The sequence below is a fragment of the Notolabrus celidotus genome, chromosome 2 (genome assembly GCF_009762535.1).
Source record: "Notolabrus celidotus isolate fNotCel1 chromosome 2, fNotCel1.pri, whole genome shotgun sequence".
Lineage (NCBI taxonomy): Eukaryota > Metazoa > Chordata > Actinopteri > Labriformes > Labridae > Notolabrus > Notolabrus celidotus.
Genome location: NC_048273.1, coordinates 19,991,129 through 20,095,011, shown reverse-complemented (window position 1 = coordinate 20,095,011; position 103,883 = coordinate 19,991,129). Strand labels below are relative to the sequence as shown.

The window sequence follows — 103,883 nt, the reverse complement described above, 5'->3', positions numbered from 1 at the left end:
CTCACAACATTCATACAATTGATTAATATTCTAAATAACATGAACAAGAGAAAAGACAAAATTATCTCAGAAAGCTCCTACAGAAAGTATTCGTGAATATGGAAATCCACAGAAACATAATAAATCAAATTTCACCTCATTGATGTAAAGAGCTTGTTGTTCCTTTCTCTTTCATGGAAAAATACAATGTCCTTAAATTAAATAAAGCAATGTTTTCTGTAGAAAAATATGTTTTCAAAGAGAAAGCTCATCTCATTGAGATTTAACCATAACTATTTTCTTACATTGTTTTTTCTTTTTTTTTACACAAGAAATAATACACACATATGACAGATATCCATAATACAGTTATATAGTCAGACATTTGTTAGAGAACAGGGATTTTTATTTTGTATTATTCTGCAGTTTCTTAATATATGCAGTAAACATCTGTTGTCCTACCATGACATGGCATATCTGAGGATAACAAGGTCAGGTGACCTTAACTTTTCATTCACTGATACATGTCCCTCTCCAGTGCAAACCTAGTTTGTTTCAACCTCAGGGTGAAATAACCTACCAATCTAACCATCCATATTGATGAAACATGCCAAGTTCATACCACTCCTTCAACACCTCTCATTTGACTCTGTCAGCAGAATTTTCCTTTAAAAGGCTGCTCATCACTGCAGACAGTCACAGCCCCATCGACCATGAGAGTTGTGCTACTTGCCCTGGCTTTGGCCCTAGTGGGTGAGTACGATACCTGATTTTGGTGAAGATGTGACTTTTGAAAAAGGCAACTTTGTCAGAGCAGGAAGACTAGAAAAGAGAAGGCCTTTACTTATCCTTATTGTTTTCTAATAGAAATAATAGTGAGTACAACAGTATACTTACTGTTCGAACTAACCAGTTGATGTTTCCAGTGTTTCCTGATTTTAAAAGACAGATCATGATGAGAAAAACTTCCTGTAATACAGTATTGAATATGTCTTATTTCATGCTATTGCCTCACTTTATTGCTACAAGTAATAATACAAACTGATGTTGAATACACTTAATTCTGTACAGAAATAGATCAAATACACAGTGCCTTGTGTACCTCAGGGTTTACAAAGGAGCAAGATCTTTATGTTTTCTATTTTATTTAGTTCATTTAAACTTAAAACATGTATCACTTTTAAATCGGTTAAGAAATGTAGCTTTTTTAAATGTAAGGGATTTTACAAAAGAAGCCTAAGGCATTGAATTTCGCTAACGACACAGTAAAAGTTAAATCTCTAAATTTGATTTAATAGTGTATTATTTTCAGCTGGATTATTAATGCCTCTTTTATTTTCATTTCAGCTGGACAACCACAAAACCTTGGTGAGCTCAGTTGTTTTTCACAAACATAAAAGAAAGTATTTTTCCCTAATGATTATATTTGAACGAAAAAAATGCAGTTGAACTTTTTAAGAGCTAAATTTATGTTAAGGTTAATTTCTCTGTGTAAATAAATTGTATTTAATGAAATATAGTTTATATGTTATCATGCATGTCTCAAACAATGTTGAGGATATGACAAATGGCTTCTGACTGAGTGAACTTGTTCCTCCAGCCCCTGAGTTTGCTCCCAGCAAGACTTATGTCTACAAGTATGAGGCGCTGCTCCTCGGTGGTCTTCCAGAGGAAGGTTTGGCAAAGGCCGGGCTCAAAGTCAGCAGCAAAGTTCTCATCAGTTCCACAGCTGAAAACATTTACATGCTGAAAGTAAGATCAAACTTATGAAGGTATTATTTTTGGTTCCCTCAACATATAAACTGCTTAATAATTAATTGTATCTTATACACTCTAGCTTGCAGAACCTGAGCTCTTTGAGTACAGTGGTGTCTGGCCTAAGGATCCTATGATCCCAGCAACCAAGCTCACTACTGCCCTCGCTGCTCAGCTCATGACGCCCATCAAGTTTGAGTATTCCAACGGTGTTGTCGGAAAAATGTTTGCCCCTGAGGGAATCTCAACCTTGGTGCTGAACTTGTACAGAGGTATCCTGAATGTCCTGCAGCTGAACATCAAGAAGACACAGAATGTCTATGAACTGCAGGAGGTTTGTCAAAGACCCTGGACTGATGATTACAAATATATTGCCAGAAGTTGAATCTACTAAGTAAATGTATGCTTTTCTTGTTAGGCCGGTGCTCAGGGTGTGTGCAAGACTCTCTATGCCATCACTGAAGATGAAAAGGCTGATCGCATCCTTCTGACAAAAACCAGAGATCTGAACCACTGTCAGGAGAAGGTTGTAAAGAACATGGGGTTGGCCTACACTGAGAAATGTGTCAAGTGCCAGCAGGTACGTTTAAACCCATTTTTTGTGTCATGCTTACTACATCAATGAAAGTAGAAAATGTTTGTCATTTCACAACTATTTGACTTTTTTCCACAGGACTCAAAGAACCTGAGAGGAGCCACAGCATACAACTACGTCTTGAAGCCAGTTGCTAACGGCATCCTGATCTTGGAAGCAGCAGTCAATGAACTTATCCAGTTTTCACCTTTCTCTGAGATGAACGGAGCTGCTCAGATGCAGACCAAGTAAGGACAAAGTATGGATAATTGAAATGTGTCAGAGTTTGGATTTAACAGAGCTATTGATTAACCTTTTGAAAATAACTTTCAAGGCAATCCCTGGTCTTCATTGAGATTCAGAGGGCCCCAATTGTACCAATCCAGGCTGAGTATCTTCACCGTGGATCTTTGAAGTACGAGTTTTCCACTGAGCTTCTTCAGACACCCATTCAGCTCATCAAGATTGACAATGCAAAGGCCCAGGTAGTGTTTCAGACTGCTTTACAACAAAGAGAGAAAATAAGTGGATCTCTACAGTATTACATTATCTTCTCTTCAACCCTGTGTTTTAGATTGTGGAGGTTCTGAATCACCTGGTTACCCATAATGTGGAGAAAGTCCATGAGGATGCCCCTCTGAAGTTCTTGGAACTCATTCAGCTCCTTCGTGCAGCCCACTATGAAGACTTGGAAATGCTCTGGAGCCAATACAGAACCAAGCCAGCATACAGGTGACTTAGAGCGTTTAGAAATTAGAAAAAAAGTTAAGTTCAAATGAGACATGACATATAGACTGACGTGGTCCATTTTCATCTTTCAGACAGTGGATCTTGGATGCAGTCCCTGCTATCGGTACTCCTGCTGCCCTGAGATTCATCAAGGAGAAATTTGAGTCTAATGACCTGACTGCTGTTGAAGTAGCCCAGGCTTTGGTTGCATCTATTCACATGACAACAGCAAACACTGAGGCCATCCTGCTGATTCAGGTGATTTAATCACTAAGCAAGTCAATTCATCTGTACTAAGAGTGGAGCTATGACACATTTCCAAATGTTTCTCTCCTTTAGACTCTGGCAGTCAGCCACAAAATCGTGGAAAACCCAATTCTGCGTGAGATCGTCTTCCTTGGTTATGGAACCATGATTTCAAAATACTGCAACGACATGCCTGTCTGCCCTGTTGAATTTATCAGGGTGATGTGACCTTTAACTTTGTTCATTATGCTCTACTGCACATTTCTTGTGAGAGACAAGGAGATCCTAATGTCTCATTTCCTCCAACAGCCCATCCAGGACCTCCTCACAGAAGCTGTTGCTAGAGATGAGACCAATGATATCATCCTGTTCGTGAAGGTTTTGGGTAATGCTGGCCATCCTACTAGCCTTAAACCAATCACAAAGATCCTGCCTATCCACGGCACACCAGCTACATCTCTGCCCATGAGGGTCCACGCTGATGCTATCATGGCCCTGAGGAACATTGCAAAGAAGGAGCCCAGAATGGTGAGTTCCCAACACCAATGATAACTCCAGGCTTTAATGTTTTTTAAACATCTCCATATCTTTATAGTTGGTTTGCTTTCTCTTGTGAAATAGATCCAAGAATTGGCTCTTCAGCTCTACATGGACAAGGCTCTCCACCCAGAACTTCGTATGCTTGCATGCATTGTGCTTTTTGAGACAAGGCCTGCAATGGGTCTGGTGACCACTCTTGCCAACATTGTGAAGTCAGAGCAGAATCTCCAGGTGGCAAGCTTCACTTACTCTCACATGAAGTCCCTGACCAGGAGCACTGCTGCTATCCATGCCTCAGTGTAAGAGCACTCTTTGATTCCCAATAGTTATAGAGTCTATCTGCATAAATGATACCTACTCACTCAGCTATTGATATGTTCATTACAGTGCTGCTGCTTGCAACGTTGCCATCAAAATCTTGAGCCCAAGACTGGACAGGACAAGTATGCGCTTTAGCAAAGCCATCCACATGGACATCTACAACAGTAAGGGCAATTTCACACTTAAATCAAGCAGCCTGAAGTTTATTTTCTCTGTAAAATCAACTAACTAAATCTCTTGCAATTTTAGGTCCCTTGATGCTTGGTGCTGCTGCCAGCGCTTTCTACATCAATGATGCTGCAACCATTCTGCCCAGATCTGTTGTGGCCAAGTCCACTGCTTACCTTGCTGGAGCTGCTGCTGATGTTCTGGAGGTAAAATGAAAAGAAAACCAAAGCCTCTAAGGTATCTAATCAGTAAATTATGTGTTTAACATTTTGATTTCTACATAGGTTGGAGTAAGGACTGAGGGACTCCAGGAGGCTCTTCTGAAGAACCCTGAACTTATTGAAAATGCTGACAGAATCACCAAGATGAAGCGTGTCATCAAGGCTGTAAGTGATGAAACTCCACAAAGCTGTAAATGCAGGGATTGGATTGTGCACACTGCACATGATACATTTCAGCAGGGAACCAATAATTTAGATTGTCCTCTTTCCTTTTTTCCACAGCTTTCCCAGTTGAGGTCTCTTCCTATCAGCACACCCTTGGCCTCTGTCTACGTCAAATTCTTTGGACAAGAAATTGCCTTTGCCAGCATCGACAAAACCTTGATTGACCAGGCCATTGCGGTAAAATTTAAATGAAAACTTTGCAATCTCATACCAGTTTCATAATATTAAGTTTTAAAACTTTTTTTTATAAGACATAACAGTTATGAATTCATCCCTACAGATCGCGACTGGTCCCTCTGTTCAGACCTTGGGTTTGAATGCTGTCAAATCTCTGCTGTCCGGTGTTTCCTTCCACTATGCTAAGCCAATTCTGGCCACTGAGGTGAGGCATATCATGCCTACTGCTGCTGGTCTTCCAATGGAGCTGAGTTTGTACACCGCTGCTGTAGCTGCTGCATCTGTTCAAGGTAGGAAGGAACCAGGAAACATCCATGTGTAGCTCAGTAATTGAAGAAATCTTTTGTGAAGCTTGATGTGGGATTAACACATGTTGGATATTGAACAAAATTGTTTTATCATATAAATCATTGATGGCTTTCAAGTAAAATAATAATAATTAAGCACTGATTGGACATATCACAAGATCATCACTTTATAATAGAACCAAGTGTAATGCTAAGTTACAAATGTTGTGCATATTTTATTGTTTTTTAGTCAGAGCAGCCACAACACCAGCTCTGCCAGAAACCTTCCACCTTGCTCACCTTCTGAAGACAGACATTCAGCTTGAGACTGAGATCCAACCAAGGTAGGTATACATCTCAAACCAAAATGAAAAAAAACCCACCATGTATTGAAATCTAATATGCTCATGTTCTCTCCTTTTAGCATTGCTGTGAACACTTTCGCTGTGATGGGAGTAAACACTGCCATTGTCCAGGCTGCCCTGCTTTCAAGAGCTAAACTCAACTCTGTTGTTCCCGCCAAAATTGCTGCAAGACTTGACATCAGTGAGGGCCACTTCAAGATTGAAGCTCTGCCTGTTTCTGTGCCTGAGAACTTCACAGCTGTGCAGTAAGTATGACCTTTCTCTCTCAATTTGACCCAACAAAATATCAAATGGAAATTTCTAAACTGGGATTTTTATTGAGAGCATACCCGACAATGTTCTTCTTTTGACAGTGTTGAGACTTTGGCCGTGACAAGAAATATTGAGGATCTTGCTGCTGCCAAATTCACTCCCATCATCCCTGCCAGAGTCCTGGAGCCCATCTCAAGGGAGATTCTTACATCTAAGCTTACCTCATCTGCTGCTTCTAGTTTTGTAAGTTTAAAACATTGTCTCATAATACAGCTACAACTAGGCCTACATTCAACTAATTACTAATAAGTCTTTTTTTATAGGCAACATCCTCAGAGATTGTTCACCCTGATCTGGAAGCTGAGAGAAAGATTGCAAGTCCCAAAGCACCTCAGCTCAACAAGAAGTACTGTGCCAAAATCTATGCCATTGGACTGGAAGGCTGTATTAAGGTTGAAAGTTACAATGCCGCTTTCTTCAAGAACATTGCTCTCTACAAACTGGCAGGAAAGCACTCTATTGCTGCTTCTGTAAAACCAAGTAAGTATTGAGAACTCACAAATCACGTATTTTGTGGAAGCTGTGTGCACAAACCAAATTTTAATTTCATTATTTAATACCTTTAGTTGAAGGTGAAGCTATTGAGAGAGTGGAAATTGAGATTAAAGTCGGACCAAGGGCTGCAGAAATTCTCATCAAACCTATCAACCTGGAAGAAGAAATTGTGGATGGAACCCCGGTCTTGATGAAGCTCAAGAAAATCCTGACTCCTGGTCTGAAGAACGGTAGCCTGTCTTCCTCTAGCTCCAGCAGCTCTCGATCAAGTGTCAGCTCCAAGTCCTCCTCAAGCTCCTCCTCTCGTTCCACCAGCGTCAGCAGCAGCAGCAGCAGCAGCAGTCGCAGCAGCAGCAGCAGTCGCAGCAGCAAACTCAGCTCCAGATCTTTGAGCAAGTCCTCCAGGTCCAGCTCTGCATCAAGCCTTGCCTCTCTCTTCAGCGCTAGCTCAAGCTCCTCTCGTTCCAGCGCTCGTATCTCAAAGGTGAACACCTTGAAATTGTTTTTATGACTTTGCTTTTAAAAACATTAATGTGTAAACAAATCACAATAAGCAAGTAATGTGACAAAATCTTTTCTCTAAGCAGAGGGTGAATTATCGCCACAAGTTCCAGAAGATTCAGGTTGGTTGGGATGTTATTCAAGAAATTACAATCCAGTGTTCATTTTGAACATTTACTCATGTGGCAGCTCTTTGTGGTGGTCTCTCACTCTCATGCATTTTTGTTGTAGTCTCTCAACTCTCAAGTTACATCCAAGAGCAGAAGCAGCGCTTCAAGCTTTGAGGCCATCTACCAAAAGGTGAATTTTGGTCACCTTGAATTAATTTAAGATTTATCAGATAGTGTCACTGATAGGTTTGTTGTTGTACATGAATGATTTGACTCCTTGTTCTAATGATTCCTATAGAAAAAGTTCCTTGGCGACGAAGTGGCTCCTGTCTTTGCCCTCATTGTCCGTGCAGTCAAAGTTGACCAGAAGGTGTTGGGATATGAATTGGCTGCCTACCTGGATAAACCAGCAAGCAGACTTCAGATTATTCTGGCTAATTTGGCTACTGATAGCAACTGGAAACTCTGTGCCGATGGAGTTGTGCTCAGCATGCACAAAGTCACAGTAAGATTATCTTAATTTTAGACTTTTGGGCATAATATTCAAACCCTATGGTGGCTCACAGGTCACATTTATGGTCTCTTAATAGGCTAAAGTTGCCTGGGGAGCACAATGCAAGGAGTATGACACCATGATCACAGCTGAGACTGGCCTTCTTGGTCCAAGCCCCGCAGCCCGTGTCAGAGTTGCATGGAACGAACTTCCATCTGCCCTTAAACGCTACGCAAAGAAGTATGAAATCTCATATTCCCATGCATTTAGCCTGCTCAATATGTACTACAGATTGCGTTAAATGTCTGATATTTCTTCTTCTGAAGGGTGTACGACTACATTCCTGATTACATGCCTGCTGGTGTTATCAAAGAAAAGGATGAAAACAGTGCCAATCAGCTCTCCCTCACAGTGGTTGCAACATCAGAAAAGACCCTTGATTTAATCTGGAAAACACCAACAGTAAGAATAGTTTGGTTGTTCTTCCAATAAACAAAATTACATTGGATGTTTTATATATTTTTTCTAACACTTGATAATTATTGCCAACAGCGTACTGTCTACAAGCTGGCTCTGCATCTTCCCCTCGCTCTGCCACTTGAGGAAATCAAAGGTCTCACCCCCTTCGATGAGGTTGCCGATAAGGTCAACTACTTGCTTTCCAAAACTGCTGCAGGTAATGCATGACCTCACTATTTTATAAGAAAAGCACTGGCAGTTACCTTTTTTTGTGCCAAAGACTGAATTGATCTTTTTTTTTCCTTCACAGCCGAATGTTCCTTTACTAGAGACACACTGACCACATTCAGCAACAGGAGATACAAGAATGAGATGCCATTGTCTTGCTACCAAGTTCTGGCTCAGGATTGCACCGATGAGCTGAAGTTCATGGTTCTGCTCAAGAAGGACCACATTGAACAGAACCATATCAATGTGAAGATTGCTGACATGTGAGTGTGCACCAATAACAATGATGCAGCTGTGTTTGTTTTCATACAGTTTACAAATCTAAAAAATCTGTTTTATTGTCACAGCGATATTGACCTGTACCCAAAGAACACTGATGTCATTGTGAAGGTCAACGGCATGGAGATCCCGATCAACAACCTGCCATACCAGCATCCCACAGGTTTCCAAACAATCATCTATCACTAAAGTCTTGTGTTGTAGAAGAAACATATAATTTAATATTGTATATTACACATCAGCATATGGCATGTTGATACATTTCTAGTTAGTGCTGCACTTAAAGGCTTTAAGTAGTTCTAATTTTTTTTTCTTCGAACAGCTAAAATCCAGATCAGGCCAAAGGGTGAGGGCATCTCTGTGTACGCTCCTAGCCAAGGTCTGCATGAGGTCTACTTTGACAAGAACTCATGGAAGGTAAGTGTAGCAATAACTACGGAAAACTTTTTATTACGTTTAAATGACGTCTCTTCAGGATTTTTCTTCTTTGATAAATCAGTTTCAGACTTGAAACTGTGAGAAATTCTGAGCTGTTTGGGTTGCTTTTCAGGTCAAAGTTGTGGACTGGATGAAGGGACAAACCTGTGGACTCTGTGGAAAGGCCAATGGGGAAGTCAGACAAGAGTACAGCACACCTAGCGGACGTCTGACCAAGAGCGCTGTCAGCTTTGCTCATTCTTGGGTTCTGCCAGCCCAGAGCTGCAGGGACACTTCTGGTTAGACACAACATTTCTATTGTTGTATGTTTATAAGATGAAAATGAGGCAATGAATCTATCAGAAACTAACTTATCACTCCTTTCGTCATACAGAGTGCCGTATGAAGCTTGAATCTGTGCAGCTGGAGAAGCAAGTCAACATCCATGGTCAGGAATCCAAATGCTACTCTGTTGAGCCTGTTCTGCGCTGCCTGTCTGGATGCTTCCCAGTGAAGACCACCACTGTCACTGTTGGCTACCACTGTCTGCCTATCGGTGAGTGTGCAACAAACAGCAGCTGGTTTGAGACCTAATATAAACATTTTGAGAAAAAACAGTTTCCTAATCATCCTGCTCTCTTTCCACTTGCAGATTCTGCCCAGAGTCTGAGCAACATGTACGATAACAGTGTGGACCTGAGAGAAACTGCTGAAGCTCACTTAGCCTGCAGCTGTACTGCTCAGTGTGCATAATAGCAATTTATTCTGTCAGTCACTTACATCATGTGTATGTTTTGAATGTAATTTTAAATAAAGTGCATCTCAAAATTAACTTTTCTTCAAGTCTCCTTTCCTCTTCTCTGAAAGTATGACATGCCTCACGGAACTTTTAGCCCATTAACATGCTATATAATGTTGCTTAGTACTTTTGATGGCAGCAGAAACCTAGATACAGCGAAGTATTTGTGATAAAAGAATGTCAAATGACATTTTAATAGTGTTGAGCTATGATTGTGAACAGGCATGGTTGTTTTTCGTCAAATGTAACGACAAAGGATTTATACTATTAAAAAAAAACTGTTTATAAAAGGCTTTAAAATCACAACTCTTGAGCAAACTGGAAGTCAGCACTCCCAAAATGCTTTTGGCAAAAACAAAACTGTCATCAGGTTGAGTGTATTTTCAATGACAATTAATCCATCAATATTTCAACAATAATGTATTAAAGTGATGGTAAATAGTTAAGGAATCACATCTGTCTGAGCTGAATCTTTCACTAGTAGTCCACTTGACGCTACTGTAACGGTGTCTTTACAGGACTCCCTAAAAAGTCCATCAGACAACTGCAGCTCATACAGAATTCTGCTGCTCGAGTCCTAACAAGGACCAAAAAAGTAGATCACATCACTCCAGTTCTTAGATCTCTACACTGGCTTCCTGTCTGTCAGAGAATAGACTTTAAAATCCTGCTGATGGTTTATAAAGCACTGAATGGTTTAGGCCCAAAATACATTGCTGATCTGCTACTACTTTATGAACCACCTCGACCTCTGAGGTCATCAGGTACTGGTCTGCTTTCAGTCCCTCGAGTCAGAACGAAACATGGTGAAGCAGCATTTAGTCATGATGCACCACATATCTGGAACAAACTCCCTGAAAGCTGTAGGTCTGCTCCAATTCTCACCTCTTTTAAATCAAAGACTAAGACCGTTTTATTTGCCACTGCCTTCCTATCTTAGCTTATTTTAACTCACTTCAAATTTTAATTAAATTTTTAATATATTTCTTATTGTCCTTTTCTGTTTTATTATATTTGTCAATTTAAATGTGCTCTTTTATGCTTGTCTGAATGTTTTCAATGCTTTTAATGTTTTAATGTAAAGCACATTGAGTTGCCCTCGTGTAGGATATGCACTATACAAATAAAGCTGCCTTGCCTAGCTTTGCCTTGACAGAGATACTAATTGATAAAAGCAATATCTCTCAGACAGTTCAGTTCTAAATATGCAAGAACAAGGCTGTCCTGACACAAAATGAAAAGACAAAGTTATCAAATTCTGGACTTTCTTCTGTGTGAGACTGTCTTGCTGAGCTACTCCTTCATCGAACAGTTTAACACACTTGAGTGGATAGCAGTCCACTAATGAATGGAAAAAAACAGTTTGGTTGATCAATACATTGAAATGATTACTGATAGGAGCCAATAAGAGTCAAATATCTGTTCAATGAATGTTGCAAGAATTTCAGATTGTCTTAAAACCGTCATGTCCCATTCTTCTGGAATGAATTAACCACATCTGTAAACGTACAGCAACTAAAATCACTTAAAATGGTGAGAGACAGTAACAATCATGACATCAGTGGTCTACTTCACATTCGTCGTTAACTTCTAATCCCTCCTATATGACTGCAACATCATACATCACCCTCTAACATAACTGAGCCAGTTACTAAGAAAATAACGTTTTCTATACATCTCTATATCAAACTATACAAACACAGAACATCTTTAAGTTTCTTATTGCATTCAATTAAAAGCAGCATTAAATGTACTATCTAGAACAGTGTGCTAGTTTAACATGATAACAGAGGTTGAAAAGCAGTGGTATGTATATGCAGTCAATTATAGGCAGGCTAACTGCAACAGCTACCATTACAAGGCCCATGAAACAGGTCACTATCAGGTCACATGATCTTTCTGAGCACGCCTGCTAGCCAAAAGTTACTAGTCTTTGATATATGATATGACTAACAAAATAGGATATACAGTACCAAATGAATAAATAAATACATGTTAACACGTTATCTTAAAATAGGACAGTACAGTGAACACATTTTAACTCAGTCACACTGAGATATCAACAAAGCAGCAGAACTGGGGCTCAAACTTGGCTTCCACTTGCAACAGCTTTTTAATAATTTTGCAGTTTGTCTTCAGGTGTTTGGCATTCACAATTCAGGTGGGTTTCTGCAAAACCACCAATACTCTGTAACTCATGGACGTTAAAAATAATTCTGATTTAAAAGATGCAGGTTTTTGCTTCATACTAAGCTGGTCTTTTCCTTTGTGAGTGTGAGGCTGCTCTAGTCGTCGCTGTCAAGTCGCTTTTTGTGCTGAGCCGAAACGTTTCCATTCAGTGAGATGCTCGACTCAAAGAAGCTTTCAGTCTTTCTCTTTGGTTTGGTTGAACTGGAAATAATAAAAAAAGACAATAAGAAAAAATTGTTAAAGGTGTATCATGTCATAGTTTTAAATACTGCACAAAACAAAGTGGGATAAAAGGCACTGTACCTGTTCTCTGGGATAAGGCAGAGTGTGTGATACAGGTCAGCCGTGGATTTTGATTTGTGCGGGGTGAATCTTGGTGAGGAGGATGATGTTTCAGACGGGCATTTGATGAGCTTCCTTTGAGTCGACGCTGCACTCGCCCTCGTTTCAGCTACAAAATAATGTAAAACTTAAGACTTTAATATCACAGCTGTGTTTTAAATGACAGTTTTTCTCAGTCGCTTTGGTACATTTCTCGAATCATCCTCGACATTTGCAAAACAGTAAGTGCATTTCTCAAAACAGTTCGTACAAATAGCAAAACACCATGGATTACCTGCAAAAGCCAGTATCTTGCTCAAAATCCTTAGTTCATCTCTCAAAAGTAAATATCTGTGTCAATGAACATGTCAGTGCCATCAGAATGACAAGTCCTTGTGTCATTGTGTACGGATAAGACAGTCAAACTGCTGAGTCATGTTGTCAATATAACAGTGTACTCTGGAGGGACGTTCTAATGTAAACTATGGCTAAAGTTTTGATGACAGTTATTGTAAATTGTAAGTTACACCTTAATGTATGTGGGAGATTGATTGCAAGAGAGTGGACAAGATTCACATTTACACGTAAATGGTATATATATATATATATATATATATATATTTATAAGTTTATACTGTATATACTTGTCAGTTGATGGTTCATGAGATGCACCTTTGAGCTATTTCAGAAAACTGGTTGATCATTAGTTGATCTAATGCTTCACACATTTCCCTTCGTTAGAGAGAGTCAAGATTCACCTGGGAGCAATTTACCAATTCAGGACAGATTTAGAAAAAAAGTCTACTGGAAATGTACAGAAATATGACTGACATATTCTGACAACATGTTCAACCATTTTGCATGTGAAGACTTATGCGATGAACTAATGCCTAAATGTTGTGGAGGGTGAGACTATTCAACAGAGACCCATGATAATACATTTTGATCAACATGACATAAGCAGTTGATAATGTAGGAAACAGCAGAGTACATAATCATTTGCATGGATGTACTAAAGCATTTGCAACTTGTTCAAAGAAATGAGAAACTGATTTTTTGATGTGCACAAGGGACGCAATGATGTGAAGATTGAACAAGTAGTTTTGAGAATTTCAATGATGATCTGAGAAATGTACCAAAGCCACTGGGAAAACTGTAAATAAGAGAGTCATATTCTTCAGTCTACCTAAAATTACCATTCTGTCAATTATTTCAGTAATAAGTTTTAAAGGACTTTGCAGATTTGGCAAGTATAATGTAAAAGGGTATGTACTCACAAAGTAAATAGGCACTTGTAGATTTTGACATCTGGGGTTTCTTTGAGTCAGAAAATGGACTCATGTTTAAAAACTGGTGTTTGAGCCACATTGCTCTGTCATCCTCGAAGGCCTTCCTCTGAAAGTTTAACAAAACACGGGCCATGTCAAAATCAGTCGCCTTTTTTTAAACTCAGAGTTAGCCAACAGATACTATTGAGTTACCTTTGCAAACAGATTAAAAAACATAAGGTACCTCATGACTTAGTCTTATGGCTGCTTCAGTGAAGTTTCTCCTCTCCCTCTCAAATATCTTCCTCTGATCCTCGAGGGTATCCCACTCCTCTCTGAGGCGCTCTTTCTCCTGCAGCATGTAGCAGTTGCTCAGCAGGGATGCAGTCTCCTCATCACACGGAGAGCTCAGCTGCTGCTGCAAGAAAAAGAAAAGAATCAAGTTAATTATTTCAGCAGGAACTTCACATAACTTCTACACCAACTGAATAGAGTCTCCTTCAGAATGTAAACATGTTTTCAATTGACTTGCTCTTCTAACAAGAGAGTTAAGAGTATGACAGACATTGTTGGAGATCAACTTATATAAAGAATGTAAAATATCTTAAAGCTAGGGTTGGTAGTCACAGAAAACTAGCATGAATATGAATGTTTGATTTGATGTCAATGAAACAGAGAGCTCAATGGGTAAAATGTCATGGTAAATTCAGTCTTACATGCAGGAGCTGCTGTTGTGTGTGAATAAAGTCTTTGCACTGCTGAATCTCCTCCTTCAATCTTTCCATCTCCTCCTCGTGTGTCTCCCGGGAAACGGTGTCAGTGCTAATGTCACCAATCTGAGCCAAAGACGCTGCACAAACAAAGAAGAAAATCTAATTTCACAATCACATCCATCACTGAATTGACTTAAACAGGGAGATGCGATCCAGTCTGAAAGGTCAATGGAATATTTCTCAGTCCATGTATGTTTTGTTATTGGGACAGTGTTCACACAGAGACCAGCGATCACACTTAGCACAAAAAGCTGCATTCCTGTATGAGTGTAAGCATGCTGTCTAAGCACTACCTTGACTGTCTAATCTCTCCACGTGGCTCTTGAGTCTTCTCCACTGGAGGCGAATACTGTAGGTGAGCTTCTCCCGGGCATGAACACAATACTGGTCAACACTTTCTCTACTAGAATCAAATACTTCATCTTCCTCCTCCGAGTCTGCCTGCTTATGAAAATAAGTAAAACAATGACAAAAAAATTAATAAAATAATCATGTCATTATGTAATATTCAAACAGACATGAAAAAATAACTTGTCCTACCTGTGTGCAATCATCTTGGTGCTCATCCCTTTTCAACGTTGTTCTCCTTGCACTGAGAATTGTCACCATGTCTTTTTTCATCTGCTGCAGAACTTTGTTTAACTCTGCATTTTCCAGAAGGAGCTCCTTTTGTCGAGTGTCATAGTCACTCAGCAAAGTCTTATACATCTCTCCTTCATGCCTTGGGATAAGACAGGATATCATATATGTATTTGATCATCTGTTTTGATTATGTGCACATGACATATCTAGAGAAATCTATGGTGGCCCTGAGAGCTCACAGCACTGCAACTTAAGAAAAAACATGCAAAAAGACAAAACACAAGCAAATTAAGAAAACATCTTCATCAACCTGACAACGCATGCGCAGCATTTAGAAAACACGCTCCAAAGACCACAACACAACTGAAGTGTTTCAGGAGGACACTTAAAAGTCCAGACACGCTTGTTGTTGACGTGGATTCTGAGTCACAGCCCTATTAAGGTTCTCTTACCATCAGTGGTGCTGGAAAATGAGATAAAAAAGTAAGTGTTTTTGATTTATTTTAACATTGTGATCGCATGAATACGTCAGTCTGGACGTGTGCATCACTTTTAAGTGTCCTCTTGAAACACTTCCGTTGTGTTGTGGTCTTTGCAGTGCGTTTTCTAAATGCTGCGCAGTTGTTTTCAAGTTGATGGAGATGTTTTCTTAATTTGCTTGTGTTTTGTCTTTTTGCATGCGTTTTCTTAAGTTGCAGTGCTGTGAGCTCTCAGAGCCACCGTAGAAATCTGTTAAAGCAACAGTTACACAACCTTTCAGTCCATTTTGATTCAACCATGTCACCAAGTATCTTCCTAAAATAAATCTGTGTCACCTAGAAAACTGACAAAGACACTGATGTGCAGCCTGTCAGAGATGCAGGCAAAGGCTGACCTCTTAAAAGTGGACTTACTTAGCTTCTGTCTTCTCAGTCTTCCAGAGGCTTCTCTTCCCATCAGCTCTTCCTATGTTGTTTAGAACATCGATGGCTGGGGACGAGAAAGAGAAATATAGAAGATCAAAAAATCAAGACTTTCAAGGGGTATCTATAATGTTGTAAGTTCATTTAGAAATATTTGATTTTTGAGCAACATTTTTTTATTACCTTGTTTCTTTTCCTTTTTGTCCACCAGAAGTTGATTCAAGCGCTCTTTCAGTTTGTTGAACTCTCTTTCTTTCCTCTTCATCTCATGATTGTACTGACTGGCACGGCTGGCAATTATGTTCTGGAGTTTTTGTACCTGGCAGGTGGAAAAAAGACAATGTTTACTGATTAATCTCTGGTGATGGTCTAAATCAGGGGTTCCCAAACTTTTCAGCCTGTGACCCCCAAAACACAGGTGCCAAAGACTCGCGACCACCACTGTCCCTCAAAGTGATTTAATGTGGTAACCTACTGCTACTGATGCTTTTGATAATTAATTGTTCACTAACCCTAAACTTAGGAGTCATCTAAAGAAAGAAAGGCAAAAAACTCATTACATTTTCTATTTTCAAGGTTTCATTTCAAGGTTAGCTACTATTTCTGTCGATAATCTTTACTATAATGAGTGAAATGTACTATTTTTAGATCATTAAAAAAGAAACATTCTGGAAGACATCTCACAACCCCCCATTTGTGTCTTGCAACCCCCCACTTTGGGAACCCCTGGTCTATATGAGAGCAAAGTCCCTGCCTTTGAGTTTGTTTGCGCAATATTATTAAATTGAAATACCTCTTCTTTTTCAGATTTCAGGCAGTTTTGTAAACTCTTCATTTTCAGCTGCAGCTGTCTTTCTCTTTCAAGGATTGCTGTGTTTTCTCTTTTGGATTGTTCAAGCTGCTCCTGTGATGACAGAAGGACATAACATGGACCATTAATATATTAGTGATTTAATTTGACATGCAACTCTTTAGGAGATAAGTTCCCAATTGTCTTGCTATCTATTTTTCTTCAGAATGCAATATAGATCCAGAAGAACAAAAGGGTGTCAGTTTTACTTTTAGTCGAGTGCTGGTGAGCTGCAGGTAGTCCACATTGCTGCTCGACTTCAGCTGCTCTACTTCCATGTTTTCCAGAGTTCGGAGGCCCCTGCGATGCAGCTGAATCAGGTCATACATGCAATTTAGCACAGTCACAACATTCATCTCTGTGCTGCCAGTCGACTCTGCCCAAACTGGAGGCAGGCCAAGAGATGACACCTCCTGCAAGAGGGAGAGTAACAGAATAAAAGGGTTTGGAGCAGAGGATTAAAGGCATTTACATTTTAATAACTGTGCTAAAAAATACCTCAGACATTTGTAAGTGGACCAACCTGATTGATGTGTGATAGACATTCTTGCACGTTGTGCTCTGTGCAGAAGGAATTGAGCATGTGGGAGCTTCTGTGCAGTGTCAGCGATGATTGGCTAAACTGCCTCAAGGGGGTTGCTCTACATTCAACGGAGCCAGTGCCAGCGTCCTTGACTTTTGGAAAAAATTGACTGTCAAATATGTGCAGAGTTGCATATGCTAAGGTGTGCATGTTTGATAAGAGAAGGTAAAATGAAATTTGAAGTAAAACGTTTAAGTCTGAGCTCACCCAGCGAGGACTCCGGCATTTTTGCGGTGTAGCTTTCAGAAGACGTGTGTCGACCATCTACTACATGTGCAGGATCCACCTACGCACTCCCTGCTCTTGAAATAGAGGGTCAGATTAGCAGTGTCCATTCAACGCAGTCTTATCACAGATTACAAGGCAAGGAAGGTTAACATGCAGCTGTGAGGAAGTAGAAACACACAGCACCTTTCAGCACAGAGTTTGATGACTAAGCTAAGCCAGTCATCTACTGCTGGCAACAATCTGAGCAGTCAACACAACTCCTGCATGTACTGGACCGACAGCTCAAAGTCCTATATCATAATATGGGGTTGTCTAGAAAATCCTTTACAAGGCTGATTTTGATTGTTAGGTTGTTGTTGTTGTTGATTTTGTTGTTGCTGTGGCAGCGGTTGATGTATCACAACATAATCACTGGGGTTGCATTGATAACAGGTTACTGGTTGGGAGCAGGCTGGCGTCTTATCCCAAAGCTCTTATCATCAGCTGGTCAGACTAATCCCAGACACACAGTGTGAGGATTTTCTGCAGAACAAAACAATGACAGACATGATGCAAGGGTTTTTTTTTCTCTGGATGAATATACTGATGTTTCAATTGGTAGACCCTTCACCTAAAGTTATAACTGAAATCTTAAAATATTATGTACAACACCTCCTTCTGGGACTGCAGCTATCAGAGCAGGCATAAAAGCTCCATTGAAAAACTGTATTCTGCGTTAGAATTGTTTCAAACATAGTTAGACAGAGTTCATTTCTGAAAAATCTACAGCTCATTTTCAACTTAGGAGACCTTCCATTAGGTGTCAGGTGTTTAATCAGCCTGGGGAGACAGATGGCAAGCCTACAGCCACAAGGCTTAACAAACCTAGACCCTTCTTTGGGTGACTACCAAACAGTGTTAACCTCTCAATCACAAGTTCTTTTATACAGTATTTTATCCACAGAGGAGTTTCTACAGAATGTACCTTAAGGTTTGTGATCTGTCTGAGGCATGTGTGATAAGAATATAAGGTTTGTTAGTGAGACAGTTTAGATCAGACTCTAAACCATTAAGTGTGACTGATGGGGGTCACAGGAGGCAGCTCAGACTAGTTCAACAGCCTGGGAACTAGCTCTACCTAATAAAGGCTGTTTGTCAGTCTGCTTTGTCACGCTAGTTGATACATATGAAGAAGACAAACGCCTGACACACGTCTCATAACAGTGTTTTAAAGTACAGTGAGGGAGCACCATACACTACAACCTCAGAGGGGCCAAAAGCTACTAAATATTACCTTACTTTAAAATCGTTTTAATAAACTTGAATATCAAAACCTAGATAAGGCTCTGTTTAATGTAATGTTGTTGTATGATACTTCATGTTTTGCTAGTGTTTAAAACTGACATCAATATAAATAGTCTCAATTTCTATATGGTTCATTAAATGTTTCATTAGTAGCTTTGAAATTAATATCCAATGTTCAGGTTATGTAATGCAATTTAAAGTGAATTCAACCATCACAGCATCTCTCTCCTGGGACTGTTCACATTATCATTAGAATATTAACAACGTTACATTACTTCAACCAGTCCTCTAACTACGCCAAACAAATGCTTACATGTGTGTAAGATAAGATAGTCCTTTATTTGTCCCACAAGGGGGAAATTTAAATCTTACAGCAGCAAAGTAGATAGTGCAAAACAGTATAAAGTAAACAAGAGCATTAAAAAGTTATTAGTAATTAAAATTAAAAAAGTCAAAATATGCATATCTTACGACTTAATAAGTAAATTTACAAATGTGCACAGACTTGTAGCATAGGTATAAATCAATGTACAGAAAAGAACCGAGAAGATGAGTAGAATAAAGTATTGCACATGTAAGGAGAGAGGGATGAGTAATTATTGCATGCTAATAAATACATGGGATAGATATTGCACTTGAGTCTGTTTTGGTGAGGTTATTGTTGTTGATTGTAAAGTCGAATGTATGTCGTGTGTATGAACTATAAACACACACACACACACACACACACACACACACACACACACACACACACACATGGAAAAGCCTGGAATAAGTTTAAGTAATGTTGTTGATGCAATCAGCTTTCCCTAAGACCCCGATTAGGCAACAATTACTGTTTATTTTTCTCTATTTTTGGATAAATGAAGTAATGGTGAGGAGGGTTACACATAGAGTGTATAAATAAGGTTACACAGCAGACATGGACCAACACAGACGATCCTCGCTAACACTCTGACATTGAAGCCGAATAGCAAGCCTCTAAACTGTCATCAGGCTCATGTTTACAAACTCCTCTTTATAAATATTAGTAAACAATGTGTTTCCGATACTTACTTCCCGCTGCAGTCTGAAAGGTATATCCAAATGTCTTCCTCCCTGTCGACACAGCAGCAGCAGCTCCTCCAGCAGCTCTGTCGGTCTAACAGACTACAAACCACTGAACTTACACCAACCAGCACGCTAATTGGCTGATTCGTTGTCTAGCAACCGAGCACACTTCAATTTGATTGGCTCTTGGCTGTGAAGGCTTCATGCGCTTTAACTGCATTTTGTTTTTGAATTGCTATTTTAATGTATGCTAATATCAATGTTTGAAGCCAATTTAAAAGGAATTTCGAGATTTGTTTCATAAAAGATTGCATCACCCGGACGAACTCGAGTTTCTACACCTGCGTCATCCAGAGCATCTCTGCTAGAGTGTACTGTTTGCTGTTACAGCAGGGGCGTCTAACTCATTTCAGTTCAGGGGCCAAATACAGCCCAAGTTGATCTGAAGTGGGCCGGACCAGTAAAATCATAACATAACCTATAAATAACAACAACTCTAAAAGTACAAGTAAATTCTAATGAACTATCTTTTTACAAAAACAGCTGTTTTTTTGTTTTTTTTTTACCATGATGAGTCTCATAGTGGGCCGAATATTTTACTCTTTAAGTCCTGAAACCTGCTGTGAACACACCGAGCACACAGGTCACCCATTCACCTAGGTGAATTACAACATTACAGAGTGTAATGTTTACTGCCAAAGAAAAGATAGATTATAATAATGAAGAAGGTAAAGCTTACTATTTTGGACCCCTTAGCTCCAGCATGAACAGTTTGCTTGCTGGACAGTGTTGTATGCAGGGGTGTAGTGCTAGAGTTAGTAGTTAGTGGATCATCTTATAGTGCTCTTAAAAGTCTTTATGAATCTCAATCAGAATATGCAAAAAAGCAAGTAATCTATTTTCTCACTTTGAGAAAAAAAGTGCCATTCAGGTACGCTCCGTCAGCACTATGATTGTATTTGACCCCCAGAGGACAAATTTGAAATAGTAGTTACTTTTTTTGAAAAATTGCAGTTAATGTCTTCTCTGTAATTTTTTCACTTTTCAAGTCGTTTTGTGGGCCGGATTGGAACCCCGTTTTGGCCCGCGGGCCGCATGTTTGACACCCCTGTGTTACAGTATTGGATGGGCCTATTTAGCTAGGTCAGGAGTGTCCAACCTTTTTGAACTCATAAAGAATTTCTGAGTCCTTATTTTGGGTACAATTTTGGTATGTTACATTATATGTATGACTACTATCAAACAAGCTGCTGAAAATAATAGTCTTTACTTTATTTTTTAAGCACAGTCAGGTAGAAACCTAAGTCATTAGGAGCAAGACTTGAAAACTCAGAAAGTAGAACATTAATTCAAACAGGGAAGGTGAAGCACTGTACCTCTTTACTATTAACTTCACTTGTAACCAGACAAATACACACTTGTATGCAAAAATAGGCCTCTGTGCCTTACTTAAAATAACTTTAATGCATTGACACAAATACAAGATTGTGTTAGAAATCACACTGCACAGTAAGACCTCACAAAAATACAACAGATAACTGCACAATCTTATTAAAAATAAATGAGTTAATTTGGCTAGTGTGCAGCCTATTTTTATTTTAAGGAAACCAGAGCCTACTTCACTATGCAAGTCAAACACTTTTAGAATACAGAGAATATGACAGAAGAAAAGGTGTTGAAGTTTCAAGTTAACATGTTTTCTATATACATATATGCTTTCTATAACACCTGGGCTGTTGTTCCTGTGCTACAGTCCTTCTCCTTGTTCAAAACCAGTTTTAAGTCAAGCTGTTTGAGATTTAATGAATACAATTAAGTTTGGTACCTTTAAATTCTAAATGTACTTCCTGTGACGGAGTACCTTAATATTCAGGCAGTGGTTATCTTCTCTTAATTTATCTGATAAAACAAAAGTGCATCAGGTTATAAAGTTAAAAAAAATACAATTGTGAGAGAAAATAATTAGACTAAAAGAGTATTTTTCAACTCTGGCAGGTTTCTCTGCATATCTTTTTTTTTTTTTTTTACAAACTTCCCCAAACTAACAAACTATAATCGATAAAGGTGACTGGGTCCTTCACAATCATGTCACAAAATGATTGATTTTGCAATCCTGTTATCATCTCTTCTGGTAACAACAATGGAACCATGATAACAACAAACACTTTTGAACAGTTTACAGCTAACAATTTTCTGGTTTACATTTTTACATTTAAATCCATGAAGAACTATCTTTTCATCATATCAGTGTAGAAGTACATTTAAGCCTATTGTATAACTCACTGGTAACATTTTAACTGAACAACACAGAGGCTGACCAGGCTTCATATTGTACAATTATTGTCACATTTCAGAAAGTACTCATGTCTAATCACTAACTGGCACTGGAACTTCTCTGGACTCAGATGTTCTGAGCAGTGGGTCAGTCTGGTCCTCTCTTTTTGATTCCAGCCACCATGTTGTCATGTCCCCTTTTCCCTGTTGGGCCAAGAATAAGAGAGTCAGAGTGATAGAGAGAGAGAGGAGAGTCATATTGCAAAGCATGTGTCCCTTTGAATTTTAAATAAAGCCATTAGGGTTTGATGGGGGGCCAGGGAGCAGCAGCTGAGGCCACCTCTTACTAAGATATCACAAGTGTCAGCAGTGCTGCCCCTCCCCCATAACACACTGGCAACACCCAAAAGGAGGTATAGGGTTGCAACATGAAAAGAAGCAATGAACTGGACAATACAAGACTTCCCTGAAAAAAAAAGCTGCAAAAACTAGACCCACCCAGTCTCTTTTCTCTTAGAGGGAAGTTTTGAATTTCCTGTGATCCTTTCTTATCTCAAGCAAAGTGACATCTCCTTTCTCTTGAGCACAGGTTAGTTGTAATATTTCTCCATACACACACGTAATGTTACCTTCACATTAAGAGTTCCTCTGCATGTCAGAACGTAACCTCTGAGTGTATGCAGCAAGTCAGCTGTGGCACCGCTCACTTGGATCTTCAGGGCTATGAACACAAAATTAACCCATTTAATATAACGTAAGATCAAAAAATACCTGACTTTCTCCAAAACAGTTGTATCTAATATATTTTGAAAGTGGTTTGTTTTGTTTTTTTCACAAAAGTTTCATAAATTCAATACAATTAGCGGTCATCTTCCTTCCTGTAATGTAGAACTCCATTGGCTATGTCTAACTCTGAGATAGACATGGCTAAAACACAATGTGATAAGATTTATTCAACAAGTCTTTTAATTAAGTTAGACAAAGTGTATGGACCTATTTGTCTATAACAAATATGTACTCTTTAAATTCTAAATATATATGAACCTTAACCAGGGCTGGCCCGTGGCATAGGTAGACTATGCAAATGCTAGGGGAGCCGTTATCCAGTGGGGGCGCCACTTGCACCGTGTGAGGAAGAAAATTTGAGGTCAACAGGAAAAATAATATTGTTTTATCAATATAATTTGGGTTTAAATTGCGGAGTGATGCCAGTATACATTTAAAAGTTTGTGATTCACTTTTAGTTTTAAAAAAAAATGGTTTGCTAAGCAGTTTTTGAAGGTTATAAGTGTTCATGATTTACTGTATTTTTTGGTTTTGTTTGTTTACACTTTGATAGCTGTTAGCCTAATTAGATAGAACATTTAGGCTAGGCTTAAATATAATATACATTTAATATTTTTTTTCCTGCTAAATATCAGTGTTATTACCATTTTATTAATGTTCTTTTAGAGGTAAAATTCATTTTAAAATAAAGGAAACCTACAAAACATAAAGCTTTATGTCAGTTTTCTTTAAGTGTATATGTGATGGGGCACCATTCGAAATCTTGCCTAGGGCACCAAGTCGGTTAGGGCCGACTCTGACCTTAACCCTTGTACACCTGTATCTCAAAGCTATTTCAAGGTGTGCAAGCAAGAAACCCCACTGTGTGCACCAGTACACTCTAACATTGTCATGATCTTGATATTCCTTTTAGTTTGTTCAATTAAACATTAAATTTATCTCTAGAGTCAAGGCTTCCTCACCCTCTAAGATTTAAATCTGTGCCTAGAGTCACTCTGTGCTTTTCCATTGTCCCTCTAGCTTAACACAGAGGATTAAATGCTTAGTGAGCACATTGTCCGTCCTCTGCTGTAACTCCCCTGTGTTGTGCTATTGCTTTAACTCAGAGACAATCCTGTTTGTCACAATAGCAGCACAGATATAACAGGCCAAAGGCAAACTGTTTCATCAATCCTGTACAATATTGAGCACAATGGAAACCTCATCTAACCTGACACCAATCCTTCCTCTTTGGGGGTTTTAATTGGATAAATGGAAGCATGCCTAATCCTTCTTTACCTTCACTGGTTGATTCCATTCGTGACGCCGTGTTGACAGTGTCCCCAAATAGACAGTAGCGAGGCATCTTGGTGCCAACCACACCTGCCACCACAGGTCCTGGCAGGGGAAACAGCAGTGATTGCATCATCATGATAATGCAGGGGAGGTTATTTTGCCTACAGACATGTAATTATTGAGCAGTCAAATAAGTGACAGTGAACTTGAACAAAGTGTTTGAATTATGAAAAGGTTTTATGAAAACCTTTGTAGATATGAGGCAACTTTGGTCCTGTCCAAGAGTTAATACACTTCTTCCAAAGTGAATAATAGTAATAATACATTTTATTTAAAAGCACCTTTCTTAACACTCAAGGCTACTTTACAGAAGGATTAAAACACAATAAAATAAAATAAATAAAAACAACAAGCTGAGACGGGCAGGGGGCACAGAGAGGTGGAGGGAGGAGGAAGACCTGAGGGAGCGAGAGGGGGTGACAATGTGAAGGAGATCGGACAGATACAGGGGGCGAGGTTGTGGATGGCCTTGAATGTGTACAGGAGGATTTTGAAGGAGATTCTGAATTTGACCGGGAGCCAGTGAAAGGATGATGTGGTGAAAGGAGGAGGTTCCAGTGATGATGTGGGCAGTGAGTTAGTGATGATGCGGGCAGTGAGTTAGATTTCTTATAATTTTTATGTAAGCAGCAAACTCATAAAAAGTTATAAATACATACAGGTAATGTAATATAACTCAGTCGTCTTCTGCAACCTTTGACCATTCTAAAACTGGTAATGTATTTTCTGAAAGCCCTATAGACCTAAAGTATGTGTTGGCATAAAGAGATGCTGGATACAGATGAGATGTCCTGGGTACCTGAATGGATGCCAGCTCGTATTTTCAGCTGTGTGTTGGGTTTGTGTGGGATCTTGAAACTGTGGCACACATTGACCAAATCAAGAGCCATGCTGGCTATCTCCCCTGCATGGTTGATGCCATTTTCTTGAGGAACCCCTGAGACCACCATGTCTGCAAAGCAAAGAGGCAAAACAGTGAGGGAAAAGACAAAGTGAGGATTAAGTGTCTCAAAAAAAACTGTGCTACTCCTCAGATCCCAGGGAATTACACACTTTTTGTTGTGTATCTGTTGAAAATCAAGTTGTTGTCCTATTTTGGAAGCAGAGGTAGCTTTTTTAAAGAAGATATAATCTCAATATTGCTTTATCAAAAAAGTTAGCTGTAAAAATTTGGTTTATGATCCTCACTTACAAGCATCGCCTATTGTTTCAACCTTGTAGACGTCGTAATTGTCAATAATGTCATCAAAGGTGGTGTAGAGCTGGTTGAGGAAGTTCACAACCTGGTAGGGAGTGCTGGCACCAGAGAGCTGAGTAAAGCCAACAATATCACTGTCAAAGGAGAAGAATCCAGTGTTAATGATCAAGTCAGTTCACTTTGATTATATTTAAAGTTTATCTTTGGAGTTTAAGGATTGTTTTTAGTGGCACACAATTACTGAATATTAGGACAGTTTGAATCAAATGGAAATTTTAGCAATACCTGAACACTAAAGTCATAACAATTTTTTTAGTTCATGAGTAAAATATCTTTTTAGGAGTAAATTGCATGAGGCATATCAATATGGAGAAGTTTATCACAGTTTCTTTGACATTTAAGTCTATCTACTTTTCAGCGAATGTCTATTAGAAAATAAAACTATGTAACAAACATGCTTTGAACCTGAAGTAGACAGTGGCGTTGGAGTAGCTCTGAGCTTCTGCTGTTCTGCCTTGTCTGAGGTCATCAGCCACAGGTTTGGGTAACATACCTAAACAGAAATTAAAAGACTTGAAAGATGTTGCTAAAAAATTGTCAGCCAGAGAGGCATGGTATTTGTGAAGGTGATACTTCTGGACCACTAGATGGCAGTGAGCACATTTGATTTTGTTCTTAAAATCCTCATACATCAAACCAAACAGAAAATAAACAGAAATAAAAGCTACTTGAAATATGTTTGGTGTAAATATGATGTAGATAACAAATCTTTGTGTGCTTTTCTCTGCAACTCACTAAGAAAAATACTAAAAGCTGCACAATCATTAGAGTCAGGAATCTCTTTCACAAATAACCCCACATTGTCCCCCTGACGTGACTTACTGTATAACAATCGATCGGTCTTCTGTTTCTCTTGAAGAAGGTCCTGTGTTCTCTCAGCGACTATGGCCTCCAGATGTTTGCTGTACTTCTCCATCTGCAGTTAATGAAACTCTGTTTGTGTCTAAAACTCACAAATATCCAAATGGCACTGATTACACTTCAAAATTTAAGTATTTGAATCAGTCACGCTGCAATATGTGTAAATTCATACAATGCTACATTATATTTGGTGTATTTTTTCCATTATATATGGTACATTTTTTTGTTTCAATAATGTATTTTATACCAAATATTATTTATTTAATCATATTTTTGTGCTTTATTACCAGGTTCATCATCATGTCCACTGGGCTGACTTTGTGTGGGTTCATTTTGTCAAGCATCTTCTTCACCTGCTCAAACGTTGGTCTCATGGTGACGTTATGACTCCAGCACTTCTTAATAAGCTGCTCAAGAGTTCCAGAGAGGAGAAAAACATCTGATAGTTTAAAAAAAAAGTATGCCACAGTGCTACTCTATCATTTGCAAGTTATATTATTCAGTCAATGGCTGACCTAACAATATTTCCAACATATTCTCATGAGACAGACCTCACAGTAGTCTCCCTGACTGGGACAGTCAGTATCGGCCTTCCCTGCTTTGAGTTCAGGCAGAGGAGGGCGCCACATGACATCCATCCTCACTCCCTCAGCCTGGTCCTGTTCGAGAGGAGCACTATAGTTACAAAGCAGAGATCAAAGGGAAGTTGAAGGTTGTAATCTGGAGAGTGGGCTGTCATACTCACTGAAATTAGGTCAGAGCGAGTTGCAATCTCAACCAGAATCATGGAGTAGCTGGAGCGAGGAGGGAAAAATAGAAAAAGGTTTTTAGTTTCTCTCCGTTTTCAAGTGCAGGTATTTATTTTCAAATGCCACCCTTAAAACACAAAAATGGGTGGCTAAATATCGAGATGCTTGCCACCCCATCTTGTCCAAGCTCAACTTTTTAATTCAAACATTTTTTTTTGTAAAATACAAAATATCTGCCTTATCTTACAAAACTGCTTCATCCTACCTGTAGATATCTGCTGCTGGAGTCATATTGGAGCTGCTGCCCAGCAAGACCTCTGGGGCACAGTATATACGATTTACATCCCCACAATTGAAGCCATTACTTACAACATCAAAGTCCTCCCTTCTGTAGGCTGTGAGCCCATGATCTGAAAATGAACGAATTGAAGGATGTTGCTGGAGAATACAATGTTTCCAAACAAGATGTTATAGGTGTTTTTCTTGTTGTGCATGTGTCTATTTGCAGAAAACAGCAACAGTTTGACATAACCAGGCAGACAGCAGACTAATGTTGTGTTATAGGATGATTTTTGATTACCTGAGATTTTGCACACCCAGCGGTCATCAATGACACAGTTTCTAGAGTGAAGTCTCCCATGAAACACTTTGTGCTGATGGAGGTAAGACATCCCTCGGGCAATATCAGTTGCAAAAGACAGTCTGAGGAAGAAGGAAATAGGATCAATAACATTGCTTGATGCCACATTAACAGATGAAACTGTAGCCTGCATGGTGCTTCAAATGAGAAAAAGTCAAGAAGAATGTTTAAGATGAAATAATATGTACATTTTTCTGACCTGAAGCCCCAGTTGATGGGGATTTCATCATTGAGCAGGACGTCGGACAGGCTTCCTTTGGGGCAGTGCTCTGTGATGATGCTGACATAAGGGACCTCCACAGAACCACCAATGAATTTGCACAGATTTGGATGGTCTAGTTGTCTGGCCAACATGAAAAATTACATAAGGCAGGGAATTTTTTTTTTGTTCTTTCATCTGTAAAGTGGGACGAAATTTTGTTAGAAAAAGGGTTTTGTTCCTGTTTCACTTCAAGGATTTCCTTACCTTACTTCCTTCACCTCCTTCCTGATGTTTTTAGAGAGGGTGAAATGCTTATTCTGGATGTGTTTCACTGCTACCGTCCTCCCATCACTGAAAGATAGTAAGGGTAATTTTTTTAACTATTACAATAACAAATTATTGAAGAAATCCATGATTAATATTCATCATAATATATTTGTGAAGAGCAGTGGTGTGTATCTCTGTATCAAATGCGTAACGATACAATGTTACACAACTTAAAGCTCTTTTAAGGAACTTTCGCAATTTTGGCATCACCTGTGGACAAGGAAATACACTGTACGCCTGCTGATTTTATCCTGTACATGCACGAGTTGTGTTTTTATGCTTAAAGAAATCTCTTCCTGCTTGCTTTATCTGTCAAATGTATCACTTATCAAGAATCTTTATTGTGGAAGTTGTTTCTACAGCATACTGTTAATCAGACTGCCAACCTGCTGGCAGCAGCTTCAGGCATTGAAAACGATCATAAAGACATATCAGACTTGATGCTGATGGACATGCTTGCAATTTTTGGTCATATTAAGGCATCAGTATTCATTTAGTCTATTTCATAACCAGCGCAAATCTCCTCACAGGTGCTTTAGCCATTTTAAATCATTAAATTGAAGTTGAGGTTATTCATATTTTATCTTTCTTTTACTCTTTTACAGCAAAGAAGGTAATGTGTCAAGAGGAAACTGTGGTATCATTTGACCTCTGAGTGTTTCTGGTTGGTGTTTATACTAAATAAACAAATTCTCACTAGATCCCTGGCTGGATGAAACCAGGTTTGATGGAAGTGTTGATTCCAGTACACACGGTCACATCAGTGGTTCGACTGATGCTTGAGATACTCTTGAAGCGCTGTGGACTTGCGGTGCTTCCAACGCCCATATAACACACTCTGCCTGCATGTGGACATAGGTAATATGGGTTACTGTTATATTAACATCAATGATAATATGAAACACACATCATCACAGTGATATTGTTGTTTTTTTAAGTAAAGTGATGGTATGTAATGAATGTATTAAATCAGGTTTTATTTTATTTTATTTTTTTAACAAACAGCGACATGAGACATTTTACCAAATATGATGTCCTTGTAGTTGATGATCCAGCTTTCATCCCAAAACATCTTCTGTTTCTGATACTGGAGCCACTACAGAGGGGAAATTAGATAAACATCTTGAAACATCAAAAATTAGCGTGAGTGTGTGCGTCAGTAGAAGAGTTAGAAAAAAACCCAACATAAATACATATGTTTCATTCCAAGATCTGAAAAAGTAAGTCATAAACACACATGTGCATCATAGTATATAGGTGTGCAGATGTACATGTAACTGTGCACCCGAACTGCAAATGTTTGTGTAACTCTTAGTGCTCAGGTTTCTCCTGCCAGTGGGACTAGATCAAAATCTGTATCAGGTTTTGGGCCTAGAAAAGTTAAACATAATAGGAATTTGTTAAGGTGTTTTGGTGCAAAACAGTGACCATGGAAATAGAATACGCTGTAGAAATACAAAACAAGTGAAGAGCAGTATATTTATGATTGGTGTAAGTAAGCAAAGTTGTAAGTGTTGAAGTAAGAGTCGAATACCTCTTCTTCGTTTTATTATTACAGTTGGTTACTGCCCCCACCTGAGTGTTGAGTTCAACCCAGAGAAGCTGTGTATGTTGTACAAACTGACCACCATGGTAAGGATGAAGCCGCTGATGAAGAGAGCCACAGGGAGCCCAATGGCCAACTTGATTGCAATGGACATCGGGCAGATACCACAGTCAGCAGGACAGTTGAGACAGGTCTCCTCAAGCTCGCAGACATCGTCCCCGCACACTGAAACACAGGGAGAAGTTTACATTTCAGCTTTCAATCATCCCAATGCAGGGAGACACATAGGGTGTGCAGAGATTGTATGTTATATGTAGATGTGGCAACATACCCAGTTAGAAGTAAACTTGAAAAGTACACCGGAGAGCCCCCATGTAAAACCATGTTAACTTGCTAACCCAAAATCTTGACTTGTAGTAAACTTCAAATAAGTATCATCTCTAGTTTTAGATAGATGGCCGTATTGGCAAGGACTGCCAGCAAGACATTTACAAAGCATCACATCATTAAATACTGGATTTGAATTTTGAAAACTGTACTGAAGAAAAAAATTGAAGTTGCTCACATTAAATCAGCTGAGTTTAAATCAGATATTTTAACATGATTGTTATTGTACTACAAGTTCACACACAAGTTGACCTTTCCCCTAATGCCTCTGTACAGGTTCACAATGTAAACAAGCATGTCCGCTAAGCCTGTTCAGCTCAAACTATAGGATTCAGCATATCAACAACTCAATGAGTGCTAGCAGACTGACCTTGAGCACTGACAACAAGCACTTTGGCCTCCAGGGCTGCGTGCATCTGTCCTATTTTGATATGAGCAATGACTGAGGTGACTCCAACATGGATAAGCACCACCTTTAAGACAAAACACAATGAGAGAAATCAAAATTGAATTCTGCTGAGGAGGAATAAAGATGTAAAGGTAAGTCTGTGTGTGCATTAGTGTGGGAGCTGCACCTCTCACGCTTAAGTTATCTTTGCTTTTTATCTTTATTAGTGTTAGAGGTGGGAGCATTCCCTCTTTAACAGGTGAGATAATCAGGTGCTGGTCTTCGAGGGAATGCTTTGCAGTTTTTAAATCAAGACAGCTTAATATTTATGTAATGGTAATGCTGTGATAGAATAAAATGTGGTGAAACCACCTACTTATTTCATAGAGTAAGTGCTCTAGTGCAGTAGTTCCCAAACGTTTTAGCCTGTGACCCCCAAATTATAGGTGCCAAAGACTTGCGACCCCCACTGTCCTCAAAATGATTTAATGTGGCTTAATTTAGCCGGTCTGCAAAAATTTAGCCTACCTAAATGAGCATGTGGCTGTTTCCTGTGCCGTTATGAATTAACCTACTGCTACTGATGCTTTTGATAATTAACTGTTCACTAACCCTAAACTTAGGAGTCATCTGACAAAAAGAAAGGCAGAAAACTCATTACATTTTCTATTTTCAAAGTTTTATTTCAAGGCTAGCTACTATTTTTTTGATATTTTTTACTACAATGAGTAAAATGTACTATACTTTGATGACTTAAAAAAAAAAGAAAAATTTCTGGAAGACATCTCACACCCCAGGGGGTCCCGACCCACACTTTGGGAACCCCTGCTCTAGTGGTTAGCACTTCTGCCTTACAGCAAGAGGGTTCTGGGTTTGAATGTCCCCTGCAAGTATTCTTCTTTGAAATGATCATAATGTAATTGAAATAGAAACTAAACAGTTTATAACTGAAAGGCGGCAAAATGATTTAGGGGTCAACTTACAGCAAAAAGGCTATTGGTTCAAATCCCTGAACCTTTCTTGTGATTTGTCGTTTTATAATGGGAAATAAATATACTTAAATAGGTAACAACTACAGTGTGGATTAGTGTTTACCAAGTCCCTCTCAAGGCTTTGGGTTCAAAATCCACAGTTGGGTCCTTCCTTTTGCATGCACAAATACTTTACGATAAATTCTTAACTCCCAACAACCACCATGAAGCAGGACAGGACCAAAGCTCAGCTGATAGGACTGCCCCATGTATCAGTTACAACCTTCACACTTTGGTTTGATTACTACCTGTGCCAGAACTTCAGTCAAAATGCCTGTCATTATCCATTACATCTACATTTACGTTACAGTTTTGCAAATCCTGGGTTCAAATCTCGATAATGGCCTTCTACCTCCCATGTGGAGCTAGAAACTGGGTTTCCCCCCAATGAAGTGTTGACCACACTTTTGAAACCCCATCATGTTATAGAAAGTAAATAAACCCTAAAAATCTCCAATACATCAGGTGGTGGTAAAGCAACTAAAGAAAGCTGCCACCTGTGCCTACCTATATGACTTTAAGAAGTGCATCCTGACAATCACAACATTGTCAAAGTTGTTGCTATGTGTCAGTTGCATAAGGAACTACCTGTTCTTACACAAATTTACACCACTGACATACATTTGTATTACAAATGATATGGTTATGACAGGATTCTGCCATCACCAAATGATGTGTCATACACTGATCCTCTTCAGAAAAACAGTTAGAACGAAAAGCACAGTTGGTATATTCACTTGATATTGGATTGCAAATTAAACACAACAAAAGTAATCCAACATGTGATGAAGTAACTCATTCTATCCTTGTTTTCTTTGGTTTCTTACTTTTGAAGTCCAGTATTTCTGGGTCATCTTGCCAGCTTGAGATGCAGTATGAGTCACTATTTTACCATCATCGGGGATCCACGGGCCACAGATTCCACCATGTTTCTGTTCAGAGACAACAAATGAACTTAGAGGTCTTAACAAAATGTGTTTTTAATAACAGTCATACAAAGGAGTTAAAGTAATGTGATTGATGGCATTGATTTAAAAGCAAACAGAAGCTATGTTTGTCCTTAATGCATTACTTTATCATGCAAGATAAAGAGACATACATGACCATGTAATCTCAAAGGTAACAGAACAACTATTGAATTCACGTTTGCTAGTTTTCTCTCTGTGAGAAGCAGAAGAAGATGGCAACATGGACTGTGTTTAATAATAAGAACACAGTGCTGAACTACTCATTGCTGCATACTCACCATGAGACCAAGAGGACAGGAGTGGATGTTGGCATGATACACACAGCAGTTTGTTTCATCTGCATTGTTCCAGTTTGTTGGACACTCGTGTTCATGGCAGAACTTCTTTGCTTCTGATCCAGTACTGGAGTGGGAAGATTAAATAGTTATTTTCGTGTGTGTGTGTGTGTGTGTGTGTGTGTGTGTGTGTGTGTGTGTGTGTGTGTGTGTGTGTGTGTGTGTGTGTGTGTGTGTGTGTGTGTGTATTTGCATGTGTGTACAGGGCATGGCAGACGTTTAAGATTCCAGGTGTTGATGTAACACACTCACCTGAACTGGAAAATCTTGTTCCTGACTGTGTAGTCATAAAAGGAATCCGAGGCCGTCACGGTGTACGAGACATTGAACTCTTCCCCGTTTGTCACCTTTTCTGGAGGACGCTGGAGCCAAGCCATTACCAGACCTGTGACAACACATAACACATGCCACCTGAACACACAAGAGCATAGTGTACAAATGCATCGTGCTCTGTATTTGTACATAATTCAGTTGAGTCCCCTCTACTAAGGCACTATAATTAATTCTGGACAAATGCTGACTCCCTCTTTTGCAGCTGCATGAGAACAACCCCTGGTTTTTATCATAAATACATACATAAATCGCTCCAATCAACACAAGATCAGCTGCTTCGACTGCAATGAAACACTGAAGCAAACAGACAAAAAAACTTACCACCACAGCTGATCATGTTGGAATCATTTGGACTGCTCATCGGCCAACAATCGAATTCTGTGTTGTCCAGATCATGCCAACTATTTACTCCCTGTGCGAAAGACAAGAAACTTTACTCTATATGGTAATTTAAGTCGTGTGTAAACACATTTTACAAAGCCAAAAATTGTGAATTATTTCATGAGCAAGCCAATGCTGCTAATAAGAGCACATGCATGAATTAAACACACAACTGAATTCAGGGAAGCCTTGTTGCTTTGTGCCGAATGGTGAAAAGAGAAACAAACAGCAGCTGACATCGGTGTCACTTGCAAAAGCTCAATGGTGATAAACTGTAAGTTAGAATCGCTGTATTTTTTTAATTAAAGATGGATTATTCCATATCAAGGCAATAAGCCCTGTTTAAAGGCAGAAAATAACCCAGATATATACAGAAACAACACAAGTCCATGACCACATGCCTGCAGCAACAAGTGTTTCTGACAAGACAACAAAGACAAGGGTGTTCCTCGGCAGCAATAAATGAAAATGTTAATATTAAACACTAAGTTTACCCAGAAGTTCATATTCTATTTTCTATTTCATACAATTATAATTGACTACATACACCCATGCCCTCTTTACAATTCACTGCACAGCTCATTAACATGTTAGCTTTAACCATCAGTGACTATAAGTCCACATATTGTCTCTTAAATTCAGTTTGTTAGTGATAATTGAAAAATAATCTATAGTGTGAGAACTTACCAGCAGGAAACACAAGTAAATGCATGCTGCTGTCTGTAGATCCATGAGGAGGTTTGCTGCCATGGTCAGTCCCGCTCTGGACTAACTGAGTGAATGAAAGACCCAATGTGTGTGTGTGTGTGTGTGTGTGTGCGTGCGTGCGTGCGTGCGTGCGTGTGTGTGTGTGTGTGTGTGTGTGTGTGTGTGTGTGTGTGTGTGTGTGTGTGTGTGTGTGTGCTGTCACCACAACAAAGCTAAAGTACCCCCTCCCTAAATGTATTTATTTTTTTCCATGACCTCTGTCTTGTTCCAATCAGCAGAAGAGGCTCTTCAATCATAGTTTGATCAAGTACTCATTCACAAGGTGCTTCAGTTTCACCTATACTGCCCTACAGGTCAGAATCACCCAGAAGTCTCTGCTGCACCTGTACAGACCACCAAAACATTTTTACTCAAAGTTGTCTGCCTGACCCTTCTTAATCCATTCTGTGTCATGTGAGTGAAATTTACCAGTATGGTTATTTATTTATTTTTATCATTCTATCATTCGAACAGAAAACGCAGTGAATCTCAGCAAGGACATTGTGTTTGACAGTTCAAACACTAAACCAGGGCATTTGTGTATACTGAAACTTTTTGGAGAAACCAGTCAACCCTGATTTAACTTCACACAAGTCTTTGCCCTTATACACAAGGGATAATTATATAACATCAAACACGCTGTACTCTGAGGAACATTTCCCTGCTCTGCTTACATCTGTTTTCACCAAATTTAAGACCATACTAAAAGAGTGAATTTCTGAACATCTGTGAAATTTAATTGACTTTTCTAGAATGCCTAATTACAGCACAGCTGTAGAAAAAGGGCCGGCCACACCACACAGTTTACAGATCATGTTTTTGGGAAAGTAAAACCAGAGTGGCAGGCAGCAGTCACGACAGGTCTGCAGAGGTCTGTTCAGTCCTTGATATATTGCAAGTGTATTCGTAATAGACGCCTAATGACTTTAATTGAGTCACACCTCAACTTGAAACATAAACTAAATGTCATTTACACAATGAGTAGTTTACTATAAGAAAAATATACAGCATTGCACCTTTTACTTGGCTGCTGGAGGATGCTTGCTTAGGGAAGTATATCTTGGGTGGGATTTTACTGCATAGTAGGGAAAAACATATGATTAGGGTGCTTAAAAAGAGGGATATCCAGAGGTAGGAGGGATAGAAAAATCCTGTGGTTTTGTGGTTTAAAAGAGTGAAAGGTTATGAACAATTGGATAACATTATGAGCATGTAAATTTGAGTAAATTAGGGGAGAGATTTGAAAGTTTAACAAGATTCAAAAGGCTTTTTGAGGAGAACAGAGGAACTACATGTACATTATGTAGTATTAAAGTGCACCCTTTAAATTGAAGTACTGCAGTTCACAACAAGGTAAAAAAAATGTGCAGGTGATGACTAACTAGAGCTATAACCTTGTTTGTTATTTTCAGGAGGTTGACGGGTGATATTTACAGGACAATCTAAATAGTGCCAGGTTATTGATGACTTCAATGCTCAATGCTTTTAATAATAGTTATTTACTTTCTGATTCAGAGAATGATTTTTCCTACCACTTCACAGTAAACTCCATTTTTTCCTCAATCTCTTAAGCCAATTTATGAAAATAGACTGGAAGGAAACAATAGGGCATCCATTAATTGGGTTGAAAGGAGCAAATCAAACTCAAGTGGCAGGTCTGGAGTGCCAGAAATCTCAAGCAACGGTACTTAATCATCTGTAGTGTCAGATAATCCGTAGAGTCTTTTTTCCAAACACTAACATCTGTGTTGCATTTGTTTTAATGTTAGAATACGTTTTTCCAGTTAGTGACAATTATTTCATTTCAAAGCAGGTGACAGTCCTACTCAGTCAAACAGGATTTACAGGCAGGCTTTTTGGTTTGGCTAATGTGGGTGCCAAGTGGGTGGTGTAAGCAGCATTTGAAAAAGCTCCAGCCAAGTGTGAGGCTCTGCTTTAAGCTAAAATGCTTAGGCACTTACACTGACAATGTTTGCATGAATATATCGAAGAGGTATTTGTATCGTTTTCTCCATGTTACTTTAGAATTAAGCATGTTTGCTAATTAGGACTACACTAAAAAAACAGAGCTAATGAAAAATAACTTTGATTTAGAAGATATTTGGAATAAAGTTATGTGCTTAGCAAATTTTTATTTAATTTTTTATCTTTCATGCTTTTATCTATTGTTGCATCATCTGTGAGAGGGTGAGCAGGGATAGAGTAGGAAATGGGGAGAAGACAATGGGGCGTGACATGCAGTTAAGGGCTTCAGGTCAGAATCAGGCCAGCTTTAGGGACGAGTGTCTGTTCATGGGCCCTCCAGGATTAAGCAGCCTATACCTATATTCCAGTTTGGAGTCGCAGGGGGACTGAAGCCTATTCCAGCTGTTATTGGGCGAGAGGCAGGTACACCCTGGTCAGGTTGCCAGCCTATCACAGGGCTAACGTATAGCGACAAGCAACCGTTCAGACACACAGTCACACCTGTTTAGAGTGACCAATTAACCTAACGAGTATGTCTCTGGACTGTAGGAGGATGTCAGAGCACCTGAAGAATACCCACACATGCATGGAGAGAACATTCAAACTCTGTACAGAGAGGCTCCTGCCTGGCTTGGGATTTAAACCAGGAACCTTCTTGCTTTCAGCCACTATGCTCCTAAACTATTGATCAGCCTGCCGGAGGATCTGAGAGGAGCTGATAGAGATATTGAGACTTTTAAACGTAGACTAAAAATGCATTTATTCAGTCTGGCTTTTATGTAGGGTTTAACAATTGTATTACTTTTTACTGTTGCTTTATTATTTTAATAATTTTAACTGTTTATCTTATTTTATTTTTATTTTTATTTATTTATTAATTCATTCATTTATTTATTCTAATTAATCTAGTCAGTTTTATTGACATTTTCAGCCTTCATTTTATTTTCAACTCTTATCCTTATCTGACGCTTTAACTCATTTTAATTACACATATTTTATTGTTGTCACTGTGCATTAGTCTCTATTTTAAAATCCATTTTTGTTTTTTAATATGTATTGCCATTATTTTATTTCTGCTTCTTTCTTGTTTTCAATCGCTGTTTTCAAAGCACTCTGGGTTTCATTTGACTTGTATGAAAGATGCTAAATAAATAAAGCTTGATTGATTGATTGATTGATTGATTGATCGATCGATTGTTCGATTGATTGATTGATTGATTGCTGTGAGGCAACAGTGCTAACTGCACCACCATACAGCCCTCTGATTTCACATGTACAGGACAAAAAACAGCAGTTTAAACATCTAACAGATTAAATGCTTCAGTAACATCATCTCCACACTCCCAATGTTAAAAAAACAGCTTTAATTAGCATGTCCTTTACAGCAGGAGCAATATAAATACTGTACAGCAAAGCAAAGAGTCGTTTAAAACCCTGTCAATGATTTGGCAATGGAGTTCCCAGAGCAGCCTGGTGTGGGGCGAGGGGTGTTGGAGTGTTTGCGTGTGTGTGTGTGTGTGTGTGTGTGTGTGTGTGTGTGCATGTGTGAGACTAGTGTCGTTACAGTCTTTTCAGTCATATCCTCTTGGGTAAGCTGATCCTCTTGCAGGAATCCAGTGTGTCGCAAAATCATTTTTCAACCCCTGCATTGCCAGGTGAGCAGCTGTTTCTCCAGAGCCAGAAAAACTCATATGGTGAATTGAAGTGGATGTGCTTCAAGTGTACAAGGGAAAACAAGTTTACCTTCATGAGGTGCTGCAGGCTGGAGTTTTCTGTTTGCTTAAGTGAAAGAACATAATACTCTGGATGGAACAAGAAAGGAGTGACTGTTATCTCTGTCCCCTGAGGCAAACCTGCTTCCAACAAAACAAAAGCAGGTGGAGAGTTTCTAAACTGAACTAAAACATTGTTAATATTTGCCAAACAATTGGATCATACTGAACATGTTAGGTGTCAAACAGTTAAAATGACTTCACCTCTTCTTGAAAGCCCCTTACAAGATGTACAAGTGGATATATGGAACAAGAGTTTACAGTATTTTTGATTGCTGTGTTTTAAAAAACAGAAATAATCTTAAAAACGTCCTACCCAAGTAAATCTACAGTTTAGTAGTACCTGACTATAAACATGTTGCATTTCTATCCTAGATCAGCCCTTTCAGTATTGCTATTGTAGCAAAAAGCGACACAGGAATGAAACCTTTATAACCATACAAGGATAATTCAGTAAGATTCATGCAAATGTGGAACATTTTGCATTATTTCTACAATTTTTTGCAAGTAAAAAAAGAAATGTACCGCTCTGCACTCCCGACTTGACTCTCTCCTCAGCAAAGAGTGCAGGATTATCCTAGTTGTGAGGTGAGAAAAAGACTAATAAAAACAGAAATGTCTCATTGCAAACTAATGAGAGTTATGTGTCTAAAAAAACTGTAAAATCCTGTAGTAGCTGAAAAGCACATCTTTGAATCCATGTAGGCTATTAGCAGTGCATCATGATCTCTTCTTAGGTCCATCTCAACACCACACACTCTAGCTCCACACTGAAGCCTGCAACCAGAGATAAAGGTGTGGTTCCTCTTTCAAGTCAACTCCAATCCATGTCTTTGCGAGCAATGTCCAGTCCGAACAAGACACAAGTTCTGGTCCATGCTTTAAAAGTTAGATTTTCAGGTCTTTAGTATGTCCTGTTCATCATTTTTTGTCTCCTCTGATGGGGGCTGGCTGTTGCCAGTGTCCTGAGCAGAGCTGAGCGGTCTGGCATTGGCCTTTGTCGACCGCTGGCGTCGCGTGCCGTTCCCAATGCAGCGCAGGAGGTTTTTGAGGGTTGTCCACATTTCCTCATCCTTGTAGGAGTAGATGCAGGGGTTCATGACAGAGTTGAGTACAGCCAGGAGCAGGAGCCAGCGTTTTAGTTTCATGACGTTACAGCTCCTACAGTTGAGTCCATCCATCAGCAAAACCACCAGGCCAGGAGTCCAGCAGATCACAAAGGCCCCTTCAGAAAAAAACAAAGCAGGTTTTTGAGCCAAATTATTAGTAAATCACAAGAACATTGTTTTTTTGTTTTTGTCATACTGCTGATGTGTGCTAGAGTGAAACATCTATGTGTCTGATCCCTGATGGCTCTTGACCATAGACAGTATAAATAATGGACGTAGTATCCGTGACGTCACCCATCTGTTCCTGACCGCTGTTTTGAAGCCAACCGACGGCGGCAGCCATATTGGAAATGCGGAACTCAAACAGGCATAGTGTGATGTAAAGAGGCAGGATTTGAGCCTCCTAGCCAACAGCTATGTGAACCTGTCTAGGAGTCAAGTCAGTCATGTCCTTATTTGGGCAAAAACTCGTAATCTTAATATCTTCTGAACTGTTGCATTAGAAAATTAAATTAGCTATGTAGAGCCGAGCCGTTTTTTGAACCAGGCTGTGAACATGTTTATTAATGCTGTAAAGATCGTCTTTTTTGAATTGGTGTCGATGTGATTTGCGGTGTTTCTGCAGCCAGCCTCAAGCAGATTCTCAATGAATTGCAGTTTATAACACTTCTGCATGTCTTCATAGTTTGAGACCAGAGGTTGCCGCTTGCTCTTGATTAAATGAACCATTTAATTGCTTTAATATTGATTTGAATAGAGTGACTCAATTATGCTCTCAACTTCTGTCACTTGCAACCTGATTTACTTGCATTCCTTACAGCCTAAAAGCAAATGAATAAACTGATCAAACTTGTATCAGAATGTACTTAGTGGTTTCACATACTTGCATCACTCAGGGGGAAAATAAAGCTGCATTAAAGCTGCCCTTCTTCAACCCTGACAACAAGCAGACACAGGTCGTGGACACAATGCAATGATTGTGTTAAATGCTTAATGCTGTCAGTTTGGTAAATAATATGATAAGTCACAGTGCTACTGAAGCAGCCAATTATTAGCCATCCATTTCAAACATGTTAGGGCACAAGGGAGAGCTACTAAAGAGATTTCTGGAGCTGAAAGGAAGCAACAAGCAGTGACTTGTCCACCAACAGTGATGTTGACTCAACCAGCGTGTCTACAACCTCAATGCATCTGCAGAGAGAAAAGCAAAACAAGTATTGCTCTACACAGCTCTCTTGCTCTCTTTGTCCCTCAAACATAGATATGAATGCACGCAGACAAAGAGGGTTTAGTGTGAGTAATAATGTCAGTTTGTTTTCAATTGCTGTTTCTTTTGTAGAAAATCATTTTTTTTATACCCATTCTCTGTGTAATTTCTGCCTTTGATGGCCCCGGTGTTCTGAGCTGGTTTATACTGCGTGTGATCCCATATAACGGTCTCTTATTGGCAGGTTTAAATCATAGACCGTATAAAATATGGACGTGGTATCCGTGACGTCACCCATATGTTTCTGAAGCGCTGTTTTGAGGCCAATCCTCGGCGGCAGCCATATTGCTGTTGTGGAGTCATTGTAACGTAAAGAGGCGGGCTTTGAGCCTCCTCACCAACAGCTTACAGCACCTGTCAATCAAGTCAGCTGTGCCTCTCACTTGAAGACTCGTAATCTCAATATCTTCGAAATTGCCTTGTTAGAAAAAAAATCATCCCCCCTACTGTGTGTGCTGATCGAGAAATGAGCTATCCAGACTACACTCGTCTTTTGTACCAGGCTGTAAACATGTTTATTTCTGCTGTAAAGATCGGCTTTTTTGAATTGGTGTGTATGTGGTTTCCGTCACTTCCAGAGCCAGCCTCAAGTGGATCCTCTATTAATTTTTAGCACTTCCGCATTGTACCCACATTTTTAGATCGGAGGTTGCCGCTTGGTTTAAGTATATTGAGAAAAAAAAAAAAGAATTATTTAGCACATGTTTCAACCATATTTAATTTATCTCACTTGGTACTGAGCTTACAGCAAACTTCCCTAAACTAAACTACAAGTGAAAAAATCCAAAATTTGCATGGAGTAGTCCGATGGCTTTACTTGTCAAATGCCATCAGATGTTTGACAAAGATAAGGCTGTAGGCTATGATTGAAATATTTAAAAGCAGGTGTGACAGAAAATATGCAAACAAAGGGCTCTTTATATTATTTTGGTAGACATTAAAGTAACTTGAAGGTTGAGGCGTAGCCTTACACCTTCATCACACATGCCCAATGTCTCTTTACTTCTAGGCTGTTCATGAAGCAGCACAAGTAACCACCTACATTGTCATCATGTATCTTTACTTAACACTTATGTGCTCATTCATTTTAATCTGATTGTAAGAAAGAAAAAAAGCGTTGGTTATGTGTCTTTAAACTAGTTTATCAATTTGAGATTTCCGCCTTGCCAAAAAGCTTTCCCTCAGAACTGCTGCCTATTTTACATCCCCTTGTAATGGATCTAAAGGTTTGACTCACCATTTCATCTTTTTCTATCAGACAGTGCTTTTCTAACAACCTGTTACTCTTTCATATTTGCACTGACAACAACTTTTGTGTACAAACACTCAACAAAACCAAATGGAACTCTAAAAAATCATGTGAAAGCAATTCACAAAGTCCTCAAATATAGGTTCTCTCTCTTTAATGGTATGGGGTTGGGAGGAGGGGATGTTCATTGAAGGCCGGTTTGTGTGCTGTGGTGTGTGGACGTTACACCACAGGCTGTGGAGCTGTGTCCTTGCAGGGAGAGATAATTACACAGCAGTCTGGGATAAAGTGAGCACACAGGCAGACAGCTCCTTCAGACAGCTACATACTATGTCAGGCCACTCGTCCGGGAAATCCAAGTGCCCGAAGAGACAAAGAACAATGACAGACTTTAATCCTGCAGGACAACTGTGCAAGTCACTACAAATGTGTTATGCAATCATTTATTTGGATGACTGAATAAAGAGTGAATGAAAACATAAAGTGAGTGCATTTAGTGCTGAGGTGAACTTATTTGACCTCATCTAAACTGCAGCACTTTCTCCAAACTTACTCAGCTTGATGGTGCAGTAATTTGTTTTATCAGTTTTCTAATTTTCCTCTGTATTTCTGCTCAGCTCCAGGAGTGCTTTCCTTTTGTTCTGTTCTTAAAGAAGAGCAGGAGAAGAATGACTGAGTGCTTTGTCTCCTTTGAAAGATATCCTGTTGCATCAATTAACAAAGGGCCAAACTAGGTTTCTCACTATCTCGCTTCCTCATCTGGAGTGAAAATGCCACAAAAGTGTTGTGAATCTCTGCAGATATTTGTTTTAGGAGTTTATATCATGAAAACGCACAGAAAGAATGTGTTTACGGCTTCATATAGCAAGAGTTTGAATCGTTTTCCTGTTTAAATCATATTAACTGAATATCTGCAAGAAGAACTGAATTAAAGATTTCAGTTCTATACATTTCTGAGGGGAATCCCTGAGTGTATTTTAATATCTCATTGGTGGAATAGTCAATGAGAAATAAGGGTTGAATGAGCTAAGCCACTGAATGTTAGATAAACTGAGAACACTCTAAGGCAATAACAAAAGATAGAGAATAAAAAGAAGAATTTGAAAGGCTCTGCTTTTCTCTTCAGGCTCCCTTAAATCACTGATAGCAACTACTCACATTTACTGAAAATGTAAGTGTTTTGTTATTATGCTCAAGGTTATCTCTCTTATCAGGAAAACGCTGGTTACATTCCAGCCTGATCAGCAGAGACTCAGTGGATTGCCTGGACTTTGTGACCTCTTCAAACCCTGACAATTACACACAGCTGTGCACCGCGACCATTTACAGCTGACTCAAGCAGGAAGCTTTGTGACTCTCAGTTATATTTATGATGATGCAACAACTTATTTTCATACGAAGCACCTACCTAGCACAACCATGACTGTCTTGATGAGCTTGATGGGAGTCCTCCTGCGGTTGATGGAGCCGCTGGTGTGTGGTGAGAGCATGGCCGTCTTCTTCTTGACATAGGCGTAGATTCTCATATATATGACCACCATCACTAGGAACACCACCAGATTAGACACCGACCAGAAGATCAAGTAGCTCCTGCTGAAAATGGGTGCGAGCTGGGAGCAGTCGCTTCGGTTGCAGATGCAGTTCCAGCCCAGACTGGGCACAGCCCCCATGAAGATGGAGATGGCCCACACCAGCACGATCAGCAGGGTCACCCTCCTCTTCGTCAGGTTGCTGTGGACGTTCCAGTGCATGACGGAGATGTAGCGTTCTAGAGCGATCACCAGCAGGTTCGCCAGTGAGGCAGAGAGGCTAACGTCCAGTAGACCCTGACGGATGAAGTATCCTTTAACTGTAAGTTTCCGTGACAGCTCACCCGTGTTAAACATGAGGTACACATATGCAATCCCCGCCAAGAAGTCTGAGGCTGCAAGGTTAGCAAGGAGATAGTAGAAAGGGTAGTGGAACCTCTTATTGGTGATGACAGCAGCTATGACCATGGCGTTGGAGACCAGGATGAAAAAGCAGAAGAGTGAGCCGACCACCTGCACCAGGATGAGCTGAGAGCTGTACCATTTGTCTTCAGCGCCACTGTTGTTGTAGAAGAAGCCCATGGACTCATTATAATGACAGGTCTGGTTCTGATGAGCCATTTTAGAGGCCAGGCTGTGAAGGGAGAATGAGAACAAGTCAGAATAATACGAAAATGTATCAATACTTTATTCATGACAGTAGAGCTGATCTTATTAGGTGAGTAAGTGCTGAAACTGTTAGCAGAAAGTTCATTAAAAGTTAAGCAGGATGGTTTGGAAAATGAAAAGTCAGAATGAAATGCTGTGCGTTGACAGATAACTTGATCATTATCGCCAATTTCTTCAAAGTCAAGCAGGAATTAGTGACATGCAAGTGGAGGAAATATTCATTCACTGAGGTAAGATACCAAAATCACACTAAACATATAAAAACCAAAATTAATTAAGTGGCTAAAAGGCAATATCCAGCTTTCATTTTATTGCATCTGTGTCAGAAAATTATTTTGCATGTATACATAGCTTGTATGAAACTATCTGTATCAGCCAGCTACTTGACAGTCATTATAAGGAATTGATTCATTGACAATATGTTTCAGCAGTCCTTTAATGCGCTGATGTTAGCGACATATAGTGAATCATATTTTATAAGATCTATGCGTCTTCACAAAGGTTTTTTAAAAAAAAAGAAAGAAAAGAAAGAACGAACGAAAACTAAACTACCACTGCTTCCAATATTTACCTGAGCACAAAACTAGAGTAAATAAACTCTAATACACAGAGGTGTCAAGTAACAAAGAACCAATACTTGGTTACCTTATTTAAAGTAGAAATTTTTGGTATCTATACTTTACTGGAGTAATTATTTTTCACTCGACTTTTGACTTCTACTCCTTACATTTTCACTAAATTATCTGTACTTTCTATTCCTTACATTTTAAAAATAGACTTGTTACTCCCATTTCATTCCGGCTTGTCATCGTTCCAAAAAACTGAGTAAATAGAGTGAATTTGATTGTGGTTGGATGAGAAGTATAACCATGATAACATTTCAGCACCCAGTTGTACGCAATCCATTGCACCTGCATATGACACAAGTCACGTCACACTCCAGCAAGGAAATAGCAGACGCGTGTAACCTAGTGCAAAGATGTCTGTGGCAGACACTCAAGAGAACTTGAGCGAAATTTCCCAAACAAGCACCAGCGTGGAGGTTGGCCAGGAAGACCAACCAACCCTTCTACATCCCTGGAAGATTTTTTTTAAATGGTTGAATGCAAAAACAAATCCTTTCGGATGCGCTTGAGTGAGACCCTATTGGTCAATACCAGCTGTTCCAGGTCTTGAATGTGTGTGGGTGCTTGATGCTTGGATGTACATTGACATTCCAATAAAGGCTGTTGATAACATGCCTGTGAAGTTTGACTTTTTGAACCATTATTATAGGCAACTAATCATGATATCTTCCGCTCCATTAAACACGTTAACGGGCTGAAACAGGTGCAACCCAAATATTTCAATATTAACATATTAATATAACATTATAGTCATTATGGCCTTTAGAAAGATGTTTTATTTGGGAGGTGGGGTAGTGCACTATAGGCCCCTGTGGTGCAGCCTAAGCTTTTGTCCTTAATGGCATTTTTTCCCTGTACCTTACTTTTACTTTTATACTTTAAGTAGTTTTAAAACACATTTACACTTTTACTTGAGTAAAAAGCTTGAGTTGATACTTCTTCTACAGAAGTCTTTTCAAACCCTAGTATCTATACTTCTACCTGAGTAATGAATGTGAATACTTTTGACACCTCTGCTAATACATGACCACACTGTTGACAAGGGATAAGTGCACATGCAAAACAGGCGATTAACTGGAAAAAGCTGCTTTGAATCAAACTAAAAAGATTCCTACATAAAGCTGGACTAGATAGTTGCTATAGCCACAGTACAATTGGAGCCAAAACAGCACGCGCTCAACAAAGTGAAATAAGAAAGGTCCAGAGTCACAAATAAGTTTTCTCTGATAGTTTTAAGATCACAGTTTTCTAAATATAAAGACTTATTTTAAGAAATCCTACCAAGCAAATTTTCACTTGTTCTATTGGCAGATTTTTTTTTCTTATTTCAAGGTAAAAGTACTTTGAAATAAGTTTTATTTCCTTGGTTTTGGAGGGGCATTTTTTTTTTCCAGTGCACGTACTACGAAAAGTAGCCTGAGTCTTCAGTGACTTCAGGGACATTTAACTACACCAAAGTACCTGTCCGACATGACAACAGGGAAAAGTTAAGAAAGTCTGTCAGACTAGGGAGTGACAAAGGATCCCGTGCAGAAACAGAAAACAAAGTAAGAAACATACATATGTCATTTTGCCGACAGACGACAAAATAAGGAGTACAAAGAGTTACCTGAAAGAACAATCAGCCAGGTGAGTTTACCTGTAGAGCTGGTGGGCTGTCCGGGTTGCGTCAGTAGACTAAAGGTTGTGAAGTATTCCGTGAGTTTCTGGGCATGTTTCCCTCCAGCAGTGAGCAGCAGCAGAGGGAGGGAGGTGAGAGCAGCGAGCAGCGAGGACAAAGTGAAGGCAGAGAAGTTGATAGTCTCACTTTGAGGCTCGGTGACGTAGAGGGCGTGTGCCGCACAGCCTCGAACGTGAATTCCTCCGGATGACCGCACGAGGCCCAGCGAGCCCACGGTCCCATAAAAAAACACAGATTACTATTTTCAATAAGAACCGGAAATGGGGTTAAGATTTAATATTTGTACGCACTTTTGAAAATTTTCTTTTCAATGGAGACAATCTGCCATTCAGCACTTTTCTCGCCAAGCTGCATTAATTCACCTGTTGAAGCATGTATTTATTGTATTTACCGCAGTCTTTTGAGCAAAAATCCCAACGTAGATTTCCATTTATTTTACTAGAGGCCGACTTCGACTCTTCGAGAGAATAAGTCAGAACCACAGTATACTACGGAAGAGGGTTAGGGCCACAGATAAAATAAAAAAAAAGGTCCGATATTTTTTTTATTAAGCTATTATTATAATATACAGAACAGGTCAGCATTCTGAGATTAAAGTCAGAATTCTGAGATTAAAGTCAAAATTCTGAGATTAAAGTCAAAATTTTGAGATTGAAGTCAGAATTCTGAGATTAATGTCAGGGGGAAAAAGTTCTGAATTCTGACTTTAATCTCAGAATTCTGACTTTTCTTCTCAGGATAATAATGAAAAATATATACTGGACCTGTATTTATTTTTTATGTTTTCAGTGGCGCTAATTCTCTTCCACAGTCTACTGTGTGCCTTGGGAGTGTATAAAACAAAAGTTCCTAAAGTGTTTGGAATATATTTATATTATTGAGATTACTTATTGTGTTGCTCTTCTTTTACGCAAATGCAGATCGATCAATACAGAGTCACCTCTGAATTTTTCATTGAACTTCTCCAAGTCCAAACATTTAAAGTTTAATATTATGCTTTTAACAATTTTGGTCGAACCCTTTTTTTTATGAGTTTTTTGTTTATGTTGTATTCCTTGTCCATTAATAATCTCCAAAATCCTCAGATTGATCTTGTGACATACTCATATTGCCCAACCACCAACTTTGAAGTAGTGAAACTAGCCCCACCTCAACAGAAAAAGTGTTAATACTGCAGGCCATATCTATGTGGTATAATGTCTTAATGTCAATTTTTACTGTTGTACTTTTACTTTTGTTAGGGTTTGAATGCATCCCATTTCATGTTGCTTAGGACTTAATTTAAACATTCACTCAACTGGAATATATAGAGTAAGTATCTATCACAACATTGATCCCAAACACTGTCCACTGCGAAGCTGTAACTTTGCCTGTCTGAATTTTGACATGAACTTACATCCACCCATCCATTATCTTGACTGCTTATCCCGTTAGGGGTCACAGGGGGCTGGAGCCTAACCCAGCTGGCGGAAGGCAGGGTACACCCTGGACAGGTCGCCAACCTATCACAGGGCTAACACAGAGAGACAGACAACCATTTACACCCACACTCACTGTTTTTGGACTGTGGGAGGAAGCCGGAGTACTCGGAGAGAACCCACGCCAGCACGGGGAGAACATGCAAACTCCACACAGAAAGGCCGCACCTGGCCGGGGATTCGCACCAGTAACCTTCTAGCTGTGAGGCAACAGCGCTACCCACTGTACCACATATCAGTGATAAATCAAGCAGGACAGTCATGAGGGCGATATCACCCCATAGGAAAAATACTGCATTTTCATCTATGACTTAATGACGTACTTTGTCTAAATATGGGTCGTAAGAATGAGTGCCTTAAGCATTTTGACAAAGTCCACTAACATTAGTCAGGAGATGTGTCATGTGACATGACACTCAAATGAAATGTACAACTGAACAACAGTGGTCTCATTTTCAATCACTCCATAATCTCGACCCTCTGATATTTTTTCTTTGTTTTTCTTCTTGGAAATACTCCTTTAGATCCTTTGATGTCATCACATTAAAACTTCAGTAGTCAAACTAAAAAAATAGTCAAGTTGCAGCTTGTCTGAACATTTTAACCTGGTTGTAGATTTAATGATAAACTGAGTCATACTGTAGCTCTGTTGCCATAAATTGAAACTTCCCTCTCAATCTCAAATCAGCAGTGAGTGTATTACGCAATTCAGGAAAGCCTTGTCAAGCAGGTTAGTTTTTAATGAGCACAGAAGAAATCTGTTGCACTTTCATGTAACAAAAAAGTTCACATCAAAATCAATTAGTCTACAGCTTCCTTATGATTACATTTTGAAAGAAAAGTTGAACGTGCACAAAGACACGGAACGTGGTCTGACGATAGACACATGAAAATATTTGCTTTACTTCTGTTTTTACAACACATGACAAATAAATTACATAGCACTGCATAAAGATTCATGGCAGCAGCTTCTCCATTGAAGACCAAATACAAGAAACACTGATTTAAGCTCTTTGGTGACTGACTGCATGTGCAAACCTTAAAAAGGCCAAGTAAACTGCTCACCAGCACCCTGAACTCCAATACAAACTGGCAAGAAACCTCTTTTTTCCCCCAGTACCAACTCATATGCTTGAGTTCCAGTTTCATGTTCAAGAGAGGGAACATGCTTGGTGTTCATATTGCACTTTACAGAATCAGCTGGGACAGTCAATCTCTACTTTCCAGGAATATGAAGTGGAACAGTTGAAGTTCAAAGTCTGTATCAGACGTGTGAAATCCTGTTCTCAGCATCCTCCTCCTCCTCCTCCCTGAGTCGTCTCATCTGCAGACCGGACAGCTGTCAGCTAATCAATATGACGTCATCATTTTCAGGAGCTCTGCAACAGCATGATAAAAGAGCAGCATTATACATTATACATGCAGTGCCTCATCTACAGCAAAAGATAAACATACCCTCTACTTATGAATGTCATCACTGAGCATGTGTCAGCAAATATGTACAATGGTTTAACACAGTTTCAATATTCATGTGACAGCAGATGTGTTGTCAAGTATCGTCCAGAACAAAGAACAAGACATCACATTTTTCCAGCTAAGCCTGCCTATTCTATTTTCCAGGGTACTTCTGGGCAGTCTCTTTGAGGTATTGCATCCAGCATGTCTAGGGGGACACAGAAAATTGTATTGTCAAAGCTCAAGGTTGCTTGTTGGGTTTGTCTAAACCCTGACTACATTTATTTTTTACTTTAGTTGTCAAGGAAATCCCAATTCAGATCAAGGTTGCTTACTAAAAAACAAACCAGCACAAGCATGTCTCTTTATTCCCTTGGATTCCACCTGCATGAAGGGTTTGGTCCTGACAGGATGAGAGACAACAAAGGGACACAGGAAGAGGTGGGGATTTAAGGTTGTGAGGGCTGATTGAGAGAATAAATTCTCCATAGAAACACTGTAAATGACAGCCTTGTCATCTTGAAGTCTTTCTTGTGTTTTGCCCTGAAGAGAAACAGCTAATTACGTTTCTTTTACACCAAATCTGTGAGCTCAACACATTTTTTCCCTTCATCTTTATGATGTGTAATGAGCAGAATATTTTAGTAATGGGCTGAGGTTGTCTCAGACTCTCTGTTCCTTACACTGCTGCAGCTGTCAGAGGATGTGAATGTATGTTAAAGAGAGCAAGGATGTGGTGTCCAATCATTCTCTTGAAAAGAAAACCACTTCTGCCTCCCTTCCACTGTATTTATACGTATGTATTTATATTGTTTCTAGGCAAAGCCCAGCACTCTCTTTGTCATATCTCCTACAACATAACATCCACTCTGAGGCTTAGCTGCTTTACTAACAAAATTCAGTGAGTGAACTGCAGCAGAAACATTCAAGTCTGCAGCTTCACCATGAAACAGTCTTTTCAAATACTCTTGGGACAAGAGACACTACCACAGATGACAAACTTGATATATTGGCTTCATAAATGCTCTAAATGTGGGCTTTTGCTTCTTAACTTGCTTTCCTACATGTTAACTCACTGTAACACAAGATAACTACAGGAAGAGGCTGATTGCACGCAGATGAAATTTCATCCAGTAAGACGTTAACATGTTTGCTGATCTAATTTTTGTGAGCACAGTGAGACGAAGACACTGCTAAGAATTAAGTTTGGTGATTTCAGAGGGTGCAAATGACTGCAATTAGAGAATACTAATGACCAAAAGTCAGCCCATCTAAAAGGGCCATTGGCATTTGCACACATCTCCATGCAGCAGAGTTGCATATTCTACTGTCAGTCCAGTATTAAGTTGCACTATAACACATCATTACACATCGTTACATAATGGCTCTGTAACTGAGACTACACTTCCTAAAACAGACCAGGAAAACTGGATGGCTCATTGGTAGAAAAATGGCTATGGAGGATGAGGGTAAGCAGCAGAGTCAGAGTGTTGATGTCTGGTGAATCAATAAGACAAGAGGCCGGAGAGTTACAACCACTCACACACTGTAAGAAAAAGCAATGGAAAGCTTAACCCACCCCTACTCCGTACAGGTCTTTTCCAAATGATTACATGACTTGAGATTATTTTCACAGTGACTACAAAAAATTGAGGCTCTTGACTTGCAGAGCCGAACTGCAAACACTGCACAAATCTGAACAAATGACTACAGTAGTTGCTTTTGTGGGATGATCAACCCTATTTGTGCTCAGTCATTAAATAGATATGTGCTTTTTCACAATGCAGAACCAAAAGCCTGAGTATAGAGCACCGCAGACTGTTGAGGTGCTGCTTTTGGTTAACTTGGTTTGTAACATTCATGTTAGGTACACATGGATAGGGAAAGAGGAAGCAATGTCTTTTTAACAAGAACCTAGTTGTACATTAACTATACACTCTACAGACAAAATGGTTGTGAAATTATGAGAAATTCAACTAGTTGTTCTGACATGTAAGGAAACAATAATCAGAAATCATGATTACAAAAAGGAAGAAAAGAAAAAGACTAAAAATAAGAGAATCACACATCCACACCAGTGATTGGCTACTTTAAGTTCCATGTTAAGGCAGATGGAGTTTATGATGCTACAATCATATGTTTCTTACTGTCTGACCACCATGCTCTAGCTTAACTTTTCTGGCTCAAGTCTAAGCGTAGCGTTGGCAGTGGCCTGATAATTCAGGAAGCATCGCAGCACAGAGGGGGCAGTGGCTGAGAAGGGGGATTGGTTGGGGGTTCTTCCCAGTGTACAGCCTGAGTCTCTCTGTAATCAGCCCATCACTGGGTGTGTCTGCATAGCTGCTACCACTAATTTCATTGCTCTCAGACCACGCAGACTGAGCCAAACCACAGTGTGGAGGAAACTCTGCTGCAGTCTGCTGAATGCTGATGATAGAGATTGGCTCATAGAAAAGGAATGAGCAGCAAACAGAGACATATAGAGAAATTCAATGTATAGCTGTAGCAACATTGTGTAATTACAGCAAACTGAGTTTCCTACACCTGTAATCTCTTTTTTTTTTGTCATTTGTTTTGTGTTATTTGGTTTAATTATGACTGACAGGGCCAAATAAAGAGACATAGTAATCTTATATTGTGTGGCTATGGCTGTATTTGACACCACCTACTACATACCACCACTGTGTACAGTGAAGTATGTGCTGATGTTTAACACAGAGCTTCCCGTTAGAGGTATGCAGTATTAAGCTCTACCTAGAAGGTAACACCTATCTGATTACTGCCAGTTACCAGACTCACAGGTGTTTGGTAACATTATTTCACTGCTAATGTTACATTAGTCAGAGCCGGAGAGTGAGAATGCTCATTGTCGGATCATATTTTGAACATTTCCTCTTTGTAGTAGCTGCATTACTTCAACAAAATACACCAAAATGATCTCATGTCTCATGTGACACTTCATTCATACAGTCCCATGTGTTGGTCTGATAAGGCAGCCAGATCGTTTAAACGTGTTTAAGTTGATGTTGTCATAATTTCAGCTCTCCGCATTACAGGGACACATGTATTTATTGTGTTTTCAAATTGCATATTACATGATATTTTGGCCCCATATAGTGGATGATAAATTAGCTGATCTTTCTGTGGGATTTAAATGTCTAGCAAGGCATAGTATGACACCACAAGAAGACAATTTATGCCCCCTTTGTGAAAATGAAGTTGAGTTGACGAACCATGTTTTTCTTCTCATGCCAAACTGTGAAAACCTTCTGGACTGATACCCATGAATGGTTAAAAATAAAAATGAAATCCATTCCAAATTATTTTTTAATAAACGACATAACTTTCGGTTTGATGTTAAAAAAATAAAAGTGATGAAATCTGCTGTAACTTAATCCTGTGCCTCTCAAAAGTCTTCATTCATAAAAACAGAACTATGAAATCTCCCCCCAAATTTGTTGTTTTTCTAAATTAATTCAAAATGTACCTAAAATCATTGAAAATAGTGAAAGGACCAAAAGCACTTAGAATATATGATTCCCTAAAAGAATTCCCTACTGAACTGTAAAATGATTCTCTCTCCTTACTCAACTTATTTTTTAATTTATTTTTGTGTGTATAATTTCTCATTTGCCTTAAATTAACAACTCATGCTGTATTATTTCTATCTCCTTAATGATTGTTTATGTATGATGTTTCTTCTGAATGTACCCATTGTTTGTTATGTACATCTAAAATAAAGTTAAAAAAAAAAAAGTATGACACAACAAGAGTGGAAAGGAAGACATAATTGAGCAGGTTGTTTGAGTGAAACCCCAATGAACTGTGAAAGTACAGATAAAAGGAGAAAGATAAATGCACACAATATACATATCAATATCTTCCAGTGATTTGTGTTGACACAGGGCATCCTCCAGGTGTGGCTGTGTATGTACGCAGCAGGGTGTGTGAACAAAAGTCAAATATAGTATCACAGTTTCACTGCAAACACTCGTACCTTTGGCAGCAGCAGAACACGGGGTATCGGAGTTTGACGTCTGTCTGGCTGCTCTCCTCTGGAACAGTTAAGTTATTCTGCTCCCTGAGGAACTTATGTAGGTCTGTCAAAGGGAATCCTTCCTTCTGATAGCTCTGTTGGTGAAAACACAAGAAGGTAACAAAAAAATCTAGGTAAACAAGATAGTTTATAATAAAATAGTATCCCAATATTTTTTTTTGTGATGTACTATATGTGTCATAGGAGGGTCAAGACTTTTCTCTTACTGTTTTCCTGTTGGATGTAACCAACATTTGATTTTGTCATCAATAATTCCGCCGTTTACTTCTAAATATGATTATTATTATTACATATATATATTATATTATTACTTCAACATCCTGTACACAATACCTTAATTCCCAGTGCTTTGGTACATAGCAAACTGTAACTATTCTGCGTTTCTGTATATACTTATTATTAATCCAAATTATATTATTTCATTCGTATTTATATCTTATTTTATTCCTTCTTTCTATTAATATTTTGACTTTTTCATATTGTGTTTAAGAGCATTCTGTAACAACTGAATTTCCCCCGGGATAAATAAAGTATTTCTGATTCTGATTACTTATTTTTGCAATAGAATGAAAATAGTGATAAATACCAAATGTAGTTTCTCAGAGCAAAATGATTTACTGTACAATAGTAACACTGGTGTCGGACACTTGAGTACCTTAATGGTCTCGTAGGCATCAGTGATGAGGGCGATGAACAGCGACAGCACCATGTAGATGAACAGCGAGATGAAGGAGTAGAGGTAAGCCCTGCTGAAGAGCCACACCAGAGTGTTTTTGTCCTTCAGCTGGGCAAAGGTGGTGAACATGTCGTCACCGTTCAGCAGAGAGAACAGGCACTCCGCTACACGACTCAGCCCCTCAAACTGTAGAAATGAAAAAGAGGACATCAGATAAGATTTTACAGTTAACACAAGGACTATGGTCAAATCTGAGAAGCATTAAGATAGCTGGAAAGCAAAGAGTCAAAGAGATTCCCACACACAAGCTGTCAAGATTTAAATCAAGTTAGTTCTACACCGTGTTCCAAATTATTATGCAAGTTGCATTTTTGCGAATATTTTAAAAACTATGTCAACAGTCGTTTTCAAATTTGTCAAAAAGTCAGATAGTGAATATATTTCTTCAACTGTGTGGTTAAAATGATGCAATTCAAAGTACGTTGGCTGTATTTTTAAATAAATGCAGAATCTGCAGAGATTAGCGTGCCAAATTATTATGCAAATTGGTGATAAGAGCATATAACTTGTGAAAATTAAAAACTAGGCACCATTTTAAATGTTCTAATGATTGAAAATAGAAATAAACAACAGTTTTCTTTACATTTGTGTACAAAATAAAACTGTTAATGTCTTAAAAACATTTCAAATCTAAAGTGATTCTCAAATATGTAATATAACCTCCCTTTCTTTCAGTGAGGGTCAGAGGTCACTGGTAAACTGATTTAGAGAAGTTTCTGATGACTTCTCTGCTGACTGTGTGCTGCACCTTGTATGGCTTTCCAAAGATGCTCTTTTGAGCTGTATTTCTTGCCATTACTGTAAATTATCTTCTTTATTATTGACCACAAGTTTTCAGTCGGGTTGAGATCGGGTAAGCAGGTTTGCCAGTTCATGAGCCGAAAAGCATAATTTTAACCACACAGTTGAAGAAACATATTCACTATCTGACTCCCTAACAAATTTGGAAACGACTGTTAACATGGTTTTTAAAATATTCACAAAAATGCAACTTGCATAATAATTTGGAACACAGTGTATTAACAAGTCAGACACGTTGGGAGCCACGACAAACATTAAACTTGGAACATGACTGTTTTGGATAAAATCACTAAAATAACTAATAAAAGGTGGATTAAAAACAAAACGTGTATCTGGTTAAAAATATGTCATGTCTTTATGCAGTATCTTGTGACTAATTTAGCTCAATTTCTTCTTTTTAAACATCTCATGTGCAACACAGAAGTCTTCACAGAAATAAGGTCACAAATAAGTAGTAGGAGGTGCCTAACACGGACTGAAGCATGATAGTTGATAGGGGAGCTGGGATAAAGGCAGAGAGACAAACAAAGAAACAGATGGCTGAGGGAGAGACGTTATAAAAGAGTTCCAGCTGAGAGCGATAGCATCTAAACACAACATCCCACTGAGACGGTATGGATTCCAGGGCATAACACTTGAGGACGTGTGGGATGGCCAGTCCTGTAACATCCTCTGTTTATTCCTACAGTAAATACACAGAAGAGCCAGAGACGGCTGACAGCACACTACAGGGGACACCCCAAGCCACTGCAAAGTAAATACGATAGAAGTGTTGAAACACAAGGAACTGAAACTTGTGTCATCCAAACTGTAAGCAGAAAAGCACTTCAGGTTTAGCACTTTCACTTCCAATGAACAACGTATAAAAAATTAAACTGTTAACGTTTTGGTGATGTCAGCTGTATTTGTTGATTGAACAAACAAGTATAAATGTATTTTAGAGCTTATTGTGGGCTCTTTTCATGAAAATACCACATCTTAGGAATTAAAAACTCTCTTAAAAACATACTTCAAGTCCGCCTACAACTTATTTACACTTCTGACTCCTCTTCCATGCAACATTATCAACACAACTTTATGTGGTCAGAAACACGCATGCCCCTGGGCAGCTGTATGCAGCCTATCTCACATCTGGCTCTCCTACAGTACAGTGCTGCCTTGTTTAGACGCCTACTGCATCCTTGGACTTCCGTAAATAATTTATCTTAACGGGCGAGGACAGCTAAATACACACGTAATTTCTATGATTGCACTTGCAGTCCGAGCCAGAGTCTCTCTCTGTTCAAAAATTGTCTGATTGCTATTAAATCATCTGTTGTTGAGTTTTCAGAGCAAATTAAAACATTTGCCACATCCTGTTTCTTTGCTTTTTTTATTGCCCATAATTGCATGCTATCCATTGTAGCTTGTTTAGTTTTAACAAGGCTTGTGAACTTAAACAGGGCAACAAAACACTTAAATCTTGACCTTAAAAAAAAAATTTGAAAGTTACAAGTGACGTCAGGTCTTATAACACTGATCATGCAATTATTATTCCCCCTAGTTTTAGTCCTGCACGGGAGGGACACTTGTTTTTTCACATCACCTCTTTCTTTCCCTGTCTGCCCTATAACTTGTTTCCTTACCTATGTCTCTAAAAGGGTAATACTTCCTACTAACACATGAATAATGTTGTTTAAAACATGCATAATGCTGCAAGTATATGTTTGCACAAAATCACATCCATCCCTTGGTGAGACTGTCAAAATTAGGTTAAACTAAAAATTATGGGAAGCTCTAACAACTGACGCAGGAGGCTTTATTGACCAGACATATAGTGACACCTAGTGGTTGTTTATCAGAGGCCTCAGAAACAAAGAGCCAGGTGTCTACTCATGGACGAGGAAGTCAAAAGTCAAGGGCAAGCTCAACACCTGCATCTATTTGTAGGATACAATACTGAAAGAGCAATAACTGCTTCTAACCATTTGAAGTAAAATAGATACAGGAGAAAGACTGAAAGAAATTCTTCTTCTGTTTCTGAGTCAATGTTGAAAAAACCTGTGGTCGTTTTCAAATAGGGTAAACATGCAATATATCACCTGTAGCTGTAAAAAAAATAAGCACATTAATCTAGATTAGGATGTTTCAGAGAGTGTACACAGCACTCAATCTCTCCCAGATTCAAACCTGATCTATGCAGACTAACTCATGAGTTCACTACCCTCAGTTTCTTTTTCTTTCTCTCATACTTGGGCCCTTGTTAAAATGCTGTCACAGCTAATTTAAAGACGTGACCGGAAATACATTATATTTTTTACCTTCCTAATGCAACTTTATTGTTCCTGCTTCAGCATTTCTGCCGGACAAGAGCAAAGTCAGTACAAAAAAGCTCCACTGGTTCCTCTTATTTCCCTCCCAATAACAGCCAGAGCAGTGATTCATCCGGAGAGCACAGAATCACAGAATCACTTCTCAAATACACATCCACTGCTCTCCTTGAACCAGTAAGAGAGTTACCTTCTCATGGTAAGGTCCTAGTACGATCCAGCCACAGAAGGTGTAGCCAAGGTAGATCATGCCGGCACAGCAGCAGAAACGAAGGACTTTGGGGAAGGCTGCTTTCATGGTTAGAATTAACACCTAAGACAAAAGACATGAAGTTACCATCTCATGGAAGAAAGAAAGGCAAGTTTTAAAACATGTTATCAAAATCTCTGCATCTTAAAAATATATAAACTACAAAAGCAAAAAGTGTCATATTAATTCTTACACACTGACTCTTTCAGCCTTCTTTATTTTTCCTCATACAGAGTTTTATTCATTTTACTAATATACATGTCTACAGCTGTACCCTCAAACTAGCCATATCATAGTCAGTGTGGAGTGCAAGGCAAGGTCTTCAACAATGAAAGAAAAAAATGGAAAGACTCACATTGTATTTCTGGAAGTATCCCAAGTATCTGATCACACAGACCCACACCACTAATGTCGACGTTCCCAAGAAGATACTGCACACGTCATAACTGGTCAGACTCTATCAGGAAGGAAATCAATAAATCCCAAGGGCTTTAAGAGGGATGTTTGCTCTTAGTCTTAAATGGAAATCAGGCTTCAGTGATTCTGTGGAACGATTTGTGGGGGATTTTTTTATGACTGCTTTTATCTACATAGTGGAGCTGCAAAAGAGGAACAACCAATGTTGACATACTGTGACTATGTGCAGCTATACACCAGGATTATAAGACAAACTTCTCACTGGGGACATTAAAAGACTTGAGTCTAAATTTATGTTACCTTCAACAGGTATTTATAGTGTCTACATTGAGTTGTTATGCTTCAAAGTCCTCCAGACACTAAGCCTTGCCCAGGATTTTATTTGACAATAGTTTAATAAATAACTTGATGTAAAATCAAAAGGTGATAACACGTAGTTCGCTCCACATAACTATGACTCATTTGAAGATAACCCAGCTTTGTCTGCTACCCAACTTCATTTTTACAGGATTAAAGAAATTTAAATTTATCCAAAAACTGTACTATATTTGGATTTTGCCTCTGCATTTACATTTATTCCACACATGCCACTAAAAATTGTGTCTGTACAGTTAACCTCTCCTATTAAACTGATGTACATTAATAGTTTTACCTTTGCTTGTATTTCCATTTTCAGTATGGATCCAACTATGGCCAAGAGATCGCTGACAATGACCAGCACATACCAGCCATTTAGAAACTCGCCCTGGTCGTCTTCACAGACTTTACGATTGTAGTTCTCATGCAGGAATCTGGAAAATCTCTGAAAATACAATGTTGCAAATTCAGTAACATCAAGTAAAATTGTGCAAAACAGTGTCTGATTAAAATATTGAGACATATAACAAAGTGTCCAAAGTAGGGATGCACCAATCCAACTTTTTAGGTCCCGATACCGATATCGATACCTGGGCTTTGGTATCTCTATTCCTTAATGTGAGGATAGAATCATGTTTTGGCAACTTCAGGCTTTTCTGACTTTGTAAACTAAAATAAAATGAACATTTTTAAACTGACAGTATCATTATTCAAGAGATTATAAATGTGTACCAGCAGTTTGGTGAGTTGATCTTCATAACCAACAGATATTACAATTCAACTGTAAACCTCAGCAGTGGATAAGAGGAATTAAATATTCTGTTTAAAAAAACTGCTTCAAATGAGAAAATTAAAAAATATGTAAACGTAGTGTTTCCATAGAGTGTTTCCCACAGAAGTACAGTGTACCTGTGGCTGGGATTAAAATCATTGAATACATTATTACTCTACCCAGCTTTGCTCTTACTGAGTCCCTTCTCAGCATCTGATATTGTGGCAATATTAAATCAGCAGCACATTTTATAAAGACGCTGATGACGTAGGAGACGCACATGGCTATTGTAAGCACAGAAAAGCATAGAACTGAGATGAATAGATCTGCCATATGGATCGGCACTATATATTGGTCCTTTGTCACCGATATCCGATCTAGCTTTTTAAGTCCGATCTAGCCAATATCCAATACCAGGATCAGATCGGTGCATCCCTAGTCCAAATATGGTACACTGTGATATGCATTCAATTCTACAAACTACTGACATTTATTTTAATTTTTTGGTGAACAAATTGACCAGGCAAAAAGAAAAGTTGAAAAAATGACGAGTGCACACGAATGCAAGTGAAGACAGAGGGACATAGAGAGTAAAAAAACATGATATTCTGGGTATGATTATGATATAGTGTGATCAGAGACTGCTGAGCTGACCTGGAGTAACCTGACAGCCAGCACGATGGAGCGGGTGCAGAGCACAGCCGATGTCAGGCATACGAGGATGACGAAGCCATCAAACACCAGAAGATAGTGTGTGTTCTTCTGAGCTGGAACACATACAAAAGTGTGTGTGTAAGTGATATGCGTGCCTTAAGGTTTATCTCTTACGTAACTCCCTCACCCTACTGATAATGGAGTTTACCAGAACACGCCTCACCAACAGTCAACAGTCAGCAGTAAATGCCACAGGAAATTAGGACAGGAAAATAATAAATGACAATGACAGTTGGATTTAGTGAACATACGAAAGATGACAAAGTTGAAGATGTAAAGGATCAAAGTAAAGGGTTTTATAAGCAACCTTTCAATTAAAGAAACTGAGAAATAAGCCTTTAGGTTCCTTAAATAATAATCATCAGTTGGAAAAACAGCATGTGTTTCAATCGATAGTTGACTAGTGATCGAATGAGCTTTGCTTCGCCCATATCATAAAAAAGTGAACATTTTTAAAATATACAATCTGCCGTTTTTCTTCATCACATCATGTTTGTTACTGAAGCAGGTTAGACATTAACACCTTACCTGTCCCAGATATCTTCCAGTCTCGACATGCACTGCTCTGAGAGTCAGTGTCCAAGAAGATCTTCACCTTTCCACTGTGACACTGGTTATCAAATGTTATCTAAAAAACAAGATCGAAAATAGATGAGCACAGAGAACAGATACACTTTGTTATCATACAATGATAAAGTGTTCACCTGCTTGGTTTGCATAATTAAAAAAAAATGAAAAGCACCACACAAAAAAAACAAACAGCCAAATCGTACCGTAACGTAGAAGGAGTAGCAGTCGGGTAACTCTCGAGAACGCACCGTCTGAAGGTTGATTCCTTTCAGCTGGAAGGTTAATTTAATGTCAACAAGCCTGAAAGCAAATTTGAGGATTGTAATTGTACATCAGGAATGAAATACAAAATGTAAACCAAGTGTTTTTAGTTTAGCTGTATACAGTGCATTCATTAGTAGGGGTGAATACCTGTAAAAATCCAGATCAAAAAAGGATGAATTCTGGGTTTTCCATTGGTTTGCAGTCTTTGGATCATGGGACATGCAAACTGAGGGGGTAGATTAACAAAGTCAGTACTCAAAGTGCAGAAATATATTTCAAATATAACTGTGAAAAAATGGGAGTAATGCATCTTTACTAATGCTTTTGTGAAAAACACACATTTCCAATTGTATAGCATAAAACATGTATTTTCAAAAGCAGATGTTGATGCCTAAAAAAACACAGAAGGTAATTGTATTGATTAGTTTGCATTTACCAAAGCACTGAAACATCCCCTCTTACCTGTTTCCAGTTGAGCGTCTATGTCAAAGGCTTCATCTGAGGGCTCCACGGTGCCTCTCTTGTAGTGCTCCTTACAAATGGTCAAAGGAAGCAGCTTGCCATCGTCATCTTCAGCATAACTTATGGGTCCCACAGTAAGGCGACCCAACTGGCTGTACTATAAATATGAGAAGTCTAAGGTAAAACAAACTGTCTCAGGATAAATGACTTAAAGTTGTTGTGAAGCTGCAACACTATCACACCTAAAGCCTGGCGAATGTTAACTAGCATCGTAGTCCATTAGCAGTCTGCTTCAAAGGGGTTTAAATCACATCAAGTTTTACAGGAGCATTAGCCTACCAGTCCTCAGTCTTACCCTGGTTTTCATTATTTGGTGGTATGTGGAACATGGGTAAAAAATGCTGGTAAACATATCTCTTGAATTATAACTACTGTGCCCAGGTTCTCTACAGTCAGGCGCAGGCATGACTTCATTCCTTAAAGATAAGAGCTTAAAGAGCCCATGATAAAATGTTTACATGCGTGACATACAACCAGGATTCTAGGAGAAGCTGATAGAAACCAGAGAAGACGGTGCTTTTAAACACACCAATCACAGACCTACAACAATTCTAAAAGAGAGATACTCAAACATTAAAATGTGTATACCTTTTTTTCCCCCTGTTTTTAAGTCTTTGCCTAAAAGGAAATGGATAAAACTGTCCTTAATGCTGAGAAAAGTCCTCATCCCAAGCATGATGCACACAAAACTTGAACACTTTGATTTAAACTGAGAGTTTGGAATAAAGAGGCATTCAGGACATATCTCTAATACAAAATGAAAGCTTTTTTTATCTTGCTTGTATTTATTGTGGCTTTTTTTATTTTATTTTCAACTATTTGTTTTTATTGATTGTGTTTTTAAGCGTGTACACCACTTCGGTCAACAGTGTTTGTTTTAAAATGTGCTATATAAATAAAATTGACTTGACTTGACTTGAAAGCTTGTTAACAGCCTAATATAATAACAGTCAGTTGTGAATGAAAGTCAAACAACAACTTTTCTTTTACATAAATGGTAACAGCAGCAGGCAGTGTTATTGTTTAGAGGGTTGAACTTGCCTGATCAAGGACATAAAACAGACTGTCGTAGACGTCATGCTGTGTGTAGACTGCAACACAGTAGTCGTCCTCATCCACTCCGCTGTAGTCCTTTAAGAAAAGGTTTTTCAGAGCCATTGTGTTCTCCTCTTTGTAGGACACCACTAGCTGGTTGTTGAGGCCAAACAGAATGAGCTTTGGAGGAAACAAACAGGAATAAGCAACATTTAAAATTTTAAGCTCAGGTTTGAGGTATTAAAAAGGGGGAGTGTGACTTGGTACATGTATTCCTTTGGAGCCCACTTTGAATTTTTTTAGGCTCAAACGTTTTTTGCAATCTTTCTCATGGGCCAGAAATATGTTTGAGTGTTCCTATCTCAGTGTTCAACACAGATTTTACAATCACATACAACAGCAGACATAAAGGGAACTTTTAGTGAAGTAATAGCATCTGATTGGTTTGTCTGTTTTGTTTGAGCAGTGCTTTTCCCACCACTGAAACAAAAAGAGGATATCTTGTGAAACATAGAGAAGAGAACAACAGTCAACACAACACTCCTAATATTAGATGCAGCTTGCAGAAAGGAGAGCGGGGTTAAGATGTTCGGGTGTGGTGCACTTATTTCATCATCTTTAACTTGAAATGCGCAAACACACACATACACCCTCATTTGAGACTTGAAGTTGTACAATGTGTGTCCACAAATATCAACACTGATTCACATGTATGGTCTTTCTGTCTCTGATAAAAAAAAAACAGTTGCTGGAAGCATTTCATGGGCGGATTGTTTTTCCAGGGCTTTCCTAATCTAGAGTAATCCCACGATACATACTTGCGTGGTGATCATCACAATTTTCAGTATCTGCACCCCAAGCTTCCAGGGTAAATGTTGTCGTGCCCTGTACTTCTCACATGGGCTCATGAAGTAAAACTTCAGGTCATCTCTCAGGGTCTCCTCCTTGATAATCTCTTGGGTTAAGACAGAGCTGAAACAGAAAGTGTCAACAGAATGTTATTCTAAGCCAAGGCAGAAAGACAAAACAGCTGAACTGTCTCTAAGTGTTTGAGTTTATCCCAGTGTAAGGCCAGATTATATCCCCCATAATGTAAAAACAGAAGTGAAAGCAGATGTTACATGATCATCAACTAGTTTTTCCTTTTTTCAGTGCAGATTTGTCATCTCCCACAGGAAGGACTCCTTGTACTGAGCACACTGGCTGCATTCATGCTGCTGCCTGGGTTTAAGTCCAAGGTTAGCTCAGTGTGTGCACTCTCAATATTTTCTCAACTTTCTTTTTTTTTTTTTGCCACACGCTCACACTAACAGTACAAATGTCACAGTACTCACGTGTACCTTGAGCGTTCCTTAAATCACACATTTACAACTAGTTTCAGGTAAAGGGCTGTGTTAAATAGCCATCAGGAAGTCTGAGCTGGTAATAAAATCACTTTAGCCTGTACTTTAAACATGGGACAACAAGGTTTAGGCTTTCGAGACAGAGTATTAGGGAATAAACTTGAGCAGCAAATACATTTATGTTCAGTTCAGTCACATTCACCAACGCAAATTGTCAAATAAAGTAACAAATGAATGCCACTGAGCAACTTTTCAACACAAGCCACTTAAGAACTTACCTGACTGAATTACTCCTATCCAGGTATCGATTCAATAATTCCATAATTGTGTTTCCGCGTGGACACAGGTTAAATAAACATGTTGCTGTGGGAAAGGTGACAGGCAGCGGACACGCACCTCAGAAAGGACTGCTTTCAGCTGGGTGTCTGTGCGTGTGTGCACGCGGCTTCCAGGCATCCAATCAGGAAATGAGCTGCAGGCGGCGTGCACGTTCACCACTTTACAATCTACGGCGCGAGGGTCCCCCTGGAGTCAGCGAGGGTGTGTTCAACGGCAAAAAGAAACAAAAAAACATCCACCAAAACTACGGAAGAGGATTAGAGCCACTGAAAAAAACAATAATAATGTCATTTTTTAATAATTATTAGTGTTCTGAGAAAAAAGTCAGAATGCTGAGAAAGAAAGTATGAATTATATCTACATTTAGTCTGAACTGAAATAAATCAGTGGAAACAGGGTATTTAAAAAAAAATCTCACTTTGAAAATTCCCAAAATTATCACTAATATGCTACTTTTCCAATGGCTATTATTTTGAAATTCCAAATCAGGTATAGCTGTAGCCTATCTGGCAGCATCACATTGTGAGGTTTTCTGCTTTCAGTCTGAATCAAGAAAATATCAGTGGAGACTAGGATTTATTGTAATGCCAAATATATAATTACCAGGCACATTTTTATATTTCCGACGGCTTTTATTTTGAAAATCCACCAGAAATCTGATTTTTTTTCTCAGAATTCTGATTTTAATCTCAGAATTCTGACATTTTTCTCAGAATAATAATAAAAAAGTAATTTGACCTTAATTTTTATATGAAGGAACCAAAACACTCATTTTTTTACTCTATTGTTTATCTATTTATTCATTTTTTTTAACCAACATTTTATTTTTACTTTTTATACAAACAGTGCAAAACAATACACACAATATAAGATGTTCACATGGACTTTAAATACAATTAAAGTAGAAAAATAATGAAAATCATCAGGATTATAAATCCTCAACAACCAGTGCTGCAGAGATTCTGTACAATTAAACACATTAAACACCAGGTTACAACAGGGGGTACAACAGGGAGTGATGCATAGGGCCTCTATTTTCAACCTCATACATATCAGTTGATTACTTTATTTCTGTACATAACGTTTAAAGGTGCAGTTGGTAGGACTGGGGTAGAAAACAATACTTTTTGTGCTGGGTTTGGAAAAAAGTCACAATACCCATCGGTACTCATCAGTAATTGAAGTTATTTGAGATTATGACGAAATTTGTGTTTTCCAAAGCCTTTTTATCAAGCAATGTTATTATTCCCCTGGTTCCTGTTATCATGGACCAATCAGAGCTACTCTCCTACCCTCTGTCCTAATTGGTCGCGTTGCGGTCCCTTTCACGTCATCCTGATTGGCTGGGAAGCCGGCACCACTTCCTCATAGAATGTGTACAAGTAGGCAAAATCTGGTGGGGAGGGGTAGTGCTGACATTCCAAATCTCTCTCCAAACTGATGTTTACATCACAACTACCAACAGCAAGTTTAACCTGGTTAATTAGATGAAGAATAAATTCCTTGAATGCCTTATTTTTTGCAAAATGTTAGTTAATTTTTTTAAGGAATAACTCTTTAATAGGGAAATTCCAATATTTTGGCCTCTAAGAAGAGTTGTTTTATTTTGAGTATTAGACACAATGCAATTTGTCTTTTAAAAGAACATACATATTTATATCTAGTTAAACTGAGTACTCCCGTTTTTTAATCCTAATAAACCAAGTTATGGCCTAAGTTCTATTTCTGTATTCTTTCACTTACAATTTAAGTGACAAGTTTCACAGACAGCACTAGCTTTAGTGCAGTACAGTTTCAATTTTGGAGTGAGGTTTTGTATATCTTTGGATTGTGTCTCATTAATATGCAAAAATAAATAAGGCATTAATCCTAGATCATATGTATGTCTGATTTCTGCTGAGTAACTACACACACAACAACAAATTCATTGTCATTTAATTGTTTTACTGATAAATACCCATTACTTTGCCATTTGTCATTATTCGTAGCTGCTGCTCAGCATTATTACAAAACTTTTATACATAAATTGTTGACAGACACAAAAATATCTTACTGTAAAAATGACAGCATTGAGGAATACTTTTTCCCTTTTTTATATTACAAATTCAGAGTATATATTTCAACTTAACAAAAAGAAAAAAAAAACATGAGTAATTAAATACTTCAACGGTTCTAAATGCCCTGAATCTATGAAGATTTCTGTTATTCCTGACACTTGTGCAGTGCAAAATTAAATGTTTTGCTCATTGTAACTGAGGATATGCAGTTGATAATGAGCAGAAAAGAAGCAGTATTGGCTGGAGGCCCTGCTGAGGGAAGGCACTACAAGTTTACAAGCACATAAGTGAGGATAAAGTCATATGAAACACTAAATCCATCAAGTTTTTTTAACATGTACATCCACATGTAAACAATGTCTGTAAATCAGTCAAAACATTATCCTCCCGTCATCAATTCCGCAGTCCAGCAAAAAGCATCAAGCATGATCAAAGTATTGGATCCACTCTGACTGATGTGGAATCTGGCTAATCTGCTAATGTCGAAGAGGACTCCTGAACAGGAACTCCAACAGTTTCCACATGTGTCCGTGAGACAGAGGGGGTCTTGTCTTCTGCTTGCTGGTCCTGTGGCGAGAAGGTTTACATTAGAAATGTATAGCAAACATCACATTCATGAACTGAAGTACAGGAAATAAACATTAAGAAATATTTAAATCAATAAAACATTCTCCTCTGTATATCAGATTGGTAAAAATCAAATAAGACGATGATGGAGTTGAGTATATTACTAATTTCAATAATCAAGTTGTCATGACTGACACAAAATTATAGAAAGTGATGTTTTGCTGATAAAAGCCTTCAATGGCATTAAAACGTATTCAATTGTTTCACAGTGTTAATCACAAAAGGTTACAACATAGTTAATTTACAGCTTATGTAAGACTAGTGCCATCAGATTTCAGACGTCATCAAGTTCACACATCAGCATGACATCTCACATGAAATCCACTGAGTTTATATTTTGTATGATTATATACATATTAGGCTTTCTATCAACAGGATACTGTGCAAACACAAGACAAGCTAAACAGCGCTAATCCAAACATTAGTGAAATTGAACACAAATGACAATGTGTCAAAAAAATAGAATATTGTACTTATTTACCAATCAAGTTATGCTGCGCGTGAACATTCATCATTCCATAAGTGCATGTGCAATGCTGAAGCATTAAAACATGACAAACACAGAGCTTTAAAGGCTTTAGTCACAGTTAATGACATTTTTTAAAAGATATGTTGTATTTAGATTTCATGTATTGAAGAAAAACTCACCTGGAAATCATTATGTGAAGGTCTCCTCTCCTCTGGTTGAGGTCTAGATGCTGCACTGTCTCTGCTGGATTCATCATGAGCTGGTCTTTCACCCCTTTTTAAAGGTTTATTTTTAGACTGAGATGATGGTGATTTAGTGGGTTTAGTGTTCGATTTGTTTTTATCAGCAGAAACTTTGCTATCACTCGTCCTTTCTACCATCTCCTCATGTGCCTCTTGCTGGGTATCAGAATCTGGCTCGGTAGAGAGATTCTGCTCCTCCTCGCGCAGCCCAGCATCCGTCTCATCCTCACTGTCACTTAGCCCTGCAGTGTGTAGTGTCTCCACGAGCACTTCGGCTCGCTGCTCCCTGGGTCTATTGGGCCTCCTCTGATTAACCTGATTCCTGTGTAATCTGGCATCATGGGCTTGATGTCTGAGGGCTTGTTGAGGTGCATCCCCTTCAGCTAGATGGTCTGCGTCCTCAATCTCCTGGACGTGACGCCGTGGTCCAAGCTGTGGGGGAGGTGGATCCCTTCGAGAGCGGCGGAAAGGTGCAGTGATGCCATGCTGGAAGGCTGCATTGACACCACCATACATAAATACCTTTGAAAGAGGCAAACACATATATATTTATATAAAAAAAAGGTCTTTGTTTAATTGCAGTGTTATTCCATTAAGTGATTTATCAAGGGTGAGTCGACTCACAACGATGGCGAGCACAATGGTGAGGAGAACTGGGAGCTGCAGGGTGATTGGTAGATCTTTGAGAAGGGCTCGGAGAAATTCACTGATACCTTCGCCAATGTGCTTCAGTGGTTCAGTGAAGAAAGTTGTTATGGTTACTGCAAACGCCTAAAGAGAGAGAGTGTTGCTTTAGTCACTGATACAAAATGAATGAGTCACATATTCTATTTTCAGCGGTTATAGGAAGCATTTTGTGACTTTGTTTTGAAAACTGCTACCAATCTAGGTTAGTATAACCTCAGGTTATTATAACATGATTGATGTTCACAAAGTTGTTGAATGGAAACTACAATCTTATTGAAGCATGTCCAGTATGTTTGAAATGTTTCATTCTAACTCTTCAATAATCTAATTAAATATAATTATGCATTAAAAATTTGAGATGTTTTTTTTTTTGCAATTTATATCAGTCATTATTGCATTAGGTTTCCAATACACGGTAATATGTTGGCACTGCATGCTCTCCAATTACATTATACCATCATAGTGACGCACCTTTGTAGGAGGTACCAACCAAAAAGGGTCGACAATCAGCACTTCATAGTATTTCTTACAAGGGTCATCCTGAAGGGTCCAAGTGCTTCTGTACCACTCTGCAGGAAAGAAGACAGAGTCAGGAGAGGTAGCTCGAAAAGCAACTAAATAGTGCACTCCTGTCTGTCTGCAGGGGTTTATTATCACTGTCAATAAGGAGTTTATTATCACTGTCAATAATGAAGTACCATCAAGAGAAACACAAGGAGCCAAAGTCAAAAAATATATAAGGCTGTTACTGAGGTGGAAAGTTTTCATTCTTTCACATTTCGTATAAATGACAAGTTGTAAAGGCAGATTTGAATATGTATGTGTGACCAGTGTCCGTATTTAAGGTTGTACGGGGTTATTGGCGGTCATTTCCTATTTAAGGTAGGAACCTTCGTTGCATGGTCAGGGGTTCCGCCCAGAAAGGTAAAACAGTTTTTGACCACTGAAGCAGCATGGTGCTGCAGGAGTTATGTGTGTATGTTCGTCTGTGAAATGTCATGTATTGGACACTATTGGAGCTTATATCACGGAAATAAACGGACCGAGAGTTCAACTTGCAAATATGACTTGGAGTTTCATTCATGAAGCACGGTAATTCACAGCGCGTCAAATAGGTATTCATGGTGCAGCGCCTCAGTGGCTTAAAGCTTTGGCTTGGCCTCTACACAAGTGTTGGCTACTCAATCTTAGCATGTAAAACTCCTGTGTATTATTCAAACTAGAAGCAATATAAATAGGATGTTGGAATTAGATATCCAGCTAAGCAACCTACTGATACATTCTACATTTTATTATTTTGATTTGACATAGGAGGGTTTTTTTAATTGTTCTAGCATAGCTAGGCTAACACTTGGCAGCCGAGGACACAGGTATTTCCCTCATTAGTTATTAGAAACAAAAGAAGAGCTAAAAGGAGGCGACCTGGTTGACAACAACAATCTTCCAACAAGTTCTTCACGTGAATGTGAAAGTCACATGTCTCAGTTTCTGCTGCCACCAAGCTATTCTAGATTATTCCTTTGTGGGTAGAGAACATTCTGCTTTTTAATCTAAATATATCAAAAAGACAATGCAACAAATATGAAAGCTTTAGCACAAAGGCAATGCATTGTTCTTTACAACAAGCCAACATTATGCAATACATGTTCACACTCGTAATTGGCTTACCTTTAATGCTATCTGTCCAGTCAACACTCTTGATTCCAGTGCATTTCTCATAGTTGCTGTTACTCTTCACTAAGTTGTTTTGATGCTTAGCAAATTCAGTCTGAAAGACAAAACGATATTACAACTCTATTCTTCATTTAAGGACAGAAAAGAAAACAAAGTCAGGGAGAATTAAAATCCTCTATTTCACCTTGTATAAGTAAAACCAATTCCAGACTATACTGACGATGAAGCCAACAAAGAGCATCCTGCGGAACTGCATAAACCTGGACACTGTAGACCACAGCTGAGTGCATATGATGCCAATTAAGACGAGAAATAACAGCCCCATCTGCAATACAAACACAGAGAACAGTGTACAACTTGACTGGTTGAACAAGGTTGAATTCAATTACACACAGGCTGACACAGAGTTGGCCAACCTTAGATGAGATAACCTTAGGTTGATTGTTGTTTTACAGCAATGTTATGAGGCAGAATTCTATAGAAACAACTTTTTAATTCAGACATTTTTTGTCTCTCTTTCACCTGATTTTGGAGCATTTTGTATTTATTTCATGTGTCATGATGTAATGTTAATAATAATAACAAATAATAACTTTATTTATATAGCACCTTTAATAACAAATGATTACAAAGTGCTTTGAAAAACAAAGCGTAGTTCAAATAGCATAGTAAACAATTATTATTCAATTGTTATTTATTTCCTCACAGCTCTCGTGGGAATTTATGAACATAAATTCTTGAAGCCACTTTTTAGTAGTTTCAGCTTTTTATTTATTTATTTTACCTTTATTTAACCAGGTAAAAAATGTTTGAGGACCAGTTCTCATTTACAAACATGACCTGGATTGAAGTTGGAGGAAATTATTTAGAGTTTGAGGATGTTTCGCTGCATGTAATGATCTCTCTTTTTTTATTCTGCTGTCACCATTCTCTTCTCTTCTCTTCTCTCCGCTCAGACAGGTTTACATGAAGACAAGGTCTATTGTTTAAGCAGCACACATCTGACTTATCTTAAAAGTGAATACGCAAAGATATTTTGCAATTAATTGAACTTACTTTTAATAGTGTGTCCAGCTCCACACTAAATGTGTCTTCAAAGCGCCACTTCCACGCCTCATATTCATGTGGTTTGAGATCCACCAGTACTTGACTGATGGCATTGTCCAGAGCTCCTGTCCTCCAAGTGTCCTCACCCTCCAGAAGTTTCTGAATCTCTGTCATGGCTTGTGAGGACAGTTTGATTTTGGCATCATAAAAGACGTCAACAGAGTCACTGGGCTGGGGCAACATAGAGAAAAGTGTGTTAGACTGTAGGGCTCCATTTTCTGATGTATTCTGTTAACCATTGTGTGTTCTTACTTTCTTCGCTACCAAGGTTAAGCTTCAAACATCTTATGATGTCACATTTAAAACTGATATACTACCATTGCAGGCCATATGACAATTGCAAAGCCACATATCTAAATGTATAAAACGTGTAAAATGACAACCTACCATACCAACTCTTTGTATCTCTTTCAAGAGTCTGCTGAGGAATCGCTTGAACACTGGGTTGCATGTGGGCTGCTGTGAGATGAGGGTGATTTTCTTCTGTAGATCGTTAACCTGAACAACAGGAAAGAACAGCAATTGTGATACATAACCAGTGGTGGACAGTAACAAAGTAAATTGACTTGAGTACAGTAGTTACTTAAGTAAAATTTTTGAGTATCTGTACTTTACTTGAGTATTATTTTTTGGGGGAACTGATTACTTTTACTCCACTACATTTAAAAGACAATTGTTGTACTTTTTACTCCACTACATTTCTATCAATGCTCTAGTTACTCACTACTTTCGCTTTGACATCAGTTCATGGATTTCCTTCTCTTTTCTGAAATCTGACTCCTAAGACAGTGAAATGTGTTTGTGTAGTTCTGTTTGTCTCAGTGGTTTAGTTGTACTTGTATATCGTGCGTCTCCATGGTTGAATGTTGAGCAAACACAGTGCAAATTTCACTCAGATCAGGCAGTTCATTTAGAGGTGGTAATGATGGCTATAATTCTCCTCATGAGCTCCCATGGTCATATCTTCAGCCCGTGTTAGAGTTTTTTTAAATGAAGAATGATCCGTATCGTTTGAAATGTTCTCCCTGTTTCTCACTCTGCACAAACATACAAACATTCACTGTCCAACCTGAGAAAGAATGTTGAGCTATGTAACGTATGTTTCATTCCAGATGAACATTTCAAACTAAGTTGTCTGTGCTTGGAGTAACTTAGTTGCTGTTTTAATCCATGGTATAGTTTTTAGAGATTTCAATGGTTTCTAGATAAACATAATGTAACAGAATGTACTCCTGTGTATTCTTAAATGCCATCATGCTTTGTGAAAATACAAAGTTTTAAGATATTTTTAAAAGTTACTTTGAATACTTAAGTGTTTTTAAAAGGAAGTACTTCAGTGCTTTAACTCAAGTAATAATCTGACTGAACAACTTTCACTTGTATTGGAGTAATATTTGACCTGGAGTATCTATACTTTGACTTAAGTAATGAAGCTGTGCACTTTGTCCACCACTGTACATAACTAATAATATTAAGACACAGTTTATGCCACAGTGAAATGAGGTCTCTAGCTGGTCTTCAAACACGATTTAATAGCAGTCCTTGTTGTCTCTTTTCTGTTTCTGTAACTATCGGTCTCAAAGGCAACTCTAAGAAATGCTTTCCCTTTAAACCACCAACCTGACTTTGGAGCTCTTTCACTTGAGTGTCACACTGCATCTGCTCAGCCTGGTTTGAATCCTCATTGTACTCTCTTCTTTTGGTTGGCACATTGGGATAGTTTGCTGGCTGGAAGGATTGCATGCACATATAATAACTGTCACAACAGAAACATCCAACGTGGCTTCAAGACATTTAGAAACGTTTCCAGATGTACTTAGTGAAGGATGTAAACATTATCAAACCTCTGCAGGCTTCCTCATAGTCTTGGTGCTTGCATCGTAGTTGAGCATATCATAAGGGTCTATCCAGTCGTCCTCCACATGCTGTCCTGCAGCAGATAATGCCAGGCTCAATACCAGGACAATGAGCAGCATCCTGGCACAAAAAAGTACAGAGGGTTTGTTTGGAAGAGTAATTTCCAAACACACCCTTCAGTAGTAGAAGTAGCTTGCTAGCAGGCGTAAATGTAAACAAGACTGTCAGCAACGTGAATAGCACAGGTGGCTTGAATTAAGATGGGATCAATAACGTGTTGTTTATATAGTTAGAATAACTCAAGGCTTCTTTCGGACCCACCGACTCAAACTTTAATTTAAAGATATTTAATACGCAAAGGCTACAGAACATGAATCTAACACGGAAATACGTTCTTCTTCGTTGGTTATAGTGGAAGACTAAACACCAACGTTAAAGGCTCTGTGCTGCCATCTACCGCATCGGATGGGGGAAGCACCATGTCTATAATGAGATATATCATATAAATTAAACCAGTTTCATTTAACCCTCCTATTACCCTCAAATTTACAAACATCTTTTATCCTTGGGGTCAATTTGACCCCAGAAATTCAAACCTCCAGAACTGATTGTTATCCAGGTTTATGTTTCAGGTACTTTATGTTTATTTTAGGTCACACAAATGTATCTTATAATGATCTCAATACCATCCAAAACAACTAAAACATATGTGGGTTAAATTTTGAAAGTTCTTGTGTTTTATATAGCCAAAACAGCCTGGGGTCAAATTGACCCCAAGGAATACGGATGCCTAAACATATCAACATTTTAATTTTATGTTTTCCCAGTTGTCGCCATTAAATGAGGAAAAGTCATGAAATATGAAGCCAAAATGACGTTAATCGTCAATTTAGAGACGTTAAACATTGAATGGGGTCCAATTGACCCCAAGGATAATAGGAGGGTTAAATATTTGCCCATCTTTTGCATATTGTAGTAGTTTCTACCATTTTTCTTTACCCCAGATTTTTTAGTTTTTACTCTGTGGTAAATTATCGATTTTGTTTCTGATTTCAAATATTTCAACATCTTTAGCACCGTTTTACATTTAGTCTCTACATTCTGAATAAACTGATTCCTTTTATATTTATGACCTAAGATACATAAACTCTGTAACCCTTTCCATGGGTTTTTCCATTACTTATCTTGATTGTGGTGATGAGCATATAGCATGTTTTGTTACAATCCCCCAAATTTCTCATACAAATTTAAATTGTTTAGAATTATTAATCCTGCTCAGTTACAATCCCAAAGTCCCAATTAATGTCTGTTACCCAACCAGTGCAGTAGTTACACAGGTCAGCCAATGTTTGAGTATGTTTGTGCATACAGTATATGCAGTCGATGGGCAGCAGTTTAAAAGTTAGACAGACAAAAATGACAATCACAAATCCTCAGGAAATAGACCCCAGAAAACTTACCTTCCTACATTCTTTTTTCAAACCTCAGTACACTGACTCAATGAATCAATCAATGACACTATTTCAACAAAACATTTATTGTAAAGATGAGTATATAATATTTACAATATCAATACCAACATTTCTTGAGATAACATTTATTACTTTTATAATAGATGTGATTCAGCTGTTAAGCGAAACTGCTCGAACAGAGTTCAAGGCCAATAACCTACGTCTTTAAGAAAGACGAACACAGACCACCAGTACTTAAAAACCCTCAGAACGTGTCTCAAGTCTCTAGCAGTTCAAGGAACCTTTGCAAAGGTTGCCAATGTGGGGCATCCATGTGTTCATTTTGGTCTCTGTGCCTCATACTCACCTGAGGCATTAGCCCAGGCAATGTTTAACAGTTGATAGGCAGGACTGTGAGAGGGTTAGAGGCTCACATTTATCTTCCTTTTCGCCCTTTTCCGCCCTTCATCCCTCCTCTGCCACCCTTTGACTGTGCTCCTTTGCCTCTGCTACCCTTTCCTTTGCCCCCATTAGCACGTTGTTCTTTCCTCTGCATTCCGCGCATGTCTTTCTTCATGCGACTGTCCACCACTTTGAATGTTCCCTTGACGCCAGCAGGCCGTCTCACCTTCTTGCCAGCCCCCTTTTTGGACACGACATATGTGATTTCTCTCTTCTCTTTCCCGATGCCTGCTTTCTTGTAGATACTGAACAGAAAATGAAACAATTAAATTTCACTTTTGATGAGATTATCCAATGTGAAGACGAATATTCGGTCATAATTTTAGGTTTCGGATTCAACCCTGCAGCTATGACATCATACCTCTTCAGCTGAGACATCTTCTCCCTTTCAGAGATGTCTACAGTGTTGACGACAGCTTCTGCTTTCTTCTTAGCCTGCTCCATCTTCTTCAGCATCTGGAAAAGTCACAAAGAAGCAAACAAATTCAGATTCACAAATATCATGATAATAGAATATCCAATCATTCATTTAATGCCTTTTATTATTTTTTTTCCAACTTTTTTTTTTAAAATCTCACCCTCCTCTTCTTTCTGGCCTTAGCCTCTGCAACTCTTTTGATGGGCCTGGCATCGATCTCCTTCCATTTCTGTTTGTACTCCTCCACCATCTCCTTGGTGACAGGTATTGGCTTCTTCCGGTGTTTCTGCTCATCATCCAGGAACCACTCAGGTACATCCCAGTGCTCCTCAGAGTTAGCAAACCTGCAAGAGCACACAGTCAGCTTGCTCTACAGCAGGGGTTCCAAAACCTTTCAGCCTGTGACCCCCAAAATATAGGTGCCAAAGACTTGCGACCCCCACTGTACCTCAGTGATTAAATGTGGCTTCATTTAGCTGGTCTGCAGAAAATTACCTTACCTATATGAGCATGTGGCTGTGTTTCCTGTGCAGTTATGAATTAACCTACTGCTACTGATGCTTTTGATAATTAACTGTTCACTAACCCTAAACTTAGGAGTCATCTGGCAAAAAGAAAGGCAGAAAACTCATTACATTTTCTATTTTCAAGGTTTTATTTTAAGGTTAGCTACTATTCTTGTCAATATTTTTTACTACAATGGGTAAAATGTACTATTTTTAGATTACTTAAAAAAAAAAAAACTTTCTGGAAGACATCTCACAACCCCCTATTTGTGTCTATTTGGGAACCCCTGCTCCACAGGCACAAATGTATAATCAATGTATTCTCTTTATGTTGTGAGATGCAATTTTTCATTTTACTTCATAGAACTCATCATTTAATTTTACAAAATGATTTTAAAATATTCAAACTGACTATTGATACAAAATATAATCAGCTGTTTGCAAATACAGTTTTTACGACTCATAACATTTAATGCACTAGCAGGTGTTTACAGCAGCAGGGTTTTGTAAATAGAGCTAACTTTAACAAATTATAACAGCTTTCTCTATGACTAACTTTAATGAACTACAACAGCTATCTCCACAGCGAATTTCTGATGTGTTTTTAAAATTCTTTGACTGTGAAATAAAACACAGTGGCATAAGTTAATCCTTGAATATGTCTCTCTTATGTCCTATATTGGAGTGAACATTTCTTCTGTTCTTGTAAGGGGGTTTGTGTAGGACTAAACATGTACATATGTTTGTAGGGTGAGGTCTTACCCGGGTCTCCTCTCAAATGTCAATTGTGTGCTGGATTTGTGAGCCGAGTGTTTTGTTTTGTTTTGTTTTGTTTTATATTTTGTTTGTCATGTTTGTTTGTTTTAAGGGAGTTGTCCCTGTGTTGTTGCTTGTTTTTGAAAGGATAAGAAAAATCAATAAACATATCTATAAAAAAAAAAAATCTTTGACTGTGGATTTGTTTAAGAGAAAATGTAAAATACCATCTCCCTTTCACTTCTGAGGGTTTGAGATCATTTTAACCAGCAGGAAAGTTAGCACTCATGAAAACTACGCACTAAAAAACACACACCTGTGAAAGGAGCCGTCAATCAGATCTCTGGCTCTCTTCTTAGATGTAGCGATCTGAGCTCCCAGTGCCAGGCCCTCTGCATCCAGGATCCTAGCTCTCTTACCTGAGAATCACAGATACAGCAAACATCCACAGTGTTACAAGTTTTATCGCTGCATAAACACATAAAGAAGAGCTTATTGACATTTTGGGAACTCTAATATTTTGACAAGATGACTCTAGACATCCTGTTTGGACTTTACATTTCTGTACATAAAGCTGTTAAAGTTTAAAACCTGAAATATAAATACACTATCTATGACACTCACTGGTGCTCTCTACAGGAACAACCTGGATGTCGTCCTCATCAGCCTTTCCTGAAGCCCCTTTCGCCTGTTTCATCCTGGTAATCTCACTGGAAGAAAAAAAAACATATCTATTTGTATTTGCATTTGGATGTTTATGGTGTTAACCAATTATTTATTGTAAGGACAAAAGGAATTCCACAGAAAATGAGGTTTTACTTCTCATCATCGCTGCTGTCTGAGTCACTGTCACTCTCCTCTCCAGCAGTCAGTGAAGGCACCGCCTTTTCTTCCTCTGGTGGAGCAGCCTGCTCCTCTGCTGGCTCCTCCTCTTTGACATCTTCAGCTTTCCTCTTTTTGCCTTTTTCTATAAAAAGTTGATAACCATCAATCCAACAGTCCCCAGAGAGTAACATTCACATAGGTTTTCTATCCCTGGAGGGGCATTTAATGCCTTCATTGGTAGATAGGATAGTAAATAAAGTAGTACACTAGAAGTGGGAGATGATATGCAGGTTCGATTTGAACCCAGGCAGTCTGCTTCAAGGGATATAGCCTCTGTACATTAACCACTGAGTTAAACTGGCATCCTTATGGCAATTTCTTAAAGAAAGAGTTTAATTCCTGAAAAAGACTCAAGACATCTGGGAGTAAATGACTGAGATTCTCACCACTTTGTTTCTTCTGAAGCCACTCTGTTTGTTGGAGCTCACATTCTGCATCTCCTTCCAGATCAATCTCAGAGAAGATGCCCTACAGAGCAAGATCAAAGATGGCACAGAAATTAATTCAGCTGCAGGTGTAAGCCATCAGAGAGACCACTGACGAACTGAATGATGCTGCAGATCACAAATCAAAAACCAGCATGTGTGACTGTCAAAAGATGCTGCAAAGGTGTACAAACCTTGCTGAACCATAGGTTAGTCTCTCGTTCTTTCTTCTCATCCTTTCCCTCTAGTTCTACCAGCAAGCTGCTTTTTTGGCCTTTGTCATCATCATCATCCTCTTCTTCTTGAGTGAATCTTACTCTGGAAAACAGAAACAAAGATAATTAAAAGACAACCAATGAAAGCATGACTCATTAAGGGGATTACCTTGGTCTTGTTTTCTTCAAAGTTAGAAACAAAATCATCAACAGATATGTTTCATGTGGAACTAGCTTCTTACTTCTTAGGTGCTTTCTTCTCTAGCTCTTTCTGTCTCTGCTCCACCTCTTCCATGTCTTCATCATCTAAATCAGAAGCCAAGGACATTTTATCTGCCTCATCATCCTCCTCATCAGACAGGTGCAGGTCATCGTCTTCATCTGCCAGGTCGTCTGCTGCCTGCATGTCCCCTTTGGATAGGTCGACCAGTGCCTGATGGAGAAAAGTGAGTACCAGAGAACATTAGCACTGAGCACTGCTGCGAACAAGAATGATGATCGAGCTCTTAAAAAGTAATGGGAGGTTTGACTTCTGTTGCGTTTGTATGTCTGTGTGGTTCCTCACCTGCTGCTTCTTGATGGTGGCAAGCGAGAACATACATGTGTCGTTTGAATCTGCAATGGAGACACCCGGCAGGTCCATCTTTAGCTCCACTCTCTCCCTCTGCTTGCGCTTCTCCTTCAACAGCTTCCTCTTCTTCCTGCAGGAGCATCAATCAATGATTTAAACGTATTCTCTGAAGAAATATAAAACAGCTAGTTGAAAAGTTATTTTCTTTCCACTTAAGCAGCCCAGAGAGACAAGATGGTACAAGGTCAAAGAAGAGGAAAGGAGCTCCTCCTTCACTCTGCAAACAATACTTCAAAATCTAGTATTTGGATTGAGAGTGTACTTTTTGAACAGAAAATTATTCAAACAATAAGAGACTGATTGAAAACAGATAAGTAATCCTGTCATACCTTTTGAGCTCAGCCACCTCCTCAGCTTTCAGTTCTGCCAGTTTCCTTTCCATTTCTTCCTCATCCTCCTTTCCTTCCTCTTCCTCTTCCTCTTTCTCCCCCTTTTTACTTTTCTCTGGCTCCTCATCTGAATTGCCTTTTTCTTCATCAGAACTTAAGCTGAAGACAAAACAAAGAGGATTGTTCTTTCAATCTGCAATGGCACAATCAAGCGAGGTCTTACATTTATTTCAGTGATTTTATATTGATGTGCTCAAGCATTTACTTGATCTCCTGGTCGGGCTCTTTGGGCGACTTCTGTTTTTTGAGGAATCTTCTCATCTTGGACCTCCAGCTCAGCAACAAGCTAAAGATTTGAAGAAGGAGGGAAGAAGAAAACAAAAAAGGATGAATTTTTAAATTACTTATAATTATGTGTCTTTTTCTAGAAGAAAACAACAACATCAGGGATAATTGATCGATTAAAATGACCTACCGGAGCTCTTTGCGACCCAACACTTTGATGTCCCGACAACACTCCTTAATCTCATCGCTGGTGGTCGGGTGAGACTCCAGTTCAGGGTTGTCAAAGGCAATCTAAGTGAAGACAACAGAGTGAAGATAACAGTGCATGACTGGTTTCCCTCAGCTTGATCCTTTCTGTAAATAGACGTTGGTGTCATGATTGGAGTATCATCCATATCTGCTGTAATTTATTAATATTGAACTTCAGATTCCATGAGATGGAAGAATAAGTTGGGACCTTCTGCGTCCTCCTGTAGCCAGTTTAAAAAGAAGGGATATCTCACCTCACTTGCTTTTCCCAGGAAGTCCACAGGGTTATCAGCTTTCAGAAAGGAAGTCACTGTGAAACTGTGGTAGAGTGTCAGATCACCATCGTCATATCCCTCCGCCTGTAAAAGAGCAGTAGCTGCTTGGTCAGTCATAGATGCAACATCCAGAGTCCAATGTGGGCTCAGGAGTAAACATAATATTGTTGCTCCAGCAAATCCTGTTTTAACCATGAACCATGTGATTAATCACATGAAATCATGAAGAAGTCAGGTTTTATACTGATCAAACAAACATTCAACATGAATTTGTATTCTACCATCCGACACTGTACATACCTTTGGCCTCTTGACAGGCATCAGATCCCTCACAGTTTTGGCCTGCACCTCCACCTCTTTGAATGCATGTTTGGGGTCAAAGAACTTGTTGTCAATTTTGTCTGGAGCAAGAAAACCTGGGAAGAAAAATGATATGGTTTAGATGTATGTAGTTAAAATGTTCTTCTCATAATGAACTGTAGAGAGTAGCTACCACTGACCCTGACAGATGACGAAGATTTCAGCAGACTCGTTCCTAGAGGCCTGAGGCTTGGTGGCCTGTACCTTTTTGAAGAACTGCTGGAAGATCCAGAGCAGCGGCTGGTAGTCTTTGGAGCGGAAAACCTTGGTGACAAAAGTGCCACCTTTAGTCAGGAACTCGCAGGCCAACTTCGTGGCCATGAGGGTCAAATGAGCTGTAAAAGGAGCAGGATTAAATAAAGTCACATTTTGAGAAATTGTGCAAAAATGAAAGCCTTTATGGCAGATTAGAGGTTGATTAAACAAGGAAGGAAAGTTAAAAGTTGAAATATTTGTTCATAAAATGTATAACTTTTTTTGACTGACTGGTGATTTCCATTATATATTCCAAAACTTCTACTTTAGTAGTACCTACCTTGTGAGAAGGCATCATGTTGCCAGTTGGCTCCCACATTTGGAGCTCCATCGTTTAACACAACATCCACCTTCCATGTTTGCAGTTCCTTTCGTATAGCCTGTGTAAGGAAGAGCCAGTTTAATGCCATGAGAAACCCCTCTGTTTCTTGATTATTATTTCTTACAAAAGGTACTAACAGGTTATTCTGTGTACTTTACTTAATACTTCTGTTTCCTCATGTGAAGGACAGAACTCTGAAGCATCGGCCTTACCTGTCTACATTTATCTGTAGTGATGTCTTCTTGCAGTGCCACCACATTAGGGATGGGCCTTATAGGCACCAGGTCAACACCTAATAGGAGGAAACACTTTTTTAAAAACTGCTTTTGCGGTGTATCATTCATTTGCAACATTAGTCTTCAATTTAAAATCTGAATTTTGTAATAAACAATTTTTTAGCCTAATTATTTTTTTTGCCAGTGTTTTTATTGAAGTTTATAACCACAAAAAATACAGCTTTATCATTAATCATTTTCCACTTTCACAGCTGCATGGCTGTATTTCAAGGTTTAACAAATGGACAAACAAAACAATAACAATTAAACAAAAATGAATGAAAACAAAGAAATAATATTTTTTTTAAAAATGAACAGAGCTTCTCTAAATCAAACAAAGCTATTCACCTTGAAATAAATAAAATCAAGGTCAGTTGGCATATATTAAGACAAAATGAAAGAATCCGCATTTCTACATGGATTTTGAGACAGCAGTGTTGTATTGTTTTTTAATATTATCAATGAAGGGTTTCAAAAAAAAAAGTCAAAATCATGTTCTCTGGCTTTCTGGATGTATGTTATTTTTCTATTTTTGGCATAATTATGAACATGATATTCAACTCACCAATGATGAGACTTGATACTGGCATAAACTTGGATGCCACCTGCAACCTGCAAAGACATTTTGGTATTAGTGTATTTAGTGTGCTGCTTGTATTCCACATACATTTCATTTAGATTGTGGGTAAAACCAGCTTTAAAGGAAAATGGGTTTTCTAGATTATTTGAAATATTACACAATTCAATATCGATGTCAACGACTAGAGTCACTACACTGTTTAAAGTTCGCCCCACTATGTCACAGAGTCAGTACAGCCCTGTATTAAACCCTTGATATGTCTGGCATATAATCCACATTTGATGGTGTGTTGACAGGCAGCTCACCATCCTCCAGGAGCAGCACACAGGTCGACCAGTGCTCTGGCTTTCTGTAGAAACTGGAATTTACGGTTGAGCTGGATGAGTTTGAAGGAGGAACGAGAGCGATAACCTGAAAAGGGCAGAATGATAACAACAAAGATTACACATGCAAATCATATTCAGGCACAACTGTTAAGATTAAGTAAAAAAAAAAGAGAGTAATGGAGCTAATGCTAATATCTTCAGGATCTTAAACGTGTTGTAATTACTGAGAGTGATACCGTACCTGTCTCTTTGGCGAGATGGTAGAATTTATCTTTTCGGGTCTTTCCAACTTTGAGTTTCTTCCCCATGTTTGTTGATGAGGATTTACACTTTATTCAAACCCTGTTTTAAATAGCCAAGAACCTCACACGTCCATGAAAACAACACGTGCGACTGAGCCCGGCGCAGACGTTCGACGTCACACTGGAAGTATTTCTTCTTCGTTGGATTTTTACCAATGAAGTTGAACGCTGGCGCCACCTGCCGTCCGGCGGGTAGATCGAAATATTAAACTGAGAATGTATGCAAGTTATGATGACGAATGGTTAGGGTCTTTGCTAATTTTATGAATATGTTGTGAAGAATGTGATACAGCGATTCTTGATTACATTTAATTATTTTTGGGACATTTAGGACCTTTCCATGTCACGCTTGTGAATGTTGCTTACTCCTTGGTAACAATTTAACTCAACATGGGGTTACCTTATTTACCCATGCTATCTATCTATCTATCTATCTATCTATCTATCTATCTATCTATCTATCTATCTATCTATCCATCTATCTATCTATCTATCTATCTATCTACCTACTTACCTTACTATCTACTTATCAGATAGAAGTGCAATAGTTGCCTTATTTTATTCTATTTTATTCTATTCTATTCCATTCTATTTAACCTTTATCATTACTATAATTTTTTGTTATTATATTTTTAACTATGTTAGTGCATTGTTGTATTCCCCTGTCCTGTGTTGTAAGCTACTGTTATAAAATAATTTCCCCAAACGGGGAAATCTATCTATCTATCTATTTTTTGCTTTATTTGTGAGAAAGACATGACAAGTTTTATAACGAATAAAGGAAAGAAAACAAAAACAACAAAAGAAGACATACAGTATACAGGGATACCTAATGCTATCTAGATGTTTCAGCAATAGTTTTTTTGGAGGGTGTTTCAAACATCCAGCTAAGATTTCTGCCTACACCCACAATAGATAGATAGATAGATAGATAGATAGATAGATAGATAGATAGATAGATAGATAGATAGATAGATAGATAGATAGATAGATAGATAGATAGATAGATAGATAGATAGATAGATAGATATTCAACTGTCAAACACCCATGAACCATTTGGTACAAACTGAGGTCAGTAACTAAACAACAAACAGTCATTTTTTAATTCATGTCTTTCTTTATTTCTCCATTTATTGTAATTGCAGCCACATGAATGTGGGGAGGAAATACAGCTGTTAGAAAGGCCTGTTTCTGGATCGTGTGTTGATCAGTCCCAGGACAGAGAAGGCGCTGGCTGCTGCTGTTACCAAACTGATGGCCCCAATGGCCCGTGTAGCCTGTGGAGACAGAGGAACAGGACTGAGGATTACTGTGGGCAAACAGGAGAGGTCAGAACAAAGCACACAGGAACTTTATGGTAAAATATCAAACTGTTGTCTGTTGCTTATGAGAGGAGTCAGAAACTCTAACCAGCCAGGACAGATTTCTTCAATAAAAGTACAACAGCAAAGAAACAGTGGCATGGTTTGGCATTCAAAATCTGGATTAAGTCATATGATTCCTTTATATCTTAACCCAGACTTTTAAATTGTAACAGCTTAAACCCAAATCCAACAAACCACTCAGGTTCACTGATTTCATAACAAAACACATAGAGTTCAACTTATTTTGCTAAAGTTAAAGGAAGAAAATATGTTATAAAAATAATCTGAGTAAAGCAAAAATAACCTTTAAATTTGGTTAATTGCCTCACATGTGGGCAAGAGAAAGCCCAAACTCAACACCTGTATCTAACATAATTCAGACTTAGAAGTTCATGTTAATGTCCAGTGAAGATTTTGTATAGTTAACTGTTGATCAGCATAGCAACCACAAAATGACAAAGCTAAAACAAGCATATAGAAACAATTTGGAGTCCAAAAATTAACACAGGCCATTGTCATGTTAGTATTTTTAGATTTATTTATGTAGGGGGTTATTTTAATTTGCCACTGTGGCAAAGAAATTGCCACATTCCTAAACGTCCTCTCCTGATCTGAAGATATGTTAACAGCAAAGCTATGACAGTGGTGACATTTATGGTCACTCACTGTGCTATTTTGAGTAAAAGGTCTGTATTTTGCCCTGATGACACATGAGACAGAAACAAAGCAAACAGTGAGAGACCTGCTCGGACACCCCCTCCCCGTAGCGCAGGAGGGTAACAAAGTGCTCGCAGTTGCTCCCCAGCAGGTCGTAGGACACCTCCTGGCCAATTAGGACTTGTGCTCGCTGGATGATCTCAGAGACGGGCAGGGGCGTGTGGTTGTGGTCATACTTGTTGTTGACACGGTACGAGTCTCCTCCCACCACTTCCTTCAGCAGCTGCATGCGCACCACAGCTTTCCGGCTGAAGACTGACTTCACGCTGGACATAGCAGCTGCCGGGCTCTCATCTGAGGAGGAGTATCAAAACAAGTGTTGAATAAAAGTGAATGTTTATGGATTTTGGATGTAGAATCTCTCAGTTAGTAAGATACATGGGACAGCGTATGAAGAGAGAAGGCCCAACAAATGGTTCTGAAACATATATCTAGGGGGAATTAATAGGGCTGTATAAGTAATGCATAAAGACTCTGAGCCATGACAACACAAGATTTAACACCATCATCATGTAGTTGTTTATTACAACTAGACAATTTGAATGTGAAAGGACATTACTTAAGATAAAGAAACAACAAACCTAAGTATGAAGTGTTTTAGATCAAATCCCATGATCAAAATAAATATGCAAAAACAGCTGCAATCCTACACACAACTGACATCTCCATACACAAATCTGACATTGACACAGGTTTGGCCGAGTGGTTAAATCACAGAGGCTATAGTTCCCATAGTGGGCAGTCCTGGTTCAATTCCAACCTGTGGCACTCTAAACCCCCCCCCCCCCCCCCCCCCCCCTCTCTCTCTCTTTCTCTCCTACGTAACTTCTTTGTCCACTGTCTTATCTTTTCAATAACAGAATTTTTAAAAAAAATCTGAATTATCATACTGACAATTTGAGGACATCAGTTGGAGTGATAGGTTTTGAGTTTAAAACTGCATCCTATTTGGCCAGTTATTTAATCCATCAACGAGTCAAATTGTGTCAACATTATTCGTGTCAGGGTGCTTGTTTAGCTCAGCAGTTAGATTGTGCGCCCTATGTATGAAGGCTACAGTCCTTGAAGCCACAGCCTCACATTTGACCCCCACACCCATCCCTTGGCTGCATTTCTACCTCAGTCTCTTCTCCCCACATGTTCTGTCTCTTTTCAACTGTCTGACTGAAAGTCCAATAATAAATCATTAAGAATCCAACTTTGTGTCTCAGATTTTTTTTTTAGTAAAGCACCACCCAGCAGTTTGAACTTGTCTGTAGCAGTTTCCTACTGACCAACAGGAGTCAGGTTGATGATGTAACCATCTCCCAGGTAGAGTGCCCAGTGTTGATAGGCTGGTCTGAAGATCTCAATAAGGTCACCAGGCTGGGGGTCACCAGACGGGTCAGAAAGGTCGGGGTCATTAGAGGCCATCTGCACACACACACAGAAAGAGAGAGAGAGAGCGAGAGAGAACAAACATTATCAGAGGACTTTATATGTCATCGTCAAGATACAACTAATGCAACAATTCAGGCCTGAAAAACTTATTCCAGTCTTACTTGTTTTAACCAATACTTTGAAGCTGCTGGTTCACTTGTTGATTGTATGAGTTTGAATAACTGTACATACTTTTTAAATGGGGGTAACTACAGCTGTTAATAGAATTGACCACCAAGACATGTTTATTTTTAGGTCAGTAGGGTCACTGATACTTCAACATGTCATACCCACAATACCCTACACACACTGCCATATTTCAGGTCATACTAACAGCCTCAAGTCAACTTACAGTAGAGTTTTGTTGTTGTTTATCCATCCCACATCATGCTTCCACAAATTCTAAAAGGAAAAGAAAACACAGACAGGAAAAAACACAAACAACAACACTGCTTTTAACTGTCTGACAAGTAGCTGAGTATGAATATGAGAGCGAAGAATTTTAAAACACTGGGATTTCTTTGACTCAAGACAAAAGACTAAAAGCCAAAATAACTGCATTTTTAGAGAAAGAGAATGCTGGATAGGATGGTTCAATGTAAATGGAATCCATACATACACACATGCATGCACACACGCACACACACACACACACACACACACACACACAAACACACACACACACACACACACACACACACACACACACACACACACACACACACACACACACACACCAACACATAGACACACAACAAACACCAGCTAACACACAGACAATACACACACACACAAGCACCTGTGCTGCCACAATAGCATCAACACAATGAGGAAGCTGACAGAAATAGTTGGAGCCCAGGTTATTTAACATAGAAAATAAACATCCAAGAAAAGTTCAGTCTAATTCTGATCAAAATTACACATGAGATGTAATCTATATCTGCCTAGGAGAGCAATTAGTGAATCCATCTCATTAACAATGTATGATGCTCAAGCCATGATGAAAAAAGAAAGCCACATATTATTTTACCACACCAAGACTTTCTCATTAGGGTCACTGAGGTGCTACCAACATTAAAAAATGTGCATATTTTTGTCACAATGTCTGTTATGATGCTCTGTAAACATCACCCATCTATTATACACAAAAATAAATCAATATATTATATAAAATTATAACTTTGCCATTGTATAGGTTAGTTTTAATGTAAGATTATATTGAGGCTGGGAAAGCTTGTGAATGCATGTTAGTGGTGGAAGTAGTCATTACATTAACCACACAGGTGTGATACTTACTCAAACACTAGCAGCTTTTTCTTCCTCACCATCTTAATTCTCCATCATAAATCCGCACAGAACCACGGAAATGTCCAGTCAAGAAAGGAAAAACAGAAAGAGATAATCCCGAGATCCTGGTATGATTCAAAAGCAGTAAAATATCCCAAAGCCGAACAAGAGGCTGGAGGTCCCGTTGGAGGTATTTCAGTGTTGCGGCTCTGACTGATGACAGTTTCACAGTGTTGCTAAGGTCACACAGGCACACACTCTCACAGAGAGCCATTGTCCCATTCACAGGCCACCACACTGCTCCTCTGAATAAGAGTTATTGTGAGCTTGGAAAGACAGGTTTCATTTAAATGCTGTCTGGTCTTTGTGCTTGTAGAGTTGGCGTTAGTTAGGAAGCCAAAATTAATGTTTGTATATTTTCTCAGTGTGAACGTATCATGTTTGTGGGGGTTTCTATCTTCATTTTATTTCATTTATATTTCACTTTACCTGTTGAATTTTTTATTTACCTATAAGCTTTGTTCCAGCAGCCATCAGTTACATAAACAAGTCACAGTAATACAGCATGATTCTCTCTAAACAAGTTCTCCACTATTTATGAAGTATTTATGGACCTTTTTATCTTGCTTTTTATTGGTGGCACTTTCTTTCTTTTATCTTGTTTCTATCTTGTTTTTATTGACCAACCGTTGATTTTATGTCTATCTTGTTTTTTATTGATTTTGCTCTAATTGATTGCTCATTTCCTGTTTTTACTCAGGGTTACCTCTTAAGCACTAAGTACTTTGTCACTTTTGTTTGTCATGTATCGTCTTGTGCTGTTTGTTGTTTTGATGTTAAAAGGAGGCTGACTCACTCACTGCAAACATAATCTACCTACGAGTACGAATAAAGTAACCTTGAACCTTGAACATGATATCCATTTTTTTTATTTTCTCTTCATTAATTTACTTGTGATATTACTTTTCTTCCATTACCACTCCCTTATCTTGGCTTTTATTATAAAACAAGGGGGATATAATGTATGCTTAGGTGCAGTAAGTAATGTGACTGCACTAGTGTAACAATTTAATGATAGTCAGTGGACTCTGCTTTGGATGAAAACTGATCATATTACCCCTCTTCTTAAAACTCTGCCCTGGCTCCCTGATTCTTTTAGAAATGATTTGAAAGGTTTTTTACTTGTTTTTAAAGCTCTTAACAGCCTTGCTCCTCCATACATCACTGATCTCCTGTAATTTTATGTTCCAACCCGATCGTTGAAGTCCTCGAATGCTTCCCTTTTAAATGTTCCTTGTGTGTGTTTCACACAAGCACCGGCCAGTGAGCTTTCTGTTTTTACACCCCTAAAGCTGTGGAACTCTCTGCCTCTGGAGATCCAAACGGCGAGCTCTCTGGGTGTTTTTAAAAGTAAACTTAAGATTTATCTTTTTTATCTAGCTTTTAATTTGGAGAAATGTATTTTTAGCCCTGGACTGCATTATTATTTTTTATTATTTTAGTTATTATTTAAATCCTTGTTATTTTAATCATTGCTTTAACATTTATTGATCTTTTTAAATTATTCTTTTATCTATTTATTTCTTGTATTCATCTGACCTTGTTAACGCTACCTTATTTTTAACTTTTCTTTCCACTATTACTTATGTTATTAATTTACTGTATTGATTTTATTTTATTTTTAAGTATTTTATTTATAATCCTGCCTTTTTTCATTTCACCATTGCTGTTGTTTTCTGTCTCTGTTATTCTGTGAAGCACTTTGGGCTGCATGTTTTTATGTATGGTGCTATATAAATAAAGTTGAGTTGAGAGAGTTGAGTTGGGATGGATAGTTCCACGTTAACAAAAATAGTATACCAGTTTTTCGTTCTAATTTGCTCATTCTCTTTATTGTTCTAAAATGTTTCAAGCTTTCATGCAATAAACCTGCTTCGCATGAAAACGTTTGGAGGGCCTTGTTATGAAGAAGTGAATCCTGCAGTAAAGGAGAACTCAGGGGTTGGATGCATTCTTTGCTTATTGATTGGCTGCTGCCCGCCATCACGTACGTCACTTGTCCCCGCCCCCGCCGGTAAAGTGCATTTGAGAGCTGCATCAAGAAACCGGAGGTTATTCTGAATACAGAGAGAAGTGGAGGACCTGAAGCTTCAAAATAAAACAGGAAGTATCAGGACTAGTATCTTGACTTGTGTCGGTACCAGGTGTGATTTCATGTTCAGGGACTTCACATATGAAATTTCCAAATAGTCAAACTAAACAATTGTAACATTAAAATATGACCCACCTAGATTCAAAATCAAAATCAGTCCGTCTGAATAGTTTGAGTTTCACAGATAACGACCGCATGTTTTAAGATAACTAAGCGTTATCGTGCCACATTTAAATTTTCATTTGGCTTCATAGTCCAGACAAATGGATCAAAGGCAGGTTTTCTGTTAGTGTGCGAGTTTCGAGTAAGTACTGTCCCTTTGTGGTGTTATGAAGTGTGAAAGGGCACATTTCATTTTCTGCCCAAATGTAGTGATGACCTTGGTGATGTGAAAGATGTCAATGTCCAGCCTATTACTAATTGTAAACTGTTATTTTGGAGCACTTTGGACAAAAGACAAACACTGATTTTGTTGTACTTTTGGTAGTCGAAGTAGGCATATTTACACTGTGTTGTGGAGATAGTGACATTTTCCTATTTTCTACACCAATTAAGGCCCTCACAGACTAATGTAATTACAAACCAACCAACTGACACTATCAAAGTCCTTGAAGTTTCAGCTTTAGGTTTTTGGGTAGAGGTAGTAAGGAAGAGGATAAGGGCCACTGGAAAAACAATAAATGAAGGTCAATTTCTTTATTATTATAATTATTATTATAATGAGAAAAAAGTCAGAATTCTCAGAATTCTGACTTTATTCTCAGATATCGTACTTTTTTCTAAGAATTCTGACGTTAATCTCAGAATGCTGAATTTTTCTCAGAATTCTAACTTTAATCTCAGATTTCTGACTTTTTTCTCAGATTTCTGACTTTTTCTCAGAATACTGACTTTTTCTCGGAATTCTAACTTTAATCTCATAATTTTGACTTTTTTCTCAGAGTAATAATAAGAGTAATAATAATAATAAAAAAAAAATTGACCTTAATGTTTTTTTTTAAACATTTCTCTGATGGCCCTATTCCTCTTCCGTAGAGATACAGATTGGTGTCAAACTCTGCAGTGTAGGGCAATCTGTCTTTTATTCTGAAAGGGTTCCGGAAGTGTAACTGCATTTTCGATAACCTTTTGCCTTTACCGATTCAGCACACAAACAGAAGGTTAGCCAGTCTGACAGCTATTATTTCTCCTGCGAGAAAGGAGACTGTGAGTTTTTGCTCAAACTAATTATAGTTTGTGTAATGAGAAGAGGACACTGAGTGTTGTCGGACCGTGGTAAGTGAAATAGTAACATAGTTAGCTTAATGCAGGTTAGTTTACGAACGCCTTGACGCTTATAACGTTAGCTAAATCTGTTAGCTCGTTTGGTAACCACATGCTTCCTATCGCGTGTGATTTTATAATCAAATCAATGACAAGTTGAAAATAGCTTCCTTTACGTCTCTTTCATTGTCTCTGTTCAGGTTTTCTGTTTCTGAATACGTTTCATGTCACGTATCTAAGTTGCACGGTGTCACTGCTAACTTCCATGATGTCCTAGTAAACAGATCATTAAAGAACACCTGCATTCCTGCACAGCATTTGTTGTGTAACCTGAGAAGTTATACAACTTAGTATCCCCATAAACCATCCGAATGAATCTAAACAATATGATGCCATACCTATGATGCTAACTTCTGTGTTCATGTCCACTGATCAAGCTGTCTTTGCTTTTTGTTGCCCCTCTCTGTTTACAGATCATTCAGCATGGCTTCTGCCCCTCCACTCACACGGTCGGACTCAGCTCGGGGGGAGTTCTCCCCTCTAAAGCACTTTGTTGTTGCCAAGAAGAAGATAAGTGATGTCTTTGAACAGCTACTCAACTATGTAAAAGAGACATCAGACTTTGTAGAAGGTGAGGGGGTTTGATCTGTTTAACTTTTCTTTCCTGGGATAGTTTTGTTCTTATTGGAAAAAGATCATGTAAACAGGATTTCAGCTCTTTATCTCTCTGCAGAATCCTTTTATGTTAAAGAGAAGTTATTGGATTAAGATGTTTGTCATTCGACAGTCAGCCCTCTCTGACTTGCTGTATGCACGTGTTTGTTGGACAGAAACCTGTGGAAATAAAGCCTTGGAGAATATCGCCAGTCAGGATCAGAAGTTGGAGATTCAGGCGTATGCTGACAAACTTGCTATCATTAAGGAGGTGCTGGCACGAAGGCATATGAAAGTGGCCTTCTTTGGCAGGTAAATGACGCCCTAACACTTTACTTTCATTTTCAACTTTATTGCTGACTCAAAGTCAAAATGCAAGACAAGACAACACAGACATAGAAGAGTGTACAAGAGCACAGTAAAAGTACCATTTGTATAAAATATACTTTCTTTTGTAGAAAATAGACCAAAATCCTTTAATTATGGAAGAGGATTAGGGCCACTGGAAAAAATAAATAAAAATAAGGTAAATTTTTTTTGGATTATTATTATTCGGGGGAGAAAAGTCAGAATTCTGACTTTAATCTCAGAATTTCGACTTTTTTTTCATAATAATAATAATTAAAAAAAAGTGTGACCTTCATTTTTTTTTTTCTTCAGTGGCCCTAATTCTCTTCCGTATTTAATTGACACTGTTAAATGAACAGTCTTTTTCCATTGTTAAAAACTCATGTTGCATTGGATGACAGGATGATGTACCAGTATGTTATAGTAGGAAGATGTGTAAGAGACAAAATGAGATTTTGTATATAAGATTCAGCAATAAGTGCTGTCTTGAACCTCCTTACATCTGAATTATTTTAAGCTGCACTTGTGTATCTTGATTATCTATTTTTCTGACCTTCAGCAGATATATGTTTTACACAAATTAGATGTTACATCTTTGGACTTTGCATCTGATCTTTGAGATGATAATTCAAAGAACTAGCAAAAAAAGTGTTGTTACATTCATGTAATGATTGTCTTATTGTTTTTTTAGGACCAGTAATGGTAAAAGCACAGTAGTCAACGCCATGCTGAGAGACCGCGTGCTGCCCAGCGGTATTGGCCACACAACAAACTGCTTCCTGAGTGTGGAGGGCACTGATGAAGACAAGGCTTACCTTAAGACGGAGGGCTCAGATGAGGAGAAGAGCATCAAAGTACATTTTTTTTGTTTTTCAAAATAATTACTTCATGCATAAAATACTTCTGTGCATGGTTTTACATGAACACGTTCCGAAATCTGGCTCAAAAGTTCACTAATCAAAGTATCTGTTGATTTTGATTAGTTCTTGGGCTGATAATGAAAGTGCGTAAAAATTAGAAGTGCAGTCACATTAGCAAAAGTCTGGTTGATGGATTTCCTGTTGTTTTTGAAGTGTTGTTGTTGAATGTCAGTGTTGAGGATTTAAGATCAATCTCTCACGCTCAAACCTGCTTTGTTGTTTCTTCCTCAGGCTGTGTAAAATAGTTTTATAATCAGGAGTGGCATTTTCAAAGTTAAGCATATTTATAAAGAATTAATTTCAAGTTTCATCAGATGAAGGGTAATAACAAGCTATAAACAGTATTTAAAACATGCAGCCATGTTGACAGACACAGCTATGAGAGAAGAGTGTTTACATTAGTGTGTGCTGCCTTAACGTAAACCCACTAAGCCAAACTAACCTGACACAGTTAAAAACATCAACAACTCCCAACAGTCTTCATCTGTATATGTCAATGTCCACCTACATTTTGTATTAATCCTCCTGGTGCATGAACATGGAACATTTATGGTTATTGTCATCAGAAAAGAAAACTAAGTAATTTGCAACCAGAACATCAGCTTGTGTTTACATCTCATCTGCAGACTGTAAACCAGCTGGCTCATGCACTTCACATGGACGAGAGTCTGGATGCTGGCTGTCTCGTCCGTGTTTTCTGGCCAAAGACCAAGTGTGCTCTGCTTCGAGACGACCTGGTGCTCGTGGACAGGTAACATGATCTCAGGATCTTTCGTTGTTAATATGATAGCTTGTAGTACATAAAAAAGTTAGCCAGCATTGTGAATAGAAAAATCTCATTCAAGTGGACGTATATTCTTCTTCCTAGTCCGGGGACAGATGTCACAACACAGTTGGACAGCTGGATTGACAAGTTTTGCCTGGATGCTGACGTCTTTGTGCTGGTGGCCAACTCTGAATCAACACTAATGAACACGGTAATGCCCTCTAAGCCCCATTAAGCCTGTGTTTGCTCAATATCGGGTTAAATGTAAACCTTGCTTTGCTCTATATGTTACGCTGGCGCTTTCATAGGTAGTTCACAGTGGCAAGGCAAGGTTATTTATAAAGCGCCATTCATACAAAGAGCAATTCAAAGTGCTTTACAGAGATAAAATTAATTTGATTCATCTCAGAACTTCTTCTCAAGGATTAAGACTATCACATTGAATATTTTCTGTCGAGTTGCAGCCCGAAGCTGGCTCAGACCTCTTGACACCCCCGCAGGGTGCCCGTATGCACAACATCTAATAGATCCAATATCAGGTTCATTCCATAACGCCATACCTTGTCAGAAAATACCCAATTTGAAATATGACATTAAACAAACATAAGCATGAAAACATAAAATATTTTAAAATCTGAGATAAAGAAAAAAAAGAAGTAAATTTAGTTACAAAATTTCATTAAAATTCATTAAAAGAAATCAAAAGTTTGTAGTTTACAGATATAAAAAATTAGGTTTAAAAATGGGGTTGCATCCATTATTTAGCAGTGTAAGCAGCAGTGGTAGGATAACTTGAGAGGAAGCTGCAGCTGCTACTGACAACTCTGTGTCACTCATTTCATAATAGATCAAATTAATCCCAAGATTTCCATGGTCAATTTTGTATATTAGCTATAAATTAGATCACTGTGTTATAGATGGGAGAGTGTTGACTGTGTTTGAATTGGTTTTTTGAATGTAAATGTGTACTGTCCAAAAATTATAAATGTTGTTTTCAGCTCTTTGTCTTAATTCCATCGCAATAACTAATGGAGCGCATATTTTAAGACATTAAAAAAAGCATAAAAAAACAACCAATTTAATAATTACATGATACAATTTATCTTTCCATAGCTCTATAAAGTTATATACATTTAAAATAAAAAGGACCGTCTTTCATTTCAAAAAAGGAGAAAAATGTACAGTTGATGTCAGTACACCTTTTTAACCAATTAGCACACAGTCATAACAACATTGATGAAAAAAGTTGTGTCAGTTACGTCAGTGGCTTGTGTACTTAAAGGGCCAGAGCGGATGTTTTCTCTGCTGAATGGAGAGAGTGGCTGCTCGTGTCTGTACTTAGCCAAAGAGGCCTCACTTCTGATTCTCTCAGCTCAGGCATTCATGCAATGTGAGGCTAAACATGATCACTGAGTTCATTAACCCAGCAGCAGCTTTTGAATAGAAAGAGAAGCACAGCCCCCTATGAGCTATTCAATGGAAATAAACCCACACATTATGTTAGTAATGTAAAACATGTTAGTCATTCAAGTAGAATAAACATGATGTAGGTCAGTCAGAGTTTGGAACCTGGCTAGCTGTGCAAACACAAAGGTTTCAACACCAAGTTTGCTATCTTGGTGGAATTGAGGCAGACAGAAAGAAACCATGTGTTCAGTAATTTAACATCACTCTTCCTCATCCCTCTAGGAAAAACACTTTTTCCACAAAGTAAACGAACGCCTGTCAAAACCTAACATCTTCATCCTCAACAACCGCTGGGATGCGTCAGCAAACGAACCGGAATACATGGAGGACGTAAGTCAACCATCCATTTGTCGTGTTGTCATGTCACATAACGTAACAGCTTATTGTTGCAGAAGGTGATATTCTTTTTTTTTTACAAATCTTTCTTCAGGTCAGAAAGCAGCATACAGACCGCTGCGTTAACTTTCTGGTTGAGGAGCTGAAGGTCCTGGATCGGGATCAGGCACCAAACCACATTTTCTTTGTCTCTGCCAAAGAAGTGCTCAACTCGCGCATGCAGCGGGCACAGGGAATGCCTGAAACAGGTGAGGGTTGAGTTAAAGCTGCAGCAGTATGTGTGGAGGATAGAGGCACTTTTTTTAAAATGAGTTGCCTTAAACTGTTTGGTTCATGAGTTAAATTTAACCTTATGTATGTTGCAAAGGAAAATAATAATATAAATGGTGATATTAGGGAAAGATGTGTGCTCTAAAGACTCAGCGCTGACAGAAATTGTGTATTTTTATGCTGACGACACACAACTTTACCTCCCCATCAGAGCTGGTGACCGGTCAAATATCCAAATCCAATCATGGATGGCAGACAACTTCCTTCTACTCAATAACAATAAATCAGAAATTATTCTAATTGTCCCAGCAGCAGAAAGAACCCTCATCATGCCCAACCTAGATAATTTAGCTATCCCCATAAAAATGTCAGCAAGGAATCTTGGAGTAATTTTTGACCTGGACATGAACTTTGAACCACAAATAAAGAAAGTTGTCCAGTCCTGTTTTTACCAGCTCAGAAATATTTCAGAGGTCAAGTCCATTATTTCATTCAAAAACTTAGAAAAACTCATTCACACTTTTATTTCCTCCCGCCTTGACTACTGCAACTCACTATACTCCTGTCTCAATCAAAAATCATCCACAACTTCAGACCGGCTTTTAACTAGAACAAAAAAAAAATTCCCACATCACCCCAATTTTAGCATCCCTACACTGGCCCCCTGTTGTTTTAATGAAATCTTAAGACACTTTTAATCACGTTTAAAGCACAACATAGACTCCCCCCTCATTACATCTCTGAGCTCTTATCCCCCCCATAAACCAGGACGCAGTCTGAGATCCTCTAGCAGTGCTCTGCTTGCTGTTCCATGGTCTAGACTAAAAAATAAAGGTGACAGGGCCTTTGCTGTCAGAGCCCCTGACTGTGGAACAGCCTGCCCTGTCCCTCATTTTATTTCACTACTCAAGAAGCACCTTTATCGTAAAGCTTTTAATTTGTGAATTTATTTTAATCTTAACGTTTTACCTCTCCTTTGCTTTCATTGTGTTTTTATTGTTCTTGTGAAGCACTTTGTTACTTGTATCCAAAAGTGCTATACAAATCAAGGTATTATCATTATTATTATTATTATGGTGGCAAAACATTTTTATTCATATACCTACAATGTGATCATTTCCTCCAACAGGTGGCGCCTTGGCTGAGGGTTTCCAGGAGAGACTGAAGGAGTTCCAGAGCTTTGAGAGGAGGTTTGAGGTCTGTTTGTGAGCATATGTGTACGTGTGTGTTCTTGTGTGTTTGTTTGTGTTCTACTCATATCTTTCAACAATTTTAATCCAAACAAGCTAAATCTACTTTGTGTGTGAATGTCAAGAGACAGACCTTGAAAAAAAAGTGAAGAAGAAATTAGTGTAGTGTCACCAGAAATGCATCTTACCATTTATCTCTCTGAGCTTGAATCAGTGTTAAGTCTTATCAGGTCCAAATGCAACAGGTTAAACAGACACAGATGAAAACTGTGGTTGGTGTGTCCTAAAGAGCAGAACAGTTCTGTTTTGTCTGCTACTGCTTATGAGAATGCGTAACGATGACAGAGAAACAGAGAAGTCAAGTATAAGAAGTACATTCCTGCAGAACAGGAGATTCTTCAGTAACTACTTTGGTGTAAATGTTACACAAACTCAAAGAGAAATCGAGAGATACCACAGAAAGAAGCAATCGCTAGTCAGCAAGTCACTCCTGGCATAGTTGGTTAGGTTGTTCTGCAAACCATGCAGTTTCAGGCCTGCAGCAGCGGCGCCTTCTTGACCAATCACTGTGCCTTTCCCATCAACTTGCGTCTTCATTGCTGAAGTCTAGATTCACTAAGGCGAGGGCATCCGTTTGTTTCTGTTTCACTTTCATTTTGTTCTGTCCTAACCATTTAACCATGATTTGTTTTCTTTGTGTTTTTGTGTTTTGTTGCATCTTGTTGATATTGTTGTTGTGATAACTTGCAGGATTTAAATTGTACCAATTTTGGAATAACATTAGGAAATTAAAAACAATCTTTGAAATTTCATACCTGGATGATTTAACATCTCCATGGTCACTCTGATATCAATCAATCAATCAATCAACCAATCAGACTCTATATATAAAGCACTTTTAATTCAATAACACAAAGTGCTGTACATTAAAGCAACCTAAAATAGAATAAATTACTGAGGAAACGCTCTCATGATATCTTAATGAGGAAACACTGGAGTTAAAATAAGATGTTAAATCTCAACACAGGAAATTATAATCACCAAAATAAAATACATTTCTAAGATAATAAAACACTAAAATATTAAACCATTACAAGAAAATAAGATGCTATACTTAAAATAAATAAACAAGTACATGAATAAATAAAGTAGAATAAAAGTGACTAAAATTTGAACTAGATAATAAATAAATAAATAAATAAAGCTGTTAAGAATAAAACTCTAAACTCTAAAAAGGTTGGTCTTGAGTTTGCTTTTTAAAATGTCGATGCTCTGTGCAGCCCTCAGCGTGGGCTGCGATAATAAAAAGCTGCCTCACCGTGGGTCTTATTTCTTGCTTTTGGTACAATTAAAAGTCCACTACCTGAAGACCTGAGGGCTCTCACTGGCTCATATGATATAAGCAAATCTGATAAATAAGAAGGGCTACGATCATTAAGAGATTTAAAAACCAATAAAATAAGCAAGATTGGTTTAAAACTACACATCTCAGATCCCTTGGAAGAGGCACCGCTTGTTGAGCAGCTACTTTGTCAGGAACACAACAGCAGAACAGCTTGTAAAATAGTTTGAAGTAAAGCCAAACAAGCCAAAGAATTATAGATTAAAAGGTCAGGCTACAAAGCATTTAACCAACAATTAACCTTGAGCTTTAATCAGTGGAATAGAATTAGATGCATGTGACTTGTCATTCCAATGGTGTCTTGTGTATGTCTTGGGTAGCCTACAATAGATTTCTTAGTTTTGCTAACAGACAACATAACATTAAGGGATCAGAAGAAGCTCAGAGGTGGATGATTTAAAAATGCTAGCCTTGAGATTAGGAGTGTAAAAGTTAGAATTTAATTGGTGCAGGCAAAGAATATCAACTATCAAAACAAACATGCTTCATCCATTCATCCTAAAAACAACACAGTATTATTAACAAGTTGTGGTATTTTTTCATTTTCCTTCACTTGCTTTATTAGTCGTAAACATTTGACATGTTTTTCATGATTTTTTATCACCGACACATTACTGTGACTTCACAATATGTGGGCTGTGAGACACAAGACAAATACTCTGCTGCGTTCATTATTTTTACACACTCATATTTTTTTTCTTAACTTCTCTTGAGTTCAAGTAGCAGGTGTGTGTCTTGTCCTCTGTTTGTCCCTGGTCAGCGTGTGAGCTCACACACACCCTCACCAGCAGCAGCCCCTATAGCTGTCACAGTAACTTGTGTGTTATGGCCTCGCAGGAGTGTATCTCGCAGTCAGCAGTGAAAACAAAGTTTGAGCAGCACACTATCAGGGCCAAGCAGATCACAGAAAAAGTCAAGAGCATCATGGACGCCATCAACATCGAGGCAGCGGAGAAGAGGTGAGTATCCCGACCCCTACATTTCTCCTTCCACTCTCTTCACGGAGTGGGTCAGTCAATGCCATGTAAAGCATTAGAAGGTGATCAATGAAAGTGATGAGACAATAAATATAGATGTGTGGAATAATTTCCCTGACATCCTGTTAGTCCTACCAGGTTCGCATTTTCTGACTTTTCTTCCTCTTGGTGGGGCGGGGCTTCAGAGTGGCAGCGCTGGAGGACAGAGAGTATCAAATGGACCGGCTGGAGTTTGTCAAAAATCAACTCAACTTGTTGATTGATGACATCAAGAGGAAAATCAAGGCCATCAGTGAGGATGTCGAGTCCAAGGTATTGTAGACAATAACCAAGGAAAGAAATCAAATCTTCCTATCTGAATGTACATCATGTGAGCTGCTTGCTTGCATCACCATCCCCTAATAAGGGTTTGGATAACTGTTATGATTAGGGATGCACAATATATATTTTTTTGCCGATATGCTGATATTTTAAACTCATTTAGCCGATATTTTTTTCCACACACCTAATTGCAGAGATCATCAATTCTCTTCTGTATTGGAATAAGCGTACAGTGTTATGGTGATACTCTTAGCACATTTGTTTTGTAATATTAATTTCTTGTGCAAAATATGAAAAATACTTAATACTTAAAAATGCATATTTATTATTGACAATTGCTTTCATACAAAATTCATACAAAAAATAAATCCTACTTAAAACATGGATGATGCTCTCCCTGAGACAATCATACCAATACCCACAACCAGGGCAAATTTGGCCAATTTCACATTTGTCATAGTAAGTAAACCTAACCTCTGTTCAAAGAGAACATATGAAAAGTGCAACTGTACAGCAATTAAACCCAAATTAAATAAAATGGTTTACTCTTTGACAGTAAATGTGCCTAAATTAGTCAGCTACATGTACCTTACAGACTGTTAATGTCTGATTTTAAAGCCAATATTGGCCGATGATGATAATGTGCCGATTACATTGTGCATCCTTATTTATGATCATTATTTAGTTTACTTTATGTCGATATTTACTTGATTAAACTTGGTTACAATTCTTCAAACAGCCCAAAAATCTAAAGAGGGTAAATTATACATGATAAAGACATCCATAACCCAACAAATCCTCATGAGAAGGCTGAAACTGCGGAATTTGAGCAAAACTGAGCAGCTGTTCTATCCTTGAACTGGACTCAGTTTTCTCGCCTTCCTCCTGTAACTCAGTTTCCATTTATCAAGGTATCCAACGCCATGGGAGAGGAGATCTGCCGCCTCCATGTCATTGTTGACGAGTTCCGTTCGGACTTCCACCCATCACCACATGTCCTCAAGATCTACAAGTCTGTAAGTGAAGCCACTAATGAGATCCCCATTGGATCACATGATAACATTTTGTTTGCACACACTGCACTGGGGTGTATGTGGATTCCGGTACTTCCTGAGCAGCCTCAAGTGAATCCTCGATGAACTGCAGTTTTTAATACTTCTGCATCAGACTCATATTTTTAGACCGGAGGTTGCTGCTTGGTAGGGTGCAGTAGCTGTATCTGTTGTAGCTGTTTACTTGGAGGCTAAAAGCCTGCCTCAGTGCCACCTCTTTGCCTGTTTCTTAGTTGTTAGGTTGAGTCAGTATTTCATATTTGGCGACCTCCATCATCCGGCCTCGAAACACTCCTTCAGAAACCAATGGGTGACGTCACAGAGACTGCGTCCATGTCTTTTTTTGAATCTATGATTCATTGTGTTTGTTCCAACCTTTCCTTTGGTCTGCTCCATCTTTTTGTGAATGGACTGCTTCATTGAGGCCTTTGACATCTGTCGCTGTTTGCAGGAACTGCTGTCTCACGTGGAGGAGGGCATGGGCAAGAACCTGGCTTTCCGCTGCTCTGACGCCATCAATGCCTCTGTCCAGACCTCTCAGGACTACATGATAGGTACCAAAGCTGCAGATGAAAAACTACAGTTCATTATTATGTGTTTGGTCTCAGTATAAGCACCTTGTGATTAGCAGTTAAATGTGAATAGTGCTGCTGAACCAAAGGTATTTGCAGCTATGAAATGGATAATAGTTGATAAGATTGTAGAAAGTAAAAAAAGTGTATCTCTATGAATTGTTTTGGGAATAAATTGTTCTTACAATATGTTCTGAATTGTAGAAAAAGGGTACGTATAAAATGAAGGTGGCAGATTAATGTACATTGAAAACCAAAATAGAAAGCCACCTAAAATAATATATCCCCTCAGAACCTTTTCATGCTTGAGAGGCCAAAAAATAAATCTTGTTTTATTGGAAAATGTCCTCCACCCATATATTCAGTCAACCATCGTACTTTGTGGACTCATTTGGAGCCCGTTGCTAAACTGAGCACAAACCTTTTGGGCACTTGAGCGATGGTCCGCGACACCCGGCGTGCTGCTATATTTACCTCCCTTGTTGAATGCCACCATCCCGTGGCCTGTTATGCCACAAATGCGTCATTCTGTCAGGCACACATGCACGCTGTGCTTGCTGACAGTGATGTTGGACGGGTGTTAATGTGCTCTCTAATGAACAGGACTCAGGTGCTGTTCTGAAATTGTGGGGTGATATTTACTCTCCTGGAGGCCAGATTAGAAAAATCTGGAAAATTCAAACCAATCTTATCTTGATTGGCAACAACGAGAATGAAATGATGGTGTTTCAGGCTTCTTGTATGATTCTCCTCTGCCCCTGGTTTCCATAAAATAACATTAAAAGATACAAAAAGTGCATGTTTTTTTTTATTTTATTTATTTATTTACCCCACAAATGACCCAATAACTGTTGCTGATTTCTCTCTCTTACCTCATTTTTCATCCTCCAGATAGCATGCTCCCTCTGCTACCGTCTAAGGTCCAGAGTCAAGTCAGCATGCTGGTGCCCAGCAGAAAGTTTGACCTCAGCTACGACTTAAACTGCGCCACACTTTGCAATGACTTCCAGGAGAACATTGAATTTCAATTTTCGTTGGGCTGGACCTCAGTAGTCCACCGCTTCCTGGGTTCTGTCAACGCGCAGAGAGCGCTCAAACTGGTGGACCAGAAATTCCAGGTACAGACTTGGAATAGTGAAACCCTGTTCAGATTGGGATGTTACATGTCTGTGCTGATTGTGAAATTTGGATTTTAAAATGACTGTCATTGTACAGACCTCTCGACCAGCGCTGCCTGTAGCCCGCACACCATCCTCTGGACCCCCCTCCACTATAGCACCACCCAACAACGAGACTGCTCTAATGACCCAAGAGGACTTAATGCTCGCTATGGCAACCAATGTGGCATCGCTTACCTCCCGCACTTCGATGAGTGTTATCATCGTTGGAGGAGTGGTATGTAGAATGTAAAACTGTCCCTTTTTTTTATATCCCTGAAGGAATGTTTCTTTAATTGTTTTTTAATTTGTTATCCAAGGTGTACAGAGCGGTCGGGTGGAGGCTGATTGCTATGTCAGCTTCAATGTACGGCTTGCTTTACCTGTATGAGAGACTCACCTGGACCACCAAGGCCAAGGAACGTTCTCTGAAGCGCCAGTTTGTGGATTATGCATCGGAGAAGCTGCAGCTTATTGTCAGTTTTACCAGTGCAAACTGTAGCCACCAGGTCCAACAGTAAGTCCTCCTGATACACCAAGTGTTCATTTATTCTTTTATCTCTGTTGATAATTAAACTACTGGCATTGCCCAGCTCCTCATTATGCTCCTAATTGTACATACACACATATACGCCCTGCCCCAACCCTCTCTCTGCCCCACTCAGTCTTCCTCTTTGCAGCATGGCTAAATAAATGAGCACTGTAACGCTGTGCCCTCTGTGTTGTCAGGGAGATGGCTACGACCTTTGCTCGGCTGTGTCAGCAGGTGGACCAGACACAGAAAGAGCTTGAGGCTGAAATCCGCCTACTGACAGCCAAGATAGATCAGCTGGAGACCGTCCAGAGCCAATCCAAGACCCTGCGGTCAGTCCAGCTTCTTCTCTTATTTGAGTGGGAGACATGAAGGGGAGAAGTAATTGGGAGAGTATAAGACAATTTTTTTTTTGACAGATGTTTTGACAGAAGCATTGTTAGAATTTAAATTGTAGATGATGGAATGATACAATAGGAACAAGTCCAATCAGGAATTCAGTTTAAATTGATATATGGTCAAATGGTTAAAAATGAAAGTAATAATGTGGCTTTACTTGGATTAGTTGGTTTAGGTCTGATGTGTGTTTGTGTCCTCCACAGGCATAAAGCAACAGATCTGGAGAGACAGTTGGAGGCGTTCACAAACCAGTACCTGCATCGTCAGCAGTGAGCTGTTCCTCTTCATCATTTGGTTCTTCCAGAGCCAATCATTCCTCAGACAGGTGTGGCCCTGCCTTGGTCCTCATCACCTTAACCACACCAGATTTTCTGTGTGGACAGTAGTGCTGTAAAGGAAGAGCAATCAGGGGATTGATCTATCAACCTTAAAAAGAAATCAAGAGATATTTTGATAGAAAAGAACAAGGAAAGTCATTTAGCCTGCAAGAAATACCAAACTTCTTGTCAAATATGAAGGTGTGGTCTTTGTAAAAGTGTACTCATCTTGTTTTGTTTTGTTTTCTGTCTTTTTTGTTTCTTTGTCACATCCGTTCGTCACTTTTGAAGAAGTTTTTGGTAATGAAATGGCGACATGTCATTGTTTTGGACATTTTAAAGACATCAATTAAAAATAAACGGAAATATTTAGTTATACTCTTTCTTGAGTGTCAGACAAGACAGTATTTCCCCCTCCTACTTTCCTCCTCAGCCAGCGAAGTGTTTGGAGAAGAAGCATTGAAGAAATTGTAAAAACAAAACTGCCTGTAAAACAAAGAAAGTTGTACTCCCAATCTGTAAAGATGCACCTCAAGGTGGCATTATTGTGTCTCGTAGTGAGCGGTACCACACGGGTGCTATATTTTGACACTAATGTGCTTCTAACTGTGAATATGCCTTTTTTGACGAACCTTTGTGGAGGAAATTCAGTTTGTGTGCCAGTTAGATAAAATCTACCTGTCAAGCTACACGATCAGCCGTACGTTGGCAAAAAAATCAAAATATATTAAAAAATAAAAGAGAATTGATTTTTTTTTTCTGAATTGGTTGAACTTAGTTTAGTTGGTTTACTGAGAGAACTCTTTCAAATAAAGGGAAAGCATGTCTTTAACATACTGTAGCTTCATGTTCGATTTTCTAACAATATACTGTATAAATCAAAGGCTTTTGAAATCCTCACATATTTTATAAAATCCTATTTTATTTATACCCAATAGACTAGTAATGGGGATCAAACCCATCTGAACCTGTATGATTGTCTTTCCTTGACTGTGTGAAATACCTCCAGATTTGGCCTGTCACATTAAATCTGTCACAATGTAAAACTGCTGATGTGTGCATTTACTTAAAAAGTGTTTATTTTGGGAACTCTGTTATAAAAGTATTTTGTAAAGCTTTTGACCACTGTTAGCACTGTGAAGATGTTGTTTGCTTGTATTGCCCATTATAATCAAATGCATGCTAGTGACTCAGCTCACATGCTTTTTTCACCCATTACACAGTCTGCAAGTTTTCTGTGCATATTGACCTAAAAGCTGCAGACATTCTCAAAGTTGACTGTAAATTTTGTTTAGGTCTTACATTCTAAGACCACACATTGGAAGAAAAAATAGTCCCATACATAAAACCCATAGGTGAGTAAATATCAATACTGCCCCCTACAGGCAAAAATAGTAGCTGCTATTCAGAAATCTAAACTGTCTACAA

At 38.6% G+C, this 103,883-nt stretch overlaps 9 protein-coding genes across 20 annotated transcripts; 2 read left to right on the top strand and 7 right to left on the bottom strand.

The window, feature by feature from the left end:
- Positions 1-692: 692 nt before the first annotated feature.
- On the top strand, positions 693-9,713 carry LOC117805738 (vitellogenin-1-like). The gene is made up of 34 exons (XM_034674268.1): positions 693-732; positions 1,327-1,347; positions 1,580-1,731; positions 1,817-2,068; positions 2,153-2,314; positions 2,408-2,556; positions 2,643-2,793; positions 2,883-3,040; positions 3,130-3,295; positions 3,377-3,502; positions 3,593-3,811; positions 3,905-4,122; positions 4,211-4,308; positions 4,394-4,518; positions 4,597-4,698; positions 4,816-4,935; positions 5,039-5,225; positions 5,473-5,566; positions 5,647-5,832; positions 5,941-6,082; positions 6,163-6,379; positions 6,466-6,878; positions 6,982-7,017; positions 7,127-7,195; positions 7,304-7,510; positions 7,596-7,738; positions 7,825-7,960; positions 8,051-8,174; positions 8,268-8,448; positions 8,533-8,627; positions 8,787-8,881; positions 9,015-9,180; positions 9,276-9,437; positions 9,534-9,713. The coding sequence occupies exons 1-34, from the start codon at positions 693-695 to the stop codon at positions 9,632-9,634; spliced, it is 5,013 nt and encodes a 1,670-aa protein (XP_034530159.1). The 3' UTR covers positions 9,635-9,713.
- A 1,372-nt stretch (positions 9,714-11,085) lies between these two features.
- Positions 11,086-19,830, bottom strand: LOC117806172 (afadin- and alpha-actinin-binding protein-like). 3 transcript variants are annotated; one of them, XM_034674926.1, is made up of 14 exons: positions 19,718-19,830; positions 17,357-17,451; positions 17,090-17,241; positions 16,776-16,979; positions 16,510-16,620; positions 15,900-16,035; positions 15,708-15,783; positions 14,773-14,953; positions 14,526-14,676; positions 14,176-14,309; positions 13,704-13,877; positions 13,469-13,586; positions 12,174-12,321; positions 11,086-12,071 (listed from the first exon to the last, which is right to left on the bottom strand). In XM_034674926.1, the coding sequence occupies exons 2-14, from the start codon at positions 17,373-17,375 to the stop codon at positions 11,966-11,968; spliced, it is 1,710 nt and encodes a 569-aa protein (XP_034530817.1). In that variant the 5' UTR covers positions 17,376-17,451; positions 19,718-19,830; the 3' UTR covers positions 11,086-11,965. The 3 variants fall into 3 exon arrangements, with proteins under 3 accessions (XP_034530817.1, XP_034530834.1, XP_034530824.1); XM_034674943.1 differs by having other exon boundaries at positions 13,704-13,874; XM_034674933.1 differs by having other exon boundaries at positions 14,526-14,673.
- Positions 19,831-21,040: 1,210 nt separating this feature from the next.
- LOC117828829 (atrial natriuretic peptide receptor 2-like) lies at positions 21,041-34,262 on the bottom strand. The gene is made up of 23 exons (XM_034706175.1): positions 34,200-34,262; positions 33,453-33,543; positions 33,051-33,183; positions 32,742-32,865; positions 32,323-32,427; positions 30,447-30,549; positions 29,769-29,914; positions 29,167-29,239; positions 28,841-28,985; positions 28,081-28,167; positions 27,814-27,957; positions 27,555-27,676; positions 27,240-27,384; positions 26,971-27,019; positions 26,777-26,884; positions 26,513-26,632; positions 26,187-26,280; positions 25,770-25,857; positions 25,299-25,438; positions 24,906-25,058; positions 24,050-24,148; positions 22,615-22,706; positions 21,041-22,189 (listed from the first exon to the last, which is right to left on the bottom strand). The coding sequence occupies exons 1-23, from the start codon at positions 34,260-34,262 to the stop codon at positions 22,079-22,081; spliced, it is 2,535 nt and encodes an 844-aa protein (XP_034562066.1). The 3' UTR covers positions 21,041-22,078.
- Positions 34,263-37,570: 3,308 nt separating this feature from the next.
- Positions 37,571-46,368, bottom strand: lpar3 (lysophosphatidic acid receptor 3). 2 transcript variants are annotated; one of them, XM_034676349.1, is made up of 3 exons: positions 46,055-46,368; positions 43,030-43,784; positions 37,571-39,221 (listed from the first exon to the last, which is right to left on the bottom strand). In XM_034676349.1, exons 2-3 carry the CDS (start codon positions 43,769-43,771, stop codon positions 38,893-38,895), a joined length of 1,071 nt encoding a protein of 356 aa, XP_034532240.1. In that variant the 5' UTR covers positions 43,772-43,784; positions 46,055-46,368; the 3' UTR covers positions 37,571-38,892. The 2 variants fall into 2 exon arrangements, with proteins under 2 accessions (XP_034532240.1, XP_034532229.1); XM_034676338.1 differs by having other exon boundaries at positions 46,085-46,362.
- Positions 46,369-48,311: 1,943 nt separating this feature from the next.
- Positions 48,312-63,720, bottom strand: mcoln2 (mucolipin 2). Of its 4 annotated transcripts, none has more exons than XM_034673608.1 (14): positions 63,603-63,720; positions 62,682-62,835; positions 61,870-62,043; positions 60,769-60,925; positions 60,454-60,532; positions 60,246-60,342; positions 60,001-60,100; positions 59,413-59,525; positions 58,282-58,431; positions 57,568-57,669; positions 57,153-57,275; positions 53,772-53,978; positions 53,057-53,190; positions 48,312-48,983 (listed from the first exon to the last, which is right to left on the bottom strand). In XM_034673608.1, the coding sequence occupies exons 2-14, from the start codon at positions 62,769-62,771 to the stop codon at positions 48,947-48,949; spliced, it is 1,563 nt and encodes a 520-aa protein (XP_034529499.1). In that variant the 5' UTR covers positions 62,772-62,835; positions 63,603-63,720; the 3' UTR covers positions 48,312-48,946. The 4 variants fall into 4 exon arrangements, with proteins under 4 accessions (XP_034529499.1, XP_034529481.1, XP_034529490.1 ...); XM_034673590.1 differs by having other exon boundaries at positions 63,485-63,686; XM_034673599.1 differs by lacking the exon at positions 57,568-57,669 and having other exon boundaries at positions 63,485-63,687.
- Positions 63,721-65,464: 1,744 nt separating this feature from the next.
- clcc1 (chloride channel CLIC-like 1) lies at positions 65,465-72,704 on the bottom strand. Its single transcript, XM_034710606.1, has 10 exons — positions 72,253-72,704; positions 72,029-72,136; positions 70,796-70,906; positions 70,358-70,579; positions 69,486-69,626; positions 69,296-69,395; positions 68,099-68,196; positions 67,565-67,711; positions 66,878-67,462; positions 65,465-66,169 (listed from the first exon to the last, which is right to left on the bottom strand). Exons 1-10 carry the CDS (start codon positions 72,382-72,384, stop codon positions 66,071-66,073), a joined length of 1,743 nt encoding a protein of 580 aa, XP_034566497.1. The 5' UTR covers positions 72,385-72,704; the 3' UTR covers positions 65,465-66,070.
- A 1,082-nt stretch (positions 72,705-73,786) lies between these two features.
- ftsj3 (FtsJ RNA 2'-O-methyltransferase 3) lies at positions 73,787-81,701 on the bottom strand. Its single transcript, XM_034710579.1, has 21 exons — positions 81,512-81,701; positions 81,250-81,355; positions 80,930-80,976; positions 80,302-80,381; positions 80,048-80,147; positions 79,653-79,847; positions 79,453-79,568; positions 79,132-79,236; positions 78,819-78,919; positions 78,609-78,689; positions 78,344-78,502; positions 77,949-78,084; positions 77,626-77,816; positions 77,363-77,486; positions 77,130-77,211; positions 76,678-76,825; positions 76,483-76,568; positions 76,175-76,277; positions 74,757-74,940; positions 74,540-74,634; positions 73,787-74,423 (listed from the first exon to the last, which is right to left on the bottom strand). Exons 1-21 carry the CDS (start codon positions 81,576-81,578, stop codon positions 74,153-74,155), a joined length of 2,577 nt encoding a protein of 858 aa, XP_034566470.1. The 5' UTR covers positions 81,579-81,701; the 3' UTR covers positions 73,787-74,152.
- A 992-nt stretch (positions 81,702-82,693) lies between these two features.
- Positions 82,694-95,683, bottom strand: plaat1 (phospholipase A and acyltransferase 1). Of its 6 annotated transcripts, none has more exons than XM_034710629.1 (6): positions 90,174-90,347; positions 86,370-86,408; positions 85,426-85,475; positions 84,929-85,067; positions 83,680-83,948; positions 82,694-82,850 (listed from the first exon to the last, which is right to left on the bottom strand). In XM_034710629.1, the coding sequence occupies exons 3-6, from the start codon at positions 85,450-85,452 to the stop codon at positions 82,749-82,751; spliced, it is 537 nt and encodes a 178-aa protein (XP_034566520.1). In that variant the 5' UTR covers positions 85,453-85,475; positions 86,370-86,408; positions 90,174-90,347; the 3' UTR covers positions 82,694-82,748. The 6 variants fall into 6 exon arrangements, with proteins under 6 accessions (XP_034566520.1, XP_034566537.1, XP_034566544.1 ...); XM_034710646.1 differs by having other exon boundaries at positions 86,370-86,401; XM_034710653.1 differs by lacking the exons at positions 86,370-86,408; positions 90,174-90,347 and adding an exon at positions 95,643-95,683.
- mfn1b (mitofusin 1b) lies at positions 89,595-103,506 on the top strand. Its single transcript, XM_034710593.1, has 18 exons — positions 89,595-89,787; positions 90,249-90,406; positions 90,606-90,741; positions 91,469-91,631; positions 92,324-92,448; positions 92,566-92,674; positions 94,153-94,260; positions 94,361-94,514; positions 95,666-95,733; positions 97,966-98,087; positions 98,291-98,417; positions 99,338-99,442; positions 99,930-100,032; positions 100,942-101,168; positions 101,266-101,445; positions 101,528-101,724; positions 101,937-102,071; positions 102,342-103,506. Exons 2-18 carry the CDS (start codon positions 90,259-90,261, stop codon positions 102,409-102,411), a joined length of 2,277 nt encoding a protein of 758 aa, XP_034566484.1. The 5' UTR covers positions 89,595-89,787; positions 90,249-90,258; the 3' UTR covers positions 102,412-103,506.
- The last annotated feature ends 377 nt before the right edge of the window (positions 103,507-103,883 follow it).

Excerpts from the sequence above, each read along its gene's own strand:
- LOC117805738 (XM_034674268.1), top strand. The coding sequence starts at position 693 with ATGAGAGTTGTGCTACTTGCCCTGGCTTTGGCCCTAGTGG. Across the intron at positions 2,557-2,642 it reads GCTGCTCAGATGCAGACCAA|GCAATCCCTGGTCTTCATTG; the intron begins GTAAGGACAAAG and ends ATAACTTTCAAG. Across the intron at positions 5,567-5,646 it reads GAGACTGAGATCCAACCAAG|CATTGCTGTGAACACTTTCG; the intron begins GTAGGTATACAT and ends CTCTCCTTTTAG.
- LOC117806172 (XM_034674926.1), bottom strand. Across the intron at positions 13,878-14,175 it reads CACAACAGCAGCTCCTGCAT|CAGCAGCTGAGCTCTCCGTG; the intron begins GTAAGACTGAAT and ends TTTTTCTTGCAG. Across the intron at positions 12,072-12,173 it reads TGCCTTATCCCAGAGAACAG|TTCAACCAAACCAAAGAGAA; the intron begins GTACAGTGCCTT and ends TATTATTTCCAG.
- LOC117828829 (XM_034706175.1), bottom strand. The coding sequence starts at position 34,262 with ATGGCAGCAAACCTCCTCATGGATCTACAGACAGCAGCATGCATTTAC. Across the intron at positions 25,858-26,186 it reads GACCGATCGATTGTTATACA|GTATGTTACCCAAACCTGTG; the intron begins GTAAGTCACGTC and ends ATTTCTGTTTAG. Across the intron at positions 25,059-25,298 it reads TGAAACAATAGGCGATGCTT|ACATGGTGGTCTCAGGGGTT; the intron begins GTAAGTGAGGAT and ends TTTGCTTTGCAG.
- lpar3 (XM_034676349.1), bottom strand. The coding sequence starts at position 43,771 with ATGGCTCATCAGAACCAGACCTGTCATTATAATGAGTCCATGGGCTTC. Across the intron at positions 39,222-43,029 it reads GACAGTCATGGTTGTGCTAG|GGGCCTTTGTGATCTGCTGG; the intron begins GTAGGTGCTTCG and ends TTTTTTCTGAAG.
- mcoln2 (XM_034673590.1), bottom strand. The coding sequence starts at position 63,528 with ATGGAATTATTGAATCGATACCTGGATAGGAGTAATTCAGTCAG. Across the intron at positions 60,343-60,453 it reads TTTGATCTGGATTTTTACAG|GCTTGTTGACATTAAATTAA; the intron begins GTATTCACCCCT and ends ATTTGCTTTCAG. Across the intron at positions 53,979-57,152 it reads TAGGACCTTACCATGAGAAG|TTTGAGGGGCTGAGTCGTGT; the intron begins GTAACTCTCTTA and ends TCATTTCTACAG.
- clcc1 (XM_034710606.1), bottom strand. The coding sequence starts at position 72,384 with ATGCTGCTCATTGTCCTGGTATTGAGCCTGGCATTATCTGCTGCAGGA. Across the intron at positions 72,137-72,252 it reads CTATGAGGAAGCCTGCAGAG|CCAGCAAACTATCCCAATGT; the intron begins GTTTGATAATGT and ends CAATCCTTCCAG. Across the intron at positions 68,197-69,295 it reads CTGGACAGATAGCATTAAAG|AGTGGTACAGAAGCACTTGG; the intron begins GTAAGCCAATTA and ends TCTTTCCTGCAG.
- ftsj3 (XM_034710579.1), bottom strand. The coding sequence starts at position 81,578 with ATGGGGAAGAAACTCAAAGTTGGAAAGACCCGAAAAGATAAATTCTAC. Across the intron at positions 79,569-79,652 it reads AATCTTCGTCATCTGTCAGG|GTTTTCTTGCTCCAGACAAA; the intron begins GTCAGTGGTAGC and ends TTTTCTTCCCAG. Across the intron at positions 78,920-79,131 it reads TCCTGGGAAAAGCAAGTGAG|ATTGCCTTTGACAACCCTGA; the intron begins GTGAGATATCCC and ends GTCTTCACTTAG.
- plaat1 (XM_034710653.1), bottom strand. The coding sequence starts at position 85,452 with ATGGATAAACAACAACAAAACTCTACT. Across the intron at positions 85,068-85,425 it reads AACAACAACAAAACTCTACT|ATGGCCTCTAATGACCCCGA; the intron begins GTAAGTTGACTT and ends GTGTGTGTGCAG. Across the intron at positions 83,949-84,928 it reads CATCAACCTGACTCCTGTTG|ATGAGAGCCCGGCAGCTGCT; the intron begins GTCAGTAGGAAA and ends ACTCCTCCTCAG.
- mfn1b (XM_034710593.1), top strand. The coding sequence starts at position 90,259 with ATGGCTTCTGCCCCTCCACTCACACGGTCGGACTCAGCTCGGGGGGAG. Across the intron at positions 98,088-98,290 it reads ATCGAGGCAGCGGAGAAGAG|AGTGGCAGCGCTGGAGGACA; the intron begins GTGAGTATCCCG and ends GCGGGGCTTCAG. Across the intron at positions 98,418-99,337 it reads GTGAGGATGTCGAGTCCAAG|GTATCCAACGCCATGGGAGA; the intron begins GTATTGTAGACA and ends CCATTTATCAAG.